The 144,179-nt window shown below is 39.3% G+C and overlaps 2 protein-coding genes across 2 annotated transcripts; both read right to left on the reverse strand.

Annotated features, from left to right (window-relative positions):
* Positions 1 to 22,557: 22,557 nt before the first annotated feature.
* On the reverse strand, positions 22,558 to 55,300 carry LOC118830897 (serpin B10-like). Its single transcript, XM_036737974.1, has 8 exons — positions 55,049 to 55,300; positions 48,550 to 48,726; positions 46,677 to 46,745; positions 46,037 to 46,174; positions 44,635 to 44,752; positions 40,207 to 40,349; positions 35,905 to 36,060; positions 22,558 to 23,585 (listed from the first exon to the last, which is right to left on the reverse strand). Exons 2-8 carry the CDS (start codon positions 48,715 to 48,717, stop codon positions 23,181 to 23,183), a joined length of 1,197 nt encoding a protein of 398 aa, XP_036593869.1. The 5' UTR covers positions 48,718 to 48,726; positions 55,049 to 55,300; the 3' UTR covers positions 22,558 to 23,180.
* Positions 55,301 to 60,869: 5,569 nt separating this feature from the next.
* On the reverse strand, positions 60,870 to 88,891 carry SERPINB2 (serpin family B member 2). The gene is made up of 8 exons (XM_036765322.1): positions 88,805 to 88,891; positions 77,894 to 78,070; positions 74,364 to 74,486; positions 70,166 to 70,294; positions 68,394 to 68,508; positions 64,451 to 64,593; positions 62,183 to 62,347; positions 60,870 to 61,833 (listed from the first exon to the last, which is right to left on the reverse strand). Exons 2-8 carry the CDS (start codon positions 78,059 to 78,061, stop codon positions 61,432 to 61,434), a joined length of 1,245 nt encoding a protein of 414 aa, XP_036621217.1. The 5' UTR covers positions 78,062 to 78,070; positions 88,805 to 88,891; the 3' UTR covers positions 60,870 to 61,431.
* Positions 88,892 to 144,179: the final 55,288 nt, after the last annotated feature.

The following is a 144,179-nucleotide window of genomic DNA, read 5'->3' on the forward strand; positions in this document are numbered from 1 at the left end:
GAGAAGTTCATCAATATTGTATGTCAATTTCATGATGCCATGCTTGCCTGGGTTCTGCATAATGGACAATGCTCTCGTGCTTTCCCAGTCGCTAATGGAGTGAAACAAGGCTGTGTGCTTGCTCCCATGCCTTTTAGCATGATGTTTCAGCCACGTTGTCAAATGCCTTCAATGAGGATGAACACAGCATCAAAGTCAGCTACCTCACTGATGGTTAATGCTTCAACTTGAAGAGGCTACAAGCCAAGACCAAAGTGGAGGAAGTATTGGTGCATAATTTTTTGTTTGCAGATGATTATGCACGCAAAGCCTCTGAAGCTGAAATGTAACAAAGTATGGATAGTTTCTCTGCTGCTTATGCTAATTTTGGCCTAACAATTAACACCAGGACAACACAGGTAACTCTATCAGCCAAAACCACACCACTCATACATAGAACCTTTGGTTATGGCAAATGGAGAAGTTCTGAATGCTGTGGATAAGTCCACTTACCTGTATACTTTCTAGGGATGCACACATTGATAATAAGGTTGATGTGCACATTGCTAGAGCTAGCTCCGTGTCTGGGAGGCTCTGAAGGAAAGTATGTGAGAGAAGAGGTATTAGACTGACTACCAAACTAAAAGTCAACAGAGCTACTGTATTGACCTCATTGCTGAATGTCTGTGAAACCTGGACAGTATCTAAGTGCCATGCAAGGAAACTGAATCTCTTCCATTTGAATTGTCTCAGGAAGATTCTGAAGATCACCTGGCAGGATAAGATACCAGACACTGAGGTCCTTTCTTGAACTAAATAAACTGCCAAGCATTCAGGCTCTACTACATAGAGTGCAACTAAAATGGGTTGTCCACGTTGTTCCAATGCCAAGTGTACACTTGTCAAAAAGACAGAGAACTCACACAGGGCAAGCGCTCACATGGCAGTCAAAAGAAGTGATACAAGGACACTCTCAAGGTCTCTCTTAAGAACTTTGAAATTGATTGTGTAACATGGGAGACACTGGCACAAGATTGCCCAGCATGGCATGCCCTCATCATAGAAGGTACTGTGCTCTATGAGCGAAGCAGAATTGAAGAGCTCAAGAGGAACATGAGATGCACAAATTTGGAGAATCCACTCTAAATGTTCACATGGACTATTTGTGCCCAATCTATGATAGAATATTCCAAGCTTGTTTTTGTCTCAGAGCCACAGTCGGACACATTGTAACTTGACTCTAACATAGTGATGTCATTTTGGTCCTCCTCAAGAACAAAGGACAACAAACAACCAAAAATTAATTAAGAAGAAGGTACTTCTACAGGGAAAACAATTAAATCTGAGTAGGAATTTAATTATATTAGACTTAAATCAATCCTGGTTCTTTCTGCTCTCTCCTTGCCCCTAAAATAAAACAACATAACCACCATTCACTCCTATGGAGTCATGAACACAAAAAAATTATTTCAGAATTCTTAATTAGCTCAAGTGATTGGCACACTAAGTGAATTAAGTTATTAGTAATAATATAATGTAAATAAGACTTCAAAGGCATATTTGGTCATAGGAGGATGAAAAGTGGCTTTACTTCACAAGTTTTCATAGTAATGATCTTCTTTTCTTTGATCCTAAACCTAAATCCAGTTACGACAACCTTAGGAAATATGAAACAATCCTACACCTTGGTGTTTAAGGAGCAGAGTGCAAATTATACCAGGCAAGCAATAAAAGAAGGTTTCTTTCATTCATTTTTACTATAACTGTACTCTTATGGTAAGGATGGGCTAGAAATTATTGTGAAAATGGACACCCAGATTTGCTTGACAACCCCACACCACCCCACCCCACCCCCACCCACCAATTATCCAGGTAATCAGAAGAAATGTATGAGGACTAGCTATCTTGCCTTGACATAACAACAATCCTTTGTGGTGCCTGAGAATAAATCTAGCCAGACCTGCAGAAAATCAGCAACTCTAAGCCAATTAAGCAAAATACCAACTGTGAAGCAGACCCTGAGCCACTTGGTGGTTTATGGACCTACAGGAGACATCCCTATCTCCAAAGACTCCCCCAACTTTAGTTATGGGGCTCTTCAAATCATTCTGTTTTTGGAGACATCTCCTTATCAAGCTTTGAACTTGGACTGCTCATCTGATTTGTGTATCAAAGGGCCACAGCCTCATTCCCCCTCTCCTTGGGGATGGGCTTCACTGACTCATTCCTTTCTAAGCCCACCTTTCCCCTCAAATTCCTTACCTTCATTTATTCAAAAGACATATAAACTCTCCCCATCCATTACTTAGTGGGCTGTCAGCATAGGCTGGCAGTCCCCTTGTGCATGTTTTACTTCCCTGCTTAATAAAAACCCTTCTTTAATTTCACAGGCACCATCTTCCTCTGGTTTTCTTCCCTTTAGGGAAAAGGTAATTTAAATCTAGGAAATTGGCCTTTGTCTTTTCTGGGCAACTTCTGCTTTGGGGGAAATTGCTCCCTCAGGAGAGCACTTACCTCAGTTTACAGTAATCATAAAGTTTCTCAAACTAGTCAAAGTTTGCATTGAAATAAAAATGAGCGAAGATGGTGGAGAGAAGCCAGGAAGTTGCCTGAGCTCTCCCCAGTTTCCTTTGGAAAAACATTAAATCAAACCTCTAAAAGAATTCTGGAACAACAGAATCCACAAAAAGGTGGAGTTACAACATGATTAAATTTATGGGATGAAGCCAAAGCAGTACTTAGGGGAAATTTTATTTCTCTAAATGTTTACATGAACAAAATAGAGAAAAAGCAGATCAATGAATTGGACATGCAATTAAAAAAGCTAGGAAAAAAACGAATTAAAAATCTTCAATTAAATACCAAATTAGAAATTCTAGAAATCAAAATGTTGTGCAGAAAATAACAGCGATATGAGACCTGGGTTAGAGGTCAATTTAGAGTGTGGATTTATTGATCAAGCATGGGACTCACCTGGAGTATACACTCAAATCAAGCAGTCCTGAACTGAGGGACTACAAGGCTTATAAAGGCAAAAATCACAATTTCACAATTAGGGAGGGTGCCTAGCAGAAGCAATGACGTACAGAAACAAAGATCAGCCATTAGTTGGATCCATAGCTCAGGGTTAATTTGCGAATATGGCCAAAGGTACAGGGGTGCAACCCTCTTGTGACACGGGGGTCCCTCCTAGGTCGTGATCAGTTTTCTAGAACAGGGTGGAGGGTACAGGGTGGAGGGACACAAGGCAAGGGGCAGTGGAATTTCCCAGAACAGTCCGGGGTCCTGTTCTGGGTGAAGAGTGGGGGACCTCTGTACTTCCTGCTTGGTCAGCTATGTTCTGGGTAGAGGGACCTAGCTTGATCAGCAGAACAGTTGCACCATAACCCAGGGTGTGGGGACCCTATGTGGTAACAAGGGGGTCTCTCCTTAAGATGAACTTATACCCTACCCTGGAACTGATCCTTGCACATAATGTTGATGTAGAGAGAATATACAGAATGCTGATTCAGGAGAGGGAACCAGCCTTGGGCAATCTACCCAGAACTATGCCATAAACTGTTTCAAGCCATTACATGGTGTAGGACAGAAACAAAGACAAGAATATAAAGGGGATTAATGGTGGGCTTAAAGGGGATTAATAGTGGGCTTCTGTTTGGGTGTAACGAAAGGCGAGATTAATAAAATTGGAAGTAAGAAAACTATTGTAATAATAAATAAAACTAAGGGCTAGTTTTATGAAAAAAATAGACAAATCTTTGGCTAATTTGATTAAAAAAAGAAAAAAACAAATTACAAGTATCAAAAATGAAATGAGTGAATTCACCACCAATAAAGAAGAAACTAAAGCAATCACTAGGAGCTATTTTGCCCAGCTGTATGCCAACAAATCTGACAATATAAGGGAAATAGGTGAATATTTACAAAAATATAAATTTTCCAAGTGAACACAAGAGGAAATAAAATGTTGAAATAATTCCATTTTTGAAAAAGAAATTGAACAAGCCATCAATGAACTCTCTAAGAAAAAATCTCCAGGGCCAGATGGATTTGAAAGTGAATTCTACTAAATGTTTAAAGAACAATTAATTCTAATACTACATAAACTATTTGGAAAAAAATAGGTGAATAAGGAGTTCTACCAAATTCCTTCCATGACACAAATATGGTGCTGAAACCTAAAGCAGGAAGAGCCAAAACAGAAAAAGAAAATTATACACCAATTTCCCTAATGGCTATTGATGCAAAAATTTTAAGTAAAATATTAGCAAAGAGATTACAGCAATTTATCATAAGGATAATATACTATGACCATGTGGGATTTATACCAGGAACGCAGGGTTGGTTCAATATTAGGAAAACCATCAGCATAATTGACCATATTAATAACAAAACCGACAGAAATCATACGATTATCTCAATAGAAGCAGAAAAACTTTTGACAAAATACAGCACCCATTCCTATTAAAACTACTAGAGAATATAGGAATAAATGGAGCTTTACTTAAAATGATAAGCAGTATCTATCTAAAACCATCAACAAGCATTATCTGTAATGGGGATAACCTATAAGCCTTCCCAGTAAAATCAAGGATGAAACAGGGATGCCCATTATCACCACTCTTATTCAATATTGTACCAGAAATGTTAGCTTTAGCAATAAGAAAAAGAAATTGAAGGAATAAGACAAGGAAGAAACAAAACTATCACTCTGCAGATGATATGATGGTATACTTAGAGAATTAACAAAAAAACTACTTGAAATAGTTAACAACTTTAGTAAAGTTGAAGGATATAAAATAAAACTACATGAAGCATCAGTACTTCTATATATTACCAACAAAGCTCAGCAAGAAGAGATAGAAAGAGAACTTCCATAAAATAACTGTAGAAAATATAGAATATTTGGGAGTCTATTTGCTAAGACAAACCCAAGAAATATATGAACACAATTACAGAATACTTTTCATACAAATAAAGTCAGATCTAAGCAATTGAAAAAACATCAATTGCTCATGGGTAGGACAAGTTAATATAATAAAAAATGACAATTCTACCTAAATTAATTTACTTATTCAGTGTCATACCATACAAAATACCAAAAAAATTTTTATAGAGCCAGAAAAATAAAATTCATCTGGAAAAACAAAAGGCCAAGAATACCAAGGAAATTAATTTTTAAAAATGCAAAGGAAGGTTGCCTAGTTGTACCAGATGTAATACTATATTATAAAGCAGCAATCATCAAAATTATTTAGTACTGGCTAAGAAATAGAGTGGTGGATCAGTAGAATAGGTTAGACACAGTACAAGTACAAGACACAGTAGTCAATGATTACAGCAATCTATTGTCTGATAAACCCAAAGACTTCACCTTCTGGAATAAGAACTCACTATTTGACAAAAACTACTGGGAAAACTGGAAAACAATATGGCAGGAACTAAGCATAGACAGACATCTCATACCATATACCAAGATATGGTCAAAATGGGTACATGATTTAAACATAAAGGGTGATACCATAAGCAAATTAGGAGAGCAAGGAAGAGTTTACCTGTCAGATCTATGGAGAAAGGCAGAATTTATGATCAAACAAGAGATAGAGAACATTATGAAATGCAAGATGAAGAATTTTGGTTACATTACATTAAAAAATGTTTGCACAGATAAAACCAATGGAACCAAGATTAGAAGGAAAGTAGAAAGATGGAAAAAAATTTTTACGGCCAGTGTTTCTGACAAACACCTTATTTCTTAAATATATAGAAAACTGAGTTAAATTTATAAGAATGCAAGTCATTCCCTAATTGATAAATGGTCAAAGGATATGAACAGGCAGTTTTCAGATGAAGTCTATATCTGTGATCATATGAAAAAATACTCTAAATTACTATTGATTAGAGAAATGCAAATTAAAATATTATGCCTATCAGATTGGCTAATATGACAGAAGAGGAAAGTGATAAATGTTGAAGAAGATGTGGGACAATTGGGACACTAATGCATTGTTGGTGGAGTTGTGAACTGATCCCAATAATTTAGGAGAGCAATTGGGAACTATGTCCAAAGGGCTATAAAACTATGCATACCCTTTGATCCAGCAATACCACTACTAGATCTGTATCCCAAAGAGATCATAAAAAGGGGAAAAGACCTGCATGTACAAAAATATTTATAGCGGCTCTTTTCATGGTGGCAAAGAATTGGAAACTGAGGGAATGTCCATCAATTGGGGAATGGCTGAACAAGTTGTAGTATATGGATGTGATAGAATATTATTGTGCTATAAGAAATGATGAGCAGGCAGATTTCAGAAAAACCTGAAAAGACTTACATGAACTGATGGAGAGTGAAATGAGCAGAACCAGGAGAACATTGTACAAAGTAAAAGCAACATTATGTGATGATCAACTCTGACTGACTTAGTTTTTCTCAGCAGTATAATGATCCAAGACAATTCCAAGGGACTCATGATAGAAAATGCTACCCATGTTCAGAGAAAGAACCATGGAGTCTGAATTCAGGTCGAAGCATACTATTTTCATTTTTCTCTTTTTTTTGTGCCTTTTCCCTTTTGTTCTGTTTCCTCTTTCACAGCATGACTAATATGTTAATATGTTTACATGATTGCATATTTATAATCTATATCAGATTGCTTGCCATCTTGGAGAGGAGGTATGGGAAGGAGAAAAAATTTAAAACTCAAAATCTTATAAAAATGAATGTGGAAACTATCTTTACATGTAGTGAAAAAATAAAATGCTATTTACCAAAAAAAGAAAAAAATTAAAAATGAACTAGATAGGAGTTCACCAATGCGCCACTTCAAGTTATTATATAATATGACTTTATCTTGAAAAAAAACACTGATATTTATCTGGTAGTGAAACATTAATCTATATGAAGTATATTTCTCCATTTTCAAGAATTATTAACTAGTGACTAGTCATATTCAATATAAGTTAGCTGATGATGATTCATATTGTTTTATTCCAAAGTCAGGTAAAATCCAGGAACCAAAAATCACTTTATGATAGCATATCTAAACCGTTTATTCAACTTGATACCACCCAAAGCCTTGCTGGAATACCCTTTGGTCTTGCAAGGGTTCATAGTCAACAATTGGGTTCATTACTAGACTGGCAATAAAACATAGTAAAAGATTTTTTTTTTTTTTGCCAATGTCTTGGTATAACTCCATGTCTTGATTTGAGCATTCAAATTTCACCACCTCCTGTCCTCACCCTTGAAGTAACAAGCTTCACAAAAATGAATTTCCCCAATGAAATCCAAGTCTGCAGCACCCACTACATTCTAACTAAACAAATGTAATGATGGTGATGATAGATACAAAAGTCCATAATGCTTCTAAATCTTGACGAAACTAGATTTTTGCCATTTTTTTCTGAAGTGTTTTTAATAAAACCACATTGCTTTTCACAGATTTTAAAATGTGGAGGGACTTCTCACAGATCTCAAATTTTTAACTCCAGTAGCATCAGGTTGATTTTGAAACAGAGGCTGGCTACTGTTGCTTAGTTTTGTCTGGATAGTCTTGACCTAGAAAGCCCTGTCAAATCCCAGGTATCAAACAGGCTTAGGGTTGGCCCTAGCCAACATTAGAAGGGCCTCAACCTCTGCCACTGAAGGATGCACAATGATAATGTGCTATGTAGAATTCACTTTGCTCTTAAAAGTTTTGATACCTTTAGTTTTTACATCACTGTCTTTCCGAAATGTACCCATTTCCCTCTCCCCCATCCAGTAAGCCCCTCTCTTATAACAACAACCAGTTAAGCAAACCCAACAGACACGTCTGTCCCCCACAACATTCCACATCCGTGATCTCTCACCTTTCTAATGAAAGGAGGGAAGTACATTTCATCATTTCTTCCCAGAAGCCAAGCCTAATCACCATAATCACAAAACCTTCAATTGCTTTTCTCTTTTCCCCCTTTACCCCAATTCTTCCAGGATTTATAGATACCAAGAAAAGCCCTGGGCCCAGGCTGGTTAAAACCTGTATTCTAGCACAGGCTCTGGCACTAACTAGCTGTGTAACGTGGACCTGACTACTTAGTCTCTGGGCTCCTCATCTCGAAACCCTCTGTGGTTATTTACAACTTTAAAATTGTATGAAAATCCCGCAATGAAACCTGTTCTTCTCCCCCAACTCAGAAATTCTGTAAGGCAGAGGAGTTGTGGCGTCTACTGCCCGTTCACCTGCTCTCTCCGCACAGGTAAATATCCTATTTCTAGGGCAAATATCACCTGGAACCTAGTAGCTGAGAGTGACTCAGTTCTGCCCCCATGTCGTCCTTCTGAAGTCGTCTTCCTCTGCCTCCCCCAGGAACTGGTAATGAGAAGGAAGCAAGGTTGCAGGATACCTGTGCTCCTTTTTCGCAATTTCGGGATCTTTGCAGGGCAGGACATTAGATCCCGAGAGCTCAATGGAGCCCCAGGTTCAGGGAGTATCAAGTGCCATGGGCGGGCCGCTTCCCGACTACCCCATGTATCATTCATAAGCCTGCCCAGGCGTGCCCTGGTGTGCTGGGGAAAGAGGGAAGAGGAAAAAGGTACTATCCTCATTCCCTAACGTATGGCAACCTAAGCAAGCACTCAGATCCCAATCACCTCTGGCAGTTTTTCATGCCAGGCTTGGGCCACTAAGTCCTTGCAATCAGAAGCTACAAGCTGCCACTCGGGCTCCGGTGAAGGCTCAGGAGCGGTCGTATTTGCAGCTGCTACTCAGGTGTCCTCTGGCCCACGGACTTCCTCTCTAGTTTCAAAACGCAGACACAGGCGCCCGGATCAAAGCCTCAGGTCGCTTGGCTCCGGAAATCCCAAGCTGGGCCGCCCCGACCCCAGGATCAAGTGGGAAGGAGCGCACGCCGGAGCCAAGCCTCTTTCGCCCTTTCGCCATCTCCGGCCTCAGCAAAGCTGAGGAATCCTGCCATTACACCAGCCTCTCCCAGTGCTCTGCCATTGGAGCAAAGCACAGGGCAGGTCACAGAGAAGCCCAGTCAGCCTCCGCCTACCTGTATTTGCCGCACAGACGTCGGTAAGCAATGCTGTTGCGGCTGCCTTTTACACCTCTGCTTACAACCTTGGGAAGTACTGCCTTTAAACCCAGGGTGGGTCTGTTTAAATCTCTAGCGCCTGCGTCAGAGAAGCCAGAGCCACCCCCGGGGCCTGGGAATGGGCTCAATTGGACTGTGGGAGGAATCAGAGAGAAGCTACTCCCTCCTACTACTTAAACTGTTTTCTGACGTGGGATACTGGAAACCTGGTGCCAAGGGAAACTATAGTGGGATCAGGGTTATTCGCAACACGCCTCCCTCATCTCCGAAGACCTTGGTCCGAGTTCTGCCTATGACACATACTGCCTATATGACCCTAGGAAAGTCATTTAACCTCTCAGGCGTCTTGGGCAGCTCTCTTAGACTGTGAATTTCAGAAAGGCACCAACCTTCATTGGAATAGGAAATTCCTCACTGGAAATTTTCTACCCTGATGAAATAACAGGTTTGGTCCCAGTCCCTCTCCCAAGTCAGTCCATTACATTTCTAAACCTTATCCTGGTACTATGTGATTTGGGAAGAATAATTCTCCAGGGCAAGAAGGAAGGAAGGAAGAAAAAGAGAAATGGAGGTGGGGGGAGGGGGAAAGGGGATTGAAAACCATCCTAAACGATTTGCCTAAACCTCTAAAACAAACATTTGACTCCTTCACTCTTCAGGGAAACTCAAACTGTTATAGAGCAAAATTATGCTTCCAGTTTGTTTGTATTTGGCCTGGTCAGATGACAGAATACCTTTATTCCCCCCTGTAGTTGTATGGCCTACAGAAAAAAAGTGAAATGAGTGAGAGCTTAAACTTTCAAAGATGATATAGTCATCTTCGAATTCTAGTTCTGGCCAATTGAGAATGGAGAGAGACGGGTGGAGTGAAAGAAGAAGGAAGGGAAAAAAGGAGGGAAGAGAGAGAGAGAGCAAGAGCAAGACAGAGACAGAGAGACAGAAACAGACAGAGACAGATGGAGACAGAGACAGTCACAGAGAGATTAAGATTTTTCTATATCTTGTCCAGGCTGGAAACACAATGATTTTTTAGGGGTCCAGTCCTAATGCTAATGGGCATGGAAGCTTTAAGCACTCCAATTTTTTGACCATCATTGCTTTGCCCCTCCTTAGGGGACCTGTTGGTCTTTCACTTTAAAGGTTTCACTATGTTTGCACTGGACTTAGTGTGGACATAGAATCAACCTAAGGGATCCACCAGCCTCAGCCTCTCCTAGTATTAGGGATTATAGGTGTTTACCACTAAACCCTGTTATAATAGGATTTGTGCATGTGTATGTGTGTGTATGTGTACATATAGAGGGTGTGTATATATATGTATGTATATATACACATCCATATATTAAATATATAATAACCTCAAGAGACTCTGTGTGTGTGTGTTTAAAAAATGTAATACAAAGAATATGGTAAGAGCACGAAGAAGATATGGATAAATTGCCATAATTGATAATAATGAGAGCCAATTTTCACCTGAGAAAATTCAAGTAAGACAACATGGAAGAAACGCTATTTAGCTTTGAAAGTTGTTTAGAATTTGGATAGGCTGAGTATGAATTGAGGAAGAGAATGGCCTCTTTACCTAGTCAGTAATTTAAAATAAATAAATAAATATTTTTAAAAATTCAATCTTGGAGAGGAAGACCCTCAGGATTTCTGACCAAAACAGTAATAATTACTATTTATATTCATTCTGAGCCAATCAGGGCCCAAACAATGACCAAGTAAGGCTTGGCCTGATAACCTGCATGAAAGAAGAATTAGACTTCTTTTATTTGGTCATAAAGTGTAAAACTAAGTAGCTGTTTCAGAGAAGAGAAGTAAGGGTGATATAAGGAAAATCTTTCTAAGGGTGATCCAGGGTCTACCACGAGTTGGTGTTTAATGCTTCCTTGATTCTTATTTGTTTATTTTTATTCTGAACTTAACAAACACAAAATAAAAAGACATTCTCATATACAAATAGGATTGACCTATTTGTTGGCCAATCAATGAGACTCAGAGTGATTTGGGGTTGAGGCTGGTCTTTAACAAAAAAAAAAAGGTTTGAGATTAAAATTTACATTCCCTTTGGGCAGAGCACCTGTGGGTTAAGGTGTGATGCCATATGTGGACAGAAGGAAAGAAAGAAAGAAAGAAAAAGAAAGAGAGAAATAAAGAAGGAAGGAAGGAAGGAAGAAAGACAGAAAGACAAAGAAAGAAAGAAAGAAAGAAAGAAAGAAAGAAAGAAAGAAAGAAAGAGAAAGAGAGAGAGAGAAATAAAGAAGGAAGGAAGAAAGAAAGAAAGAAGAGAGAAGGGAGGGAGAGAAAAAGTAGGGAGGGAGAAAAGATGAAAGGAAGGCAAGCCATGTTGCCCAACTGGCCAGTTCAGGTTTGGTCACCAGTGGGCAGCATCTTTTCTACTCACAGTGGTTGTTGTTTGCCCCTCTTTCCAAAAGATTACCATGACATCAGGGAGGTGATGCCATGGCATGCATATGAATTGGGTTTAAGTGAGGGAGGGCTTGCAAAGGCACCAGCCTCCCTTTCTCCTCCTGAGCCATTCATGATTAAAATAACCAAGATCATGAGGGGACTAAAGCGTATTCCAAAGAAGGATTTGTTAAAGAAACTAAATTAGGTGAATATTGGCTTGTAGAAGAGAAGATTTAGGTGGATAAAACAATTATCTTCAATATCTGAACTGATAAACTACATGAAAGAAGAATTAGACTTCTTTTATTTGGTCATAAAGTGTAAAACTAAATAGTCCCCAAGTAGTCCTTCAGAAATCCTCTTCCTCTTCCTCCCCCAGGAACTGGCAATGAGAAGGAAACAGGGTTACAGGATATCTCTGTTTCTTTTTCGCAGTTTCGGGAACCTCGCAGGTCAGACCATTGGATCCCGAGAGCTCAATGGAGCCCCAGGTTCAGGGAGTATCAAGGGCCGTTGGCTGACCCCTCCCCGACTGCCCTATGCATAATTCATAAGCAGCAGATCTGGCTGCCCAGAGTTGTACCAGTGTTCTGGAAGAAAAGTACTATCCTCATTCCCTAACATAGGGCAACCCAAGCAAGCGCTCAGAACCCACTCGCCCTGCCAGGTTTCCATACCAGGCTTGGGCTGCTAACCCTTCTCAATCAGAAGCTGGAAGCTGCCTCTTGGGCTCCGGTGAAGGCGCACGAGCGGTCCTATTTGAAGCTGCTGCTGCTACTGCTGCTCTTGGGACCCAGGCGTGCTCTGACCCACGGGCTTCCCCTCTAGTTTCAAAACGCAGACCCATGCAACATGATCAAAGCAGCTGGGAGCTTGCTCCACAGATCCCGACCTGGGCTACCTGAACCTCAGGGCCAAGAGGGAAGGTGTGCACGCCTAAGCCAAGACCTCTCTCGCCCTTTGGCCATCTTCCGTCTCCTCAAAGCGGAGGAATCGCCTGTTCTAACGCCTGCCCCCTCCCAGTGCTCTGCCATTGGAGGAAGGGCACTGTCTGCCTCCCCCTCCCTGGATTTGCTGTAAGGGCTGCGGTAAGTGCTGCTGCTGCTTTCTTCCACACCTCTGGCTTGCAGGGGTTGGGAGAAGTACTGCTGTTAAACCCTGGGCGAGTCTTGTTTAAAACGCTAGCGGCTGAGTTAGAGAAACTACCCCTAGGGCTTGGGGCATACTGGAAACCCGGTGCCAAGGGGAACTATAGTGGGATCAGGGTCCTTCATCTCTGAACACTTGGATCCAAGTTCTGCCTATGAGACATAGTGTCTGTGCGACCCAAGGAAAGTCATTTAACCTCCCAGGCGTCTTAGGCAACTCTCCCTAGACTGTAAGTTTCAGAGAAGGATTTGGATCTGAAGTTTATAGCCTTGGATATGCTCATAGAGGAGGCACTAACCACTAACCAGAAACAAACACAGGATGAAGATTGAACCAAGTCTATATAGAAAAGATCCATGTGGGAGAAAGCATCAAAAAAATCCTGGACTTTATTAACACCTAAGAAGATGACCAAAAGAACATCCATAACTCACAGCTTCTATGCCTACTTTCCCAAATATACAATCTTTTTTTTTTCTGATAGTCATCTATACATCAATAGAGGTCATCCTCCTAATAGGTTTCTCTGGTTCCAGACTCTGTCTTCCACTTAGCTGCCAAATAAGTATTGTTAACATAGAGTCCTAACCAATGTCAGACATACGCACCCACACTCAAAAATCACCAATACCACTGTATTTGCTTCTAAGATAAAATACAGATCTTCACTCTGGCACCTAAAGCCTTCCATAATCTGGCTCCCTCCTCCCTTTACAGTCATATCATTTCCCTCTGTTGTAGTCAAACAGATTTCCTTGCTCTTCATGTCTCATAGCATTCCACTCCTTGCTCCTGGGCCTATACCCAAGTGGTCACTTCATCTGAAATGCCTCCTCTCCTCATGTTCATCTTGGGGAATTACTAGCATCTGTTCAAGAACAGTGTGGGGGCCATCTCCTACGAGAGGCCTCTTCAGATCTCTGTAGTTAGTAGCACTTTTTCCTTAAAATCAATTGGTTTTACTTTTTACATACTCTGTGTTTATTATTTGGACACATGTTGCATCCTTCAAAGGAATACAGACTCCATGAGAGAAGGAATTAATTCATTTTTAGTTTTGTGTCTTTCATGAGTCCCCTGAATGTAGTTTTTGTTTAATGTTATTTTTATGGAGAAGTCTACTGCTCAGCGATTTTCAACCATAAATCCAAGTTCTGAAACTTAGTCAACACCAACTAAATGCTTGTTGACTGACTGCCTCTGTCATCCAATATCTTAATTAGCTCTCCTAGACGGGTATTGTCTGCAGATTTTTTGTGTACCATCTATGCCTTTCGCCTTGTCATTGATTAAAAAAAAAATTAAAGTAGCATAGGATTAAGGATAGATCTCTGGGGCACTCCCTACAAGTTGTAACCAGGAAACAACTTATTGATTACTTTGGTTAGAATGATGAATTTTTATGTTTACACTGATTTAGACATTTCCCTAAAAGTTTATGTTTGCTGTTCCTCTTCAAATCATTTTCTCCCTTTCTCAAGCAAAATTAAATGTTTATCCAGTACAATTTCACCAACCAAGCATTGTTTAAAAATCTAGATACTATAAAATAAGAAAAGAAACTGAGGACAGTTAGCCAGCCATATTTGATTTAATTTGCAAATCTAGCCTTTATATATTAAATCAGGTCACCTGCCTCTTCAGAGGTCAAAGACAAGGAGTGATTTACAGGGAATGTTTTTATAACCAAAAAAAAAAGGAATTGGAAAAATTACATAAACTTGTTTTGAACATAATACTGTTGGACAAGGCAGGTCACCTGGCTAGTTAGATTGTCCCAGATTTTCTCAACCTATGCCAGATGTCCTTTCCTCCAGGTGGTACCTTTTATAACCAAAAAGTGTCCTGGGAAAGAGAAACTTATGGTCAGTGGTTAGCAGTCATCCCCTATCTTTCTTAGAATGGTCCATTACTCAACTTTAAACTCTAACCCAAGAAAAAAATGGGTTTAACTTCTGGCTAACCTTTCTCCAGCTGCCAGAAGGGGGAACTTAGCTTCTGGTCAACTTCATTTTCTACTATATTAGACTTTGGTCAATCCCTCTTTCTGCTAGAAAGGGACATTTAGTCTTTTGAAAAAATCTTATAACCTTATGATTACTTATATTTTTAAATTATCTGTTACTAAATGATAAAGTCTTCTCAATCTATTCACTAAATCTATAGGTAATCTCGATTTAAGAGACTATCTGTGTTAGTCTGGCTTAGCTGTTAGGGCTAGCTTTTCCTAAAGAAGGGAGCCTAATCCTATAATCAAACTAAAAATAAATCAAATTAATCAATAATAGCTGATTTCCTTCGTCAATAGTTACTAGCTGGGAAAAGACTGCTGCCGTACTACTAGATTTTCTTCCCAAATAATTTCCTGCCTTAACAAACCTGGTGGATAATACAAGCACAGTTTTCTAACAGTAAAACTTCAAGCTTTACATACTTAGTTTTTCCAGAATATCGTTTGTATACATGATAAAGTGTAAGATTTTTTAGGAGAGGAAGCTACAGCCTATAAATGTCATCTTCTCTCTGGTATTGTTTAAGCTAGGAAAGGAAGACTGGGGGGAAAACCCCACCAAAACGGAAAGTCTTCATTGACTGAAAAGATTTAGTCATGGCACTTGGATCCATTCATGAATAAATAACTGACTGGAGAATGATGCTGTGCTTGTATTTCAAAACTTCCCTTTGTTTAAACTAAGGACCAACATGGGACTCACATAAAGGTGAAGTCTCGTGGCATTCTTTGTCTAAGTGAAGGAGCAGGTCACACAGAGGAATGGAAAGAATACTGACCTGGCATCAGAAATCTTGAGTCCGAGTCCCAGCTCTTCTTCTTACTAGTGTGTGACCTGAGACAAATCATAACCTCCCCAGGCTTCTGACACTCTTCTGAATATGGCAGTGGGTGGCTCCTATGAATCACAGAATTGCAGATTTGGAGGGAAGCCTAGTGTGCCACCTAGCCCAACCCATCCCCCATACCCCAAAGAATTCCCAACAAAAGCTCATTTGATCTTACTGCAAAACTTCCAATGAGAGGAGCCTACTACCAACTAAAGCAAAGCAGTCTATTTTTGGATAAGTCAAATTTAAATTGGCCTCTGAGTCTTACATCTATTGTTATTGGTGCTGGCTTCTAGGTCCAAAAGGAACAAGTCTAATTTTGTTCCCACATGGCAGTCTTTCAGATACTTGAAAATAGTTACCAGGTCTCCAATGAGATTTCTCTTTTCTGGGCTAAGTAGCCCCAATTCCTTCAACTGATTCTCTTATAGAATGAACTCCAACCCCTTTGTCCTCCCAGTTCCCCTGTTCTGGAGGCTCTCCAGCTTATTAATATTCTTCCTAACATGGAGCCCAAAGCTGAAGACAGTACTCCAGGTGTAATCTGACCAGGAAGAGCACAGTGAGACAACAACCCCCTTATTCCTTGGTCCATTACATGAAGCCCAAGATCACTTTAACTTTTCTGGTTATATCATGACACACTCGCTCAAATCCACTAAAATCCTCAGGTTATTTTTGCAAGAACTACTATTTGTCATAACTATATAACTATAACTTATAAAGTTATTTTTCCAAAGCCAAGCATAAGATTTTGCATTTACTCTCTATACACACTCAATGACCTCAGCAATTCCTATGGGATCAGTAATCATCTTTATGTACTCCATCCTTCCTTCCCTCACTGCTGGCATCTCTTTTCCTAGAATGTCCTGGGCACATCATCGATCTCAGCAGATTCTTCCAACTATAGATAAAGGTTGAGGCTTACAGGGATAACAATGGTAAACAAGAGGGGACTATATTTTACTTGAGTACTTGGCAATGCTTCATCCCTTCAAACTACTAGTGTTTCATATCTGGGGTTACTAGTTTGGATTTAAAGGGATGTTCATCAAGTTTTTCAACTATTATGATGGAGACACAGAGAATGTAAGGGCAAATAACACAGAAAGTACAGAAACAAATGGCACAGGAGTGGAGGAGCAATAGAGGCAGATAGTGAGGGGACTGGGAATAGAGTGGCAGAATAAGGCTGGCAGCATGGGGAATAGAATAAAGACTGGAAGAGGCAAAGACAGTCACTTATTTAACCATGGATTGGACTTGGGAGCACTGAGGAACACGGACCCAGATGGAGAGGAAAGAATCCTGGTGGGAGAAGAGACAGGAATTTGGGTCTCATTTTTATAGCATACGGGGAGCAGACTAACTCTTATCTATGCTACCTTGGGGTTAGTTAATAAACATGTCGATGTCATCTCAAAGTTACTAGCATCCTTTGGTACTCTGCTGGTCTTACTGCAGATGTCTAGAGTTTATCTGAGATTTAGATATCGTTGGACCAAAAGGTTCTGACAGCAAGGCTTAGATGGCCTTCCTTCATTTGGCATATCATCCCAGGATGTGTTTTTTGTTAATATATGATATATTCTGGGAAGTTATACTCTTTTGATCTATTCAACAACCTGTAAGTGACTTCTAGTTTCCTCTTTGCAATCTTATTTCTTGCTATTGTAATTTTATACTGGCTACTTATAAACTTACCATACTAGATAAAAGGGAGCTAGTCAAGGGGGCCAGAACAACAATTTTAACACATGCTTCCATAGACCACCCTCAAAATGAATGGAAATTTTGCAAGTGTTAACATGTTTTTGCACATATCAGGAAGTGGAATGCATTATGTATTCAGTAAGGAAGTAAAAACTCTTGGGAGGTTTTCCATCCATATCTATAAAAAGACAAGCATGTTCCTTGCATTACTTCATTAGGCTGTTGTAAGGCTCAAATGAAATAGTGAACATGAAAGCACACTATACATTAAACCATTCTTAACATTGTGAAAGGCAACTTGCCATAGTGGATGGAGAGCAGGTCCTAGAATCACAGAAAGACCTGGGTTTGAGTCTTCCCTTTTACACATGCTGGCTGTATGACCCTGAGCAAGTCACTTAACCACTTTATGCCTTCAGGTGACTAAGATTATAAGTTGCAGAATGGGTACCTAGTGCATTGGTAGAGTGAGTTTTCTCTTCCAGGAAGTCTCTCTAGCATCAAAATCATAAAATCAGTCCTGCATTTCCATCATTCATACCCTTAATAGTAGCACAATTTAGTCTCTTGTTTTTAAATGATGTTCCAACAAATCTCAAGACTTATAAAGCCTCTTTAGGGATTCTAAAAGAATGCAATTTAAAAAACATCATGCAGGATTGCAAAATTGAAAAAGGAGGAGGAGAACCCAAGCAGATGAATCAATGAGGTGCTCTGACAGTCTTTGAGAGCTGCACTGATCACTATAGAATGGTGAAGCCTAGTAGAAGAAGCCTGGAAGTTCATTGAGTAGATCCACTAAGGAAACCTGATGAAAGGAATAGACAAGAATCACATAGGCAGTGAAGGTATAGATGTGTTGCAATCTGCAACACTGGAAGGTGATCCTAGAAGAGATCATGGAGTCATTCCAGTATTGAACAACATGGGCAGACTAGAAATGGATGATTTGTGTTTTTTCTGTCACTGATTAATCTATTTCAGCTATTAATTTGTATTGGGTAAGAGACAAACTAGCATTCAAGAACTCCCAAAATAAACATAATAGGGTCTTATATCACATCTTTCTAGTTCATTAATGAAAGAACATATTATATGCATAGTAACAAAAAATAGTGGTAAAGCCAATATATTTCATTGGCTTTTCTCTCTAGCAAACATGTTACTCTAATTGGAGTAAAACCCGTTAGCCAAATGAGGCCTGTCTTCTATGGAATCATGTAGGGTATAACTAATTCTACTTTGTTTTTAAAATATGTATTTTTATTTATTTTTTAAACATTTCCCAATTAAATGGAAACCATTTTTAAAAATTCATCTTAAAAAAATTTGAGTTGCAAATTCTCTCCCACCCACCCCTTAGGAAGACAGGCCCTATGATATAAATTATACATGTGAAGTCATGTAAAACATATTTCCATATTAGCCATGTTGCAAAACACACACAAAAATAAGAAAAATAAAGTTTGAAAAGGAATATTTTAATATACACCTAGAGTTCATAAGGTATGTCTCTGGAGATGGATAACATTTTTTAGCATGGGTCTTTTAGAATTGTCTTGGATCATTGTCTTGATCAAAGACTTTCACAGTTAATCATCTTTACAATATTGCTGTTACTATTTATAATGTTTTCCTGGTTCTTCTCACTTCACTTTGCATCAGTTCATATTCCCAAGTTTTTCTGAAACCATCCTGCTTGTCATTTCTTATAGCACAATAGTATTCCATCACAATCATATATCATAACTTGTTTAGCCATTCTCCAATTGAAGGGCATCTCCTTGATTTCCAATTTTTTGCCATGACAAAAAGAGCTGCTATAAATATTTTTGTACAAATAGGTCCTTTTCCCTTTTCTTTGATCTCTTTGAGATAAAGGCCTTGTAGGGATGTTGTTGGGTCAAAGAATATGCACAGTTTTATGGCTATTTGGGTGTAGTTCCAAATTGTTCTGCAGAATGAATGACCACTTCACAACTATACCAATGGTGCATTAGTGTCCCAGTTTTTCCACATCCCCTCAGTTTAATTGGCATATAATTGGACAAAATAACTCCTAATAATTGATTTAATTTTATCTTCATTGGCTGTGCATCCATTCTTTTTATTTTTAATATTGGTAAACTGTTTTTAATGAAATTTACCAATGATTTATCTATTTTACTGTTTTTTTTCTTGAAACCATATCCTAGTTTTACTTATTAGTTCAGTAGCTATTTTACTTTCAATTTTGCTATCTCTCCTTTGAATTTCAGGATTTCTATTTTGGTGCTTAATTGGGGATTTTTAATTTGTTCTTTTTCTAGTTTTTTTAAGTTGCATTTCCAATTCACTGACCTACTCTTTCTCTTTTTTGTTGATGTACACATTGAGTGACATAAATTTTCCCCTAAGTACTGCTTTGTCTGTATTCCACAAATTTTATTATGTTGTCTCATGGTTGTCATTTTCTTTAATGAAATGATTGATCATTTCTATAATTTTTTAATCCACTCATTCTTTAGGTTAGGTTATTTTGTTTCCAATTAATTTTTAAGCTATGCTTCCATGACCCTTTGTTGGATGTAATTTATAATTGTATTATGATCCCAAAAGGGTGCATTTAATATTCTTGCTTTTCTGCATTTAGTTGTGAGGTTTTTATGCTCTAATACATGGTCAATTTTTGTGGAAGTGCCATGTACAGCTGAGAAAAAAGCTTACTTCTTTCTATTTTCATTTGATTTTCTCCAGAAGTCTATCATATCTAATTTTTCTAAAATTCTATTCATCTCCTTAAATTCTTTGTTATTTATTTTATGGTTAGGTTGATCTATCTCTGGGAGGGGAATGTTGAGGTTCCCCATTAGTATAGTTTACTATTTCCTCCTGTAATTCATTTAACTTTTCCTTTAACACGTTAGAGGGTTTTCTATTTGGTGCAAATATGTTTAGTACTGATATTGCTTCATTGTCTATGATGCCTTTTAGAAAGATGAAGTTTCCCTGCTTACCTTTTTTTATTCAGGTCTATTTTTACTTTTGCTTTGTCTGAGATAATGATTGCCACCCCTATTTTTTTTTCTTTGCTTTAGCTGAAGGATGATGGATTCTGCTCAAGCCCCTTATTTTTAGCTTGTGTGTGTCTCTCTCTGTTTCAAGTGTGTTTCTTGTAAACAATATATTGTTGGATTCTGGTTTCTAATTCATTCTGCTATTTGCTTCCATTTTCTGGGTTAATTCATTCCATTCACATTCATAGTCATGATCACTAACTGTGTGTTTCCCTCTACTATAATTCCTTTTGCTTATCTTTCTCTCTTTTTTATCCAGTCTCTCCTTTAAAGTCTGTGTTGCTTCTAACCACTTCCTTCCTTTATCTCCCTTCCCTTTTAGGAACCCCCCCCTTGTCTTTTATCCCTTTCCCCTCCAACTTCCTTGTTGGGTAAGATATTTCCATACCCATTCGAGTGTGTGTGTGTGTGTGTGTGTGTGTGTGTGCGTGTGTGTGTGTGTGTGTGTAGGATTTCACATACACACATAAACACACACACATTCTCTCTTTGAACCAGTTTAGAAGAGAATGACGTCCAAGTGTTGCCCATCTCCTCTCCCAATCATTTCTTCTCCACTGTAAAAGCTCTTCCTTGAATGTCTCTTTTATGTGAGATAAATTTTCTCATTCTTTCTCTCATTTTCTCTTCCCAGTGCATTCCTCTTTCTTTTCCATCCATTTTTTACATCATCCCAACATAATCAACTCACTCATATGCCCTCTCTCTATGTGGAATCCTTCTAACTTCCCTAATAATAATAATAAATTTCTTAGAAGTTACATATATCAACTTGCCATACAGAAATGTAAACAGTTTGTATTGAGCCTCTCATGATTTCTCTTTAATATTTTTCTTTTTATGCTTCTCTTAAATCTTACATTTGAAAGTGAAATTTTCTATTCAGCTCTTATTTCTTCATCAGGAATGCTTGAAAGTCTCTATTTCATTAAATACCCTTTCCCCCCCTTGAAGTATTATACTGAGTTTTGCTGGGTAGGTCCTATTCTTTTTTTCTAAAATATTAGCAATTTAATTTTGATGAATACATTTTATGATGCATTATAAAAATGTTTTCAATATTCATAGATTTAAAGTTCAAAAAGACCTTACAGATAATCTAATTTAACCTTTTGCTGATTATGGAGCAGTAGGCAAGTAAGGTGAAGTGATTTCCAAAAGATTTGCACCCAGGTTATTGGACTCCAACTTCAACACTCTTTCTGGAATGCAACAGTGATTCAATATTTAAGAGGCAGTGGGCTATAGTGGGGAAAATATTAATATAAATAACTAGAATTTCTTTAGCACTCAGAGTTTTTGCAAAGTTCTTTATATGTGTTATCCCATTTGATCCTCACAACACAACCCTGTGAAGTAGGTGCTAGTATTACTACCATTTTACAGATGAGGAAACTGAGGCTGAGAGAAGTTTAGTAATTTGTCTAGTATCATATAAGTAAATATCTGAGATGGGACTTTAACTTGGGTCTTCCAAGCTCCAAGTTCACCAATAGTTTTGGATGTGAAATTCAGAGAATTAGGTTCAAATCTCTGCTCTGTTAATTTCTAGTTGTATGATCCTGGACAAGTCACTTGACATTTCTCAACCTGTTTCCTCAATTGTAAAATGGGGATGATAATACTTTTTGCACTTCCTCCCTCAAAAGATTGGCATGAAAAGTGCTTTGTGAACCTTAGAGCTACATAAATATGAGTCATTTCCCAAAATAAGATATTTCTAGGTTACGATTTCACTTCTGATAAGACACAATTTCATTTCTTTTCCTTTTTTGAAATAGACTTGGTCTTTTTGAAATTGAGTCCATTTAAATCGCTTTTCCCTAGGTGTTCTCTTTACTCTTGCCTGGTTGTCTTTTCTTCCAGTCTGTGCATCACTGGTCTCTATTCCCATACCAAAATGTTATAAAATCCCTAGATGAATAAGTTGATCAAAACACCACCATAAAAGATAGAATCATTATGCATCTTATTTGACTGCCATTAATATAAGACACTGGGTATACAAATAAAGCATGTTTAAAATTCTCTAAAAATTGTAGCTGTGATACTCTAACAATAAAATTTCATTTTAAAATACAGCATCATGTCTTCTTCAGGAGTCATTTTTGTGTTATAGCTGCCCACATTTAAATGGAAGAGTAGAAATTTGACTAATATTTACATTTTACAAACAAGAGAGATTTAATAATTTTGATACTTCTAAAATTAATAGGAAAAAGACAACTTAGCAGAACCTAATAGGTTTCCAGAAATAGAATATTACCTGATAAAGCCACTAATAAAAATCTGTGAATTAGGGATTTTTTCACAAAACAAGGGCTTGCTTAATTGGTAGATGTTAATCACATGTCAGAACATACATTTTGTTCACCGCACTTTCTTAAAAAACTCACATCCAAAAAGGAAGGAATTTGTCCATAGCATATAATGAAAAATCAACCAACATTCTTGAATGCCTTGCAGTATTGGGGGCATCGGCTCTGGGGAATTACTTAATAAATTGATATATCTGAGCCCATATGACAAGACAAAGACTTTGGCGATTCTTTTTCTAAATTCTTTGTCCAAATGATGGATGGATAATTTTTAAACAGGCAGAACAGGGATAAATGATCCAGCAAATAGTGGCCACAATGTCAGGTAGATAGATCAAGAATGTCTGAGTCACCCAAATGGTGTAATGCAAACTGCTAAAAGAAGATAATGACAGACAATGCAATTTGCTATAATAATACAGCAAGAAACACCAGAGTTATAAAAATCTAAATTATAGTTCCAGGTACTAACTGTGCTCCAGCTTTTATAACATGCCACATTTCAAAATTATTTATATCATAACTTCTTTATTAACTAGGATACATAAAGGAGAGCCAAGTGATCAAGGAATTTTCCAGGTTGAATGAGTGAAGTTGATTTTGCTACGTGAGTGAGAGGCAACATCTAGGGGGAATAGACTCTTCCATAGAAGAGAATACTGTTAGTTTTATTGTGCTTAATGAAAAATAGGAATGGGTGATCCACATTGAATGTTATGGAAGGGAGTTTCATACGAAGTGACAACTCATCTGCAGTGCTTGCTGCTGCCTCTGTACCTTCTTCATTGACTTCAATAGAAGATTTATGGAAAACTTCTGACAAGAATAGATTTTTTCTCTCAGTCATGCCTGAAAAGTCAGCATGGCTTGTGCTGAAGGCATCACTCATCCCCATGCTGATCAAGGTCGACTTGAGGTCATAGCTCTTGTCCAGCTTGAATCTGGGGAGGTACAGCTGCACATCATACAGCTCCATCATGTCTTCATGAGTCCAATCACTCAACTTCCCATAAGTGATTGTCTTTTCCAGCTAGAATTATGGAACACACAATAGAGTCATTAAAAATTTAAAAGGAAAAGAAAAAACATATTTGTTCAGTGACATTAAAAAGAGAAATGGCCAACAGGACAGTTTCAGAAACATCTGTGAAGACTTGTGGGGACCCATACAAAGAGAAAGGAGCAGAACCAGGAGAACAGTTTATACTATAACATTAATACTGTAAAAATTAAAAACTTGGAAAGACCTTAGAACTCTGATAGATACATTGATTTACTATGATTCCAGAGGACTGGTGATAAAGGTGATAAAACTTGACAGACAAGTTATGGACTTAATATGTAAAATGAGATACACTTTTAGACATTGACAATATAGAATTGTATTTTTTCATGACTATGCATATTTGTTTTTTTTTACCAGTTTAAATTTAAATTTATTTAACATATTTAGTTTTCAGCATTGATTTTCACAAGAGTTTGGATTACAAATTTTCTCCCCATTTCTACCCTCCCCCCCACTCCAAGATGGCATATATTCTGGTTGCCCTGTTCCCCAGTCAGCCCTCCCCTCTATCACCTCCCCCATCCCCTTTTCCCTTCCTTTCTTGTAGGGCAAGATAAATTTCTACGCCCCATTGCCTGCATATCTTATTTTCTAGTTGCATGCAAAAACTTTTTTTTTTGTTTTTGAACATCTGTTTTTAAAACTTTGAGTTCCAAATTCTCTCCCCTCTTCCCTTCTCACCCACCCTCCCTAAGAAGTCAAGCAATTCAACATAGGCTACATGTGTATCATTATGTATAACCCTTCCACAATACTCATGTTGTGAAAGACTAACTATATTTTGCTCCTTCCCAACCCATTCCCCTTTATTGAATTTTCTCCCTTGACCCTGTCCCCTTTCCAAAGTGTTTGTTTTTGATTACCTCCACCCCCATCAGCCTTCCCCTCTATCATCCCCCCCTTTTATTTTTTTATCTTCCTCCCTCTTCTTTCCTGTGGGGTAAGATACCCAATTCAGTATGTATGGTATTCCCTCCTCAGGCCAAATCTGATGAGAGCAAGGTTCACTCACTCCCCCCTCACCTGCCCTCTCCCCTCCTCCCACAGAACTGCTTCTTCTTGACACCTTTATGTGAGATAATCCACCCCATTCTATCTCTCCCTATCTCCCTCTCTCAGTATGTTGCTCTCTCATCCCTTAATTTGACTTTATTTCTTTTAGATATCTTCCCTTCATCTTCAACTCACCCTGTGTCTGCTCTCTCTCACTTTTTATATATATATATATATATATATATATATATATATATATATATATATATATGTATATATATACATATATATATACAGATATATACATACATACACATTCACTTATATATATATACATAAATATATATATGTATGCATATTCCCTTCAGCTACCCTAATACTGAGGTCCCATGAATCATACACATCATCTTTCCATGTAGGAATGTAAACAAAACAGTTCAACTTTAGTAAGTCCCTTGCAATTTCTGTTCTTTTTCTTGATTACCTTTTCATGCTTCTCTTGATTCTTTTGTTTGAAAGTCAAATTTTCTATTCAGTTCTGGTCTTTTCACTGAGAAAGCTTGAAAGTCCTCTATTTTATTGAAAATCCATATTTTGCCTTGGAGCATGATACTCAGTTTTGCTGGGTAGGTGATTCTAGGTTTTAATCCTAGCTCCACTGACCTCCGGAATATCGCATTCCAAGCCCTTCGATCTCTTAATGTAGAAGCTGCTAGATCTTTGGTTATTCTGATTGGGTTTCCACAATACTCAAATTGTTTCTTTCTGGCTGCTTGCAGTATTTTCTCCTTGATCTGGGAGCTCTGGAATTTGGCAACAATATTCTTAAGAGATTTCTTTTTGGGATCTATTTGAGGAGGCGATTGATGGATTCTTTCAATTTCTATTTTGCCCTGCGGCTCTTGAATATCAGGGCAGTTCTCCTTGATTATTTCTTGAAAGATGATATCTAGGCTCTTTTTTTGATCATGGCTTTCAGGTAGTCCAGTAAATTTTAAATTATCTCTCCTGGATCTATTTTCCAGGTCAGTGGTTTTTCCAAAGAGATATTTCACATTGTCTTCCATTTTTTCATTCCTTTGGTTATGTTTTATAATATCTTGATTTCTCATCAAGTCACTAGCTTCCACTTGCTCCAATCTAATTTTTAAAGTAGTATTTTCTTCAGTGGTCTTTCAGACCTCCTTTTCCATTTGGCTAATTCTGCCTTTCAAGGCATTCTTCTCCTCATTGGCTTTTTGGAGCTCTTTTGCCATTTGAGTTAGTCTATTTTTTAAGGTGTTGTTTTCTTCAGTGTATTTTTCAGTATTTTTTTGGGTCTCCTTTAGCAAGTCATTGACTTGTTTTTCATGGTTTTCTCCCATCCTTCTCATTTCTCATCCCAATTTTTCCTCTACTTCTCTAACTTGCTTTTCCAAATCCTTTTTGAGCTCTTCCATGGCCTGGGACCAGTTCATGTTTTTCTTGGAGGCTTTTGTTGTAGGCTTTATGACTTCGTTGTCTTCTTTAGGCTGTATGTTTTGGTCTTCTTTGTCACCAAAGAAAGAATCCAAAGTCTGAGACTGCATCTGGGTGCGTTTTTGCTGCGTGGCCATATTCCCAACCAACTAACTTGACCCTTGAGTTTTTCAGTGGGGTATGACTGCTTGTAGACTAAAGAGTTCTATGTTCCATGTTTGGGGGGGATGTGCCAGCTCTGCCACACCAGCACTGCTCCTTCCCCAAGAACCCCCAACCGGGACTGGGCTTAGATCTTCAGCAGGCTGTGCACTCCTGCTCTGATCCGCCACTTAATTCCTCCCACCAGGTGGTCCTGGGGCCAGAAGCGGCAGCAGCTGTAGCTGCCCCACCTCCGCTGCTCCGGGGGCTGGAAGCCAAACCGCGAACTCCTTCCACTCCTGCAGCTTTTCCCACTAACCTTCTCCTCAGTCTTTGGTGTTTGTGGGTTAAGAAGTCTGGTAAATGCCGCAGCTCACTGATTCAGGGTGCTAGGGCCCCCTCTGCCCGGCTTCTGGTCTGGATGGTCCACGCCGCTCAGGCTGGGTTCTGCTCCACTCCGTTCCCAGCTCCCAGCTCCCAGCTCCTTGTGGGATAGACCTCACCCAGAGACCATCTAGGCTGTCCTGGGCTGGAGCCCTGCTTCCCTCTGCTGTTTTGTGGGTTCTGCAGTTCTAGAATTGGTTCAGAGCCATTTTTTATAGGTTTTTGGAGGGACTCGGTGCGGAGCTCATGCTAGTCCCTGCTTATCAGCCGCCATCTTGGCTCCGCCCCGACTATGCATATTTGTTACAAGATTTTTGTTTTTATTTTGGAGGGGGGAGATTAGGAGTGGAAGAAGGAAGGAGAGAAAAATAGTAAATATTTGTCAATTTTAAAAAAGAAATGAATATATTCAATTTGTGAACTATCATAATCACAGTGGCAGAGATAGCAGTATATGATTACTTAGAAATTCCAAAATTAGTGAAGACAGAATAGGAAATTTAAGTGAGAAAAACATTTGCATAAATATCACAGATAGAAGTGTGCTATTCAAGATATTACAAGAATTGACAGGAATATGTAGGACTTAGCACCATTCCCCCATTAGATAACTGAGTATGAACAATTTCCAATTGAAAATAGAGAGTGATTATTTGAAAACAATCCACTGATGTAGTATTCAAATTATAGCAACTCTGAAGTTTTACCTCACACTATGCAAATTGACAAGGATAACCAAAATGAGAACACCTGATAATGGAGAGACTGTGGAAATTAACATATCCTGATTCGCTGTTGATAAAACTCTACACTGGTTCAGCAGTTCTGGAGATGAATTTGGAATGGTGCAAAAAAAGTGACTATATTGTCCTTACTCTTTGACCCTATGATTCATCTACTGGGTATATATACCCCAGTAAAGTAAAAAACAGAAACAAAGACCCCATATGGACCAAAATGTCCAGTGTAGCAGTCTTTATGGTAGCAAAGAAGGGGAAACAAAATGGATTTGCATCAACTGGGGAATGTCTGAAAAACTTTGGTGTATGAACATAAAGTAACATTTTTGTGAGGACAAAGAAAATGAAGAATGCAGAGAACCATGGAGAAATGGATCAAACTGAGGCAGAATGAAATAAGCAGAACTGAAAGAACAATATGTAGGACTCCATCTGTGTAAATAAAAAAAAAATCACTCAAATGGAGCTCAACTCTGAGTAATTGAAAAACTACCAAAGATCCAGAGACTATATAATGAAACATAGCTTCCTGCCATTGGTACCACCTTCCTCATGGCAGAGAAGCCCAGGACTATGGGGAGTATTAGGACATAATAGTGTGCATAGAATGTCTGTGGTAGTCCCTGGAAGGCATGCTTTATCTTTGTTACAAAAAAGAGTGCAATCTGAGGACTGGGGAAGAATTCTTTTCCCCAGAAATTACTGTGATATAAAAAAGGAAAGTCATGAGCAGAACAAAGCTTTATTTTTTTTTAATATTCAGTTTTTTCTTTGATTTTTTTTTCTTTCCTTGTTTGGATATACAACTGACAACAATGTGATAATACTGGATCCTAAAATCAAATCTAAAACACAGTTTTAGGTCCTATTATTCCATTTGCCTCTGGAATTAGTCTTGTATTATGGATCACATTGAATATTCAGCGTCAGAGTTTGCCTGATGGGGAATTGTGAAAAACAGGTGTGCAAAGTGCTTCGGTGAGTCTTAATCTTCTGCAATGGTGTTTAGACATAACTTACATACCCATACACACCACTCAGCTGCATGAACTTGGCAATCTCACTTGGCCTCTTTCTTTCCTTATAGAATGAGTGGGCTAGGCTAGGTTGCATGATCTGAGGTCCCTTCCAACATTAACATTCTATGAGTTTATGTAAATGTATGCTTAGGCAATGTCTATGCAATAATAGTAGCTATTACCATTCAAGATATTATAAGAATTGACATGCATATGTAATACTTGGCACTATTCCCCCAATAGATAAATGGATGGCAGATATGAACGATTTCCAAAATTGGAAATGATGAGTGACTATCCCAAACTATTGATGCAAAGAAAAACTACTTAATAATTAATTAATAATTAGAGCTACTTCAAAGAGGAATGAGTTGACCTATGGGCTAATGGTTTCTCTCTCATGAGAAGTATTCACAGACTACATGTGGAGAGCATATCCTGTAGAGAGTCTTCTCTGTCAGGCGTGTGTCAGTCTCTGAGATTCTGGGATTAGCTTCTGCCATGTAGAGGGCAATTTTCAGAAGAAAGCAAATTGTGATTAGATAAAAACAAAAGTTCAGAATCAGTTACCTGCTTCTCTAGGAATATCCCTCTTCCACCCCACCAGGCAAAGATAATGAAGGTATAGATTTAAAGGCAGGGCAGGAACTCCCACTCCTCTATAGTTAGATGAGTTTCCATTCAGTCTTGACATCGGTGCTTGCTTCCTATAGACACAATCCTTTTTCAGTCTCACAATAGAAGTTTAAAACCTCTGATATCTCCGTTACATACAAATAGGATCTACTAATATATGTGTGTATAATATATATATATATATGCATACACATACATACATATATACATATATGTCTACTAACCGAGGTGGAAAATATACAGAAATGAGCATTTTCCTACTTCTTGACAAATTCATACATTGTCCTAGTGCAAAAATATATTTCTCATTCAGCATATATTTTCAGATTAGGACAATGTGTGACAGTCTCAGCAGGATGGTGATTAGACCTAGAGCCAAGTATATGCCCACAGCACAACAGTGCCAGGATGCCAGCAGCAGGCCTTGGAGGTAGTTCATTAGTAGCAGCAGTAGCTCTAACAGCTCTTGACCCACAGATGGTGAGATGGTTGGACAACTGGACAGAAGGAAATTACAGGGGACCCTTTGCTGACACTGGGTGCAGGACTCTGCCACATTGCCCATACACAGTTCTGAATCACAGTCCCAGAGCTAAGAGAAGCACTAACTCACTAGTGCATACAGTTGCAGGGGTGCAGGGGCCCTGTTCTGTGTTCCAAGGCTGAGAAGAGTTCTTGTAGTCACTCATAAGCTACAGCATAGGCCAAATGATCAGTGCCCACACCTCTCCTTAAATCATACCACCTTGAAAGAACTTAAAATCTACAGACCCCTGGAGCTAGCTCCAAAAGCAGCAGCAGCAAGAAAGGTCTAAAGCTTGGGATAGTGCTTCCTTCATCATGAGAACAGAACCCAACTTTAATATAGATCAAGAAATAGGCTGGAAAAATGAACAAACAACAAAAGCAGAACCTGACCATGGAAAGTTACTATGATAACAGGGAAGATTAAGACACAAACTCACAAGACAACAAAATCAAAACAGCCACATGCAAAGTATCAAAGAAAAATGTGAATTGCTCACAGGCCTAAAAAGAATTCCTGGAAGAGTTCAAAAAGAATTTTAAAAATCAAAAAAGAGAGGTAGAAGAAAAATTGGGAAAAGAAATGAGAATGATGCAAGAAAACCATGAAACTAGAGTTAACAGCTTGGTAAAAGAAGCACAGAAAATAAAGAAGAAAATAACACCTTGAAAACAGAATTGGCCATGGTAAATGATAAGTGGTAAAACAGACACAAAAATGCACTGAAGAGATGAACTCCTTAAAAAGCAGAACTGGCAAAGTGGAAAAAAGAGGTGTAAGAATTCGCTGAAAAAAAAGACTCCTTAAAAAGTAGAATTGAAGGGCAGCTAGGTGGTACAGTGAGTAGAGCACTGGCCCTGGAGTCAGGAGGACCTGAGTTCAAATCTGGCTTCAGACACTTGACACGCTTGCTAGCTGTGTGACCTTGGGCAAGTCACTTAACCCCAATTGGCCTGCCTTTCCCCCTCCAAAAACAAAACAAAACAAAAAGTAGAATTGGCCGAATGGGAAAGGGGGACTTGCTGAAGATAATAATTCCTTAAAAATTAGAATTGGGCAAGTAGAAGCTAATGGCATCAAGAAACAATATAAACAAAGTCAAAAGAATGAAAGAAAATGGAAGAAAATATGAATAATCTTATTGGAAAAGCAACTAACCTGGGAAATAGATCAAGGAGAGATAATTTAAGAACTATTGAAATAACTGAAAACAATGATTAATAAAGAGCTTAAGCATCATATTTCAAGAAATTGTCAAAGAAAACTGCCCTGATATCCTAGAACCAGAGGGTAAAATTGAAATTAAAAGAATCCACTCATTACCTCCTGAGATTCCAAAATGAAAACTCTCAGGAATATTATAGCCACATTCCAAAACTCTCAGGTCAAGGAGAAAATATTGCAAGCAGCCAGAAAAAAACAATTCAAATGTCATGAATCCACAGGATGGATAATATAAGATTTAGAAGCTTCTACATTAAAGGATGGGGGATTGGGATGTGATATTTCAGAGGGAATAGGATGTAGGTTTATAACCAAGAATAACCTGACCAGCAAAACTGAGCATAATCCTTCAAGAGAAAAAAAATGGGTATTCAATGAAATAGAGGATTTTCAAGCATTCCTGATGAAAAGAACAGAGCTGAATAGAAAATTTAACTTTCAAATTCAAGACTCAAGAGAAGCATAAAAATGGTAACCATGAACAAGAAATCATAAGGGATTCAATCAGGTTAAACTATTTCCATTCCTACATGGGAAGATGAAACATGTAACTCCTAAGAATTTTATTATTATTAGGACAGTAAGAAGGAGTATGTACAGACAAAGAGCACAAGTGTGAGTTGACTATAATGGAATGATTTAAAAAAATAAAATTGAGAGGTGAGAAAGAAGGAAGAACTGGGAGAAAGGGGAAGGAAGAGGTAGAATGAGTTAAATTATCTCACATAAATGAGATGCTTCTATTGTTGAGGGTGTGATGGAGGGACAGGCAATGTTTCAACCTTACTCTCATTAGAATTGGCTCAAAGAAGGTATAACAAACATACTCAGCTGGGCATAGAAATCTATTTTGCCTTATCAGAAGATAGGAGGAAAGGGGAACAAGAGAAGGGAGAGAGGGGCTGATAGAAGGGAGGGTAGATTGGGGGAAGCAGTGGTCAGAAGCCTAACAGACTTTTGCAGAGGAATAGGGTAAAAGAAGAGATGGGGAATAAATGGGAGAGGGGTAAGGGAAATGAGAGGGAAATATACAGTTAATAATCATGACTCAATATGCATAGGATATGGATAGGATGCAAAGGATGAACTCACCCACAAAACAGAAACATATAGCAGAGTGGATTAAAAACCAGAATCTAACAATATACTATTTACAAGAAACACACTTGAAACAAAGACACACACAGAGTAAAAATAAAGGACTGGAGCAGAATATATTATGCTTCAGCCAAAGTAAAAAAAAGGGTGTAGCAATTATGATCTCAGACAAAGGAAAAGCAAAAGGACATTTAATTAAAAGGAATAATGAGGGACACTACATCTTTCTAAAAGGCACCATAGACAATGAAGTAATATCAGTACTAAATATATATGCACCAAATGGTATAGAATCCAAATTCTTAAAGAAAAAAGTTAAATGAATTTCAGGAGGAAATATACAGTAAAATGATACTAGTGGGGGACCTCAACTTTCTGTCTCAGAACTAGATAAATCTAACCAAAAAATAAACAAGAAGTTAAAAGAGATGAATAGAATTTTAGAAAAGTTAGATATGATTTTCCTCAGGAGAAAACTGAATGGGAATAGAAAGGAGAATAGCTTTTTCTCCACTGTACATTGCACCTTTACAAAAATTGACCATGTATTAGGACATGAAAACTGCACAACCAAATGGAGAAAAGCAGAAATATTAAACGCATCCTTTTCAGATCATAATGCAATAAAAATTATATTCAATAAAAGGCCATGAAAATATAGATTAAAAATAATCAGAAACTAAATGATCTAATCCTAAAGAATAAGTTGGTTAAAGAATCAGTCATAGAAACAATCAATAATTTTGTTAAAGAGAATGATAACAATGAGACAACATACAAAAATTTGTGCAATGCAACCAAAGCAGCACTTAAGGGAAAATTTATATCTCTAAATGCTTACATCAATAAAACAATGAAAGTATAGATTAATGTTTTTGGCAGGCAACTAAAAATACAACTAGAAAAAGAGTGAATTAAAAATCCTTAATTAAATACCCTTGGAAATCCTGAAAATCATGAGGATTAATAAAAATGAAAGTAATGTAACCATTGAACTAATAAAAACTGTAAGAGATTGTTTATGAAAAACCAATGAAATAGAAAAATTATTGGATAATTTGACTTAACAAAAGAAGGAGGAAAATTAAATTACCAGAACCAAAAGGAAAAAGATGAATGCACCACCAATGAAGATGAAATTAAAGCTATTAGGAACTATTTTGCCCAGTTATATGCCAACAAATTGACAATCTAAGTAAAATAAGTAAACATTTACAAAAAATATAAATTGCCCAGATTAACAGAAAAGGAAGTACAATACTTAGGTAACTCTATCTTAGAAAAATAAATTGAACAAGTCATAAATAAGCTCCCTAAGAAAAAATCACCAGGACTAGATGGATTCACAAGTAAATTTCACTAAACATTTAAAGAACAATTATTTCCAACACTACATGAACTATTTGGAAAAAATAGGCAAAGATGGACTCCTGCCAAATTCCTTGCATGATGCAAATATGGTGCTGATACCTAAACCAGCAAGAACAAAAACAGAGAAATAAAACTATAGACTAATTTCCCTAGTGAATAATGATACCAAAAATTTTAAATATAATACTAGCAAGGAAATTGCAGCAATATATCACAAAGATCACAAACTATGACCATGTGGGATTGATTTATACCAGGAATGTGAGGCTAGTTCAATATTAGGAAAAATATCATCATAATTGACCATATCAATAATAAAAATAACAAGAGTAATATAAATATGTCAATATATGCAGAAGCTTTTGACAAAATACATTTATTCCTATTTAAATAAAGTATTGGAAAGCATAGAAATAAATGGAGCTTTCCTTAAAATGATAAGTAGTATCTATCTAAATCCATAAGCAAGCATTATCTGTAATGGAGATGAGCTAGAAGTCTCCCCAATAAGATCAAGGGTGAAGCAAGGATGCCCACTATTATTCAATGTTGTACTAGAAATGCTAATACAATTAAGACAAGAAAAATTGGAAGAATAAAAGTAGGCAATGAGGAAACAAAACAATTACTTTGCAGATGATATGATGGTAAACTTAGAGAACAATAATGATCAATTAAAAACTAGTCAAAATAACAACTTCAGCAGATTTGCAGGATATAACATGAACCTATATAAATCTCACCATTTCTATATATTAACAACAAAGTCCAGCAGGAAGAGATAGAAAGAGAAACTCCATTTAAAATAATTAGACAATATAAAATACTTAGAGCTCTACCTGGCAAGGCAAACCCAAGAACTATATGAACACAATTTAAAACACTTTTCATATAGAAATAAAGTCAAATTTAAATAATTGGGAAAATATTAATTGCCAATGGTAGGCCAAGCTGATAAGCTGAAAACACACACACACACACACACACACACACACAATGACAATCGTACCTAAATTCTGTAGGACTTATGATGAAAAATGCTCTACACATCTAGAGAAGGAACTGAGAAAATCTGAATGCAGGTCAAAGCATATTTTACATTTTTAAAATTTTCCTTGGGTTTCTTTTTGTCTTTGTTTTCTTTCACAACATGGCTAATATTGGAATATGTTTTGTATGACTGCACAAGTATAACCTATATCAAATTGCTTGCCTTCTCAAAAAGGGGAGAGGGGAGGAAGGGAAAGAATTTGGAACTTAAAACTTTAAAAAACAAATGTTAAAAATTGTTTTTACATTAATTGGAAAAAATATAAAAATAAAGAAGGATTGGGTGGATAGTGATAGTAATGAAAAGAAAATGTGTCAATGAAATATTTAAAATATAGAGAAAAAAGCAGAAGAAAGTCCAGAAAAAAAAGATAGACAAGAATGTACAGTTTTGGCTATATTGATTTAAATTTAATATACACCTTAAAAAGCAAATACATAATTTTAGTTCACAGTTCATGTAAAAAAAATTAGACAGCAACTCAAAGGAATAGTGATCATTTTGGTAGCCTATTTGGCGCCTCAGTTTCCTCATGTGTAAAGTGGAGATAATAACAGTACCTACCTCATAAACTGTTTTGAGTATTAAATGAGAAAATACTGTAAAGCATTTTGTAAATCATAAAGTTTACAACTTTAGTGCAGTTTTAAACTATTAGGGCTTAAGGTATTAAGCCCTAATAGCTTAAAATTATACTAAGATTTTGGAGATTTCCTATATGAATACTAGCTATTAAAATTTTGTTTGGCATCTTGGATATTTAATTTGACCATGTAAATCAGACCTGTACAACTTGTGAACTTCTTTGGATGCAGATAGGTTAGACTAGAGACAGACTGAGGATGGCTGGTTGCTACGGGTCATGTCACAAACAGGAGAATGCGCAGTGGCAACCCTATAGTTTTCACAGGGTGCCCAAAATCCTTTGGCAGGCCATATGTTGTGCAAGCCTGATGTAAATGATCATGAGCCTTTTTCCAGGGTGTTAAAAAAATTACATCTTAGATAACATCATGTGTTAGACATGGCTGGGAACTAAGATGTTACTTTGTCCATTTTCATTTTTGGTGAGGAAACAGGATGACACAGAAGACAGTACTAGTCGCATTCTCCTTCTTTAAGATTCATAAATAACTTGTGGAAAAGCTGTTAAAGGTTTTCATGATCAGTTAGAGTTTTTTTTTTAAAAAAAATCAATTTCTCAGGCTAATTTAATGCATACATACATATGTAGATATAGAAATGGACAGACAGATGGATGGATAGATGGATAGACATAGATATGAATTGTTCATCTCTTGTTTAGTTTGAATTTACATGAGACACTGAAGAATAGAACTTTGACTGACAAAGTTGTGTGGGATGTGTACATCCCTGCGAATGTCATTAAGGACCAGATCTCTACTGTTTATGCTAATGCCTTCACGAGCCACAAGACAGCTTGGAGCCTGCTGTCATTATGTACATGGATCCAGCCTCAGTGTTTCTCATACCGTTCCAGAGATGCTACTCAGCACTGAAGTTGGAATCCCAGACTGGTGCAATTAATGACCAGAGATGTCATAGTCTTTATACTACTTCTGTTCAGATGAAATATTGGATTCTGCTTTATTGTGTCATTGTGAATAATACAAGACTTTACCTCTTTCAGGCCATTGACGTCATCTGGTAGAACTATGATCATGCTCACATCACCGTTGCCATAATAAAGCTGAATGCCTTTGGCTTCTGGCTTTTCTATGTGAAATATTTGAAGATTGCATTTCAGTGACATCATTTTCACTGGTTTCGTTGTTGTCTATTAAAAAGACATGTACAAAATTTTTATTTCTATCAGAAAGAGATGCTAAGATCATTGAAATGATTTTTCTGAAATTCTTTAGCCCTTTATCACTTTTGCTTCACAAATGCCTTAGCAAGCACATGGCACTATGCCACCGGCTGCACAGAAGTAAACTGGAAATAACTTTTTCTTGGAGCTGATGCTCTAAAAGGGGAAAAGCATAGAAAAGAAATGTGGAAATGCCAATCTCTGTGTGGCAGCCTCAACAGGGCAGTGTGGTCTGAAAACATTTACAAGACCAAGAGTGCTTAGTCCTGAACACAAATTATAAATTTCTGTTGTTCAGTCATTTCAGTCATTTCTGACTCTTTGTGATCCCCTTTTGGAGTTTTCTTGGCGAAGAGACTGTAGTGGTTTGTGTAACAACAACGTTGCTAGCAGCTGCTGTGGAGGTGAAAGACCAACAATACCAGCACAGAGGAGGGCTGCTAGCAAAGGTTCTTTGATCTGCTTTTCTAAGGAAAGCAACTTTAAGGGGTTAATGATCTCATTTTAATTAAACATACATCTATCATTCAATTGAACTTCAGGGAAAACACAAACAGAAATTACAAACAGAAATTATATAAACAGAGCAGATAACACACAGAAATCAACAGACAGGCTTCTAGCTGTCTGACCAGGACATTACCTACACAGTTACCAGAGAGAGAGGCAACCAACATCTGGGTTTTCAAGGCTGGGGGGTGAGGCGGGCTCCGATGGCTACCCAGAGTCTCAGCTGGCCAAATCACCAATACTCTTCCAATGCGTGTACCCTCATAAGCAAAACGCCAACCTCAGAGCTCATACACCCTGTTCAGGGCCCTGAGAGCTCAGTGCCTACTTAGCAAAAGGGGTGTGGGAAAGATTTTTAATCACTAGCACCACGTCATATATATTGTTTCCAATCAATGTTGATTCAAACAAAGATGAGACTCAAAGATACCTGATTGCCTCAGTGATGAGAAGCACTCCAAAACAAAAGAAAAAGGTCCCACTTTACCTGCCCAATTCAAACAAAGGCAAGACTCATTAAAGGCACTTGATTGCCTTAGCACTCCAAAAGAGAAAACAGTAAAAAAAAAAAAAAGTCCCACCCTGCTTAACATTACAGTTTGCCATTTCCTTCTTCAGCTCATTTTACAGATGAGTAAACTGAGGCAAATATGGTTAAGTGACTTGCCCAGGGTCACACAGCTAGTAGGTGTCTGAGACTGGATTTGAACTCAGGAAGACGATAATTTCTGACTCCAAACTTGGGGCTCTATCCACCGTGCCACCTAGTTGCCCCTCCAATGAACAAAATGAAGTCATTTCTGTCTTGCAGAAGCAAGATAGTGTAGTGAAGTGACAGCTGTCCTCAGAGCCATGAAAATCTGCATCTAAGTTCTACCTGTCATTACTACTGGCTTATGAACCTGAGCAAGTCCGTGTTCTGGGACCTCTCAGTAGGACACATTCTAAGAGGGAATTTCCTTATCCAGGAGTCCTCTACATCTATGAAATTATTGGTTCATTTCTTATCCCTATTAATGCAAACAGTTTAAATATTCATGAATATTGCAAGTCAAAATAAGTCAGAGGCAGCTACTTATTTGTAATTAACTAGGGAAAGCTTCACAAAGATGGGGAGATTTCCAGGACCCTTCACCTGATGGAAAGAAAAGAACTCCAAAGCTTCAGTTACAGGGAGTGTTGAAGACAGTCATGGCTTGTGGAGAAAAGGCATAGGACTGTGACTTGGATAGATTTAGGAAGATCTGAGTTCAAATCTCTCCTTAGACACCTATTTTCTAGTCATTTAACCTCTCTGCCTTAGTTTCCTCTTCTGTAAAATGAGGATAATAATAGCACAAACTTCACAAAATTATTGTGAGCATCAAATGAGATGTAAAGCACTTTGCAAACAAAGTGCTATATAAATGCTAGCTATTATTATGAAACTTGACATAAATTGAGAAAAGAACTAAAGATATTTTTAATTTTTTTAAATTTCAAACAAATTTTGAATATTTTTAAAAAATTTTCATTTCATGCTCATAGTATTAATTCCAAAGTCAAAATTCTTTTATTAATCAAATCAAGTGAAGTCTCCATTTTAGCAAGAGTGTTTGGCATTTCACACTTAACTGTTTATTTGTATTATAATTGCTTCCGAAGGAAAGTACACATTTTGGTGACATTTCATATGTTAAATATAATATGTAAGTATATTAAAATAGTATGGTAAAATATAGTACATTTTCTTCTTTCTACAAATTCTACATATTTCTCCGATTTTTGCTTTTTTGAACCAAGCAAAACATAGCTAACCTGTCCTTAATGTAACTCTCTAAATACTAGATGACAGCTCCAGGCTAAATATTCCCAGGAACTTTATTCAATCCTCATATGGCATAATCTTGAGACCCTTCACTTTCATGTTGACTTTTTCTATATAGTCCCCAATTTAACAATGACCCTCTTAAAATATATTACCACAAACAAGACGTAATTCTACAGATGTGGTCTAACCACAGGGTACGGTAGGGGTTCTGCCTTCTTAGTCCTGGATACTATGTCTTTCAATGCAGCCTAAGACTATATTAGATTTTTCATTGTGCTACCACACTGTTAACTTATAGTAAGCTTGAAGTCTACCAAAATCTTTTTCAGATAAATTGTTCTCTAGTCATGTCAGAATTTGATCTATGTGACCTTGGCAAGGTTGCATGGCATAGCCAATTGAGCATTAGATTTGGGGTCAGAGGGACCTTTGGTATATCACCCCACCTTCCTGGGAGTAACTTCTATGAAATGAGGAAATTGGCCTGGATGATCCCTTAAGATGCAGCCCAACTGGATTTTAAGCTCATTGAGGGCAGGGACTCTCTTTTGCCTCTTTTTGTATCCCCAGTGCATAGCACATAGGGGGCACTTAGGAGGTGCCTGGCACATAGTAGGTGCTTAATAAATGTTTATTGATGAATTAATTGATTGGTTGATAGAAAAGTGGCTCAGTAGGTAGAACAATGGACCTGGATTTAGTAAGACCTTAGTTCAAAAATCCAACTTCAGACATGTACTAGCTAGATGGTCTTGGGCAAGTCACTTAACCATTGTCTGCCTCAGTTTCATCACCTTTATAAAGGCAATAATAATAGACCTACCTCCCTGGGGTCTCCTGAGGATCAAATGAGATATTTGTCAAGTATTTAGCACTGTGCCTGGCACATAATAGATACTTAGTAAACACTTCTTTCCTCTCTTCTCTTTCCCTCCTTCCCTTCTTTCTTCCTTCCTTCCTGCTCCAAATACTATGAAACCACACTATTCATCTCCCTGAGCCTGTTTCTTCATCTGCAAAATGAAGAGATTAGAATAGATGTAGCTCTAGGTCTTCCCTGATTCCTTGATTCTAAAGGAAATGAGGAAATATACATTTATTTGGGTAAGTATTTTATTTAAAAATTTATAAATATATTTATTATATAACATGGAATTTATATATTTGTGCAAATATATTTCTCATTTCTTTAATAAGTTATGTATAATGTATATACACATGCATGTTTATATGTATATATGTGTGAATATATGTATACACAGATACGCATATATACATACACACATGTATATATGTATGCATATATGTGTGTGTATATATATATATATATGTGTATATACATATTCATACATACATACTCTCACTGAGTGCCTCTCCCTGCCCTGAATGCTATACCAGGCTAGCTCTTGTCTTCTCTCAAAGGGATCTGTGATTTCACTCATTTGGGAGTTCTGTCTTCAGTCTCCTATCCCTAGATACCATACCATGCTTGGATAAGCCAGGTGTTCCCAGGGTACTTGATAGGGGCACAGTTCTGAAGATCAGTCTGTCTTTGTCCTTGGACTGCCAAGGCTACTGTTGGTCTGGGAAAGGGTGTGATCAGGGTTGTGGCATAAGGAAGTTCTGTGGTTCACAGGATCATTGGATACTGGTGTGAAAAATGTCTAATCTCACGCCTCTGTTAAGTGAGCAACATAGGTAGGAAGTGTGGAAAGGATTTCAGTGTAGAATCACATTTCCCATGCCCTGTAAGGATTGTTACTGATCATTAATACCCCAAATGAGGCACCCACCTGGTTTACTCTGAAAGGTTTTTCTGTTGTATCTTCAGGATTGAATTGCTCTTTCCATTTTCCTTTAAAATACATGGCATTCACTAGAACCAATCTGGTCATGGAATCAATAGAATCATCTGGCAGAAGCTTCACAATTTTGCCTGAAAGAGCAAGAAAGTTGATTTTTAACAACAATATATTCATGAGCCTATCTGCATTTAAAGTAATTAAGGCTTTTTTTTGGCTAGGATTATCCTGCTTTTTTGCTTTTCAGTCCTTAAGTAATTCCAGAGAAAAGAAATTCTTGAAAAAAGTCTAGATTCAGATCTTGGCTATCATTGTAAACAGTAAAATGTTTTCATATTCTGTTGAGTACAAAGTAAACAGACTGGTGGAAAATTTAGAGGTGACTTGATTAATTTTTTTTCTTTTAAGTGTGGTTTCTTGTTATTTTTTGTGTTTTGCTTTTGTTTTCGTTTTTAAAAATACCACATTAGTTTTACACTTAAGCAGTCTGCCTAATCTAAAGGGGTAGGAGGCAGATAGAAGGGGAAGGAGGGAGGGGAATGGGCTCTGACTCCTAGAGTGATTGGGGAGCAGCTGGGATGGTACCACCGCTCATACAGAAGGTCTAGAGCTGATTTTGCTGGGGTTGATGATATAGAGCTTCCTCATGGCCCCCTGAGCCAGATAACAGGTACCATGAGCAACCTGGAAAGTTCCCATGTGTTCTGGGGATTCTAATGCAACTATCATGAATGGGTGACTTTGACTTCTCAAAGAAGAAGCTTGCTAACCAATGACCTCTCAGCCCCGAGAAGCTCCTGTCAGGTAGTGAATTTCCACGGATGACCTTGACTTGGGGAAAGTGATACTAGGCCACAGAGCCTAAATGCACATGAAATCACAGGAGGATTCTCCAAGGCAGCAGAAAATAAGAGAGTTCTTTGTGTTTTGAAACAGTGCAGTATGGGGAGAGATATCACACATCTCCTCCCACTGCAGATCATCCTTTACTCAGCTATCAAAGAGATCCTCCTTAAGCGTAAGTTTCACCATTTCACCTCTCTACTCAATGAACTCTGGCAGTTCCCTATCACCTCCAGGATCCAATATAAAATCCTATTTTTGTGATTCAGAGCTCTTACTAACCTAACCCTCTAGTCTTCTCATACCTGACATCTCCCTCCTCTGTTGCCTTGTTCCCTTGTCTCTCCATCTCCCCCTCCTCATCTCAGCCTTCTGGGCTTCCCTGGATTCTTTCAAGTCCTGGATAAAATCCCACCTTTTATAGGAAGCCTTTGCCACTCTCTCTTAATACTAGTTCCTTCTTTCTTTCATTATTTCCTATTTATTTTGTCTATAGCTTGCTTGTGCACTGTTGTTTACATACTGTACTGAACATGAGACCCAGAGCTTCTCAAAGGTGAGGAGTGTCTTTTACTTTTCTTTGTATCCTTAGCACATAATGCAATGTCTGGAATGTTGTTGTTCAATCATGTCCAACTTTATGTGACCCCCTGGAATTTTGTCCATGGCGTTTTCTTGGCAAAGATGCTGAAGTGCCATTTCCTTCTCCAGTGGGTCCCCACTTTAAAGATGAGGAACTGAGGTGATAGGGGTTAAGTGGCTTGACCAGGGTTACACAGCTAGCAAGTGTCTGAGGCTAGATTAGAAGCCAAGTCTTCCTGACTCCAGGCCTGGTTCTTTATCCACTATTCTACCTAGTTCCCCTACCTTATCAACTTCTATTATCAATTAAGTTTATTAATATTAATCATATTACAAGTGGTATTATATATTTGTGAAGGTGTCACCTGTCTCCTGCTAGATGGTAGAGGAATGATGTGGAGTTTATTTCTCTCTACAGCACCTAATGGGTACACAGTGGATAAAGTGCTGGGCCTCATGTCAGGAAGATCTGAGTTCAAATCTGGCCTCAGCACTTGCTAGCTGTGTGACCCTAGACAAGTCACTTAACCCTTGTTGCCTCAGTTCCTCATCTTTAAAATGGCGACACATTGGAGAAGGAAATGGCAAACCACTCTAGTGTCTTTGTGCAAACCTGGACTCAGACACTTCCTAACTGTGTGACCCTGGGCAAGTTGGCAAGTCATTTAACCCTTTTTGCCTCAGTTTGCTCCTCACACAGCTGGAGAAGGAAAAGGCAAACCATTCCAGTATCTCTCACAAGAAAACCCCAAATGGGATCACAGTCAGATATTATCGAAATGAAACAACTGAACAATAACAACACAGTACCTAGCACCATGCATACAGGTGGCGATTAAGAAACGTATATGTTTATAGGTAAATTAAAATTGAGTAAGGCATGCGTACTTGTGCCTTTGTCATGCTCTATCTTAGAAGCATGGTTAAAAGTTAAGGAGGTATAATCCATGTTTTCCACTAGTCCCGGCAGGTGTGTGGAAGGAAGGGTATGGAGCAATGTTTCCCTGAGGCTGATCCAGATTCCCTGGATAGAGGAAGACTCCTCACTTCAGTTGGTATGGTTGGTGATAAACCTGTAGGAAAGGAGGCGGGGATGGCTTACTATTGTCTCTGTAGAGAATTTCTCCTTCAACTAGGGTACCTTGTGATTCTGCCAAATGACCTCTCTTAAATGATTTAAGAGGCTGCCTGGAGTTCACCTTTTCCCTTCACACTAACTTCAACAAGTTCGGCCCACCCCGGCCACATCTCTCAGACACAGGGGTCTCCTGTCACACATTTCGAAGCAGCAGCTGGGGGTAAGCACTTATGAAATAACCAGTCCTAATAGTGACATGTACAACCATTCTCTGGTGAGCATTTCTGCCATGAGAATTCTCGGTAGGTTGTACACAAGCACAAAGTTAGCTTTTCCTGAGTTTCCAGAGGCCCCTTGCTAACAGAATAAATCTAGAAAATCTCCAGGGTTTCAAGTAACTCAGGTAGTTTTCCAGGGTGACAGTTCTCACCCCTCCTCTCAGTCCAAGGGACCACCAGAGGCTCCCAGATGAAAGCCACATTGCCCTCAGATCTGGTTCTTTCTCCCACTCCATTCTCCTAACTCGCAGATCCATTACTGGTATCATTTTTATTTAAACATGCAGCTTCAATTAACTAGCTTAGTAACAAAGGATCTCTGTATGCAGCTGGTTAGGGATACCTGCTTCTTCAAAGAGAAGCACCCTAAACCCAGCACATTAACCAGAAGTGAAGCAAAGACCACAGCTTAAGTGGTCAGTAACAGTTATACTTGCTATATTTCTTTATGCCCTTAAATCGAAACTTGCAGGTTAAAATACAGATATAAAAAAGGTCCTTGCCTGCAAATAGGAAATGATTTCTTATCCCCGTTCCCAATTTCCTTTTGTCTTTCTCCCTTTCTTTGGTATGTCTCTAAAACAAACCAGGTTTGATGTAGCTGCTGTGAAAGAAAGACAGAATAGTGAAGTTGCTAGCTAGCCTGTTATCACTGGAGCAAGAAATGTTGTTCTTTGCTGTTCAGTTGTTTTCAGTAGTGTCTGACTCTTCCTGACCCTAATTAGGGTTTTCCTGGGCAAAGACAGTGGAGTGGTTTGTCATTTCTTTCTCTAGCTCGTTTTACCAATGAGGAAAATGAGGCAAACAGGATTAAGTGATTTGTTCAGGGCCACACAGCTAGTGTCTGAGGCCACATTTCAACTCAGGAAGATAAGTATTTCTGACTTCAAGGCCAGCATTTTGTCCACTGTGCCACCTAACTTCCCTGGAGCAAGGAAGGCTTAGTTCAAATACTATTACTGGCAATTGCCACCAGGGGTCACCAGGAGCAAGTCACTTAACTGCTTGGAGCCTCAGACAACTCTTTTGGCACATGGTAAGTATTTAATCAATGTTCATTCATTCAGAATTTATAGATGAGTTATATGTTTAAGATCTAATTTTAATAAAAGAAAATTAGGCCAAATACTTTTCTGGCAGTTAATTTAAATTACAATTTTTAATGGATTAAAGCTACAAATTAATAAAGACTTCTAATTTTTACAATCTACACACAGGCAGAGCGAGAAAGGTTATGAACTCCTATCATATCACTATGGTACTAATTAAGTAAACCATCATGGTACTAATTAAGGAAACATAGGAACCAACAAATGACATATTCTTTATCTTCAATGAACTTTGACTTTTTCTGAGTACATGTTTCCTATGTATAACATAGCATAGCATCTCTACACCTTAGGAGATTATCTTCCTGAGTTGCCATGGCCCAAAGATGTATCACCTGGTACCCAGCTTTCTGGTTATGACCCCCTCTGACCTTAGCTAACTTGGGCCTTGGATAAAAGACCAAATAATGCAAATATTAAACTTAATTTTTCATTTTATTTCAAATTATAGATAAATGAGATATAGATAAAAAAAGTCCAACCAATAATTGTTCAGTGAAAGGTGGGGGAATCAAAACTTTCAACTTACCCTCAGTCTCGTTTTCTACCCAGGAATTGATTTTTGTCCTGATTTGGTCTGCAGTTTCCAAAAAGTTAACAGATTGTGGCTCTGCACCAAAGTATTTTTTCATGTTTTCCAGGTATTCCTAGAAAATACAGGTGAAGTCAGCATCTGGTCATCTATTCATTCAGCCAACACTTATTATTAAGAAACTGCTTATGTCAGGCTATACAATACATTCAAGCTATAAAAAATTAGATGAACATTCTTCTACCTCTTGACTCCAAGGGTTCTGTTCTCCCTTTCAAGCCTAAAAAGTCATTTAACCAGCTACACACCATCGACAGTATAGAAGGAAGACAATCTACCCACTGTTTCGTTCCTTTGTCATTTTCTCTTATTTAGGACAATACCTGCATGTAGATGTGAAAGGGGAAACTGTAGCACTTTCTTGGGGTGACTCCCATGGAAGAGAATAAAGTAGGAGATTTTACTTGGATTCCTATAGCTATCATAGAAACTAAGGTGAAATCTGCGGTACTCTAGAATTTCCTTTGTAATAGTAGCAACAGCAAGCACCCAAGGACTTTCCATTTTTATTTATTTATTTTCTTTTATTTATTCATTTGATTTTTATTTATTTATTTACTTTTTTATTTATTTCGGCCTTTTGGTATAGTTTGAAATATGGAGTTCTCTCATGTGTTCCCTGCATAGAGACAGTGCGTCTAGAGTATTACCAGCGAGAAGGGAACATGTTTTTGTTAAGATCTTACTATCTGCCAGGCACTGTGATAGGCTCTTTACAAATATTATCTCATTTGCCCCTCAAGAGAACCCCAGAATACAGGTGCTACTATTATTCCCATTTCACAGGTGAAGAAATTGAGGCAGACAGAAGTTAAGTGACTTGTCCAGTATCACACAGCTAGCTTATGTCTTAGGTCAAATTTGAACTCAGGTCTTCTTGTCTCCAGGCCAAATACTTTATTCCTTACCCATCCTAGCTACCACTGGGAGTCACCATACAGGAACTCTCAGCAATACGACCTAGTAGAAGAAAGTCAGGAGAAATTCACTGAAAACAAGACATTGGGTCTCACTTAGTGACCACACCTCCATCTGGAATTTATCTCAGGGGCACCATCACTGGGAGACTGGCCTTAAGGCCAATGCTTGTTGCTGATTCCTATTATTGATCCGTTTCATTTCAGTTCAATAAGAACATTGTACAGTGTATGGGTAACATACAGGACACTGGATTTGAAGTCAGGAAGACCTGGGTTGCTTCTGACATTTACTAGCTATGAGATCAGGACGTGACTTCTGTCATCTGATTCTCAGGTGGATCTCTATGACTATGAGTCCTCTGTGGGTTTGGAGTCTCCATAGATATGAAATCACAGGCCCAATACACTGATAAACTTACCCCATGAAAGGGGTAGGTTTTTTCCCCATATAACCTGTTGGCGGTCTTCAGCAAGTAGGAATTGTTGGGCTTGTTGATTTCTGAGATGAGTGCCTGGAAATCGGAAAGTACACCTTCTGCCTTGTTTGGGCTAAGTTCCTTCAAAAGACAAGGAGTGTGTTAAAACTCTTAAATGAAAACGTTTAGAACATTGAATTTTTGTCTACATCTGCAAGGCTTAAGATATCCTTGCTAAATGGTGTTTTCTGGTGTGCTGTTCACAGAGTAGTTAATGTTATCAGAAGAGAAGATGCTGAAAATATTTTAACTGGAAGAACAAGAATTTTCTTCTGACCTCCAGCTAGCTTAATGCAGAATTTTAGACATCATTGCTGGTTATTTACAAATGACCTCAAGCATAGACTCCCAAAGACAAGGTGACAATGAGTTTAAGGGCAGGAGAAGTTGATGGAGAGGAGAGGAAAGAAAAGATAAAAGACAAAGAAACAAGACTGAGAAAACCAGACTTGAAGATCCTGAAACAAATACTTCTGCAAGTTGTTAATTTTTTGGTGGGGATCTATTTTGCATGCCTGCTTAGGGAACCTACTAAAGACTATGTAATAACAGTGACTATTCTAGTAGGGAGAATAGGAAATACCGTCTTCCTTTTCTTCTCAAAGCGAGCACTGGTTGTTTCAGCTCCTGTGACTTTGTTAAGTTGAAGCACCTGTATAATTATAGTTGCAGAAATAAAATGAGTGGAAGTTTTAAAAAAATTACTCTTTTAAAAAATATTTTAAAAGAATTATATAATACATCTAATTCATACAGTCTGATATTCTATAGTAATTTCTACAATTATCTGCCACTAATTAGCTAAAATGATTGATAAATCATCCAAATGGTGTATGGGATAAATAGCATGAGTTCCCAGCCAAGAATTCTTTATGATAGTTATAAAAATACAAAAACGCATGGGCAGCTAGGTGGCGCAGTGAGTGGAGTACTGGCTCTGGAATCAGGAGGACCTGAGTTCAAATCTGTCCTCAGGCACTTAACGCATTTACTAACTGTGTGACCTTGGGCAAGTTACTTAACCTCACTTGCCCTGCCTTCTCCCCCTCCAAAAAAAATACAAAAGGCATATTTAGTTATATCCATGTTTAAGTGGATGTATTGTTTTCCTAATTCTGATCATTTCCAGTGTTTCATTTCAGGCAGGAGGAGATAATGACTGCATTTCCAATCACCTTTTCAGTCAGCTACCTTGTTTATTGATTGATAGAGCTAAGTAGCCTTATAGGTGAAGTTATTTTATTCTTCCTCATTCACTTCCATTTACGGTTATTTTTAAAGTGAACCTCAGCCTTGGCTCTAAGTTCTGTCTATCTATACAAAGCGAACATTTCTGTCTCATGTACATTTTTATGATAAAGTGCTATTTTTTTCTTCTGTGTTCTCATGTTTGTCTTAGTTCAGCATCTCCATGTGGCTCAGTTGATATGGCCTTAGTGTCTTCTGTCCCGATCTTGTGTTTCCTTTGCAAGTCAGCAGGAAGGATGTGGATGAAATGAGGGTCCCCAGACCTCATGCAAGTGAGCCAAAAGGAAATGATACAAAAGGAACTGATGACCATTCTGAGACCAAAGTTAATTTAATCCTCCCATCCCTGGGCCAAGGCCAACATAAAGAAGATACACTGATGAGCATTCCCAAAACATAAAGATCAAAATGATGGAAAGGTTTACATCAGATGTCATGTTCTAGGTGGGAAAACCCAATTTGCAAGCTCAGCCTTTTAGGGTGCACAACTAAAACTTTTCATAGACCTGAGTCAATGCAACCTTCTGCTGTTTCCTTATGTCAAGCAGGCCAGAATCACAAACCCAGCTGAACCTATATCTATTATTACACAAGCTGTTATCATGTTGACTTCATCAAGCAGTGGCTAGCTACCTTTCCTTGGTGTTCTCACTTATTGATAATGGGTTAGTGACAGTCAAATTCAGTATATAGATAAGGTTTAAATGTCATATAAGATAAACTTGAGTGATATCCCTGAGATATAAATGCTAATGTAGTAAGCATGGTCTAGATTTCCAGGAGAGTTGTCCACTTTCCTGGCCACAGGTAATACTCTTAAAAGTCCTAAAGTTTTCTTCAATCCACCACTGCTGATATAGGGGTAACTAAAGAAGTTTTCACAAATCTACCCTTTGTTGTGTGTGGGTGGTGTGACTTTGGGTAAGTCAGTTACTCCCTAAACTTAGTAATTAATTACTTCATTAGCAACAATCTATCTTTTCTTTGTGGGGTGTTGTTGAAATTTTTGTCAGTCATTTTTTCTAGAAGTAAATGTTATAGGCACTTACTATGTGCACAGTACTGCGCATGGCACTAGGGATACAGAGACAAAAGCAAAACAGTTCCTGCCCTCAACAAACTTATATTTTATGAGAAGTTAATTGCATATCCAAAGCAAATTACTTCTTTGATCTTTTTTAAACCCATCAGTGAAAGTTGCAACTTACTTGTTCTATTTGAGTTGCAGTATTATCTCTGGCACCCATAAAGATCATGAACAAAGCAGTAGAAATATTCCAGGGGGCAAACACGATGTTTTCGTCTCTGGCTGACTCAGCTAGCATTTTGCTAAACTCAAGAGCAAACTGATTGTTTGATGTTGTTAGAGAATCCATTGGGAAAATCTAAGAAAAATAACACGTAAAAGAAATAGTCTGTAAATATTCCTTTCCATATACTTAGCCAATTTTCCTTTTGTAAAAAGACTTCTCGTTATTCTATGTAAGAACCATAACTCTCATTCCTGCAGAGATATAGTTGCTCCAGGAGAGTGGATGGTTTGTTGCCTGTAAAATTTGGCCCCAGTCCCTGTAACTTAGTAATCTTTATAACTCATCTCTAAACCCTTAGGAAGAGGAAAAGTTAGGGGAAAGCGGCAGATGGGGGACATGGAATTGAAGGAAGGCAGGCCCCAAGACAGGGGTAAGAAGATCCTTGGAGGAGTCAGTGTGAAAGCCAGTGAAGAATCACAAGGTGTGGAGATGACAGGCTAGAGGATCACTGGTGGAGAATTAGCATCTCCAAGACGTTGATGCCTGGGACAAATTGCCAGTTACCCTACTGAGTTAAAGACCAATTTTTTTTTATCTTGTAGCTGCTAGATATACTTAAAAAAAACCCAAACTTCATCCTACATACAAAGAGTAAAAAAATTTGCTAGTAAGACTCAAAAATACATACGCTCACAGAATTAAACTGGCCTATATAGAAACCATCCAGGCCAATGGAATCATTTGGAGATTAAAAATCCATAGCTCAGACATATTAAGTCACATGACAAGCTAATTGCAGAGCCAAATCTAGAGTCAAAGTCTCAACTTTCAATCCTTTCCTATCCCAACCATATTTCATTAGCCTGATACTATATATGAAAAATAGATGATATATTCTCTGAACCTTAAATCTTCCTTTGTTATGAGCCACCAGTATTCAGAATTCTGATCTGTGCAATTTTCTTTCCTGCCCCTAGGCCTTTGCTTATGACTTTTCTGCCTAAGATGACCTCTCCTTCTTTCTATTTGCATCCTATCCTTCCTTTAAAGCCCAACTCAGATCCCATCTCTTTCTACGACTAATCTATTTGAATGTGGTCTTCCCACTTTTGAGTTCTTATAGCCCTCTAATATGTCAGCGTGGTTGGTGTGATACACTATACGTTGTTTTTCTCTCTCTAATTAGTCTGAAAGATCCCAGAGGACAGAACCATTTCTTGCCTCTTCATCTAGCATATCTCCTCGCAGGAACAAAGCACTCAATAAATTTATGTTTGCCACTTGGAGATTTAGCTGTTGAATCTTTCTTGATTCCAATTTGAATAATAGCACGTATTAGTAGAAAAGTATCTCATACAGAAAAACAGGAAGGCAAATACCAATCGATCGATGAACATTTATTAAGCACCTACTATAAGAGACGTACTGGGCTACGCTCTGAGGATATAAAGTAAAAACAATCTCTGCCCTCAAGGAGCTTACAATTTTGATATTTCCGTCACTCAAGTTTAGGGGAAGAAGAGCTCATATTTACACAACACTTTGTTGGTGTTGTTCAGTTGTGTCTGACTCTTTGTGACCCTATTTGGGGTTTTCTTGGCAAAGATACTGGAGTGGTTCACCATTTCCTTCTCCAGCACATTTTACAGATGAGGAAACTGAGGCAAGCAGGGTTAAGTGACTTGCCCAGGGTCACACAGCTAGTGAGTATCTGAGGCCAGATTTGAATTCAGGAAGATGAATCTTCCTGGCTCCAGGCCCAGCACCACAGTTTACAAACCCTATGAAGAAGACAGAACAAGTAGGATTACCCTCCTTTTATAAAAGTGCCAAGTGAGGATCGGAGATGATAACTGACTGACCCAAGGTCCCAGAGCTAGGCCTCATTCCTTCTCCAGGGTTCCTGCTGCTCTATTGCTCTCTCTCTCTTTAGAAAGGGGTGGGGGGGTAGGGGAGAGCTTTATCTCTTTTCTACTCTACGGTTCTCACTCTTTAGAAAGAAAAAAAGACATATCTTTTGAATGACTATAGATTTTAGATTTTCCTTTAGGTCTTTCCTATACTTTATTCACCAAATTGAACTACTGAGCTGTACCTTATGACCTTGGCATTTATAAAAATCAGATAGCCAATAAATGAATTAGTAAATTCATCTCTCATAAGAGACTAGCTGCTTTGTACACAGAGAAACTTAGCTTGTGTCCACATGAGGTTAAAATTGTTGGTTAAATTAATTAATTCAGTGGAAAAAAGCAAATTCATAGATGTGATGACTATGAAAACACTACCAAGAGCAGTGGTGTCAAACTCAAATAGAAATAGGCACATTGATTTAGAAAACCACAAATTTAACACTATCTATTTTTTATTTTATTTTTATTTATTCTGTTATATATTTCCCAACAACATTTTATCTGGTTCTGGCCTTGGAGTTTTATGGGTATGTGTAGCCTCCAGGGCCATGAGTTTGATACCCCTGTCCTACAGTACTTGGGTGCCCTTTAAATGAGAGACTTTACGCTAGCCAGTCATTCCTCCTCTCCCACCTCCTCCCACTCCCAGCGTAACTACTGAGGATATGTCCCTGGATGGTGGACTGGAGAGAGGCTTCTTTTGTGAATTTTATATTAGGACTCATGGTATACATTCATGTTACCAATTATTCAATGGGATTTGAGTCCTTTATAATCAAATGAATAAGCCCCTAGACCTTTGCTGACATAATTTTACTTGCACAATTAAATTTCTTTTAGAAATTAACAAGTACAACATGGCCAAACTCCTCTTGCTGCAGAATTACCAAAACAGCCCTCAGTGGACAAATTACATCCTGATTGTGGTTTTCTCCTATTCAAGAAATTTATGAATTTCCTGGCTATTTTTTTTAACCTAATCAGCTCCTCCCTCTTGAGACAATTGCCACACAGCCTTTGGAGAAAAAAAATTCAGTCTCTGTTTGGGGTTGGCTTCTTTATTATCACAAAAGTAACACACTCTTCTCTGCCTTGCTTGGAGATCACGTCCAATCAGCTTTTGTGGTTTTTACTATCAGCCTTTATGCTTTATTTTTTATTATTTATTTATATTTATCACCATTGTTATTAATTTATATTTATTATTATTTATACTTTTATGGTTTTTAATACAAGCTTTCATGATTTGTTTAATTTATTTATATTTATCATCATTATTATTAATTTATATTTATGATTATTTAGATTTATTATCATTTATACTTTTATGGTTTTTACTACCAGCTTTTGTGGTTTATTTATCAAGTTAACTTGTCTATGAGGCATAAATTCTAGTGTCTTGCACTAGACCCTAAGCTTCTTTGAAATTAATGCTGATTTTGTGGCTAAGCCACCCACATAGGACAGAGAAGTGGCCTTAGAAGTATCTCAGCATGTGGATGCACTGGAATTCTATCTACTTGGTTGCTGCAGAGTTCTAGATTTGTTCTCAAATTATTCAAAGAAAGGATTCTCTGCAGTGCAATAGTTGACATTTTTATGAAAATCGATATGAGCTTATCTTCATCTTTGTTACCATAAATATAATCCTAATCACTAATTATTAGCAATGTACAGGTAGATTGGGTTTCAGACTTTGGAGCCTCTAACCCATTGCAGTTCTATAATCATTTGCAATTCACATCCTCTCTCAGTGTCCCAAGCAACTCTTTAACCCTATAAATTAAGCGACTTGCCTACATAAATCAGTGAAGGGAAGTTCCTAGAGAGGTTGGTGGGGGGAGGAGGGGAGGAAGGGAATAAGCATTTATTTAGCACCTGCTACATATCAGGCACTGTGCTCAGTATTTTACAAATATTATCTCATTTAGTCTTCACAACAATCCAGGGTAGGGGAAGGGAGGGTAAATGCTATTACTGTCTCCATTTTTCTTACTTTTGAGGAAACTGGGGCAGACAGATGTTAAGTGACTGTCCTAAGGACACACAGTTAGTGTCTGAATTTGAAATCATGTCTTCCTGACTTAAGGCTCAGTGTTTTATCCACTGTGCCACCAAGCATCTAACCTGCCACTGGAACTTCTCTACAGGAATGTGGAAAACTCAACACCCATTCAATTTTTTAAAAGTCATTTATTTATTTAGTATCTAGTCCTATACAAAACAGACACACAAAAGACAGAGTTCCTGATTTCTAGGAGCTGGCATTCTTGATTTTTAAATTGATAGGATAACAGTCTAATGTAATTAAACCATTTGAGTAGAAGGACTCTCCAGAGGGAAGGGAACTTCAATGTGCAAAAATCCTTCAGCAAAGCATTCTTGACCTTTTCAGACAAGGATCCTCTGGACTTGAGGCCTGGCTTGTTTTTTTTCAAGGCCCATTGTAATGCCCATATGTACTAAAATATAATAACGACTTGTAGAAGCTGATAAATGGGTCCAAGTCAGAGCAGGAAGCTTTACTTAAGAAGCAACTGACAAGGATATGCTGGTCAGTGAAGAAAAAATAAAAGTAGGCGTGAGGGCAGAAGAGATAAGCACACTATTTTCTGATTCCAGGTCAAATGATACAAATGAATATTTTTCAGTTCCATTTTCCTTTGTACCTATTACAAAAGTGTACTAGAAGAGAAATCATGATTTTAGTATCAAATCTCTCATTTAAATGCCATAGAGGAATGTTGGAAACCAGTAGGTTGAGTGAGGTTATTGTAGGCTCCTTTATTCCATAAGAGGTCACATAGAAATGGAAAAAAGAGAGAATGCCTTCTTAGGACTTGTCATTGCATAGGATAATTCCACAAAAGTTCCTGCTGTGCACTAAGTCCAAATCAAAAGTAAGTTGTTTTTTTTTTTTTAAAAAAGGAATAAAATATTTTCTAGGTATGGGACTAAATTAGATCTTTGGAGAAAAGAAAATTAGATGTAGTGGAAACCATCATAGGACACCTAAGGTTCAGTCTATAAATGGAAATCAGTTCTTTACTAATACAACCTTAGATGCTTAATTAATTAAATGGGTAATTGTTTGATTAAACTGGAGTCAGTTCAATTAAAACAATTCAAGTAGTTTATTTTTGCAGATATAGGCTGAAAGAACAAAATCAGAAAGTGTACCTACTCTCTCATTCTCAGTTGATTCATGGACATGGATTGGAATTGATATTCCTGGAACCCCATTAAAGCTCCTGGGATTGGGGTGGCTAGGTGGCACAGTGAGTAGAGCACTGGCCCTGGAGTCAGGAGGACATGAGTTCAAATCCGGCCTCAGACAATTGACACACTTACTAACTGTGTGACCTTGGGCAAGTCACTTAACCCCAACTGCCCTGCCTTCCTCCCTCCAAAAAAAAAAAAAACCTCCTGGCATTGCTGGGAAGGGAGGTGATAAGTCAATAACTATATCCTGAGGTAGCAGACAGAGTGATAATGAATCAGGGCTGATACTCCTACATTCTCCTACCTGTTCTGTGATTCATAACATATGACTTCAAATTGAATGAACTGGGGTTAACAGAATGAAACTGCAGGCCTTAAATGGGTATAGACCATGACTTATTAAGGCCACATTTTTATCAATTAACCTAAGAATTCAAATGGCACATAATGACATTTTCTTCGCTGATGAGTTTGGAGAGGTTTTCTTTTTGTATGAATTAGCATCTTGGAATGGTGGATAAAAAACTGGCCTTAAGACAGAGAGACCTGAGTTAACTGACCCCAGAGGGTCATTTGCTGTGTGACCCTGGACAGGTCAGGACCATAAGTTACAAGGAAGTTACTGGTATACATTGGTAGAGAAAAGTCTATGTTTTAAACCAGCCTCAGATACTTACTAACTGTGTGACACTCGACAAATCACTTCACTTTTACTTGCCTCAACTTCCTCATATGTAAAACGGGGATAATAAGCACCAGTTTCCTAGGGTTGTTGCGAGGATCACGTGAGACAATGCATTTAAAGCACTTTGCAGTAAAAACGCTGTGATTATTTTTTTTCTTTCCTTACCGGTAGCTCACTACTCCAATATAATCACAGACTTAAGCCACTCCATTTCAGTCAAAAACAAACAAACAATAATAATCCTGATAATTGTCCCAGCTCCCTCTTTTACCCTGCCTGTGCTGACTGAGCCAGGGGAAGCAAAAACAGAAGCAGACCCAAAGCCCATGCCCCAACAGGGCTTTCTTCTTGTCCCTCTAGTAAGTCATTAAACCTTCAGAAAGGAAAAACTCCCTCTCTACGCCCTTCTCCAACGCAACCATTCTCTCTTTCTGCCTTCTAATCCATACAACTTGAGGAGAAGTAGGAAAAGTTACATTAACTAAGGTAGTTATTTCTATGGTGTTTAAGGATCCTGACTGTAAAGAAACCACATCCAGCAAGAAGTCTTTCCATTGATAATTTGCTAGAGTTGGATGGTCTAATAAAAAAGAACATTTTAAACTTTAAAACATTTAGGAAATAGTAACATTACCTTACTTTTCTTTGAAGGAGCAGAATTGGAAATTTCGTGCTTTAGTAAGAGCCTGTGGCTGCAGTGTTAGGTAACCTGCAACTGCCAAAAAAGCACCAGCTTAGACCTCCTCTTCCTCCTTGGCTACGCCCCCTGCACACTCCCGCTCCTCTCTTGAGTCATCTTGGTGGGAAGGGGAGATAAAAAGACACAGGGAGGTGGAGACCAGAGGGTTTTGCTTGACTTGGGAATGCTCAAGATTTTCCATTTCATGGTGCTTGTGCAGACCTGAGCTCTGGCTGATTGTAGCCCCTGGTTTTCTGGCTTAATCAGGTTCTTCATTTGCCAAGGGAGGGTATTTGTCATCCTTTATTTCTGAACAGGCTTGTCAAAGTGCTATTATGGAAGGTCTTCAAGTTGTTGCTCGATTTAGGCATCTCTGATTGCAACACACAGGAGTGGCAGTGGAAACTGATCCCTGTAAGCCAAGACTACATAGCCATGTCCTTTTTTTTCCACTGCTTTCAGGCATGCAAAAATAAAATCATTCAGGTCTACTTCAAATTGCAGCTACACACCTATGTTTTCACTCCCCCGAAACCTGGATGGCTGCTCTAGGATTCAAAGAACTAATAGCTGATATTTAGATTGTGTTCTCAAGTGTTCAAAGTGCTTTATGTTATCTCTTTGTATTTTATACAAACAGATGTGAATGAAACACATTCTGACAACGGAAGCCCAGGATGCAGGGAGTGGAGGACCAATTCTTCTCCAGGCCCTCATTGATAAAATTGGTTTAGAAGATTTACAGCAGAATTCACAGGCACAGCTATTGCTGAATGCCGCCTTCCCAGTCCATTCCATCCAAGATGAGAGATCTTAAACTTTTTGTTCTATATAGAAAGATAAGAAAGAAAATGAAAAGAAAATAGGGGTACAGGGAGAAAGCAACCTGCTCAGGTATAAAAGTCTTCTATAGATTTCTCCATAGTTCTGCAATATAAGCTTCTTGAAAGCAGGGACTGTCTTACTTTTCAGCACAGTGTTTTGCACATAGTAAAAGCTTGATAAATGCTCCATTCATTCATTCACTCATTCATTCATTGTCTCTAATTGTCCTCTTGGCAGATACCTGTCATTTCTTCTTGGAAACCACCCCAGAAGATGGCTTCTGATTTCTATTAGCAAATATTTTTAACTCATAGCTTCTCCTGAATCTATTATCAGCCATAAGAATTTTATAGAGGCAGTAGAGAAAAAGGTAATTCATTCCCAAGAGTAGTGTATAAGAAGGTAACTCACTTGGGCTATCTATTTCTAAATTCAGAAAGTGTAGTAGATAGTTGAGGCAATTACCTAATAAAATGGGTTAGTTTTCATTACTAGGCTTTGGCTTGGTGGGGGGAGGGGCTGAATTATACAAGTAGTTGCCTACACTTGTACGTTTTCCTTTTTGTCTCATCTTCATTTTCATATATTCTTTGCTGTCTTCTCCATTTTGTAAACTCCTGCTCTTTTCTGTCCCTGGAACCTTTCTGGTAGAATCCTCAGATATAACTGTCAGGCCTTTGTTCATTAGAGTTCATGGATCAAAACTTTAACTAGGATTTTTTGCACCTAGGGCAAATACCATAAACTATGTCTAGGATAAGTTGGTGGAAAATGAGGGGAAAGCAGGCCCTCAGACATCAGTTCAAGGCTGCTACTTACCCAGGGATAGTGGGAGAGGGGAAGGGAGGAATAATTTACAGAAAACCATGGTGTGCTGACTTTCTATTTTAACAAATTAACTGTCTTAACAAGATGATGTTATGTTTCTGCAACTGCTGAAGGATTGTAAGCACTTTTGGTTAGCACCTTCTAAAATTGATGGCCAACTAAATTTAGCAACCTTCAGCGAAGTCCCTGTAACCATGCCCTGGTCACAGCTCTGTCTCAGATATAAATAACTTCTACATTTTACAGGTGATAAATTATCAGCCCAACTATTAAAAAAATACATGCCAATACAATGATATGTGTAGATACTTCCCCTTTAATTAAAAAAAAATCAAACTGGACGGGGAAGACCCACAGGGTTGCTGGTCAAAAGAGAAACTTGACATTCACTCTGAGCCAGGAGGGTCCAAAATATAGCCATTAAGTGGTGCTTGCGCAGGGACCCCTCCCAGTTTGATTTTTTTTTTTAAATTAAAGGGGCCAAACCTTGATTCACCTCTTAAAGAGGCCTATCCACTGAATGGGCATTACCTCACTCAAAGTGAGAACCTTAAAAGGCCTTAGCCTGAAAGAGCCAGGGTCTCCCATTGCATCCCAGGCCACCTCCAGTCATCCTGATGAATATCTGGCCACTGGACCCAGATGGCTCTGGAGGAGAAAATGAGGCTGGTGACCTTGCACAGCCCTCCCTCACTCAAATCAAAGTCAACTGCAAGTCATGTCATCATCTTCCTGATGTCATATTCTTCTTCAAAAACTAAATACAAATACAACTTGTGAGTAAGATTGTTAACCCCTTAAAGTTTCTTTCCTTAGTCAAGCAGATCAAAAGAATTTGTGCTGGCAGTGTTCTTGTTGTTGGACTTGCATTGGTCTTTCACCCCACCACAGCAGCTGCTAGCTGAATTGTTGCAACAAGGTGGGATGATTGGGGGAGTACGGACCTCAAAGGATACCTGATAGTCACATAGGGGAGGGAGGCCTGGAAGCGACAGTGGGAAGCAAGGAGTATTCCAACTCTCCCACCTTGACCATCAAGGAGAATGAATTGAAGTGCAAACAGCACTGGAAAGAGTGACCAGGGAGGTTGTGCCATCAGGGGAGGCTGGTTTTTGTGATAGAAGATGGAAAGAATGTGGAAGGAAAAGATTTAAGACAAATGCAAGTGCATTGCCTACGGAGCAGGGATTCCAGAGGGCACAGTGGAAGGGGTTGGTTGCATTTGGTTGGGACTTTGGAGTGGAGGGGTTGAGAGGAATAGGAGCAAGTGATTGTGTAGTGTGGGATGGAGAATGGAGTTTATATGATGACCTACAGGAGTTCAGAATCATGGATATGGGGAGAGTATAATTAGGTGGAAGTTTGTTAATTTGGTAATGTTGGAACATTGTTACATTGCTGATGGAGTTGTGAACTGATCCAGCCATTTTGGAGAGCAATTTGGAACTATGCCCAAAGGGCTATAAAAATGTTTATACCCTTTGACCCAGCAATACCACTTCTAGGGTCATATCCCAAAGAAATCACACAAGTGGGAAAAGGACCCATATGTACAAAAATATTTATGGCGGCTCTTTCTGTGGTGGCTAAGAATTGGAAATCAAAGGGATGCCCATCAATTGGGGAATGGCTGAACAAGCTGTGGTATATGAAGGTAATGGAATACTATTGTGCTATAAGAAATGGGGATGATACGGACTTCATAAACAACCTGGAAAAACGTGCACGACATAATGCTAAGTGAGTGGAGCAGAGCCAGGAGAACATTATACACAACCACAGATATATGGATTCTGTGAAGACCAACACTGACAGACTTCGCTCTTCTCAGCAACACAAGGTACAAAGACAACTCCAAGGGACTCACGATGGAGAATGCTATCTACATCCAGAGAAAGAACTATGAAGTATGAATGCAGATTGAGGCACACTTCATGCTAGCCTTTCCCCCACCCCTTTTTTTTTTCTTTTTCACTCTTTTTGTTTTTGGGTTGGTTTTCTTTATTTTTTTTTTGGTCCTGTCTCTTCTTTTGCATGATTCATTTCATTGATCACAGTTGTTCTCCGTAACTTGACTAGTGTGTAAATTAATTCAAGGCGAAGGTATATGTGGAAGCTATATGGGATTCCATGCCATCTTGGGGAGGGTGGGGAGGGAAGGAAGAAAATCTGGAACTCAAAATTATGTAGAACTGAGTGTTGTAAACTAAAAATAAAAAAATGCTATAATAAAAGAAAAAGAAAAAGAAATCATAAGTGAAAAATGCCTCTCCTCTTCCCACTGGATATTGGAGGTCAGACAAATAACGCACGTAGTAGGATAGAGCCAGGATTCTATCTCACTCCCTCTTCTCTCCTCCTCTCTCCTTCTCATATGCTATTTCTTCCATTAAGCCTTATCTGAAGTTGCCACCACCACCACCACCACCATTACGCAGTTATCTCCTTACATTATAGTGTGTCTTTTGTCTTTTTTGTATGCCTAGGGCTTAGCACGGTGCCTGACACTTAGTAGGTACTTAATAAATGTTGATTGATTGATTGCAGTTAGGTCATAATCATCACAAGCTTCTTTGTGATGCCAATTTTCAGTTCTTCAGAGACTGTCCAGTTCCAGATCTCATAGCCATGGGACAATTAAAGTGGAAAAATATGGTAGCCTTTTCTGACCTCCGTGCCTCCCTTCAGGTGAATGTGTCCTTTTCCTTTCCAAATTCCTCCTACTACTTTGCCTGGACCTTGAAGCCTTTGACAAGGTCCATCACCCTCTTCTCCTCAATACCGTCTCTTCATGAGGTTTTTGGGACACTGCTTTTCTAGATCCAACCTGGCTCACTGCTTCTTTTTAATCTCCTTTGCTTGATTTTTCTCCTAGGCATGTCTGCTACCTATGTACACACACACACACATCAAGGCTTTGTACTGAGCCCCCTCCTCTTCTCCCTCTATACTATTTGGTGATCTCATGAGCTCACATAAATTCAATTATCATCACTATTCAGCTGATTCTCCAATCTCTTATGCCGTTATCAACAGCCTATTGGACATCTGCAGCTAGGTATCCCAAACTCAGCTTGTCCAAAACAGGACTCTCTCTTTCTTCCTGAGCCCTGTTCTCTTCCCTGCTTCCCTGTCCTTGTCAAGGGCACTGCCACCAAGTGCCATCCCTCACACAAGACACTCCATCTCCCAACTCTGTGTCTTAATGATCGCCCTTCTCACCTTAGCTTTCTAGCTTCTTTGTCTGTCTTCAAGACAGATTAAATCCCCACCTTCTCTAAGAGTCGTTCCTTGGTTTTTCCAAAATTCTCATGCCTTACTGCAGAGATCACCTACCATTTATGCTATATAGGTCTTGTATATACACAGGTTTTTTTCACGTTTTCTCCCTTAGGCAAGTGGCAGCACAGTGGATAGAGCACTGGGCCTGTAGTCAGGAAAACCTGAGTTCAAATATGGACTTAGACACGTAGTAGCTGTATGACCCTGGGCAAGTCACTTAATCTGTTTGCCTCAGGTTCTTTAACTTTAAAATGGAGGAAAAAAACGACCTTTCTTAAAAGGTTATTGTGAGAATCAAATATGATAATATTTGTAAAAACACTTAGCAGAGTGCCTGGCACATAGTAAGTGCTTATTCCTTTCCTCTATTAGAATGTTTGCTTCCTGAAGGCAGGAATTGCCTTTCTTTTTTGCTTGTTTATATAAACTTACTACTTAGCACAGTGATCAGCATATTTTGTTGCTGTTGTTCAATCGTTTCAGTAACGTCTGACCCTTCATGACCCCATTTGGAGTTTTCTTGGCAAAGGCACTGGAGTGGTTTGCCATTTCCTTCTCCAATGGAGCCGTTGGATCCATTTTGTCAGGTAATTTGAGGTTAAGTGACTTGCCCAGGGTCACACAATTAGGAAGTATCTGAGGCTGGATTTGAACTTGCATCTTCCTGGCTCCAGGCCCAGTGTTCTATCCACTGAGCCACCAGCTGCCTATACCTGGCACATAGTAAGGATTTAATAAATGCTTGTTGCCTACATACTTGAAAAAAAAAGTTACATTCTTAATGCCCATGGGTCTAATGGAAATATAACAAACAATAGCTTTATTGACATTGTTTATTTATATTTGCTTGGCCATTTCAGTTACATCTCTGCGCTGATATTGGAAATCTACATGACATGTATATTAACATACAGCTTAATTTTCCTTCAAAAGTTTTTTCTTTGTACATTTTAGTTATACTGATTGAGTTGATGAAGGAGGATATTTTCCAACCATTAATTGCAGAAAATAATGACTTGAACGCATTATTAGCAAACCAGTTTTCCTATTGGCAGACTGTGGCTTCATTAGTTTTATACTCAGATAAATGGCAGTTAATACTTATAAAATACCATATTATAAAATAACCATATTTATAAAATAAAATAACACTATAAAAACTATATTCTACAATAAACTAACAGTGAGCAGCCAAGCCAATGCTCACGCAATTCAAGTGGGCAAACCATTCTTTCCATTTCTATTTAAGCAACTAGAGCAGTTAGTCATCTCTAATCTACAAAACTTGCCCAGAGAAAGAGGAACATGATGAAAAGCCTCTGGGCTGTTGCGCTGCTAGATAACGGTTTTGAGGTTTGCTGCTCATGGTATAAGATCCTGTGCAAAGACAGAATGTTTCTATTTTAGGGGGAGCAGAATCTGCCAAAGAAAAGGATAGTATTGGTTTTGTTATGCCTGATAAAGAAAAGGAAAGGATGATCTGCTACGAACCGCAGTCCCACATAGCCAGTTCGCCCTGCCATGACAGCCCCAGTGCCAGCAGCTGCCTCCGTGCCCTCTTCATTGACGTCTACTGCAGCTTGGTGAAACACTTCAGACAGAAAGAGATCATTTCCTTCTGACATCCCTGAAAAATTGGCTTCGCTTTTGCTAAAGGCATCTTTCATTCCCATGCCCTTCAGGATGGACTCGAGTCGATATTTCTTTTCCAACTTGAACTTGGGCAGGAAAACATGAACATCACTCTCCTTCGTGGCGTTTTTGATCCACTCATTAAGTTTATTGTAGGTTATTTCTTTTTCTAGCTGCAGAAATAAAAATAAACATAAGGCATATTGTTTTTTTAAAAAATTCATTTAGTTCCAGTATTAAAAACATGTTTCTCTTCTACTTGAAATGATTTTAGCCCAGTCATCATGGGAATGAAAATGAGATTTCATAGCCTTGTAAAAAATATTTGCAGGAAAATGGAATTTGCAGGATTTTTTGAAGCATTTTATTTAATGTTTTAAATGAGAGTTTCAGGTAAAAAAAATTTTCATGTAGCATAGTTTACGCATCTCTATGCCCACATTTTCTAAAAATAGATGTGATCATCTCATGAAAAGTATTTTTAGCATCAGCCAATAATGATTAAAGTCTTAGTTTCCTTACCAATTCCAAGCCCGTGGAAGAGTCAGCAATTTCATCAGGAAGCAGGACAAACATGCTGACATCACCAGCATAAGGGAGTTCCAGAATCTGAGCCTTCAGCTCCTTTATGTAGCCAATGTGCAACTCGGCTTGTAGGTGCATCATCTCTACGGGTTTACGCTCAGTCTAAGGTACAGCAATGAGAAATAGGATGTTTGAGGACTGGCATATAAATGAAACACTTGATAACACTAGACATCTTTTCACTATACACCTCTGATGAAAGTCTGACTGATATCAGAATCTGTAGGGACCTGATACAAGCTTATAGAGTTAAGAGATGTTCTTCTATAGACAAGAGGTCAGGTGTCATAGTGGACAGAGTGTTGGATCTGGAGTCAGGACAATCAATGTTCAAATTTGGCCTCAGGCCACACGCTTACCAGTTGTGTAACTCTATGCAAGTCATTTAACTTCTGTTCACCTCAATATCTCTTTTTAAAATGTATTTACCTTATTTTTAATTTATGGAATAAAACAAGTGTTTCCATAAAAAAAGATGACTGCACATAAAACCGAAAATCTATTATATACAACTTGCTATTCCTTTTAAATATATAATAAAGTTTCATGTAAATATTTTTCTCCCCCCCTCCCCTTCCGCTAGAAATGCCTACCATCAAAATGTAATAAGAGCCTCTATCTCCCCAGGTTACTGTGAAGATAAAATAAGATATTTGTAAAATGCTCTGTAAAGCTTAACATGATATATAAATGCCAGCTATTGAATAGGTTTTGAAAGAAAATTTGCTAATTATCAATGGTCAGATGAAGAATTCAGATTAATGCAACTTTGAGGTATCACTTTGTACCCATCAAGTTGGCAAAAAATAGAAAAATTCAATGTTGGTGGGGTTGTGAGAAGATACTTATGCTAATTCATTGTTAATGAAGCTATGAATTAGTCTAAATATTCTGGGGGACAGAATTGAACTATGCAACAAAAGTTATTTAATTATCCGTATAATTTGACTTAACAATCTTAAAATTGGGTTTACATCTTGAGGAAGGCTAATATCGAAATATTCGCAGCAGGATTATTTGTAATGACAAAAAGCTGAGAAAAAATTGTGGAATGATTAAACAAATTTTAACGTGTGACTATAATAAAATATTATTTTACTAGAAGTTCTGAGGAAGTTGAGAAGAATTGTCAAATGTGAATAAAACAGAGTCAAAAGAATATTTGAACAAAGACTACAACTACAAAGACAACCTATTGATACAAGAAAACTCCAGTCAAACACAAGTGACAATGTGAATACTAAATGATTGAGGTCAGATGGCACAGCTTGCCTTTCTGTTAACAGAGAGCTAGAAAAATGAAGTGGCATGTACTTTTAGTCATAATGATGAAGTGAGTTCTTCGTGTGGGAATTTTTCTGGGTGTTTGTTGAGCAGGATTTGTTGTGTCAAACCAAAATGTGTCTGTTAAAGAAAAAACTGATAAAAAGGAATGTGAAATTCTACTGACATGTAAATGAAGCCTGTTATTACAGGGGGCAAGAGAACTATGGTCTAACTACAGCTAGTCAATTAGAGTTGGTAAATGGGGAAGTTGTACCAAGACTCCTAGGTTTAAGAGGGGAGAAATGTCTGCTTTCATAGAACAAACAAAATGTCTTATTTATGACCATTACTTAGTATGAAGGTACACCCTTACTGAATAACACTTGGAAGATTGAAATTAAAATCAATTCAATATGCATAATTAATTGCCACATAAAAAGTATTAGAAGTACATTTTCTTTTGTTTTTAATAGATACCACCCTGCCTTCAAGGCAGTTATAGTCTTTCTAAAGGAGCAGTGAGACATATACAAATAGCTACAATACATGTTAGAAGGTATCAAATTTGTAGAATGAACTGGATGATATCAAAGGCCACCTCTATTTCCAAGTCCTCTGATAAGTGCAAAAGAGAGATTATGCTAAATTCTCCAAGGAGAGATTGCTTCAAGTTGGAAGGATCACGAATTGCTTCGAGGAAGATATGATAACCTAACTAGTCCTCGAAGGAAGGGGATTGAGGGATTTCAACAGAGGTGGGGAGAGGGGGATCTAATTCAGGGATAGGGGTGTGGGGAGACTTGAGTAAAGTCAAGGAGAAGCAACAGAGAACCCAAGACTATACAACTAAGGAATATTTAGGCTGTCCTCTATTTGCCTTGGTCCATTTTCCAATCTATGGGTTATAATAATGTTATGTGAAATCATATTTTCTCATACCAAGTTCACTCGGAAAGGCTGTGGTCTCTTTGCTTTACTCTGGAATGGAGTTTTCCATTTTCCTTTGAAGTAAACAGCATTTACCAGAACCAGCCTGGTATCGACATTCACAGACCCCTCAGGTAACAGATCTGGAATTTTGCCTGTAGAGAAGGATATACATTTAATGAATCATCATCTTATTCTTCTTATCTTTTTTTCTAGAGTTCAGATAGAAATGGTTCTGATGCGGATGGGATCTGAACCCCCAAAAGGAAAAGATCATCTCTTTGTGATCCTGGACTTTCGGTGGCCTAGGTCCCTGGTGTTTGCCTGGGTCAATCAGCCCTTCCCAATTAATTAACTGCCTGTGTTGGCAACCAAAAATGGGCTCCTTAGCACTTAGTCAACAAGTGCCCTTGACTAGTTTGGCTTTTTCCCCTGAACTGAATGCTGTTTGTATGTTGGACTGGAGTAAGCTTGTCGGCCCCTTCACCTTGCTTCCCTTGCTTAAGCTGATGGAAAGAACCTGTGCTTTCCTGGTCAAACCCTTCACCTTGCTTAAGCAGATTGAAAGAACCTGTGCTTTCCCCGGAGTACCTTACACCCCCGCAGAAGCCGGATGGTTAAAAGCAGCTCCGGTTGGAGCCAGAGGCTGCTATAGCCACAGCCACAGCCGAAGCAGGAGCTGCCAGTGGCAGAGCTGACCTACGGGAGGAAGCTGAACAAGGACTTCAGGCCAGTGGGTAATCTTTTTACCATAGAGGGGGAAGCATGATTTTGCTTTACGCAATCATGCTTCTCTGTAGCCTCCTGGTTACTCTTTCAAGGCGTACTTATTGGGACTGGAAGCTTTTGATCAATATATCAAAATGGGGTTGCTGGTTCATGGGTTGGTTACTGTGGAGCCTAAATATATGTTTTGATTCTTCTGCCTTCTACTTTGAGAGTTTCTTATATCCGGCGGTTCCGAACCTTTCAGACATGTTTATGATCCTCTTTGAGATTATAAACTCTGCCCTCCTAATACACTGCCCTTTCATTGTCTGTACCTGGCCCCACCCTAGACCACCACTCCCTTAATTCCACCTAGACTCCTTCTCTGTTCCCACAGTTTTCTGTATATAAGATCTATCTTGCCTCCATTAAAATGCTTAGATTCAATCTGGTGTGCTTGTCTATACAAGCATTAAAATGCTCAGATTCCTTAAGAGTCTGGCTAATGCTCAGATTCTTCAAGAGTCTGGCCAATGCTCAGATTCCTTAAGAATCTAGCCAATGCTCACATTTCCTAAAAGTCTGGCCAATATGGCAGATTTTTAGAATCACACTCACCCTCTATCGGTGTTCTGATAAAAGGTTTGGGTCGAATTCTTTCAAAACAGGACCTGTGTGTAGCTATTTTGGGGTCTCAGCACCCCTAAACCTCAACTGTTCTAGGACAAGTCACTCTTTTGCCATTATTATTTTGTATTTAATGTTTTAGGGACTATTATGAAAGTTAGTAAGATGACTGTCTTTTGTAGTAAAGTAAGGGTATTGGCATACACACTCATTTATGCTCACTAAAAACAAAGGACATCTCCAGTGGCAGTATTAGGAGGGTGACATATGCTGTATACTCTTCCCTTATCCTGGTTTTGTTTTCTTTTGCTAGGTCTTTTTGGTCTGAAAGAGTTTCATTCCACATAGTTTGGCAATTCTGAGTATTGGGGAAGACAAATTGTTCTTACTTTTTATGGGTCAGTGTTATTAAGCCTGGGCAATTATGGGCAACAGCTTTGTGTGTGATGATGCCCTAGTTCAAGTATAGTTTATCTGTTGAATTATCAAAGGAATGTAAGGGCTTGCATTTGTGGTGCAGATTTATTGTCTGTTAGTTTGTAAAGGATAGTGAGCTTCTGGTGTATAATTCTAGCCATCTAACCTTGTCTTTCTAGGTAATTGGTAGATGCTAAATTTTTACAACCTGAAAATGGAGGATAAATTAGCTGTGTTCTCTTGAGTATTCGAATCAAATTCAAAGAGACTATTTAAATTTTACAAGGCTTTTGACATTATCCTTCTCCCAAAATGTAATTAACTGCCCTTTCACTGTCTGCACCTGGCCTGAAACCAAAGATGTTCTCTAGGTTTTACTTTGTTTCATTTTTTAATTTGTAAAATCCCTGATGAAATGATAAAAAAAATTTTAAGGTTTCATTTCTCCATCTAATTTGGAAAGGCATCTTTAACTACAATGAAGGTTGTATCCCCAGATTTTTGTGGTTGGAACAGGGTACCTAGAAAGGAGGGAAGTGAGAATTCATTCAAGAGCACAGCCCTTGCTTCCAAAGAATCTCTTGGCACCAATGTCAGAAATAGAATATTAGCCATAAAGTGATAAAGACTTGGATTAGGGCAGTGGAAGTACCATTATAATGGAATAAATGAGACATAACCCACCAATATAAATTAGATGTCTAATTAGCGATCACCTAATCAGAGTTAAATACCTAATAAGGGAGGAAGTTTTTAAAAATGTCTCTAAGCTTATGTTTATAATTTCCCTTCTTCGTATTTCACCTAAATCATTCAAGGTGTGATTTAAGTCTTTTTACCCTGGTTCTAGCCTCGGTGGAAAGGAAAATCACCACCATCATCATCATCATCATCATGCTACATATGAAAACTTTAAGTCACCTTTTAACATTCCTTTTTCCAAGCTAAATAATTTCAGTCTTTTACAAATTCCAAAAGCACACAAGTGCTCATTTCAAAATTTGTTCCGCAGAGTCAAAACCATTTTCATAATAATACCAAGATGTTATTTTTTATGTTAAAATACTCCTCCCCTTTCTATCTATATATCTGTGTAGGCCACATTTTCTTCTTAGACTTCAACCAAAACAACATACTATAACAGCTTAAATGCAGAAGTAAATTTTGGAAGGCAATTGTGTTTCTTTTGGGCAGGTAGGTGATGCAGTGGGTAGAGTGCTTGGCCTGGAGTTAGGAAGACCTAAGTTCAAATGTGATCTCAGACACTAGCTGTGTGACCCTGGGCAAATCACTTAACCCAGTTTGCCTCAGTTTCCTCATCTACTAAATGAGCTGGAGAAGGAAATGGCAAACCACTCCAGTACCTTTGACATAACTGAACAGCAATAAGTGCTTCTTTTTAAGCCAAACATTAAAGAGATTTTCAAAAATACGTGAAACTCCTCTTTTCTCACTAATTATTTTTTGTCTTGGAAAATAGATTTAAAAAAACAAACATGTTATCTCCATTAACACACAATAGGTTTATTATTATTTTAAATGAACTAATAAATGAATACTTTAAATGTATCAGTTTTCATTTCTAATGTAGTAAATATTGAGAGATATAACTCACATAAACAAAAGCTCTTTGGCATCCTCAATAATACTTAAAAGTGTAAATATTTGAGTACTCTTACTTTGAAAAAAAACTTTTATTGTCATTCACCGAAAGAAATAAATATGGAGTTGGTCTTTGTTTTTCAATTCGACCAATCAACTGAGCATTCATTAGACTCCTACTATGTGCCAGGTACCATGCTAGGAGCCAGGAAAACAAATACAAAGAACAAAGCAATTTTTGCTTGCAAGAAATTTACATTATAAATTCAACATATAAATTATAAATGCACATTTTTCAATTGTCAAAGTGGTATAGTAGCACTTAGCACAGAGCCTGGTGCAACAGTAGATACTTAATAAATGCTTATTTCCTTCCTTGCTTCCTTCCTTCCTTTTAAGCTCCTGTTAGAGCAGGGCACCATGCTTGAGTAGTTGCAGAAACCAAACTCCTTTTTTCTGAAGAAATTTACATTTTACTGGGGGAAATCTGTTGAACTAAATTAAATGTTAAAGGGGTGAGAGTCAACTTCAACCATGTATAAAAGTGTCAATAAGTCATAGCTTTTTAACAAGAAAGACATTACTATGAGAATTTTCCTACCTTTTGTCTGAGTTTCAACCCAGGAATTGATCTCCTTTCTAGCTTCATTCTCATCTCTAAAGTTAACAGGTTGTGGTTCTGCAGAGTAATATTCCTTGCAACGCTTCAGGTATTCCTTAAAAGCAAGAACATCTCAAAGTTCATACAATTTTCACCTGGTCAGGCCAGAGATATTACTGCAAGTCCTTGACCCATCTTCAAGGGTAGGAGCTGTGAGGATTATATCACAAAGGTCTGCTATGGTTGGTTAGAAGTGAGACTGACAAAGACTGCGTTAAACCAAGTAGTATGCTGGGAATCTGGCTACAGAGATCTTTCCCCTAGAAATCTAAATATCTCCTTCTTCTTGGTCCCTCCCTATCCACTGTTCTTTGCTCTAACAACAACCACAATAACGTTCACATGGTTCAGGCACTGTGCTAAGCACTTTTACATATATTATCTAATTTGTTACAGCAAGCTTAGAAGGTATTACTATTAATATGTCCATTTTACAATTGAGGAAACTGAGGCAAAGAAAGGGGTAAATGACTTGCCCAGGGTCACACAGCTAGTACATATCCGAAGTTGGATTTGAACTCAGTTCTTCCTGACTTCAGGTCCAGTGCTCTCTCCACTGTACTAGCTGCTTCTTTTGATTTACTGTTTTGGACACTCAGCATTATCAAGGGGAAGGGAGACTGTGTGTGGGAGAGACAGGATAGCTAGAGCTAGGTGAGAATAATACCCTTCTCCTGGATAACTTAATATTTGCCAGATGTAGTGACTACAGTCAGAAGAAGAAGCAATTTGGGCATAGGTTTTTTGCACAATTACTAGCTGCCATTGCCAAGGGGAGTGTGGGGACAAGGGGAGAAGACAGTTTTACAGAACCTTGGGGAACTCTAGTCACCTCCTATAAAGGCTGAGAAAACTATGCTTTCTTCACTCATATTTATTACAATTAAAAACATGAAAATGTTAGCTTATTTCCTAGAACTGTGATATGAGCAAAAGGCTCTACGTGGCTTACAAAAACAAAGGCAAAACAAAGTCATTCCGAATAACTTACATCTAAGTATGTCTGTCAGGACATTGTTCACCAGATAGCATGGTTATGAAAACTATTATTTGTAGGTAATGAATTTATTAATCCAAAAGGCCTTTTCTTTTTTCATAATTGGATGATTTTGATATTTTCCATACCAAAATACAGAAATGATGAAAATATCAATATGATATGTTAAATATAAAAAGAAATTCTGCTGACTTTACCCATTCTTATATGCAAAAGATGGGGACTGAACCTGTGATTTCATTCTTATAGGCAACTCCCAGGAAAGGAAATACCCTCTACCAAAGCAGATTAGCACCTTCCCTGCAAGTTGTAGACTTAGAAAGTTATATTTTAAAGTTAAGTGATTTGTACAAGATTCCACAGCCCATATGTGTCAGAAGCAAAAATTTAACCCAGGTCTTCTGGGCTTCAAGACTAGTTCTCTACCGGTTATATTACACTGCCTGGGATAATCTAGAAATACTCAAATATAAAAAGTTGGAAAATTATCTTATATATTTGCATTAGTCTAACACTATAGTTGAGTGAAAGACCATAAAGAATACTGAGTCAAATAGGTTGACAGTTTCTCAGGCAAATTCATGACTAAAACAAAATTTTTGGAGGCCACAACTATTAATTACCCCAAAATGCATCTCATATAGCTCTGTTTTTTTTTCCTTCCCTTTCCTATTTCCAGGGGTCTAGAAATCCCTGTTGAATAGACCTCACTTACTTCCTTGAATCCTGAGGACTTGTCTCCAAAGAGTTTATTGGCACTTTCAAGAAGATAATTATCTGAAGGTTGGTTGATAGCAGTGCTGAGAACCTTGAAGGAGGAGTGGATATTGTTTCCAGCTTGAGCCTTTCAAAACAAAGAAGGAAGAAGGAAAAGAAAGAAGTTCTTTTTAATATACTCCATGACTTTTCTTGAGCTGAACAGAAAAGTTTGCTTTAACAATTTTCTTTCAGAGATATTTTCCCTTAATATATTTTGGCAAGATTATGATATAGTGGAATAAAGTTTGAAAATATGCTCACCTAAGTTATGGTTTGGGACCTTACTGTATAATACAGGGCAAATGTTGAGTCAGGCGCAACAAGGGCAAATGACACCCATGAAAATAAAAATTAGGGCTCTTTCAAAACCACATAAATTATTTTATATCCCTTGAGAGCCTCCAAGTACCCTGAAACTATACCCTATTGATCAGCTAAATAGCCTAAGCAAGCTCTTGCCTCTTCTGACGTGATCCAGTTCCAACTAAGTAATATGCCATACACAGGAGAATCAGCCTTGCAGAATACTAAAGAGCCTCCAATAAATTATAGGTCTCAGCTTGAGGTCTCTATAAATAAATAGGATTGATGCCCCAATCACAGTCTATAGGAGGTGGGAGCCCTTTCTACCAGGTCTGTGGCAAGCACAGAAAATTTGAGCATATGAATATTTCTCTCTCTCTCTCTCTCTCTCTCTCACACACACACACACACACACACACACACACACACACGCACACATCATTTAGAGCTACAAGGGATTACAGATCTAGAAGGGACCTTAGAGGCCATCTTGTCTGCCTTCTAATTTGATGACTGAGGACACTTAGGTCCAGGGAGGTTCTGATTTGCTCAGCATTATACAGAGGCAAGATTTGAACCCAACTCCTTTGACTCCAGAATCAGTGCTTTTCCACTATCCCACACTGCCGCCTTTGGAGGTCTTTTCATCCAACCACCTTGTTTTGAAGATGAGGAACCTGAGGCCCACAGAGGGGAAGTGACTTGCTTAATATTGCACAGATGGTAAATTGCAAAATTGGGATTGGAGTCCAGGTCCTCTGATTCCAAATCTAGGCTTCTCCCCACTGCTTGAAGCAATGCATCACAGTGTGCCCTCTGCTGCCTCGGGCAGCCTGGAGTTCCCAGGAAGGTGATGATGGGTAAGGATTCCTAAAGAGACCCACTGGAGCTGGTCATAACCCTCCACCTTGTCCTTGTGCCTAATCTGTCTAGCCAAGACCAAACATTGGAGAAAAATAGGGAATGTAAACATCTCTTAGCCAGCTGAAATAGTGACAGAAAACATAAGAGGGAATTAGAAATGCTGCCTTTGTATCTGGAAGACCTGGGCTCTACACTTACTAAAACCCCATCATCTATCTAACTTTTCCCAATCCCTCTCATTTGTAGTGCCTTCCCTGTGTTGATTATTTCCAATTTATTCTGTATACAGCTTGTTTGCATATAGTTGTTGCAAGTTGTCTTACCCATTAGATTATGATGTCCTCAAGAGCAGGGAATATCTTTTTTTAATATTTTATTTTTCCCCAGTTACACGTAAAGACAACATTAAACATTAATTTCTTTAAGATTTTGAGTTCCAAACTTTTTCATTCTCTTCCTTTGCCCTCCCCTCAGATGGTGAGCAATTTGACATAGGTTATACGTATTCAGTCATATAAAACATTACCATATTCGTCATGCAGTGAAAGAAGACACAAAACCAAAGGGGAAAAAATATGAAAAAATCCAGAAAGTGAAAAATAGTATGCTTTGATCTGCATTCAGACCAGTTCTTTCTCTGAAGGTGGATAACATTTTTCATCATGAGTCCTTTGTTATTGTCTTGGATTATTGTATTGTTTAGAATAGCTAAGTCATTCACAGTTTATCATCATGCAACATTGTTTTTACTGTATATAGTGTTCTCCTGGTTCTACTCACTTCACTTTGCATCAGTTCATAAAAGTCTTTTCAGGTTTTTCTGAAAGCATTCTGCTTGTCATTTCTTATAGTACAATGCAGGGAATATCTTTTGCCTTTCTTTGTATCTACAGTGCCTGGCACATAAACAGGCACTTAGTAAATGCTAATTGCCCAATTGAATGTTATCCATGTAACCTAGGAAAAGATACTTATTCTCACTGGGCCTCAGTTTCCTGATCTGTAAAATGAGAGGATAAGATTGGCAGATCTCTAAGACTCCTTTCTCTAAGTCCTTCCCTCTCCCCCAGGTCCAAGGCACCCTGACTTAATAGACTTTCGTAAGGCCCTCAACCTCTTTTACTAAACCCTGAGCCACAAAACACTTTGGGACTCACAGAGACTTCACCATCAGAGTGTGTTATTAGTCCTAACCTTCTACTCTAACAAAAGTGTTTTTTTGGGGTGTTTTCTGTTCTTGTTGATGGTGGTGTTTTTCCCCTCCTAGACATTGTTTTCAAAGAAAACCAACTCATCTGACTGGGAGGCGATTGGTAAGAGTATTGGATTGTGATCTGGGTCTGGCTCCTAGCCATGCCACTTGTTGCCTATGTGACCCTGTAAAGGCCACTTCACCTCTTGTCCCTCAGTTTCATCTCTGAATTAAGTGGTTTGGATTATATTAACCCTATGGTCTCTTTCAGCTTTTAGAGTCTGTGACACTAAGACCACAGTCAACATAGTAGAAAGATCTTGAAGAATAGGGAGACATACATGGGTTTTAACCCAGGCTATGCCACAAACTAGCAATGTTAGGCTTCCAACTCTTCAACTATAAAATGAGGATCAAATGATCCTTATCTGTATTATTTAGATTGAAAGACCCTTCCAGCTCCAACTTTCTATGAATCTAAGATGAATCACATTCAATGAAATATGAATAGTTCTGTCTTGGCTATTTTTTCTTTCCAAAGAATGGGCTACCTTTAGGTATAAATGCATTGAAGTATTTGATTGAAATATCATTGGACGTGTGACTAAAAATCTTCATTGGCCTTTCCAGTTTTAAACAAAAAGCGACATTTTACATGTAATTTAGCAAGTGCACAAGCGTTTTGTTTCATAATTTGAACCTCATGTTACAAAATAATGTCTGTTAATTTTTGTATACCACAAAAACATAAAACCCTTAAGGCCAAAGTTCTTCTTGTCTATCTATAATTGTATTGAACATATATTAAATGCCTACTATATGCAAAGCAATATTCTGAGGACTATGGAAGATACAAACATGAGGAAAATAGGACTTCTTCCCTCCCTGCTGTGAAGCTTCTGTGTATTCTGAGCAAGTCAGGAAAGGCCATATGGCATATTCTGCTTGAACATAGGGATTTGTTGATAGGGTTTTCATCAGTGTAGTGAATTCCTAGATGAGAAGACTCTCACTGATGTAGATTAGTGTCTTCTTCTAACTTTATCATTCTAGAAAGTTGCCTAGAAATCTTTTTTTAAATTTTTTTTAAGGCAATTGGGGTTGAGTGACTTGCTCAGGGTTACACAGCTAATAAGTATCTGAGGCCAGATTTGAACTCAGGTTCTCCTGACTCCAGGGCTGTTGCTCTATCCACTGTGTCACCTAGCTACACCTAAATTGCCTAGAACTCTTAAGAGGTTAAGTGACTTGCCCAGGGTCATGCAACCAGTATGTGTCAGAGGCAGGACTTGAACCCACATCTTTCTGGTTCTCAAGCAGCTCCCTATGTACTAAGCCACAGTTCCCCTTACCTTTATGGTTTGTTGCTTACATTGTCATGTTTGATCCACAAGACAACCTCACAGAGGCAGGTAGCATGATTTTGTTATCTCCATTTTATAGTCCCATCACACAGCTAGGTAATAAGTGGCAGCAATGGAAAGTAAATCCAGGCCCTCTACCCCAATGTGTGTATATATATATAAAATTCTCTTTTTTATTATACCACACCACTTCCTCATAGCCTACTTTACTTCTCAGGGCCTTCGTTTGCCCATCTCTAAAATGAGGACATGGGACCACATGATGTGTAACCATTCCAGCATTTTCTGTGGTCCTTTTGTGCCAGTGGATGGATGGGATGTGGGCAGGGGAGGGGGATGGTAAGGAAGAGGAAGGAGAATCACAGGAAAGGAAAGGGAGAATTAGGGTTGAAGAGACAAAGTGGAGGCAAGATAGCTAGAACAGGAGGTACCTTCTGAATGGCCAGAGGGTAGTTTTTCCTCTGGATCTGCTGCATCATCCCACAGTCTGTATCCTTTCGTACGGCCTTAGGGATGTCAACCTCATCTCCTCCAGCCTTATTGAACTGAAGTACCTGGGATCAGAATTAGAAGAAAAATGGATCCAGATTGCACACCAACAGGGCCTTCTGAAAAGACTCTGCTTAAAATTACCCTCTTAAAAAAATCCTCTACAACTTAATGTTCATTCCTCTCTTTTTAAACCTAATAGTGTTTTAGTAAAATAATTAAAGACATCTAACATCCATTTTCCTTTTGTTCTTCTGGGAAATCCTAAGAAAAGTAGACAAAGCTTATGTTTAGGGCTGCCTCCTATAAGCCTAAACCCTAGAGGTTTGCTCTTTCTGAACTCCCCCACCTCAATCTCGCCCAGGCCCCACTGAAGCACTTGAACCCTCAGCATTCACAGCTATCCAGTGCAACCCACATGTCTTGATGGTCTTCCTGATAGGGACCCAGAGGTCAAGTAACTAATTTGAAAAATTTGTTCATTGGCACCATAAATAAATGACTGATATTTCAACCAGGGACTTTGGGAGGCCTACTTTAGTTGTCTAACACATTAGTGACTTCAATAATGAGAATTTCCAGGCTCTAGAAGACAAGGGCATGGAGCTTTTTCATGTCGGGGGAGACATTTGATGGGCCTCCAACAAGAATGTGCTGGAGCCAACTTCAACAGGGGAGAGGTGATTGTTAAATTTTCAGTGTGAGCGTTTACATCACAGAAATCAGCAAATACTACAAATCAGGACTTGGTTTACTGTTTTGTTGATCATTTAAACTTAAGGAAGAGATGGAAAAGTATTAATAATGCAAATTAAACTTAAAAGTGTGTGTACATTTTCTTTTTCCTGGAGAAATGGTTGTTAAACATTTGCTAACACACTCTTGCCCAAAAATCACATTTTATAGACTTTGGCCCACTACGTTTTGCAGTGGGACTAATCCTGCTCCCCTCTCCTTGGGTCTCTTTTCCTGGTTCAACAAAAGAAACACTCCCCCTGAAGAGCTACTGCTTCCTGACTGGAATCAGAATTCTCTTGGGCCACCTAGAAAGTAGATTAAAAAAAGTATCTGATGATCAGTCATCCATAGCTAAGCTGGCCCCAGGCCCATCACAAGGGCCCAAACCTAAGAGCAGGGCAGACTTCTCTTGGCCCCTTCTCCTCCACTGCTTCTATAAAGTTGTATACTCAGGGGGCTTTTGTAATAACTCACTTTCTCTCTTTTGTAAGAAATAAATGAGACCAATAATGTTCAAATGTAAAAATAACTGTTTTCTGGAAGTTAAGAAGGACCTCTCTCACAGAATTTGTCCCAAAGATCTCAAAACCTTTTTGTAACCACTGACTAACTGCAAGCCAGAATGGTTGTGCCTTGTTCAAGTTGAGCTGATGCTAAAGGCTAACTTAGGACCAGACCTTATTTTCATTTTAGTCACTAGATTATTTCCTTCAGTACTCTCTCTGCCCTTCTTAAAACTTGCTCTGAATGAAGACTGCAGAACCAAGAAAAAGATGCGTGAATACAATGGTAAATAGTAATACTAAAAGGCGTGCAATCAGTGATAAATTACAATGAACAATAAATATGGGTCCTGGAGACCTAAGAAGAAAATTCATTTTTTTTTCCTCAAACAGAAAGATGGCAGCTATGAATGTAGAGAAGGGTGCACCAAAAAAAACATTTAAACAAACAAAACAGTTTACACATCTGACCCAACAGGAAGACTCACTCATATGTGACAGATTAAGGGAAAAAAAAAACGAATGGCTAAAAAAAAGGTAACTAATACTTTTTCAAGATTTTAAAACTGTACACGTTTTACTCTGACTGATTTTAACATTGAAAATGAATACCCTGATATTACTTAAGCCTACATTACTTTCTGTTGAATTTCCTTATTTTTTTTTAAGGACAAAAAAGGGCCAAAGGGAAGCAAAATTACAAAATGTTAGTGGTATAGGGACATTGTGCAAGTGAATTTTGTGCAATTCCTTGTATTTAACCTATAGCAAACACAAGGAAAGATTAAGTTTCAACATAATTAGATAAGTAGGGTCCATCTAAATGGGTCACTGTACACTAGGGGGAAACTTTTTTTTCCAGGAGCACCATGTACTCTAGGAGAGAAGCAGGGCTGAACTGGAAACATATTTGGTGTAGATGGAAAATCTGTTCCTTCAGTTGAAAGAATGAAATAGGAGAGTTTCATGGGACATCTGTAATTATTAGTATGTTCATTAGGTAACCCAAATGGGGTAATGAAGAGTCAGACATGACTGAAAAATGCCCAAGAAACAACTTAATGAGGTAAAGTTCATGCTTGGGTCACTAACCCAGAAAATAGTGTTGATTCTAAACTTGTCCAAGTCATCCAAACCCTGTCCTACAGTATGTCATCGCTAAGCTATCATGCTTACTCACTGTTCTCTGTGCATAGGCCGAGTTTGCTACATAAGGATGTATCCACCCACCAAGACAAAGAAACAGTGAGCCTGAAACAAAATTACGCCAGAATTTTGCCTAGAGTTCACCCTAGTTTCCTTATCAGTAAAGTGAATATAAACCTACATTCCCTCCCTGCTTCCTAAGGCGATGAGAAGAGTCAGATAATGGAATCAAAGAAGAAACTTTGAAACCATGAAAAGACATAGATGAAATTCCTTTCATCACCATTGCAAGCAGCTTTGGATGGAGTGCCTGAACTGAGGAGATCAGAGGATCATAAATTTAGAGCTGGAAGAAACCCTATAAGCCATGTAGTTCAACCCTTTCATTAAAGAGAGGAGGCAACTGAAGACCAGAGGAGTGGAATAACTTGTCCAATGTCACACAGGGAGTGAGTAAGCAGCAGTGCTTGGATTTGAAATCAGGTCCTCTGACTCCAAATGGAGCATTCTTGACACTGTAGCATTCTGTTTCTCAATGGATCTCACATTAGTTGAAATATTTAATTATTAAAGACATTTTTTTTAATACATCGATGGACTAACTACTCAATGTCAGGCTTTTCTTGCATTGGTTGTTATATTTCAGGGCACATGGCTATAGCTAGGGATGTGCTGGTAAATGTTTGACAATTAGTTCTTTGAAAAAAAAGTTACAGGCAACACACTTTTTAAATTTAATCTGCATTATTAACATTTTTCCTTCACCTTTTTAAGCACATAGAATCAACAAAACAAGAAATCAAGCCCTGATTTACAGTGTTTGCTAAAATCTGAGGTATAAATGCTCACACTGAATTAACAATTGGCTCTCACAAGCAGGTTCAAGCTGGCTCCAGTACATCCCTGGATATGGCTGAATATTTGTAATAATAGGGAAAGTAATGATAGCATCCTACTTTATCAGTATTTTATGATCCCTGGCTTTATTTCACTTAGTCGAACATTCTTGCAAGTTGATAATGGCTTTGTCTTTGAATAGGGATCCTTTTTTACAGCTATGAGAAAACAATGCAAGTCCAACCTACCTCTGCCATCTGGTCTGCCGTATTACCCTCAGCGCCCATATAGACCATGGCTAAGGTAGATGAGATGCTCCAAGGGCAAAAGAAGACATTCTGGTTATTATTTGTTTGACTCAGATGCTTGAAAAAGTTGAGGGCAAATTCTGTGTTTGCTGGCTGCACGTTCTCCATTGTTTCAACCTAGGAAGACAATGAGAGGGGGGGAAAGAAAACTTAAGAGGTGTTTTTTTATTTTGTTGGTGGTGGTGATATCCACATACTACAAGTACCAGACAGGGTCATGATGCCATCTATAGTGCCAGCAAATAAGCCTGGCTGGCCAGATTATGACAGTGTGTGATAGTGCTTGAGGGGAAGTCATATATAATGAATCTGGAAAGAAAAGCTAGAGTCAGATAGGGAAGGGAGGAGTTGGTATTTTCTCCTGGTAGCACTGGAAAGCCACCAACATCTCCTGATCAGGTGAGTGGCATGGCCATTCAAGAACAATAGGATGTGCAACCCTGAAGTAGAACTGGAGCAGTTTGTAAATCAAGGGAACCTGGGGAAACACACACCGATCACCAGAAGTGGAAGTAAACACAAGAGCATTGGATATGATGGCCCCCCTGGCACCTCATCCCCCCATCAGCCGCCATGACTTGGTGTTCCCTCAAGGAGCCCCTGTCTACACAGAATGCAGATAATAATGCAATACAACTCCAGATGGACCTTATTCATCACCCTCCATGAAGAGGAAGCCCTGGGGGAGGTGTGTCCTCCATTTCACAGGATTATATAGTTAGCAGGCATCTAATGTTTATGTAGAAAATGCTCTGATCAGACCTATGATAATAATCACACTCCATTATAATTACGAAGCATTTCTTAATAAATGATTTCTTAATAAATGCTTACATATACAATTTCTCCAAGATTATGAAACCTTATGGAGATTGTTTCAGATACATAATTCTCCCTCCTCTCAACATGCCTTTCACTTTCAAAGAATTTAAGGAGTGGACTTATGATTTCATTGATTTTGGGAAATCCTTTGGGGGGAAATTCCCTTTAGCAATGCAAATTATGCAAGCTAACTCCTTCTCTGCAACTGATAGTTTGCCAAGAGGGGTTAGGGGACTTGCTTAGGGCCATACAGCCAGTATGGGTGGGATACGAACCCTACACTTCCCTGCTTTATAGATAACTCTAATCTCTCATGTCACACCACTTGTTGTTCACCTTCAAATTCAAACTCAGTGTTTTCATTCTCTTTCCACTTCTCTTGGAATTATGTCTTATCCCACTTTACCAGCAAATGGTACAACAGAATGCAGCACTTGGAGTCAGGAAGACCCGAGTTCAAATTCTTCCTCAGATACTTACTAGCTGTGTGACCCTGGACAAGTCACTTAGCCTCTTTAATTGCCATTTTCCTCATTTGCAAAATGGAGTTAAGGATAGCATCTACATCTTTGAGTTGTTGGGAGGATCAATTGAGATAACACATGCAAAATGCTTTTCAAACCTTAAAGTGCTATATGTTAGATGTTGTTCTTGTCATTGTTAATACATTAGCTTAGTCCTGACTAAAGGTACTGACTGCTTGCAGCTGATCTCCCTTTGATTCCCATCCACTCATTTCAGGTCTTAGCCTTCCCTGATTATGTCTTCTTCTGTCACTGAGTCAAACCTGCCCCCAAACCTGCCTTCTGACTGACCCTTCATCCACTTCAGCATTTTCTCAGACTCTTTCTCTGAGGTTGCCTCCATGTTAGACTGGGTGCTCTGCAGTGAGGTACAAACTTGGCCAGAAGAAAGAACTTTGGGAAGAGTGTTGTGTTTGGAATCAGAGCTTCTCGGTCTCTGCCTCTTAATGGGTGATTTTGGATGGGTCACTTAACCTCTCTGAGACTCAATTTTCTTACCTGGAAAATGAGGGGATTGAACTACGTGACCTCTAAGGCCCCTTTCTTGTTCTAAATCTATGATCCTGTGTGGACAATTACGGAGTGTGGTTGCAGGGCACTCATCTATTCGTAGCACCTAGGAAGATTTTTCTGTTGGGTCCAAAGGGTAAATCAAATGGAAGTTTTACAAGTATGTGTCTTTATGGAAAACCTTCCTTTCTCCCCTTTCCTTTTCCCTTTTGCTCTCCCTTCCCCCACCGTGTGTGTGTGTGTTTGTGTGCATGTGTGTGTGCACACATGTATGTACACATACAAAGGGGAGGAGAGAGAAAAGGAGAGGTATAGGGAAAAAACAAGTGAAAGGGAAAGAGAAAGACAGAAATAGAGAGAGAGATCCATAAACACATACTTGGAAGTTTATCTGTATCTATATATGTGTATATATATATACACACACACACATATACACACATACACATATAGTGTATTATATCTATATATAAAACACATATACTTTATTCTCTTCTAATAATATGTGCATATTTGTATATATGTATATACTTGTGTATAGACACCCACATACATATAGGCATATTTATGTTTTTTCTCCTCTCCTACTCACCAGAGCTGTAACTAGAGCAGAATGATAGGGGTTCTGACCCAGGGTGCCAACACATAGGATGCTCCTTTCTGCAGTGACCCTTCAGCCCCCTCTCTCTTGGCCTTACAGCTAGGTGACACAGTAGACAAGGTTCTGGGTCTGGTGTCAAGGAATACTCATCTTCCTGAGTTCTAATTCATCCTTAGACACTTCCTAGCTGTGTGATGCTGAGCAAGCCATTTACCTCAATTTTTTCATCTATAAAAGGAATAGGAGAAGGAAATGGCAAACCATTCCAGTATCTCTGCCAAGAAAGCTCCAAATGGGGTCACAGAGGGTCAGACATGATTGAACCAACTCAATAACATGTGCCATCCACTGAGATAAGCCTTAGAAATGCTAAAAAAAAAAGTTTCCTTTCTCACGTTGTTTAGCTATAGCCTAGTTCCATAGCATGGACCCCAAGGCCAGTTCTGTGGAGGGTATCCAGTGACTATAAGATATAAATACACCTACTCACACTTAACAAACTAACAAATGTGACAGACAATTCATTCATCAACTGACATAGACACACCTTGGGTGTGTCTATGGCTCAAGGTGTGGCTGAATGCTTCCACATGCCCAAGGAGTGTGTCTCTATATTGGCTGGTGAACATATCTGGACCATCTCTATATATATGGCATAAGAGGCTTACATAATGGCTTTTTTAAAAAGCCACCCTGCAATTACTAAAGAACACAAATACACCAAGTGAAATGGACACTGATCTTCCCAAAAGAAATATTTCTCCAGTGACAAGTTTCACAGAGCTTGGGTGAGGTATAGGGGAAAAAATGCCCCAGGGATGCAGAAGGTCTTGCAAATTTCCCAGCCCTGACAGTTGCTAGGTGTGTGACTGTGACCTCAACCTCTTAAGCCTAAGCTTCCAGGTCTATAAAATAGGGTTACTATGTAGAAAATGTGATATAAACCTTCAAGCAATAAATAAAAGTGAATTGTCATCATTTAAGCCCTTTGCTAGAAGGCAACATGGCATATTATACTAGTTCAGTCGTGTCCAACTCACTGTGACCACATTTGGGGTTTTCTTGGCAAAGGTACTGGACTGGTTTGCCATTTCCTTCTCTAGCTCATTTTAGATAAGGAAACTGAGGCAAACAGAGCAGGCAGACCTGGATTCAAGTGAGGCTGGTGACTTTGCACAGCCCTCCCTCACTTAAATCCAATCCACTTGCAAGTCATGACATCACCTTCCTGATGTCATGGTCCTCTTGGAGAATGAAGGACAAGCAATAACAACAATACAGCCCAGGCTGTATGCTTTTCTCAGTGTTCTAGACAGCTCTGAGACTCTAAGTTTCAGAGAAAGTGCTGACCCAGATTGGTAGAGGGAATTTCTTTATCCAGGAGTGCCTTATGCCAAGGAAATCATAGGTCTAGTTCCTATCCCTATGCCTTCACTAACACATTATCTCTCTGTAACTCTTCTCTGTAATCAGTAAGTAATCTCTCTGATCTCTTTCTTTTGATTTCCAAGACAGGAAGTTATAAGTAGAGTTGTTCCCTCATGAGGGAGTGAGCTCCTTAACTGAGGGGTCCAACAGAGGCTAGATCTTTCTGTCGTTGCTCGTCCTTCGTTCTCAAAGAGGACTAATTACCCATTGGATGCCATTTTGTACTAGAAGACAACTCAGGTTCATTTCAACCCTGTGATTCTTTATATATGTCTTTTTTGGGCTTCTATTTCCCACAAATTAATAAAAATGGCATGCCATCAGTATTCCATCTTACTAAGAGTCCAAATATCCGCATCTCAAAGTTACCCCTTGGCCAAACCATGAAATAGCCTTGGTTATTTCCAGTGCCCGCCCACTTCCCTTTTCGGTATCTCTCTTTTCCCTTATTCTGTTTCCTGCCCCTCAGGGTCGTTGTCCTCCCACAGCACATTGTCCTGGCCAGTCCTCTCCAAAAAGCAGCCCTTCTCTGAAATTCCTCCCTTCTTTCTATCCCACCAAAATGCCAAGTCCCTCAGTGGTGCCCTACTCTCAATCTAATTCATAAGCGTGTGTTGTAACATTTTCAAAGGGGATATTTTTTAATGTTGAAAAGATAGGCTCTCCAATGGTGGAATTTCAGAGAAGTTGAGTGTGGGAGCTGTTTTGGGGGAGGTTGTGTCTCCAATTGTCCTTCCATTGCTACTATGTAGGTGGCCATCTATTCCACCTACATGATTGTCCATCCCTGGCTCTTACAAATTCTCATGTGAAAACTAACTACAATTAATGCTACTGTCACAAACAGGGTAGCCGTCACTCGCAAACCTATTTAAAAATGGAATCCCATTCAATTTTTAAAAAAAAAATTAAAAATCAATATAAAAGGGATTTCTTATCCTATCTTGTGTGGAATATAATCTTAAATGTTCAAGAATTTATTCAAAGGTAAATTGTAATTTCTCAGGCCCTTTTAGAAGTCTATGTGTGAGTATAATGCAAGGCAACATAGAAATAGGTTTCTGTGGAGGTGGATCACTGCATAGCAAACAGTGTGATAGGACAATCTTCCGGGGACTGATGCAGAAGCTTTGCACATCAGAAACATTTAGATTTATTAAGAATTTAATTTTTGTAAAGTTCTTAGTTGGTTCATTCCAGTGTAGGGAATTCTTAAATTCTATTTAATCTCAAGGGCTCATTTTGGCCTTTTTTTTTAACCTTTTATACTTTATGGTAATATTTGATTTTTTTTCTGCTTTGGGAGTCAAACTGATAGGAAAAAAGTATATTTAACCATATTTAAGTCAAGTAAAGGTCAGTATAGAGGGGCAGTATAGAGTGCTTGACCTGGAGTCAGGAAGACCTGAATTCAAATCTGGGCTCAGACACTTACAAACTCTGTAACCCTGGATAAGTCACTTAACTCTGCCTCAGTTTCCCCATCTGTAAAATGAGCTGGAAAAAGAAATGGCTCCAGTATCTCTGCCAAGAAAACCCCAAATAGGGTCATGAAGAGTCAGACATGATGGAAATGAATGAATATCAAATCAAGTAAAATCTCTGTTTAAAAAGAATCTCTTATAAATCTTGTTCACAGTGTTATTTTTTGGAGCAAGGGCTATACTCCCTGTCATAGAAGTAGGGACACTTGAAGGTACTCACAGAATCATAGAATCTGATTTGGAAGGGCCCTCAGAGGTCACTTAGTCTAGCTGTTACCTTTATAGAATTTGTTCCGTAGTAGACTTTTTTATTCTTGGAGGAGGGTAGGCAGGGCAATTGGGGTTAAATGACTTGCCCAAGGTGACATAGCTAGTAAGTGTGTCAAGTGTCTGAGGCCAGATTTGAGCTCAGGTCCTCCTGACTCCAGGGCCAGTGCTCTACTCCCTGTGCCACCTAGCTGCCCCTCTGCATGAGACTTGAAGGCAGCTAAGTGGCACAGAAGAAAAAGTGCTGATACTGAAGGTAGACCTGAGTTTGAATCCAGTCCTAGGTACTTGCTAGCTTTGTGACCCCTGGAAGTTATTTAAATTGCCTCCCTCAGTTTTCACATTTGTAAACTGGGAATAAAGCACCAACTTGCCAGGGTTGTTTGTGAGAATGAGATGACATTTGCAAAGTGTTTTGTAAACCTTGAAGTGCTATGTAAATACTAGCTATTAATAACCTGGACAAGTGGTCACACAGGCCCCAGTTCTCATACCTGGCCCTGTTACATCTGTTCCTCGAGCTTTCCTCTAACACTCCTACTCGCGGATATTCTCCCAATTTAAGCTTATAAATTATAACAGGATTTGAAGGTGCCATTGGATTGCAAGTTCAATATATGATGACAGTATTAGGTGGCAGCCTTAAAAGTTTATCCAGACCTAAAAACCACATTAATAAAGGTGGCTCAGTGAGTGGAAAACCAGCCCTGGAGTCAGGAAGACCTGAGCTCAAATCTGGCCTCAGACACTTGACACACTTACTAGCTGTGTGACCTTGAGCAAGTCACTTAACCCCAATTGCCCTGCCTTCCCCGCTCCAAAAAAAAAAAAAAATAAATTTAATGTCTAAAGTGAAGAAGAAAATGTTTCCATTCAGCTCCGCTCTTGGTAGACATACTCTATGCATCCCTAGGCAGCTAGGTGGTGCAGTGGATAGAGCACTGCTGAGCCTAGAGTCAGAAAGACCTGAATTCAAATCTGGCTATGTGACCCCAGGCAAGCCACTTAGCATCTGTTTGCCTCAATTTTCCCAACTGTAAAATGGAGATACTAACAACACCTATCTCACAAGGTTATCAAATGAGGATCAAATGAGATTTATTGATAAAGTGTTAAGTACAAGGCCTGGCACATAGTAGGCACTATACAAATGTTTATTCCCTTCTCCTATTCCCCATCCTATGATCATGGATGTAGAGCTGAAAGAAATATTAGAGGCCATCTAATATAATGCCTTCATTTTATGGATGAGGAAACAGGGAGGTTAAGGATGTGCCCAGGGTCATGCAAGGAATATGCATCTGAGGAGGGATATGAACCCATGTTCCCTGACTCCCAAAACCACCACCCCCCACTGACTCCCCATCAGAGGTATTATTCCTATTGTGGTGGCCACATTCCATGAGGGGGATGGAGAAGTTGTACTATGAACAAAGATGGTGGCCAAGGTGGAGTAGGGACTTGACGTCAAGCCTTGAGAATTTGTAGGAGGAGAGGAGGACATTTTGCCTAGAGACAAGGAGGGGTATGGGGACAGGACATGGGACATGACAGACTTCTCAAACTCAATGTGTCCAAAATAGAAGTGATGTTTTCCCCTGGGACTGCTCTTCCTCCTAATATCCCTCTTTCCTTCCAGGACACCACCATCCTTCAAGTCACTCAGGTTTGACTCTTCCCTACCATCCATCCCTCTTGCCCCTTCGGTTGCTGGATTTACCTCTATGTCTTGTACTTCTGTCCTCTTCTCTCCACTCATACCATGACTATTCTAATTCAGGCCCTCAATGCCTCTCACTTGGACTATGAAAAAAGCTTCCTGCCTGGACTCTGTTGTATCCAGCCTCTCTGTTCCCTATCTCATCCTCCACTCAGCTACCCAGCAGATCTTCCTAACGCACAGGTTTGACCACGTCACTTCCATAATCATGAAGCTTCGGTGGCTCCCTATTGCTTAGAGGATAAAATACAAGTGCCTCTGTTTGGTGTTTAAAGCTTTTCTCAGCCTGGGTCCAATCTATCTTTCTGGGATGATTACTCATGCACTCTACATTCTGCACAAACTAGCCTACCTATATGGTGGGATTCCCATACAGTGAGGGGAAACATTTATATAGTACCTACTATGTGCTGGGAACCTTGCTTTGTAAATTTTTTCTTTTTCGATCCTCAAAACAATTCTGGGAGCCCCATTTTTCATTTGAGGAAACTGAGGCAAACAGAAGCTAAGTGGCTTGTGCAGGTTCACACAGCTACTAAATGACCCAGGTCAATTTTGAACTCAAGTTCATTAGATTATAAGTTCTTTGAAGGCAGGAACTATCTTTCGCCTCTTTTTGTATCCCCAGCACTTGGTACAGTGCCTGGTACACAGTAATTGCTTAATAAATGTTTATTGAATGAATGAATGAAATTCTTCCCTACTCTGGGTCCAGCTCTAGGCTAGGCATTCGATGTCTTACATATGTGCCTTTGCACAGGCTGTTCTTTTCTCTGCCCCGCCACCATCCCCTTCACCGCCATGCTTACAATGTTCTTCTCTCCTCAGCTCAAATTCTTGGAATCTCTAGTTTCCTTCAAGGTTCACTTGAAGGGCCACCTCCTACAAGAGGCCTTTCCTGGTTTCCTTTGCTGTTAACACTTGCCCCTCTCTAAATAACTGTATATTTATTTTGTACTTTGCACTTCTCGGGGCTCATGCTGTTTTTAATTCAGGTAGAACCCTTGTGGTTGGGGATTGACCGTTTTGCTTTTGTCTTTCTATCTCTGACCCTTAGCACAGTGCCCAGCCCATAGTAGGCGCTTAATTAATCCTTGTTGAACTGAACTGAATAGAACCTTTTCAAACCATAGTTGGTTAATGGACCTAGGTCCAAATCTCAACTCTGCAACTTAATATCCATGTGAATTTGGGTAAGAGCAGCCAGGGGGTGCAGTGAATAGAGCACTGGGCCTGGAGTCAGGAAGAACTGAGTTCAAACCTGTCCTCAGACCCTGACTAGCTGTGTGACCCTGGTCAAGTTACTTAAGCCTGCTTGCCTCAGTTTTCTCATCCGTAAAATGAGCCAGAGAAGGAAATGGCAAACTATTCCAGTAGCCCTGCCAAGAAAACCCCAAATGGGGTCACAAAGATTCGGACAGGACTGAAATGACTGAACAACAACAGCAATGAACTTGGGTAAGCCACATCACTTGCTCTGGGCCTCAGTTTACTTTGGGCACCTATAAAATGAAATGATTGAACTGAAGCTCTTCTAACGTCCTTTCTGCCACCTCCTATGAGCTAAAGTCTTAATACAAATTGTCTTAATACAAAGATTTATTTGTGGGGAAACCTAATAACTATAAACTTGTAGAAACTTGGGCACAGAAGTCCTTTATAATCCCATACAAAGCATACCCCTTCTTAGTTGGGACCACATGTCCAAGTCAGTGCTTCCACTGTAAGCCCAGAATGTTGAGGCTCTGTTTGCTTTTTGTGGGACTTTTCAGCTTAAATGCTAATACCACAATGTTAGTTATAAAGGGACAACAAATGATATCAAAGCAGAAAACTCCTGTTAATTTCTCAATGATGTAATTAAGGATAACACTTCCATCCTTAGATGACAAACAGTTGGCTCTTAATCAATGTTATCCTTGGAAAAGACATTATTATGGAATAAATATTATCTTTGGAAATAATGGGAAGAAATAGTTTGCAAATAACTTGACCCTGTTGCTGCTCCTGCCGGTTCTCACACATGATAAAAGATCCCTCAGGCCTTGGCAAGGCTATCAGATATCAGAATTTGATCAAACCCTTAAAACTACAAACTCTGCCTATTGCTCCACTCCCTTTAACCCAGATTCATATGGGTCATGGGAAAGCTTCTGTATCCTCTGCTGCTGCATGGTAGCAACACATGGAGAATGAAACCAAAACAAAGAACTGGAAAACAAGATGAACAGGCTTGTTTTTTTCAAATAAATCTTCTCCAAAATAATCATCACATTTCATCCACACCCAAAAGAAAAAAAAAAAGCAATTATGTCTGTTTGGTACTTTGCACGATGGAGAATAATTTATGTATCAATATGGAGTCATAGTTTGGAAGCGCATGTTTAGCTCAGTCAAATAACTGTCAAGTTATTTGTCAGATCTGTCAAAGTGCTGTCAAATGGCTAGTAAGAATATTTTCCCCTTTATTTAATTAATCCAGTTCCTTGAACGAATCAACAAATTTGGGAGTCTTGTTGACATCACCATTTGTAAAGAAAATTCCCTAACTCCTCCACATTGTGGTCACCAACTAATAATGAAAGTTGAAAACTTATGAGATTTCATGGATGAAAGCTACTGTTCATTCTCTCTATTCAAAGCACCTTCTGTTATTCAAATTTGCTTAGAAGTGAAGAGTCAAGCGAAAACAAAAACATCCTTATCCATAGTTTTGTTGCTTTATCCTAGAATATATCTTCTCAAAAATACAGTTTTATTCAGGTAGCATTGGTAAGAATATAGATTCACATCTAGATGGGATTTTAAATATCGTCCAATCCAACTCTTATTTTACGGAAAGGAAAATTGATGCCCAGGAAGGTTAAATAACATGTGCAAAGCCACAGAGGCAATAAGTGCCTGAGCAGGGACATGAACTCAAGCCCTGTGACTTGAAACATAGCACTTTCCCTCCCATTCCACATTATTTTTAGTCATTAGAGAACTACAAATAGATGCTATTTCCAGATATCCTCCTAATTTGTCTTATGGAATTAATTGAACATCTTCAATATAAACTTAATCTAAAAAAAAATCACAGGAATGCATTCTGGCTCTTAATGATTTAGCAGGAAAAGTCTTAGTCTGGAGTCTATGAACTTAGGGTTTTTTATTGATAATTACATTTTAATATTTTAACTTAATTTAATTTAATTTTAATATGGTTTGTTCCCTTTGAAATCCTATGTGTTATATTTCATATGTTCTGGGAATAGGTTTCTCCAGACTGCCAAAGGGATCTATGACATAAAAAAGTGAAGACCTGGCCTAAATGTTGTTAAAATATCAAACTAAAATATTTTCTTTTCCTTTCAAAAGCCTTATAACTGTCATTTACCAGTAAGTGTTCCCCTACATGTCTATCTTCAAAATATTAGTAATACTAGTAAGAAACCATAGTGAAAAATGAAACCCCACTTCCCACAAAAATAGCCACAGGAAAAGTTACCATACCTTTGAGATTGAGGTGCTGTTGTCTTGACACCTAAGGTTTCTCTCTGGCTTACTCCAGTTTACATGCAGGGATGACTGACTGGTTTTATAGCTCGTTCTTGCCACTCCCAAACTGCTTTTCCATTTTTTTTCTTTATCATTCAGAGTGATTCAACATTTTACTCAGAAAGTCATCAGTAGGATAGTAATGCTTATCTGTATAGAAGCAGAAACTTGAGAAAGCTATTGGGAAAGTGACATCATGCAGAAACTTCGGAGTTTGGCAATAACTATACAAGTTAATCAAAAAAGGCTGGAGCTTTTCAGCAGCTTGAGGCTTCCTCATTCTAGGACACCCATTTCAACCTCTCCTCCCTTATCAGAGGGACACCACAGTATACATATTTAATTGTTCTGTACTTTTAGAAACAATGGGCTCCTTTCTCTCTTATTTGAGGGTGGGAGGAAGGAGCCTGACCATCTTTGTAAGGTGGAAATAGAAGGGAAGGCAGTCTGTCTCATTTCTTCTCTTGAATTCTGTGTGAAACTCCCAAAGATCCAAGTATAATTATTTTAATTCATAGTTTTATCTTAAGCTTAGTTTACATCTTCTCAACCAAAAATATGTCTAAGGCCAGACAGTATTTCAGTGACATCATTCACTGGCCTGTCATGTAGGTGGACCTTGAATGCTTTTTTATTTTTCCTCACTGAAGCCTAGACTTTAGTGACTAATAAGCTATGCTGTTCAAGAGCTAATTTATAGTCCTAGATAACTTGAGGAAGAATTTAAGAAGCACTTCATATTAACCAGAAATTAACGCCTCAAAATTTGACTCACAATTCCCTACATATGTGTTCACATATCCTTTAAGGTGTTTTAAAGCAAACAAAATTAGCAGGGCATGGCAAAAATGCCACAGGAAACTTTAGAATTTCTCCTTGCTTGGGAACATCACTGTTTGGAGAGTTTTGTCAGGTCACCTTTGTTCTACAGACTAGCTTTCTTTTGTCTTCACTAAAGAATGGCCAGGATTGATACTGTCATGACAGAAGGGACATCTCAAAAATGAGGAAACAGAGTGAGGAATGAACGTGGAGGTCTTGAGGCACAATGGACACCAATTTGACTGGAACAGGGTGTGCCCATGTGGAGGAGTAATGGACACTAAGGTTGCATAAGTAAAGCAAAGCTTAGTACAGAGGCCCAAGAATGCCAGGGTGAATTTAGCACTTGGGGTGACTCTCTAGGCTCTTGAACAAAAGAGTATCATTATGGAAGTGGTGTTTTAGGAAATTAATCTAGCAAATTCCTTAATGCAAATGATTCTAGCCTTATTTTGCTTCTTCTCTCTACTCTTTACCTAGAACAATGGCTTATAGCCATTAAGAGCTTAAGAATGTTTGTTGACTAAATGAATAAATTCGATTCAATTTGATTATAACATTAAACAGTTGCTATGTGCAACGAACTGTGCTAGGTAGGTCCTGAAGACAGAAAGAGGAAAAAAACAGAGCAGTCCCTGCCCTCGAAGACCTTACATTTTGTTGGAGGATTCACCTGTACACTGATGAGTAAATGTGAGAGAATTTGGTAGGAAATGGAAAATAAATGAGGATGGGGGTGCATACAAGAAAAGGCTCCACAAAGAAAGAGATCCCCAACTACAGCCTTGAAGGAAGATAAGGATTCTGAGTGAGGAAAGAAAAATGAGGAAAGAGTTCATTACAAACATGCATATCAACCTGTATGAGGGACAAGAAATGCTGAGGTCTGGGAAAAGCCTTACTGAAATGTCAAATATATGAAGGGGAGTACTGTGAGATATACTGAAAAAGCAGGTTTGAAGCTAGATTATAGAGGGCCTCAAATGTCAGGGTGGGAAATTTGTATTTCTTCTACTCAAAGGTTATTTATTGATTTGTTTGTTTTAAATCGGGGGGATGGACAGAGAGACTTTTTGGTTTTATTTTAGGTTTTTTGTTTGTTTTTTGTTCTTCTGGTGTTTTGAAAAATGTGTGGAGAGTAGATTAGAGTTAGGCAATGTGAAAGTAGGGAAAACAGTTGGGAAGTTGTTATAGTAGGTTAGGCAAGGAGTAATGGAGGCTTGATCTAGGCTGGTGGTTGTATGAGTATAAATAAGGGGATTTTTTAAAAAAAAGTATAATTGGAAGAATTTCCCAGTGATTGGATATGGGGGGGTGAAGAAGGGAGAAGAGTCACAGTTGAATCTGAGATTACTAACTTGGGTGACTTGGAAGACAGTGGGACATTCAACAGAAATAAAAAGTATGGAAGAGTTGTTTGGTACCCTTTAAGATTTTCAATAAAGTAGTGAACTTGGAAGCTACATTGCAAGGGTTGAGGAGTGAATAGTGAGGAAGTAGAAGCAGCTGGTGACTTTTTCTAAGAGTCTAATAGCGAAAGAGAGAAGCTATAGGAAAAGAATTTGGGAGGATGACACTGTCAAGTGAAGTTTTTATGTAAAAATGTGCTTCCTTTAGACCTCAGCAAAGCTGAAAGTCAAAAGAAGTAAAAGCAGAGAAATTGAATTATTAAGGAAAAGCCCTTTCAGATGCAAGGGGCAGGTAGATGGCACAGTGTATAGAGCACTGGGCTTGAAATCAGGAAGCCTCATCTTGCTGGGTTCAAATATGACCTCTGACACTTACTGTGTGACCCCGGGGAAGTCACTTAACCTTCAGTTGACCTCAATTTCCTCATCTGTGAAATGAGCTGGAGAAGGAAATGGCAAATCATTCCAGTATCTTTGCCGAGAAAATCCCCAATGGGGTCAAGAAGAATCCTACACAACTGAAATGACTGATAAACAACAACAATCTTTCAGATGTAAAGGAAGCACTCTGCCTCTTGGAAAGAGCCTGAAACTTGAATAGCTCAACTGCATAAGAAAAGACTATCAGTGACAATAAACTAGGGCACAGATGGACATTATTCCCAACTACTCATCTACAGGAGACCCCAATAGGAATCTGGAAAAGTGTAACTGGTGGGTCCACAACTGGAGTACCTCACTAAGGGAACTTGCTGTGAAGCAGCAAAGAATTAGACTTCTCCCATTAGCTGCTTGGAGGTGACAAAGCTTACTGCTGACATTAAAAAAATAAAGGAAGGGTGTCTGTCAATCACACACACACACACACACATATGCATATATATATATATATATATATATATATATATATATATATACACCTGTGGATATATGTATGTATATTGTGTATACATACATATATACGCACATATGGATATATTTATACACATATATGTATGTATGTATACACACACATTTATATCCTCAAAAATAGGATAGGATAAAGTGGTTTTTTTTTTAAATTTGCCAGAGCAGAAAACTTTGAGAAAAGCAATAAGATTAAGCTGTTCAAAATCTAAGGACTAGGATATATATAAATGGATAGCTTCCAAAACGTTTCAAAATGGGACATACCACTTTTGAGTAAGTTTCAGAAATAAGGTCTCAACATACATTTGGATTAAGGGTTTTACATGTAAAACTGCATTAATAATTATAGAGAATCTTAAGATCATTTTTTTCTTATTTTGAAGTATCTGTAGGATAATGTTAAAAGACAGAAGTGCTCATTTCCCAAGTAAGGACCTCATGGAACATTTTCAGGAACAGGATTAGATCCATAAAGTCTGAACAGGTTTTTAACCATAAGAACTAGTTACTGAAAGACCAATCTGATTAGATTTTGTCATGGTTCACTATATTATATAGAGTTTTATCATTAACAGGGCTTAGCACCATTATCTAAAAAATTTCCACAAGTGAGGTAGAACCTGGAAATGTTTGAGGAAATACCTTCACAGACCTGCACTGATCCAATTGCAGCTGTCTGAGAGATGCACAGGGAGTACTTGTCAGATTCCTGAAGATCATGAAGGCTGCCAAAGGACTTGGCACCCCGATAGCTACTGCTGTAGTGGGTTTCTCTATTCACTGGCTGTAACTTTGCTTCTTATGTTAGTCCTGTGTGTGTTATGGACTTGCAAGCTGCTTATCATTTTTGCATAGACTGATGCCAATGTAGGAACTGAGGCCCTTGTACTGCACGTTTGCCGGTCAAGGTTTGCCCATGGTGTTATGCAGAGGTCCTTCATTAAGAGCCAGTGAGGTTTGATGGGCGAGCTCAAGGGTATGCAATATTAAAGAGACAGAAAATCTGAGTGTGTTCATAGACGGCACAGTAGGAAAAATAGAATAATAGAATCAGAACAGAACAAATGAAGTTGAGAGACATCAGTAAGAGGGTTGAATAACAATTCAATATGGCCATTAGAAAAGACGGTGTGTCCTTATTGTAAAAATTAATGGGGGCGGAGGCAGGAAGAGAAGAGTCAAGGATGACAAGTTCACAAATCTGTGCATCTGGTTGGATAGTTGTGACCTTAACTGAAATAGGAGAGATCAAAAGAGAAGCAGTTTTAGGGGGAAAATAATGAATTTGTTTAAGGCACATTTATCTCCATGTGCCTATGGGATACCTAGTCTGAATTGTCCAATAGACAGTTGATTGTATGTTACTACAAAAGAGACTGGGGTGAGTATATAGATCTGGGAGTCATCTGTGTAGAGATGATAATTAAACTCATGGAACCTGACAAGTTCATTGTGTGATAAAGTGTAGAAAGATGAGAAGGCCTTTGAAGTATCTCTTCGAAGAGTGAGGGGACTGAGTAAATCCTTTCCAGCTAGTCTCAAGACTTCATTGTTTGCTTCACTCTGGGTGTGTCAAGGCAATGGACATATTTTCAATTCAGGGTCTTGTTCATGCTCAGCACTTGCCAGGAGCATGATATCCAGCAAATGTTTTGATGGTATCGGACAAGAACTTCCCCATTACTGCCCAGGAAGTGTTGTAGCAATCCCTCTTTAGTGAGGAGAGAAGTCCCTACATCAGCATATACATCATCAATGGAATAATACACACATAATACATTTATCTGTGGGCTGATAACCACATCCTGCCTTTGCTTGCCTGTAAGGAAATTTTTTTTTGGCCAACTTTTCTACCCCCAAAATAAAGACCTTGGAAAGCAAATGTCTATACTACAGTAATTTGGAAATGGGCTTTTCAATATAGCTATTTATTAAGTAGGCTCTGTGCTAAGCCCTGGAGATACAAATCTCTCAAAAAGTTTACAATCCAATGTATGAGACAACAAGCAAACGAGTATGTGCAAAGAAGCTATACACAAGATAAACTGGAGATAAGTAAGACAAGGAAGGTATTAAGAAGGATCAAGAAAGGCTTACTGTAAAAGGAAAAATTTTAGCTGAGAATTGACAGAAGCTGGGGAAGTCAGGAGGTAGAGATAGGGAGGGAGAGAATTCCAGGCATGGGGGATGACCAGAGAAAATGCCTGGAATCAGGAGATAGAGGGTCCTGTTTGTGGAAAAGCCAGGAGGCTGGGACCACTGGATTGAAGAATATGTGAGGGAATTATAACAAGATTGGAAAGGGGGTAGTTAACTAACCGCTGTTATCACAGGTGTAACAGACAGTCTTACACCATCCCACCTTCTCCCCCAGACTTGTCTGTGAGGGATAGCAAGACGGGAGGCTGAAGAGAGGAGCGTCGGGGCAAAGCCCTTACAAGGGTAGCTTGAAGGCTGTCATTCTACTTCTGGTCTTCTACATTCTAACACTTCTATACTTATTTTGCTTCAATACATTTTTTCCTTCCTTTTTACTTTCACTTTTTTAAACCTTAGCTTTTCTTTAGAATAAAGAGAAAGAGGGTTCACCAGCATTCCATCTATCTTCTAGAATCAGATGATTTTTTTTGGAGGGGGGTGTTTTTTTGTTTCTGGCTGTGACATTTAAAAACCATAATTCTATAGAAAAAACAGGTTGGGCTTGGTATTAAGCTGATAGTAGTGGGTGCTTTGGGTTTAGTTGTGAAAGTCATTCCAATATTCCTATGGTATTTTTTCATGTGGCATTTTTCTCCCTGCCCCCCCTCCAATAAAACCCTCACTCTGGCCTGACTTTTCTGTTTCTATGAATGGGTCCAACTTAATACTGAGTATCCAGGCTCAAAATATCAGTCACGTTTGATTCTCTCTGTCTCTGTCTCTCTCTGTCTCTGTCTCTGTCTCTTTGTCTGCCTCTGTCTCTGTCTCTCTGTCTGCCTCTGTCTGTCTCTCTGTCTCTGACTGTCTCTCTGTCTCTGTCTGTCTCTGTCTCTCTGTCTCTCTGTCTGTCTCTCTCTCTCTCTTTTCCCTACTGCCAATTACTCACCAAATCCTGATTATACCTTCAAAAATATCTCTGGCATCTATTCCCTCCTTTCCATTCTCAGAGATACCACTGATCTCAGGCCCTCAATGCCTCACCGGGATAACCATGAAAACCTTCTAGGTGTTATTTCTACCCCACGCTTTCCTGCCTCTCCTCATAACTACATATTTCTGCCAGAATATATACATAATGCACAACTCTTATCATGACCCATACCTACTCAAAAAAAAATCAATGGTTCCTATTTGGCTAGTGAATAAAGTCCAAACACCTTAACTTGGCATTCAAAGCTCTCCACAATCTGCTTTGAACTAACCTTTTCAGTCTTATCTGACACTGTAGTGTTTCACTTACCCTAAGATCCAGACAAACTAACCCACAGTCTCCAAACGTGACTTTTTATTTCTCAAATATATCCCATACTTTCCCACCTCTTTGCTTTTGCTAAAAACCACCTCCTGCAATATGGCATTCTACCTTCAGCCCTGCCCACCCTCACATAATACATATCTTCACCTAGTGAAAAATTATCCATCCTTGTAGACCCAAATGAAAAAAAGTCTTCTCTAGTGCACTGAGCTGGAAGTGATCTTGCTTTCTTCTAAACATTCCTAGAGTTTCATACCTTTATCATGACCTTATGAAATTTAATCCTAGTATTATTAATGAACATACATTTTCTTCTCTATTGGATTGTAAACTTATTGGCAAGTGAAAATAACATTCATTTTTCTACCCCCACACACTATTTGGCATACAGTAGGACTTTAATAAATACTTATTAAAATGTTCCATAAATGATTTGGTATTTCACAATGAAAGAATCCTTATTTGATTAAGGACTTTAACTAATGTAATAAATAAGAGAGTTAACATTTCTTTATTTTTATATGGTTTTTTTACTTAAGAAACATAACACAGTATATTTTTTGTGGGGAATGAAATGACCTTCCCAAAATATTTTCCCCATACGCTCAATGACACTTTCAGAAATTATTTTCCTGGAGGACATTATAAGACAAGATGTTAATAACTCTAGAGTGTGTGACATGCTGATTTGAGAATAAGGTATAAACTACTGATCTCAGAGCTTTTTGGAGGAACAAGCTTTGATAGAGGAGGCACTATTGGATCCCTGAAAGAGCGAGAAAAGGTAAAAGAAGAAAACCAGTATAGTCCTACAGAAGACATGGCTCAAATTGACTTTTATTTGCTTTAGGATTTTGCCTCAGATCACCCACAGCTATGTGAAAGTTTGGAAGCGAAAAAAAGCACATTGTCAGGGACAGTCAAAACCTCAGCTATGTAGTATTTATCCTGTTGCCAAGTCGAAACATTAATACAGTTCCCACACCCTGGGTTTTGGGGGTACAAAGATTCAGTGTTCTATGATTCAGGTTTTTGGGAGAGCCTATGGCATTCACACTAAGACCTTTCATGCCAAAAATCTCACTATGAGAAACCTGCATGTTTGCCAGGATGCCCATGAGTCATAGAATGCAGTCTATATATAGCCTACATAATCTCCAGGTATCTTTATCCCAACTCTCACTCTTCACTGGCAAGTTCCCTCCCCCAGCTTGGTCAGGTTAAGTCTCCTTACTCATAGTTTTACAAGTAACCCTAAGGGCTTGGAGTGATTTCTTGGAGTGATTCTTCTAATGCTATCAGCCGGAGCCCCCAATCCAGTGTGCTCTCCCCCCTCCCCACATATTGATGACCAGTGCCAATTAGTATCACCTGTATGTAAATGGTTGACCCAGTGATTAGCAACCCCACTATCAATTTAACCAATTAACGCCAATTAGTAAAGAGATATTTACTGAGGAGGTAAGAACAGAAGTACAGATATAACTCCTTGAGCCAGGGGCACAGTCTTCTGTCGGTGGGGAGAGTGAGTTCGAAATTAAAGTAGCCACTAAGAAAGCCCACCAAGTTCATTTCCGAATGTATGAAGGTAGGAAATGGTGAATACCTTCAAAACCTCAAATACTGCTGAACTCCTTGCTTTAGGTAACTCCTCAGAGCTTTGCTAGCACTTCATCTGACTTGGCTATCAAAAGCTTCTGATATGGATTTCTAGGGCAGCTAGGTGCAGAGTGGAAAGAATGGTAGGCCTGGAGTCAGGGAGACCTGAATTTAAATCCTACCTGATATTTACCAACTGTGTGATCCTGAGCAAGTCACTTAACTCTGTTTGCCTCAGTTTCCCCCATATAAAATGAACCAGAGAAGAAAATGGCAAATTACTCCAGTGTCTTTGCCAAGAAAACCCCAAATAGAGTCACAAAAAGTCAGACATGACTGAAACCACTGAACAACAACATGGACTTCTAACCTTTCAATATTGTGCGAGGCCCTGTATAAAAGGAAAGAAGACCCAAACAAGATGTGGCTCCATCACAGACATAGGCTTGTCTAGGAGGTCATATGATCACAAGCTTTCTGGAGTCTCCTAGTGAAAGAAGATTTAAGATCTTTGCTCCACCTGGAGGCTTATAGAAGTTTAACCTCCTAACTCAGGGAGGAAATGGAACTCCATTTGGACAATTAGTGTTTTTTGTTTGCTCCCCTGGTTCTAGTTCAGCATCCACAGAAAGCAGTCGCAGACTATCTGCACATGCTCCAAAGTAGAGAGCAGCACCCACCATTATGCCTGCCTGGAAGAAGGCTTCCCTCCATATGGGGGATTGCATCAGGCATAACATAATACGCTTGCTCCAGAGGACTGGCTTCTCATTGGATGACCTTCACTACAAATACACCAAGGGGAGTTGTGCTTATCAGACAAACTGTTTCTCTCAGGTCTAATGGAAGAATGTTGGGTTCATAAGAGCTCAGTTGCCTCTCCCTAGCAACTGTCGATTGTTCATTATATGCTTTTGAATTCTCTACAAACATTAAGAAAATTATAGTTCCTTTTCTTTCTGCGGCCTAGTATGTTTCTATAATACACTCAAAAGTGCTCGGTTAGTGTGACTCTGGAGAATACAAACTCATTTTTATTATTAAGCTCTGTAAAAAACATCCTGTAAAGCAAATGTCCAGCAAAAATAGTTATCAAATTGTCTCCAAAGTCAAATGTAAATTTACTTGGAACTCGGCAGTTTTGTGGGTCATTTGTACCTCTCATCCTTTCTTGCACTGAGCACCAGAGAAACCATGTAACTGAGACAGAAGAGGAGAGAACTGAGTACTGTCTCTGTGACAGCAAGTTGTATTGAGACTCCATGATGTTCTGGAATGTTCATGGAGACAAAGAGAGAGATGCAATGCAAGAAAATTCCTTCCAATGCCAAAAAGAACCTGGAGACTTGGGGGAACTCCAGGTAATGAGTGCATGCCAGTGTACAGACACTCCCAACCTCACCAAGCCTCCACTACAATGGCTCAGGTGGGAGAGGCTACAAGGTAGGTGAGGTGACTACCCATTAGGTGGAGAACTATAAAGCAAAAAATAGTGTTGGGATGAAAGTAGTCATGAACCTCAGGACTGGGAAATACTTTCATGGGGGTTATCTACAGCACAGAATTAAGCCACAGTTTTGATAGGGGCAACACCCCTCTTTTTTCTCCAGAGAAGAATCCCAACCCAGGAGTTTAAATTGATAGATAAATGATCAGTGACAAGGGCTGAGGAGAAAAGAAAAGTCTGAAGTGTACGGGAAGTGGGGGAAGTGGAAGAAAAGTAATATTTTAATTAATCAATCCAGAAGTATTTATCATGGGCCTACTCGGCTCCAGGCACTCTGCGAGTCCTTGGAGATGCAAATGCAAATAAAAAATAACCCTCCTGCCAAGGAACTTACGTTCCAACAGACAAGTCAACGTATAAATATATACACATATATATTTATGTGTATATCAGTATACATATATGCTTAACATACATATATATGCATAACATACATATACATACATAACTGTGAGTCTAGCATATAAATAAATACAAGGGAATACAAAATAGTAAAACGGAAATTAGTTTGGGAGAGAGGGCACTCCTAGTTGGGGTTCGTCAGGAAAGACTTCATGTAGAAAATGGTGCTGGAGCTGGGGCTTAAAAGAAGAGAGGGACCCTATGAGATGGAGGTAAGGACCCTATGAGATGCATATTCTAGCATGTGGGATGATATATTCAAAGGCAGAGACACTGGAGATGGAATGTTGTGTGAGGAACAAAGGGAAGGCTGGTTTAGCTGTATCACAAAGTGGAAGGGGGGATTAATATCTAATGAGGCTGGGAAAGGAAAATTGGGACCAGGTTGTAAAGGGCTTTAGAATCTAAACAGAAGCCATCAGAAACCACTGCAGGTGATCAAATAAGTGAACTATATAGCCAAATCTGTGCTTAAGGAAAATTATTTTAGATAGCATTACAGTACCTAGCATGTTATAACTGACCAGGTCTCTGTGTAATATTTTGCTCAAAGATACTTGGAATTCTCAGCGCCAGCCACGTGTAGGATATATTGTAGTGATAAGACTTGAAATAGGTGGACCAGAGCAGAGATTCTTAAACTGGGGTTCACAGGGGTTTGTGGATAGGTTTTATGAGCTCTGTGAAATTGGATGGGAAGAATTACATCTCTGTTTTTACTATCTTCTAGCTGAAATTTAACATTTCTTTCAATTATTTAAAAACACTATTCTGAAGAGTATATAGGCTTCACCAGACTGCCAAACAAGTCTTATACACACACGCACACAGACACACACAAATACACACAAGTGTTACACACACATACACACATAATGGTTAAGAACCCTTGGACTAGAAGATTACTAAAGTCATTTTTAGCTTTAAACTTTTAAATTAAATATATTAGCTTTGAACACTTTCCTGTTCTATTCCAAAGGTCTTCACCCCTCCAGCTTGCGCCATTGTCCTTGGCCTTCCTTCCCAAGCCTGCAACTCCCAAAACAACATTATTGTGGTCATTGGGACAATCAGATAATAAGTATTAAGCGAGTACTTCCTCTGTGCTCATCAGCATCAAGGAAATGACAAAAGAATATTCGATATCTCATCCCCATGTCTTCCAGGCTATTCCACAGTTCCATGTCTGACTCTCCTGCTCCTGTATTTACCCCCTGAATTCCCTCTTGTTCAGTTGTTTCAATTGTGTCTGACTCTTCATGACCCCACTTGGAGTTTTCTTGGCAAAGATTCTGGATTGGTTTTCCATTTCCTTCTCCTGTCCATTTTACAGATGAGGAACTGAGGCAAACAGGTCAGGGTCACACAGCTAGTAAGTATCTGAGGTCAAATTTGAACTCAGGACTTCCTGACTCTAGGCAATACCAGTGCTCTATCCACTATGCCACCTAGCAGCCACAGAATTCCCTCAGATCCTGTCTTTTAGGACTTCCAAAGGGGTCCCCTATTCCTCTAACTCCAGAGAAGGAATAACTAGGTGACCCCAGGTCCCACTCCTTTGAAGAGAAGGGCAAACAATAATTGTCCCTGTTTTTCTGATGTGTTAGAGAAACTGAGCACCTATAGCCCAGCTGTGCTGGTTCAGCAATATGCAGTTCGCGGGACGATTCATTTCATACATTTAGTCCTTCTCCCCAAAAAGAAAGTTTGATGAAGTTTGGTGGCATAGCACAACCTAGTAAGTCCAAAGGTCCTAAATGACTGTAATTTGCAGGTACAGTGGCCAGACTAGACAATATTTGCATCTGGCTGGTTCTGTGAAAGAACATTTTTTCTATGAAACCATTGAAATTAAAGCTGAGTGCAATTGGCAATTGGCAATGTAAACCTGGAGTCAGAATAAATGTGGACCTTGACTGGGTAAACTATTCTCAAGAATAATTCAGTCTGTTAAATGCTGACATTCTCATCGGCAATCAACATTTATCAATAGCAAGCCCTAGGCCTCTAACATTGTACTTTTGTAGAAATGAAGCTTTTGTATTACTTGGCACAGTTTATGGCACGTGGTAAACACTCATTAAATTTGATTTTATCTATTCATGTTGCTAAAATAAATATTTGAGTATTTGAATAGAGAATGGTTTTACTATTATTACAAATTTTTAAATTGCTCAGTTCATATATATGTGCATTTCTGATCATGTCACACCTATCTCCACCCCACCCTCCATGGAATAAACTTGGATGCCCTTAACCTAGTAGTTTTGACATTACAATGTCACCCCAAAACACATAGGCATACCTTCTCAGGAACCCTACCTGCTTCAAAGGAAAGATAGAAAGATTTATTCCTTCAACCTTGACTTTTCCATTTACCAGATATTTACAGTGACAGTTCATGTCCATCAGTACATAACTTCTTGCAACATGTGTCAAATCAGCAGAGTAGTCATCTTTGCAACATTTCAGGAATGTAGCCAAAAGCAGAAGCCTAGTGATGACCTTGTCTTTCTAAAGGGGAGTTGTTTTTTTAAAGTAGCACGATTTAGAGAAAATGCTAATAAAACTTTATTTTTATTTTTATTTGCTTTATTTATTAAAGTTTTATAAATTTATTTATTTTTATTTGACCAAGATATTCTATGACAGCATGATATGGGACAGAGACCTATAGTATCATGGATTTAGGATTGAGAAGGATCACAGAAGTCATTGACTTCAACTCTCTCAATTTACACATGAGGAAACTGAGATTCAGAGAGTGGAAGTGACTTCACACATCATACTGTTATTTTGGAAACTGGGGTCTGTACCCAGGTTCTCTGCTTCCTAATCCAGGGCTCATTCCATCAAACTATCCTGCTTATGAAGCTCATGGAATGAGCAATAAATCTCAAGACTTTCCTCATCTATGGTGAAATAAAGAGGCAAAAAAGAGGAAATTTCTGGGAAAGATTTGCAATAAAGACACAAATGTGAGAAATATGGAACATTATCCCTTGGGCAAAAATTGAGGGGCATTCTGGGAATAATTTTACATAGACATACATATATGTGTGTATATACATACACATACATATATACATACACACGTATACACGTATGTACCTATTTGTGTCTAATGGTAGCCATCTCTAGGGCAGGGTAGGGGGAAGGAAGGGAAAAAAAAGAAATTTACGTGATAACTTTCTTGTATATTTGGAGGGAATAACAAGCTGTACATAGTAGATTTGCAGTTTTAGGTGCAATCATCTTTTTATTGTGTGTTAGGGAAATGCTTGTTGTGTTCGATGAATTGAAAATAAAATAAATTATATTTCCTCATTAGAGTGTAAGAAAAAAAAAGAATTGAGGAGCTTTACGTCTCATTACTGAGTTGAAGGAGATGAATCATTACTGTTCACTCAAAATATCCTCTGCCTGTATTCTGCCATAGTAAATGAGAACCCCTTCTTTTTGGCCTTGCCTATTGGGCCTCTGTCACTTCTTTGTTTGGTTTTTCTTAGGGGGGTGGGCAGGGCACCTAGCTGCCCCATCCTCTGTCACTTCTTATCATAGCCCATTTTCTCATTTGGTTAGTTTCGAGAAGTATTTGACCCCCTCAAGTTCAGCTGATTGAACTTATTGAATGGTTAAATGGGCTGGGGGGAAAGCATTTATTGAGAGATTGCTATGTGCCAAGAAGTGTGCTAAGTGTTGGGAAACTAAGAAACTAGAAAACTAAGACTGCTTCTGCTCTCAAGGAGCTCCTGTTCTAAAAGGGGGAATAACACATATGGAAAATTTCTGCCACAAGTCAGATACCATGGCCTTTGGGATGCCATAGCAGCTCAGTAATAACTCTTTTTTATTGTCATTTCAACTAATAAAATCATATCCATTTTGATGTTCAGCCATTAGATAGTGCCAAGGATTTTGGTGGCAAGAACCTTCTGAGCCGCTGAATTTTCAAGGGCTATGGGTGCCAGGCTACAGGGATTGCTTCTCAGATTGATAGCTGTGGGCATTGGGCTGGAAGTGTCACTATTCCAAAGGCTTTTGGATCCAAGGTCTTGGACTGTCTCCATCAGGGTCTGTGGGGAGATGCTAGTCAGGGTGGTGGTAGTTAGTTTGACTTGCTTGCACATATCTATGATGAACTCTATCTCTCTCCCAGGGTGCTTTGCTGCTTCAGCTAAGCTGGCTTCCCTGATCTGTGTGTAGCAAGTTGGTTGGCTATTGGCGGGGATGGCTGGACTCTTCTTCCCAGGAGTTGTTTCCCTGCATGACAGCGGGGGAGGAGGGGGTAGCCTGGAAGCAGGACTGATGGTCCGGGAGATGCTGCCATTCCCAGGGCAATGTGGATACAAACGGTACCCTAAGAAGAATATTGAGGGTTGATTTTCCAGTACTTAGTGAACACCCCTCACCCCGAGGGGGTCGGGGCTTATTCTGTAGCTCATTTTGTAACTTGAGAGCTCCCAAAGTCCTTCTCCCTTATCTTGAAATACCATAAAACTTCTTCTTAACTTGTTCCTAAAAAAATTGCTTTTGTCTCCCTTATCCTGTGTCCCCCTTGTCTTTAATCTTTAACCTGTGTCCTCCACCCCATCCTGTCCTTAATCCTTAACCCATGTCCCTCCTCCCCACCCTACCCCCTGCCATCCTATGCCATAAAATTCCTCTTCTCCCTCATCCTGTGTCATAAAATTTCCCTTGTCCCCTCTATCCTGTCCTTAATCTTTAACCACCATAAAACCCTAAAACTGCATCATCATCCTGAACAAGCTGTATAGTTTTATACCTATATACGCCTAGTTCCCCCAGATATCAGTGCCTTTTACTAAGCCGCATGGCTACAGTGAAAGGTCCATGTGCTTTTCATGTACATGAAAGCTCTGGATGGCTAAAGGCAACGTCGTCTAAACGAATTCTTTCACTCTCAAACCACTCTCCTGAATCTGACCTTAGCAAGAGCTCCTCTACTTATTGTGCTCCATATTCATACTAGACTTAAAATACAGGCTCCCACATATAGAAGCAGTACAATAGGATGTGGTACTCACAAGAAACTTAGAAGTCATCTAGTCCTACCCACTCATTTTATAGATGAGGACAATAAGGTTATGAGAAAGGCTGTGATTTGCCCAGGATTACACAGATACCAATTGTTAAGGTTTGGGATTGAGGGGTGCTTAAGATCCCAAAATACCGACGCACTGAGTCCTGCTGAATGAATTTGACTCAAGCCTTCTCAGCCAAAGAAAACCAAAGTTTATTAAAGCTTTACCATATTGGGTAGACTCTTAGGGAGCCTGAGCATTCGTGACGCTTATGCCAGTGGACCAGATCAATCTGAGCTGAGCTAGATTGAATCTGAGCACCTTCATGGAGGCAAGATAGAGCTTATATACAGAAAGATTGTGGGAGGGGGGTGGTCGAGTAGTCTGGGGTGATGGGAAGAGGAGTTTAGGGCAGACTGGGGTGACTGGGGTGAGGTCAGACTCCAGGGTGGGAAATAGCTAAAGGCTACCTGGAGATGACAGATAATAGAGGGCTAGGGTAACAGAGCTAGGGTATAGATGTTTTGATAAGATCAAGGGTGGGAAACATCCAGAAGGCAATCAGACAATGTAACCAGACAATGGAAGGCTAGGTTAGGCTATTTGGGCATGAAAAGCCAGATCAAGTGGGAAGATTCAGAGTGGGGTTCAAGGAGGTTTCCATAGTCTAAACCCCATCACCAATCACCAGAGTTAGGTTTCAAACTCTCAGAAACACAGAATCTCAGAAATGGAAGAATCCTGTAGTAATACCTTCCAATTCATATGTGAAGAGAAACCATCCCAGAGAAGTGATCATACCAGCCTTTCTTCACTTGAAGATTTCTAGTGAATGGAATAGTTTTAGAAGTATCACCTCCCTAGGGAGGCCATTCCAATTTGGGAGAGCCATAATTGTTAGGAAGTTGTTTTTGTTCCGCCCCCCCCCCCCCCTTACTTCAAGTCTCTCCTCCTGCAGGAAGCCTTCCCCCATCCTCCTTTATCTTACTTTCTACTCTCTGAGATTAGCCCCCACCCAGAATTCATCTTGCATGTTATCTTGTTTAAATGCAGTTGTTTGCATATTGTTTCCCCCTTAGACCCTGAGCTCCTTGATCACAGCTACTATTTTTTGTCTTTGTTTCTCCATCATTTAGCACAATGCCTCATGACAACAAGTGCTCAATAACTGATTGTTGGCTGAGATTAAGCCTAAATAGGATGCCATTTGTCCTATTTCTGTGCTGAGGCCAAGCAGAATAAATTTGGATCCTTCCTCCACATAAAAGAATCTCAAATACTTGAAGATATCATGTGCCACCTAGGCTTTCTCCAAAGTAGTTCCAAATTCTTTTATTTGCTGCTCATATGGCATGGTCTCCATCTCCCTTGGCATCACCACATTCACCCTCTCCTTAATGCTTTACAGCTTGTCAGTGTCCTTCCTAAACTGTGGCAGCCACAGCTGGACCTGAGATTGCAGATGTTTTCTGATTAGGACTAGGAGGAAATATGAAGATGATTGTCATGGTCCCGTTCTTCAAAGAGATTACAATATAGAAGAGATAAACTTTATACATGAAGATCCAACAATAACTCAAAGCAGAATACAGTGTATTATAGAATAAAATGTATAGGAGAAATATAAAGTATTACAGTGGATCCACAGAGGGAAAGGTTCACAGACACACACTGTGTGTGCTATAGTAAAAAGTGTATTTGATCTGGAGCCAGAGACTAAAAGTCCTCTAGATGCAAAAGATACAACAGAAAAAAAAATCTAAACTATCTTTGGGAAAGAGGAAAGGAAGTGCTAGAACAGCTCCTCAACACAAATAAGATGATGGTAATGATGAAGAAAGGAGAAGAGAACCACTCAACTCTCATTTTAATTATATTTTCTCTGCCAAGTGGAATAACCTTCAGAATGGAAGAACAGGAAAAAGTAGTTATCAGGGACTTGAAACCAATGATAAGTGAGGAGATATGAGCATCTAGCTGATCTTGGTGAAATCAGTTTAGTAGATCAAAGGACAATACATCTTTGGGGTCTAAAAGAACTAAGGGTTTGTTTGCTGAGCCATCATTGGTGATTTTTAAAAGAATACAGAGCATGTCCAGCAGGAAAGATGCTGCAAGACTGGAGAAAGGCAAATGGTCCATATTTTCTGGAATCTTTTTCAAGAGGAGATTGGTGGATTCTTTCAATTTCTATTTTACCCTCTGGTTCTAGAACATCAGGGAAGTTTTCCTTGATAATTTCTTGAAAGATGATGTCTAGGCTCTTTTTTTTTTAATCATGGCTTTCAGGTAGTCCAATAATTTTTAAATTATTTCTCCTGGATCTATTCTCCAGGTCAGTGGTTTTTCCAATGAGATACTTCATATTGTCTTCCATTTTTTCATTCTTTTGGTTCTGTTTTATAATTTCTTGATTTCTCATAAAGTCACTAGTTTCCACTTGCTCCGTTCTAATTTTTAAAGCAGTATTTCCTTTAGTGGTCTTTTGTACCTCCTTTTCCATTTGGCTAATTCTGCCTTTTAAGGCATTCTTCTCCTCACTGGCTTATTGGAGCTCTTTTGCCATTTGGATTAGTCTATTTTTTAAGGTGTTATTTTCTTCAGTATTTTTTGGGGCCTCCTTGTTTTTCATGGTTTTCACGCATCTCTCTCATTTCTCTTCCCAATTTTTCCTCTACTTCTCTTACTTGATTTTTCAAATCCTTTTTGAGCTCTTCCATGGCCTGAGACCAATTCATATTTTTCTTGGAGGCTTTTGATGTAGGCTCTTTGACTTTGTTGACTTCTTCTGTCTGTATGCTTTGATCTTCTTTGACACTAAAGAAAGATTCTATGATCTGGGTCATTTTAGACTGCTTGCACATTTTCCCAGCCAATTACTTGACTTTTGAGGTTTTTGTGAGGGTATGACTGCTTGTAGAGTGGAGAGTGCTGTGTCCCAAGCTTCAGGGGCTGCTGTTTTCAGAGCTACTTCTATTCTGAGGTGGTATGATGCTCCTCTCCTGACCTGTGCTCTGGTCTGTGAGTACAAGCACTCCTTTTCGCCATGTAACCATCAGGAAGATTCCGTCTCCACAGTCATCACAAGCTCTGCCACACCAGCATTCCTCCTCCCTCCGAGAACCACCAATCAGGACTGCGATCCAGGTCCAAGCAGGGTAAAGCAAGAGAACCTTTCCTTAGTGCCAGCAAAGCAATCCCTGCACTCCCACTCTGATCAGCCACTTGATTCCCCTCACCATGTGGGCTGGGGCTCTGGAAGCAGCCACCACTGCTGCTGCTGCTGCTGCCACCGCTACTGCAGCCACCTCTGCCACCCCAGGGCTACAGCCGGACCACCCACTACTCTCACTCAGAACCAGCAGTTTTCCCACTGACCTGCTCCGTTGTCTTTGGCATTTGTGGCTTGAGAAGTCTTGTAACTGCCACAGCTCAGTGATTCAGGGCCCTGAGGCCTGCTCTGCTCAATCTACTCCAGCCTGGCCTGTCCTGGCATACCTCATGCTAGGCTGCACTCCGCTCCACTCCCAGCACAGTGTGATAGACCCTTCCCAGTGACCATCCAGGCCATCTTGGGCTGGAGACTTGTTTCCCTCTGTTATTTTGTGGGTTCTATAGCTCTAGAATTTGTTTAGAGTCATTTTTTTACAGATGTTTGGAGGGATTTGGGGGAGAGCCAAAGTGAGTCCCTGTTTTCAAGCTGCCATCTTGGTTCTGCCTTAAATGGTCCATATTTTCAAAAAAGAATGGGACCTTCCAATTATAGATTGCTAAACTTGACATTAATTCCTGTGACATCTAGATATATTCTAAAAGAATGGCCTCTGGACACTTAGAACAGGAAGCAGTCATCATGAAGAGACAGTACGGCTTCATCAAGAATGGCTCAAGCTAGAATAAATTCATTTCCTTTATTGACTGACCCGCTAGCTTGGTAAATCAGGGAGAATGGTTTAGACGTCATACACCAAGATTTCAGCAAGGTTTTTGATGACATTTTCATGCTAATCTTGTGAACAAGATGTACAGATACAGGCTATGACAGAGCAGTTAGATAAATTTGGAACTGATGAAATGAGCAAACCCAGAAGACTGTCATTAATGGGTCTTTAACGATCTGCAAAGAATTCTTTCTCTCCAAAACAGGCTCAGAGAAAGAGTCATAGCAAAAATGTCTAGTGATCTGAGACACAATTAGTATTGTTATGTTATTGACACTCAATTTAATTCGACTCAATAAGCATTTATTAAGCACCTGCTGTGTGATAGGTACCATGTTAGACACTCTGGATATAAAAGCAAAAACAAAATATCCCTGTCTTCAAAATGTTTACATGCTCCCGGAAATGCTTACATTTTTCTACATGAAAAGCAGAACTTAACATTGGGAAAGAGGTGGCAAGAGTGCAAGGAGCTGCTTCCCTTCTCATTATTATTTAACCATCATAACATTTAACATAGTACTTAAGTATTGCCAAAGCAGTAGATAGCGTGCAGGACCTGGAATCAGGAAGACTCCTCATCCTGAGTTCAAATCTGTCCTTAGACACTTACTAGCTGCGTCATCCTGGGCAAGTCACTCCGCCCTACCTCAGTGAGGAAGAAAGGGAAGTGACCTGGGGGTCTGCAGACAAGAGCTACCAGAATTTTGATTGAGTGCCAGACCACAGAGACGTAATGCCCAGCGCAAAAACGAGGCACCTCAGCAGGGATGATATGTGCAATAAAGAGCATAGATAAGATGTTTGCAAAGGGCAGCGTGGTGAGATCACTTCATAATACTAGCATCTCTGTGGTGTTAGAGGTGTGTGACTCCAGTCCTCTTTGTATACTGGCCACATATATGTCTACATCTGTGTCCTTCATTGCTTCTGGTCATGTATGTTCTCCATGTACACTTTCTCCACTGATGATATGGTACTCTGCAGGAGGGCATACCTCATGCGCATGAGAGATCTTATCTTATTATTTAATTTGCTATGTCATTTAACTAAATTATGAGGCAGCGTGGTATGGTGAATAAAACACTTGGGATTAAGAAGACCCTGCTTTTAGTTCCACTTTGCATACTTTCTTTGTGACCTTCAGGAAGTCACTTAACTTCTCTGTGGCCCAGTTTCCTCATCTCTAAAATTAAGGAGTTGGAATCAATGGCCTCTAAGATCCCTTCTAGCTATAAATCTATTATGCTATGAAATATCTTTGATTTTAACTTAATATGTTCTCTGACCAGATAGTAAAAAGTGAGCACCTTGAAGAGGGCTCATGAGCTACGGTTTGAAGTGAGAAATGACCCATGGAGTACTTCAAACTTAGGAGAGCTTTTCTGGGGTTCATGGTTAAGGGAAATCTCAAGGGCTAAAAATAGTTTTAATACTGTTAAGATTCCAGATGCAGGCATCAAATAATATTTGCTGTTCAAATATCAGACTGGTGAGTTAAAAGTATTTATCTTCTGTAGCCTAACAAGTAGGAGATGAGTTCTTTGGCCATCATGACCCATGAAAGAAAAATACGAAATGATTAATATATTTACTTCATCCCTCTCAAGGGAGCACGATAGCAGAATTACATAAAGAAGAGCCACGGATGCTATGATCACACAATTTTTAGATATTATCTGGGTAGCTGGGATTCACAGTAGATTGAGTGCCAGGCCTGGAGTCAGGAGGTTTCATCTTCCTGAGTTCAAATCTGGCCTCAGACATTTCCTCGTTGTGTGACCTTGAGCAAGTCACTTAACCCTGTTTGCTTCAGTTTCCTCATCTGTAAAATGAGCTGGAGAAGGAAATGGCAAATCACTCCAGTATCTTTGTCAAGAAAATCTCAGGTGGGATCACAAATAGTTGCACGTGACCAAAACAATTGAACAACAAAATAAATGTTACCAGTGACCCATGGCCCACACAAGGACCCTGGGATGATGATGATGATGATGATGATGATGGTGATGATGATGATAATTAGTATTTATATAGTGCCAGACACTCTTCTAAGTACTTTACAAATATTATCTCATTTGATCATGACCAAAAACGACTTAACAGCAACAACAGATATTAACTGGCACAATAAATATCAGATCCTTGTTCAGAGAACAGATTCAACAAACTGCTGGAGGAATTGAAGCATATCAAGATGACATCTCTAAATATGAAGCAAATTCAATCTAATCCAACCCAGTAAGCATTTATTAAAAGCCTACTGTGTAAAAGGTGGGGGTTGGGAAGAAAATTGAAAAACTGTCCCTATACTCAAGGGAATTACATTCTATTGGGGGATATGGCACACAAAGATAAATATGTGCATGATCCTTTGAGAAAGGAGAACCCACTCATAACTAAGGAGACCAGGAAAGGCTTCTGAGAAGAGGTGATGCATGATCTGAGCCTTGAAGGAAGCCAGTATTTTAAAAAATAGATTTAAGGAAGGAATGCATTCTAGACATAAAGCAATAACACATGCAAAGGTATCGAGGCTGAGATTGGGGACTAGCCAGTAGTTTGTCTGGAACATGAAGTGGTTGAAAGAAAATAACATGCAGAAATCCCAGAAAAGTCATTTGGAGCCAAATAGTAAAGGGCTTTAAATGTCAAGTAGAAAGACGTATATAGTATCACTGAAATTTCTTGCTTAGAAACATGATCTTGCCAAATGTGCTTTAGGAAAATTATTTGGGTAGTTTATATGGTGGATGGAATGGGGAATGCGAAGACTGAAAGACAGAAGTTTAATTAGTAAGCTGTTGCAATAATCCAGGAGAGATACAATGAGGACTAGGGTAGTGATCTAGAAACAGAGCTAGGTGTAAGGAAAGGATGGGTGGGGAAAGGAAAGGGAATAAGCTTTTATATAGTACCTACTGTGTGCCAGACATTGTGCTAAGCACTTCACAAATATTATTTAGTCTTCACAACTCTGTGAGATAGATACTGTTATCCCCATTTTACAGTTGAGGAAGTTGAGGCAAATAGGAGTGCTTAGGGTCACACAGCTACTACGCACCAGATTTGAACTCAGGTCTTCCTGACTCCAGGCCCAGTGCTCTATCTACTGTGTCACCCAGCTGCTCATAAGGGAAGAGGGGGCTGATCAAAGAGATTTTGTGGAGGTGGAATTGATAAGACTTGGCAAATCAGATGGGGGCTTGAGGAGAGGTGAGATTGTGTTGAATATTCTAAATATCAGATCAGGCTCTGGAGACCCTGTTCAAGAGTCAATCGGAAAAGAATGAAGGGCTTGTCGTGAGGTTGTGAGGCTTATTTGAGATCGGATAACATGAGTTTGTAGTGTACCCAACAAGAATAGTAATGGATTTTTTACTCCTGCCTTTCCTTCTACACTCAGCCCAGAATTTTTCACTTGAAAAGCACATGTGTTGTTGTAGAACAGGGAGGTTGGTATAAGAGCAATGGATTTAAAATCAAGAGCCTGGGATTCGAATCCTGACTTTTCTACTTTCTAGCTGTGTGACCCTGGGCAAGTTTCTTCCTCTTTTTGGCCTCAGTTTCCTCATCTGTGAAACAAGAAGGTTCTGATAAGCAATCTCTATTGATATTTATTATTTTTTGGTATTGTTTTTTCTGATAACATGTTATCTTATTCTGATACCAATAGATCTTCAATGAGCTGTTTATTTAATATTTAATATTTAAATTAAAAAAGTTCAATGAATGATGAAACATAAATCCTGAAAGTATGAGAGCTACCGAAGCTTGCTCTTTGACGAATGGAAAGAGGTAAAATTTAAGGTTTAAATGGCATGCTGAAGAATGGTTGCTTGCGTGAGAAGGTCAGGAAGTGCACTTCCTATAAGCTGGCCATTAATTGTTAATCATCTTCTGAATTGTAGGAAAGTCATGCATCCAGGATGAGGCAAGAAGACGAAGAATGATGAAAAGCTTACACTGAATTTTTTAGATATCTATAGGCATGTGTACATACACTTTAAAAAAAGGTGTGGGGGCATTACTCATACTAGTACATGTTAAATTCAAAACTAGATATGGATATCTAAGGAGTTTTCCCTACCAGGATGAAGCAATAACTATGGACATAATGCCCATGTTTAGCATTCATTAAATAATGGTTCAGTGCAGTTCAACAAGCATTTATTAATCACCTACTCTGTTCAAGGAACTGTGCTGGTGAAATGAAAGTAATCCCTTCACTTCTGGGGCTTATGCCCTACTAAACTAATAGCTCTTTTTTTTCCCTGTAAAATGAGACTGTTGAACTCAACAGCCTCTAAGATCATCTTCATCTGTAGCTCCACAATCCCATGAGACAGTTGTGGGAATTGAATGATCCACACTGATTCCACCTTGTGACTCAATTCTGATCTAACTCAGCCCCACTTCTATTCAATTGTGGGTCTAGCCCAATTTCTATCTTGTGAGAAAACTTTATTCAATTATGGGAATTGTGAGAAAACTTTATTGTATTGTTTGAACCTACCCCTGGGTGGCTGGGAAGCCAGACCACTTCTACCTGTTGCTTAGAGAGCTCTTAACTAAGGACCTAGGTTATTCTGACCAGAAATCCAGTCAGAGATGAATATTGATTCAAGGAGTTATCTCACAATTATACATCTCAAGCAACCCATATATCTTATCAGAAGACTGGCCCTGAAGTGATCAATCAGTTACTATTTCCATGTTCCTTGGACTGAATACAATTGAATATAGACACTTGGGTGGAGGATGGGGGGAGGGGATGGGGAGGGAACACCTCTTTTTCTGATTTCAAAGAATTGCACAGGTTTGTTCTCTTCCTCCCAACTTAGAAGGCCCCTAATCTTTCCTCCAATTAGAAATCCAATTACCCAATTATACATCCTGTTTTGTGTCCTGCCTATTGTTATATTTTAATGTATAAAAATATATCTTTCCCTGTATTCAGGGTCTAGTCCCAAGCTGAGGTACTGTAACCAGAATGGCCTTTGTTTTCTTTGAATGACTCAGCTTACCTCATTGAGCCTCTGGATGCTGTGGCTTGCTCTTCCGGGGCAGGAAGCCTAGAGAGCATGTCAGGAAGCAGAAAACTTCCTGTGTGATGAGTCATGGGGCTGGCTGAGGGGAGGTGTTAATGTTTACGCTAGGGGGAGGGGCTAAGTCAAGAACCAATCGGCCCTGGTCATTCAGGCGGCGCTTGATGATGTCAAAAACCCTATAAGAGGGGAGAGGACAGCTTGAAGCTCTCTCTTTTTCCTCTTCCGGTTGGTGTGGGAGCAGTGGCAAGCAAGCGTGACTCTGGACCAGCCCTTGCTCTCGGGGGGAGCCCAGATGTTGGTAACTATGAATTGTATTGGGTCTGTCTGTTGATATGTGTAATTTGTTTGTTTTTTGGTTTTGAGGTTCAGGGTGCTGGTTTGTTTTTCCCCCGAACTAAATGAATGTTTTGAACCTCAGGGTGCTGGTTTTTTCCCCTGAAGTAAGTCAATGAATCTGTATTTGGTCTGTCTCTTGATGCTTGTCTGTATGCTCCCCTGAACTAACTGAATGCTAACTGAATGCTGGCGTTTTCCCCTGAACTAAATGAATGTTGCCTGTATGCTAACTGAATGCTGGATTAAAGTAAGCTGGTCAACCCCTTCACCGTGCTTTCCTTGTTTAAGCAGATAAAAAGAACCTGTGCTTTCCCGGTGTCCCGGCAGCCTCCTGGGTCCCGGCAGCCCCCTGGGTCCTGGCAGCGGGGGAGGGATCTTATGCCCCCATCAAAGCTGCTAGCTGGGTTGTTAAAACAGGTACTGATTTCTTATGCAATTGGCATGCATTGCCTAATAAAACAACATGCTTGGGAACTCAAACCTTTATTTCCTCTAGTCATTTCAATCAATCCATATTCCCCATAATTTGATGCCAGGGTTAGAAGCGTTTTAATCAGAGGTCATAGGTTATAGGATCATAGACCTAGAAACAGCAAACATTTAGTATTTTTTAACATTTGGGCAAATAATTTTTCAGATGGCACTTTAGTCTTCAGAATAACTCTCTGAGGGAAGAGCCATAGGTATGATTATTCTTTTACAGATGAGAAAACTAGGGCTCAGAGAGCTTAACGTCTTACCCAAGGTCACGTATCTAGTAAGCGGCAGAGCGAGAACTCAAACCCAGGTCCTCTGACTCCAGTGCCACATATTCCCTATCACACCATGCTGTACCTCTACTACTACTATGTTCCAAGTCACTCAGGTTTAAAACTTCCAGGTCATCTTTAAGACTCCACTCTACCTCGCTTTCTACTTCCAATCAGCTGTTCAGGCTTACTAATTTTACCTGCACAAAACCTCTCTCATCCATTGCTTTCTCTCCACTAACATAGCTACCTCCTTCATTCAGGCCTTAATACTTCCTACCTAGATTATTGTTCTGTGGTATTCTAATTATTTTCCCTCTAGCTTAAGTTTCTTTCCCTCTGCAATCTCTCTCCTGGACAGCTTCTAATAATCTTTTCTCAATCTTCATCCTACTTGGCCTCTCATGGTATTCTTATGACCATGTTGCTCCTCCAATTTAATATCCTCTAGTGGTTCCCTATTGCCTCTAGGATCAAATGAGAGTTATTTTTTTTTTACATTTGGCCTTTAAACCCATCACAATCTGCTTCCAACCATACCTTTCCAGTCTTGTTATACATCATTTGTCTTCATGCACATTATGGTCCAGCCAAAGTGGCTTCTTGCTATTCCTTGCATAAAACATTCCATCTTCCATCTCACATCTCTAGTGTCTGATTTAATCACCTTTGCTTCCAAAAATACTTAGCTTCTTTCAAAATTCAGCTCCTCTTTTTATATGAAATCTTTCCTGGTTCCTGTAGCTACTAGTGCCTACCTCTGAAATTACCTTGTATTTAATAAAATGTTTAAAGGCATCAGAAGTTCCTTCCAGCAATATAGATTGTAACCTATAATGCCTGTCTATCCCATGGTACCCTTGTTCAAGATTGGCTTGGTAAACATTTAACAACTGCTCTTTGATAATATACAATATGCTTTTAAGTTAAATCTACATTATTGATATTTTCTTCATCACTTTCTGATCCTGGACAATCGAGAAAATAACAAACCAAGCCCTGATATGTAGCATTTGACAATTTCTGAGGCATATATGCTTACACTGAAAATTGCACCATCAGCTCTTTCATGCCCATAGCAACTAGCACCATCACAACTCCACCCTGGTCTAGGTTCTCCCATAAGCAGAACACATAAGGTTCATTCAATGATCTGGACACATTCCTTGCTTTCTCCTGATGCTGAAAGGTTCTCGTGGAGCACCATGGCTGTCCTATCTGTCATACCTCGGTCTTCCCATAATACAATTCCTTGACAGAATCCTTTATTTCTATTCTTTTTTGGTTACACACTGTATCCTGCTCACACCCACTGTGAGCCTTTCCATTGCTTTCTGTAGGATACTAGTTTTTTAATTCTACAAACACAATTGCATTCTACATGTCTTTGATGCATGGCAACAATAGTATAATGTGAGAATTTAATAGATGGTTAAAGTGCTTTTATAGGAAGCTTAGTGTGATTAAAGTAACTTTGCAATTTCCTTAAGGTAATCCAGGCTGCTTTTCTCCTGTTTGGCTCTGTCCATAACTCATTATCCATCTGTCCTGTCTGTCCCAGATAAACATCCTGGTGGACAAACTTAGAGGATTTAAATCCAAAGGAATGTTAAAATTGGAACAATAGAAATTCTTCATCCACTTGGTCTTTCATTGTAGATGGACAGGTCAAACTCCTTTGAAGAATTTATATTTCTTTCTGGAGGTTCTGCAATGGGCCTGATGTAATGAACACAATGTAATCCACAAACAAGAGTCCTGGAGAATTCCATTTATAGAAAATTCTTCTTCGACACCAGACTCTGTGCCCTTTATCCTCCATCTTAGAGGCAAGGCCTCTGTTAAGCATATACCTCCCTGTTTTCTGCTTCTCCTGGTTCTGATTAGCAGAAAGTTGATGAAAATGATTAATTCTGTTATTATATCTTTTCAGGAATCATAATCAATGTTGATGCATAGATAGGAGATACCTTGTTGTAAAAGATCCTGTAAGGCAGTGTTTTCTTCTATAAATTGAATGATTTTCAATAATCACCAAACAATAACAACAAATTAGATTATATATTCTCCACATATTTCAAGCAAATGCGAAAGGGTAAATGTGGTCATTTAGTGAACATTATTTGTCAGTGTCTGCCTATTTCCTTCTATCCTCATCAATGACGCCCTTGTTTCATGCACAGATGAATCTCATAAAGATTTTGTACATAGGTGGGTGGAGCCAAGATGGCAGCTAGAAAGAAGGGACTTGCTTAAGCTCTCCCCCAAATCCCTCCAAACACCTGTAAAAAGGGCTCTGAACAAATTCTAGAGCTGCAGAAACCACAAAACAGCAGAGGGAAGCAGGTCTCCAGTCCAGGAGAGCCTGGATGGTCTCCAGGAAGGGTCTATTGAATGGTGCTGGGAGCGGAGCACAGCCCAGCATGGGCTGCACCAGGACAAACCAGGCTGGAAGTTGGCCTGGAGCAGGCCTCAGGGCCATGAATCATTAATCTATGGCAGTTACCAAACTTCTCAACCCACAAATGCCAAAGACCACAGAGCAGGTTAGTGGGAAAACTGCTAGATCAGGTCAGAAAGCAGTCCGGCCTCAGCCCTGGGGGTGACAGAGGTGGTGCACAGTGGTGACAGCAGCAACAGGAAACTCCTGTGGCTGCTTCCAGAGCTCCAGCATCAGCTGTTTCCGGAGTCCCTGCCTCACATGGTGGGAGGAATCAAGCAGCAGACTAGAGCAGGAGTGCAGGGCTTGCCTTGCCCTGCTTGGATCTGGGTCACAATCCTGGTTCGCGGTTCTTGGGGGAGGAGGAGTGCTGCTGCGACATAACTTGCAGTGACAGTGTAGTAGAAGTAGCTCTGAAAGTAGCAGCTCAGCTCCCAAAGCTTGGGACAAAACGTTCTCTACTTTACAAGCAGTCATACCCTGACAAAAAGCTCAAAGGTCAAGTAGTTGGCTGTGAATATGGCCACGCAGCAAAAAAGAATGCAGACTCAGACTCAGACTCTAGAATCTTTTTTTGGTGATGAAGAAGATCAAAACATAAAGCAAGAAGAAGTCAACAAAGTCAAAGATCCTACATCAAAAGCCTCCAAGAAAAATATGAATTGGTCTCAGGTTATGGAAGAGCTCAAAAAGGATTTGGAAAAGCAAGTAAGAGAAGTAGATGAAATATTGGGAAGAGAAATGAGAGAGATGCAAGAAAACCATGAAAAAACAAGTCAACGACTTGCTAAAGGAGACCCAAAAAAATACTGAAGAAAATAACACCCTAAAAAATAGACTAACTCAAATGGCAAAAGAGCTCCAAAAAGCCAATGAGGAGAAGAATGCCTTAAAAGGCAGAATTAACCAAATGGAAAAGGAGGTCCAAAAGACCACTGAAGAAAATACTATCTTAGAAATTAGATTGGAGCAAGTAGAAGCTAGGGACTTGATGAGAAATCAACATATCATAAAACAGAACCAAAGGAATAAAAAAATGGAAGACAATGTGAAATATCTCATTGGAAAAACCACTGACCTGGAAAATAGATCCAGGAGAAGTAATTTAAAAATTATTGGACTACCTGAAAGCCATGATTGAAAAAAGAGCCTAGACATCATCTTTCAAGAAATCATCAATAGAAATTGAAAGAATCCACAGATTGCCTCCTCAAAAAGATCCCAAAAAGAAAACTCCTAGGGATATTGTTGCCAAATCCCAGAGTTCCCAGGTCAAGGAGAAAATACTGCAAGCAGCCAGAAAGAAACAATTTGAATACTGTGGAAACACAATCAGGATAACACAAGATCTAGCAGCTTCTACATTAAGGGATCGAAAGGCCTGTAACATGATATTCTGGAGGTCAATGGAGCTAGGATTAAAACCAAGAATCACTTACCTAGCAAAGCTGAGTATAATGCCTCAAGGCAAAATATGGATTTTCAATAACATAGAGGACTTTCAAGCTTTCTCAGTGAAAAGACCAGAGCTGAATAGAAAATTTGACTTTCAAACACAAGAATCAAGAGAAACATGAAAAGAGTAAACAAGAAAGAGAAATCATAAGGCACTTACTAAAGTTGAATTGTTTTGTTTACATTCCTACATGGAAAGATGATGTGTGTAATTCATGAGACCTTTCTCAGTATTAGGGTAGTTGAAGGGAATACACATATATAAAGATGGAGGGCACAGGGTGAGTTGAATATGAAGGGATGGTATCTAATAAAATAAAATAAAATGAAGGGATGAGAGGGGAATATATTGAGAGAAGAAGAAAAGGAGAGATAGAATGGGGTAAATTATCTCACATAAAAGTGGCAAGAAAAAGCAGTTGTAATGGAAGGGAAGAGGGGGTAGGTGAAAGGGAATGAGTGAATCTTGCTCTCATTGGATTTGACTTGGAGAGGGAATAACATACACCCTCAATTGGGTATCTTACCCCACAGGAAAGTAGGGGGAAGGGGATAAAAAAGGGGGGATGATAGAAGGGAGGGCAGGTAGAGGGAGGAAGTAATCAAAAGCAAACACTTTTGAAAAGGGACAGGGTCAAGGGAAAAAACTAAATAAAGGGGGACAGGATAGGATGGAGGGAAATATAGTTAGTCTTTCACAACATGAGTATTGTGGAAGTGTTTTACATAATGATACATGTGTGGCCTATGTTGAATTGCTTGCCTCCTTAGGGAGGGTGGGTAGGAAGGGAAGATGGGAGAGAATTTGGAACTCAGAGTTTTAAAATCAGATGCTCAAGAGAAAATTTTGTTTTCGCATGCAACTGAGAAATAAGATATATGGGGAATGGAGAATGGAAATCTATCCTGCCCTACAAGAAAGTAAGAGGAAAGGGGATGGGGGGGAGTGGGGTGACAGAAGGGAGGGCTGATTGGGGAATGGGGCAATCAGAATATATGCCATCTTGGAGTGGGGAGAGGGTAGAAATGGGGAGAAAATTTGTAACTCAAAATCTTGTGGAAATCAATGTTGAAAACTAAAATATTAAATAAAAAAATCATAAGAAAAGATTTTGTACATAAAGAAGAGGAGGCAAATAAGAAGGCCGTTATTAGTGTCCTTCAGATTAGTAAGTGCTATGTAAATGTTATCTGTTATTATTATTGTTAGAGCCCAAGATTTTACTCATTCCTTTATTATTTTTGCTCCTTCAGATAATCCTTGATAATCTATCCCTCAGTGACCTCAAATGTTTTGTCACTCCTCTGTGCATAATTTGTCTAGTCAGGCTGCTTTTTCATATCTTTGTTTACTCCAGTGACATTCCCACTCCTTCTGCAAGAATATTTAATATTATGATATTAGAGTATAGATGTAAATCAGTACTGTTCTTGATGATGAAAAGAATTTCTTATCAAAATAAATCTTTGCAAATTTCATCTTTTTTGTCTTTCACCTGTTATTATTTGCCTTCTAGTTTCATTCATGACAGCTAGCTAGGTGGCACAGTGGATAAAGAGCTGGGCCAGCAGCCAGGAAGACTTGGTTTCAAATACAGCTTCAGATTTCACTTACTAGCTTCATGACTGTGGACAAGGCACATCTTCTGTTTGCCTCAGTTTCCTCAGCTTTAAAATGGAACAATAATAGCACCTTACTCAAAAGATTATTGTGAGGATCAAATTAGATAATATTTATAAGGAGGTTAGCACAGTACCTGGAATATAATAGGTGTTATATAATGCTTGTTGTCATCATCACTATTATCTACATTATTATTAGTAGTAGCGTTATCCTTAAATGCTCTCAGGATGACTTTGTATAGTGGAGTTTCTTGCCACTCTTCTTTTAATCCAGTTTTTCACCTGTCATTATCTCTTACTATTTCATAAGAAAATACCCCTAATATTCTGCCATCATTCTTCGCCATAAGATTTTAGAAATAAGCTTGTATTCTAAACAAGTGTTACCCTAATTTGATATATCTCTCTACTAGGCAGGTGGTTGAGATGTTTTCTAAGGCAAATTTTAGGTTCTATTTGTCTGCTGACTGTGTCAACTGATTTATATACATTAAGATTCTATATGGAATTACTAAAAATCAGTATCAATATCTATTCCTCTATTTATTTCCAATTTTCACCACCCATTACTTACTTAACTTGATCAGATTGGAACTGATTTAATTACATGCCATTTCTTTTTGCTCATCTTTATTCTCTATTTTAGTTTCGTATAAATTTTCAGAAAACATAATGATTTTCTCTTAAACACTTCACTTTCCAGTTCATTGACTTTCTCAACTTCCATGACCTATACCTTAACTCTACCTCAGTCACACATAGGGATGACCACATCGTTGACCTCACCATCACTTGAAATTATTCCACTTCCATGATCAAGAATTCTGTAGTTCTTCTGATTATAAATTATGATCCTTCCAATATTCCTGTGCTCTACTCCTATCAGTGGTTTCTAAGGTCATCAACCCTGTACTAGTTTCACTCTTCTCCCTTCCTATTTTTGACTCTATAATGATTTAGAATGTATATGAACTCTCCTTTACCCTGTAATCACTTCCTTGACCACTCATGTCTTACAAAACACCAACCCTAGGTTACTCCCATCTTCCATTTCCTTCACTCCTACTCACATGCTACTGAACAAAGCTAAAGGAAATTACCCAATGATATTAAATGTATCCATTACAAAGTTATGTAATTTCATCTCAAATAGGCCATTGTGACCACAGGAAATATTGTTACCCTTCCCTAAATGGCCTATTTATCACATTTTTTTTTTCTGTTTTCTTCCTCATCAAGCATTCTATATCTCCATCCTTCTACTCACTGGAGGACTTTACTGAGAAATTATGGACCATTCACTATGAACTCCCTCTTCTCCCCTACTCTACATCTCAAAACCCCTTGTCATTGTCCTTCATACTCTTCACCTTTATTTCATTCTCTGTTAAAGAGATGGCCCTTTTTATTGCCAAGGCCAACCCTTATACTCATTGAATTTCATATGATTAGATTTAACTCAATACCCTTTTGGATACCAGCTTTGCCACCTACTATTCCTTCCAAACACTGTATCATCAACAAATTTTGATGATCTTTCTATCTATTTTCAGTCATTCTTCAGTCATGTCCAACTCTTTGTGACCCCATTTGGAGTTTTCTTGACAAGATAGTGGAGCAGATTGCCATTTCCTTCTCCAGTTCATTTATCAGATGAGAAAACTAAGGCAAACAGGGTTAAATGATATGCTTAGGGTCACATAGATAGTAAGTGTCTAAGGCCATATTTGAACACAAATTGATGAGTCTTCCTGAGTCCAGGCCCAATTCTCTATCTACTTTATGTCATCTATAAATTTGATGAGCATTCCATCTGTGCCTTTATCCAAGTCAATATCCAAAAATGTTTGACAGTTCCATATCAAGCACAGATACCTGGGATATTCCACTTGAGACTTCCTGCCATGCTGACATTAGAACATTAACAATTACTCTTTGAATCTAGTCATCCAACCACCTCTGAATCTATTTGACTGTATTATCATCTAATCTAAATCTCTTTATCTTCCCACCAGAATAATATGAGATACTTTATCAAAAATTTTGCTAACACATATGTAAACCTTAACCATAACATTCCTCTCATCTACTACTTCACTAACCTTGTTGAAAAACAACATGAGGGGGCAGCTAAGTGGTGCAGTAAATAGAGTACTGGCCCTGAAGTCAGGAGGACCTGAGTTCAAATCTGATCTCAGACACTTGATACTTACTAGCTGTGTGACCTTGGCCAAGTCACTTAATCCCAACTGTCTTGCCTTCCCTTCTCCCCTGCCCCAAATAAAAGAGAAAAGAAAATAAGGCTGAAATAGCATCATATACTCTTGATAAAGCCATGATGGCTCTTTGTAATCTCCATTTTTTTTCCTTAGACGCTTAACTAATCATCTCTTTAATATAATCCATCCTAAAATTTTCCCAGCAATCAAAGTCAAGATCAGCACTCTGATTGTTTCCTTTTATTTTTTTAAGATGGGACAATATTTCTCCTACCTCAGTCTCATGAGTTAACTCCCACACTTCCCATGACCTTTCAAATAGCCCTAGCCATGCTTCTACAACTGCATCTTCCCATACTTCCTACATCCAAGGAGGATGGACTTCATCCAATCCAAGGGATTTAAGTTCACCAAGAGTAGCTAGGTGCTCTGTTATTGTTTTCTTACTTGGAAACCAACTCCCTGTTAGATGTTTTGTTCTGTCATTTCCAGTGTAAAGGCTATTTTCCATTGCAGGTAAAACAGAATCAAAACTATAATCAAGCAGCTCTGCCTCACCTCTGTATAATCTGTAATAGGAGACTGAGCAGTGAATGCAGGTTTTCTGATCATGGTGTGTTTTTTGTTGGGGTAATCCCCACATGTACTTCAGAACATATGTAGGTAATTGTCTTTGTCTACTGTCCATGTGAAGAAGAAAAGCCCTTTGAGGCATTGCCAAACTGGAACTGAGAATTCATTCAAAAGGCCAAGGTGTTTTCTCTTTCCTGCCTGGCTGTGTTCCAATGAAGAAGCAAGGATTGCTGTAAGACCATATGTGGGGAGAAGAAGCATCAGGCCTTTAGCTCCCACATTTGGCCTGTGAGCTCCTGGCCGTGTTTGTGCTTCTGTCTTTGTTGGTTCATGCTCTTAGGTGAAGGGATATTGGACTAGGCTACAACTATGTGAGTTATGGAGAGCTGGGAAAGTAAGCAGAATCTACTCTCCAGGCTAGATGTCAAGATCTGCCAGCACAACTATATGGAGCAACTGGGTTTCAGCATAACAGTGTATCGTCTCTGACACCAAGATGCTGGGTATACAAAAAAGAAGGACTCATCTGTCAGCTATACCACATTTGGAAGAGAAATTGGGGGGGGTCAAGTGATTTGTAGAAATTGCTCTATATTTGAATCCACACTACCAAGAGGAAAAGGTGCCATAGAGGAGAATGTGCCTTTGGATTTGAGGAAGGTAGTTTTTCTGTTCTGTACTTGCTATATTTTCTCAGTATACCCCTTCGTAAAATCTAATCACCATGAATTGGTTAAACAATATGGGAGAGTAGGTGGATAATAACTGTAACTGGTGGTTAATATTAGGGAGAAAATTAGAAATTAGATAAGGCATTCATTAATCACTTACTATATGTTAGGTAATGTGTTTAGCATTGGGAATACAAATAAATACAAGCCTACTCTCAAGGAGTTTACAATCTAATGGGGAAGATGTTATTTAAAATCAAGCTGAAAGGGGTGGGGGGCTGCAATGTGACAAGATAGAAAGGTAGTCATGGGATTTAGGAGCTGAGCTGGGTTCGGAATGATCATGGCTGACACAGATACCTTCTCAAATAAAGGTAATAGGGAGGAACTCACCAATGGGAGGAGGAGGCAGCAGAGGTGGAAGTGTCTTCCCCCATAAGAAGGCTGCTGAGAAGAAGGTGGAAAAGTAGTCTTTGGGAGACCAGAATTGGGGCTTGAGCCAGTGACATTAGAGAAGCATAGCTCCAATTCCTCAGGAGCACCCCCAGATCCCTGGGATGAGGAGGAAGATATAGCTTTGTTTGGGAACCAGACTTATCTGTGAGAGTAGCAGTTGAGATAAAAATTCCAAGAACTCGTAAAGGCTATACATTGTCTCATCTGTTCCCAGGTAAAGGTTATATTCCTTTTTTGATCTTACTTTTTCTACAAATACAGTAACGTTTTGCTGTCCTTAGCTTCCCTCATCAGCCTCAGCTCATTATGAGCTTTAGAATCCTTTACGTAATTTTATAGGACTGTTCCACATTCTTATATTCATCTTCTGTTACCTTGCCTTACTTCCATCTTCTTTATATTTCTTCTTAAAATCTAAGTTGTTTGATGAATTCCTTGTGTATCATCATTGTTCTTTTCAGGAAAAATTACACTTTTCCTCTTAATGGAGTGGTATCCCTTTGTGTTTTCAGAATTCCATCCCTGAGTATCTCTCATACCTCCTAGTCTGACTTCCTTTGAAGCATTTTCTTTCTATGGTATCCTATTTATCTTTACCCTGAACCAATTAAATTCTGCTTTCCAAAAGTCTAGGATATATGTATATATCCTATATATATATATATATATATGAGACTATATATATATATATAGTCTCATATATATATACATATATATAGTCTCCTATATATATATATACATATATATATATACATATATATATATATATATGAGACTATGCCCATATTTAATCTCTTTTATTACAAACTGTAAGAAGTAGTCACTTCTCTCAAAGAGTCCCATCATTCTGATTCCAGCAACCAGTTTTTCCTTTTTAGTGAGAACCATATCCAGAATAGAATTTCTCCCTTGTTTCCTCCATCTTTTGAAGGATGAAAGTATCAGTAAGCAAGTCAAGAAGTTATTTGTTATTCTGCTTATGGCAGCTCAAGAGCTCCAGAAGATGCCACGATGATTGAAGTTCTTCATCACTTCTATGTCACATCTCTGTACCAAGCCTATGATCTTTCCCCTAAGCTTTTCATCTATTTCCTCTTTTTCCCCAGGTGTTCTGTTCAGTGACAAAGATCATGAGATGCACAAGTCTTCATTAGTAAGTGACCATTGCTGTTGCTGTTTCCAACTCCATTCCTTCCTAGGACTCCCTGCCAAGTCTTGTAACCTGAGTTTACTCCAGCATTAAAGTCACCCAGAATTATAATCTTGTCCTCTTTTGACACATTGATGATAAGGGTCTTTGGGTCTTCATAGAATTTTTCTTTGACCTCATCAGGGTTTGTCATGGTGGCAGCATAGGCATTGATGATGGTGGCGTGACATTTTCCTGCAAGTGGCAATTGCATTGTCATGAGCCTGTCATTCATTTCTTTTGGTGGCCATACAAGCTTGTTGACTAGATTAATTTTGATTGCAAAACCTATGCCAGCTTCACTGTGCTCTCCTTCATTGGAACCACTCCAGAAAAATGTGTAACCAGCTCCAACTTCAGTTAGCTGGCCTTCATTTGCAAGACTTGTTTCACTAAGGGCTGCTATTTGGAGGCTATACCTGCTTAGTTCTCTTGCAACAAGAACTATTCATCTTTCATGTCTACTGGATTTTGTGTTGTCTATAAGTGTATGCACATTCCATGTGCTGATGGCAAGTGGAATCATCTTTGAAGACTTTTTATACAGTTTTTTATGTTTTGACCGCAGAGTGGGATTCCCCACCTGTCTTAGTAATCAGGCCAGGGTAAGCAGACAATTTTTAGGGCATCTTTTCTAGCCTCTTCCTCACACCAGGAGGTGAGCAGTTCAGATCCTTAAAGGACTGCTCAGACCCCCAAGGGGCTGCCAAATCCCACTGCTTTTTCCAGTGAGGAATGACCCAATGGCCTGGGCCACCTGTATGCAGTGTGTGAGGCAGTGAGAGAATAAAGTGTGAAGACTTCACAGGGTATATGTGTATATATATGTATATATGTATTTATATCTAAAATGTTTGAGAATCAATATCTAGAGAAAAGGGAAATGGGATAAACTTGAGTCTGTGAGAATCTGATTATTTAGCCTTTAGGAATGTCTTTCTCCCCCTTCTTCTTTAGATTTATAGATGTCACCTCAGCTGTGAATGGAATACAAGATTGTGAAAGCTTCCCTATGAATAACTCAGGCAAGGCAATATTCAAATAGAAATAGCACAAATTTAGTTAGGATGTGAACCTCACCAGGCCTAAGTTTTGTTTTCCTGTAAATCATATGATTTTGGGGAAACCAGATGATATTCCCCTCTCCCCCTCCCCTAGCCTACTTACAAATGGCCATCTTAGCATTAAAGTTTCCCTATAAGGTAATTCTGTAGTTTCTGTGCTTGTATTGGGTAAAAACTTATTCCTGGTTAGATTGTGAGGCCACTCGTCTCCCCAAATGGGGATGGGGGTCCAGCCTCTGGGGTGGGATTTCTTAGAATTGTTTGTACAAGGGTATATATCTCCCTGCTTGCCTTCCCCCCCCCCCCCCCCCCCCCCCCCGCCCTTGCCTCTCTTCACTGCTATCTCCGCCCTGGTAGTGAGAGATGCTCAATTCTTGAGACTTGATCAAATAAAGCTTCTGTTTCTTTTTCTACCTTGAGAAACCGAGACATCTCTGTTTTTTTTTTTACTTGAGCCAGTGGTTTTTTGTCCCACACAGTAGGATTGTGACTACAGCTCCCAGTGTTATCCTCACCTGTTGCTTTGTCACTTGTCTGTCGCCATAGGACTTTGAGATAGGTATAATGGTAAAATGGTATGGGTGATGTGTTGATTTGTGCGTAAGTTGGATTTAAGTGACACAGAGTTGCACAAAGTCGTCACCCTCAGGAGTCAAGACAGGCACCAGTCAATCCATACCAGCCTGAGAAACTGCTCATGTAGCTGGGACCCTTGTGGATAAACAGATCATTATAGCATCAATCTGGCAGTTCTCAAGGAAGGCTGCTTTTGCCATCCTACTTTCTCATGTTCCTCCTCCCTTTCTTTTGTCTTTCTCCTCTCCTTCTGGAGGGGATTAGTCCTTTCCCTACCCCTACTGCTCTTTTCCTCCTCCCATGCCACTCCCTTTTGGGAGGGGGTTGCTGTCCATTCCTTCACCCTCTTTTGCAATTTTATAAATATGCAAATAAGCTTCTGTTTAGATTGTGAACTCCTTCCACCTATATAGGAGTTTCACATGCATGTTCATTTCTGTTGTAATAAATCCATTTGAAACATGTTTCGTGGATTTGTGACTTTTTTTTTGTTAATACCCATCACAATAAAATGTCACCAAATGGTCAGGTAAGCTCAAAAGCCCTGGAAATAGCAGCACTCCCCTGCTTCTAGCATGTCTAATAATTCAACATTAGAAACCTACATAGCTTTATTAATAGAAATGGCATTAATTAAGAAACAATACCATTTACTTTGGTGTTGTACCATAAGGACTAAGGGACTTTTCAATATCACTTGCATCTGAAGTCTCCCACCTGAGTTTGTTCTTTCTGTTAGAATGCTAGTTCCTTCAGAACAGAGATTATTTTGCTCCCCTCTTTGTAACCCTGGCATTTAGCACAATGCTTTGCATGAACTATGCATTTAATAGGTACATTTTTATTCATTCATTTTTTTCATCCACTCATCAGTATGGATAAGTCTTAGGAGATTCTGTTATGTCTTTCTGTTATGCCCCAAAAGACAACAGACCTCTCCATATTGTTCTCAACCTGACAAATAACTTCCTCAGTACCCCCAAAGAAGGAATAAACAATTATAGTAATACTTTTCTATTCTGCCTCAGACCCTTATTAGATGATTTCTCATTTTTGTGTCCCTGTTATGTTATTCTTAGAAGGACAAGCAGTTTCTTCCTCCTCAGAACATGCTCTTACTGACGAAATTCACATCTGTTTTTAAGCTTCAGTTGTATGGCTGTCATTTTCCTTCCCTTTTCTCCACTGTGTAACACTTTTCCAGTCTCCATTACCCTGGCAAGGGTCAAATCTCCCCTCATCTACCTGAAATCCTTTTTTATTTCCTGCAGAATCATTGCTTTTGTTTCCTTTAGGAACCCTTCATTTTGCTCAACAATCTGCACTGTGGAGAGGTGGTTTTCAAATTTCTTCACCTTCTCCTTCCTGAAGTTTAGCCTACATAAGTGTAGTTCTGAGGAACACAGATCACAGTCACTTCACTCTGACCAAAATACAAACATCTCACACTCAGTGCAAGTCTCTGCATCATTTCACCTGCTTTCCGTAATGGTTGAAAGAAATCAAGTAACCTGATTGTCTGGATTCACTATGAATGAGTGATTTCTAACTTCATCCAGATCCTCACTGCAATCTTACTAAGTGACATTTAATTAGGCCTTAGTTCATAACTCAGGGGAAACCAGCGAGTTAGGAGGTTTGAAGAGCTCCATGTGCATTTCTGAAAGTTGATGCCATCAGCCTCTGATAGAAAATCTGGCAAACTCTTCAGTGCCTTCAGTGTTGGGTCTTCACAATGGGACTGGATTATTTTATTTAAAATATTATGAATGTCTCACATATCATTACACAATTAAATGAAATTAAAGTGAGTATTCCAAAAGCTAATGATAAGCATGTCTTACTGTCTGCCCTTTGGAGTTAGGTATCTATCATTGTTCAGATCATGAGGGAAGAGAATTAAAAGCTTATGGTATTTGTTATTTTGTTCTTGAGGAGGACCATGACATCAGGAAGGTGATGCTATGACTTGGATTTAAGTGAGGGAGCGCTGCACAAAGTCACTGGCCTCACTTTCTCCTCCAGAGCCATCTGGGTCCAGTAGCAGGATATAGATCAGGATGACCGGAAATGGTCCTGGATGCAGTGGCCTTTTTAAGCTAAAGTCTTTCCCAGGTCTCAGTTTGACTGGGGCCATTCAGTGATTAAGACTAGGTAAGAAATGAGGTTGGTATTTAATGCATTGTACAAAGAGCTGAAGTAGCATTCTTCCTTTTTTCTTGATGATGTAGTGACACCCTCTGGCAACATTAATCTATTACAATAATTTTCAACTGGTTTAGTTTAATATTGATTGATATGTATTCTTTATAGAAAATGAGTAGATATTAGGCAACTAAGTGTATTCTGGCCAAAGGAAAAAATATTACAGAAGAAGAGGGAATCCAACTGGAAGTTCTAGTGACTACATTTTTCAAGAAATTGGGCCATATTTGAGACAGTTATCTATTCTGCTATATTTCAATCTTCCATAACAATGAATAAACCTAATTCTTAATATTTTTGTGGATTATTTTTGGTAAAATATCTACATAAATACTTCCTATGTGTTAGGTCTAGAGCAGCCTCAATGGATAATTTAAGGAGAGAAAAATTTCACAGAGGCTGAGAAAGGAGACAGTGGAGCATAGCAGTAAAAATCAATAAGCAATTATTAAATGCCTACTACATGGCAAACACTCTGCTAAGTGTTGGGAAAAAGCACAGTCTCTGGATATTTACTACCTGTGTGACCTTGAACAAGCTATTTAATCTTCTAGGACTTCAGTTTCCTCATCTGTACAATTGAGAAGGTAGCTCTAGATGGCTTCTAAGTTCCTTGACAATCCTAGGTCTCTGATCCTAAAGTCGTGAGATCACTGAAAGAATTTTTGACAAAAACTAAGTGTTGCAAAATTAAAAAGTGAAAAGATAATACTTATGATGCCTCAAAGTCCAGAAGACCAAGGTTCTATTCTGGCCTGTGACATTTACTGCCTATGACTTCTACCAAGTCATTTCACTTCATGGTGTTCTAAACAATTAATATTGTAAATTGTAGAGATGTATCACCCTACACTGGTAGAGTACAACTTCCTCAACTGGAAGTTCCATATACTAGATATTCCTAAAAGCATTGTCCTCAGACAGCTGGGGGTCCCCAAGACCCTTTTGAAGGGTGCATGGAGTCAAAATGATTTTCATAATAAAACTAAGACCTTATTTGCCTATTAAAATATTCCTCCCTTTTCCAAGTATTTATCCGTGTGAGGCCAGATTTTCCTTGTATACTTCAACTTAAACAACATATCACAACAGATTGAATGAAGAAGTAAATGAGAAAATCCAGCTGTTTTCTATTGAACCAGACATTAAAGAATTTGCAAAAATATGTAAAATAATACCACTTTTCTCACTAATTTTTTTGTTTTGGAAACTTTTTTTTTCATAAAAATATATTCACATTATAGCATATAATGGATTTAGTGTTGTTATTTTAAATGAATTAATAAATATTTTAAAATTTATTAGTTTCGAATTTCTAATATGGTCAATGTTAATAACTATGCCCCACATAAACCAAAACTATTTGGGGTGCTCAATAATTCTTGAGGGTGTAAAAGGGTCCTGAGATCTACAAGTTTGAGGATGTCTGCTCTATTCCAATGAAATCATAGGTCCCCAGTCCAAATCCCCACCCCCCACTTAGAACTCTAGAATTCTCTAATCCTATTATTCCCAAAGTGATATTCTAGTCAATTCAATATTATTATTCAGCATTGAATGCTGAATAATAATAATAGTGATAATAATGTTTTGAGAAAAATCCTCATTTTATTTTTTAGTGAAGAATAAATTTAAGGTCAAATTGTTAACATACAAGTTTTAGATACCAAAAATAAGTTAATCACAAACATCCAAACAGCAAAATCTAGGCTTCTTGAAGTTTATTTCCAGTACTTTGATCCTCAGATATGAAAACTGTTAGAGTAAGTCTCTGGATTGGTTCCTAGTTGACTTAGATATCTGTGAAGACAGCACTGTAATGTTTCCTCAGATCCTTCTAGAACGATCCATGTCAGAAAAGGGGGCTGCAATGGGTGATACAAGGAGGCAGCTGTGCTGTTAGAAAAGTAGAACTTCACAATACAAAAACTGACTTGTTCCTTAAAAAGAAATGGCAAAAGATATGGTTTGGGGTTAGAAAGAAGATAATTACATGAAGCCCATCTAGACCAGAAATAGTGAGAAGCATGAAAAGACACACAACTTCAGATCTTCCCTACAGTGCCGTTCTCACTTCTGCAGTGGCTCACTTCTGTGGCAGCAGAACACCTGGACACATCATCCCTCTCTTTGAGAGGCTGGATGGCCTCCTGTAGAAAGTACCTCTAATGAGCCTGGGAACACACAAAAATTTGCAATCTGAGTCTGTCCGCTGATATGATGTCCAGGAATGCTTTGTGTATGCATGTTTAGGGGTGTTTTTTAGGAATAACTATCTTAAAATTATGGAAATAATTTTGGTGCATTTACACATTTTCATTAGTCTGTAAATTTCTCCCTAAGTTCATTGATTGCTAAGTCTGCATTAAATATCTTTCCTCTTTTTAATTCTTTAAAATAATAAATTTTATGAATGCTTTGTGTCCCAGTCATTTTCAGATACAGTTTGTACATTGACCTTTTTCCTTTGTGTAGCACCTTTGACAACGAAAAACCATTAAGTAAAACCAAATGATACACTGACAGCATTTAACAATGTAAACAACATTCTGCATATGTAGTCCCCTACCTCTCTAATAAAAGGAGGGAACTGTGTTTTCTCATTTCTTCTCTAGAACCAAGAGTGATCATCATGATTATTCAGTATTCAACTTTGATTTAGTATTCTTTTAGTTTATGTTACTAGAGTTATAGACATTATTCCTAAATCACTGAATAGTTCATAAAAGCCTTCCATGTTTCCTCTGAATTTTTCATGAATTTCTCAATAACAGTCCATGACATTCACGGAACCCAATTTGTTCAACCATTCGCCAATCAGTGGACATCTACTTTTCTCCCAGTTTTTCCTTTTCTATCGAAAAGCTGATATGAATATTTTAGTATTAATGGATATCTTATTTCTGTCTTTGATCTCTTTAGGGTAAAAGCCCAGTGGAATGGTATTGAGGCTATAGGTTATGAGGAATTTAGTAATTTTTCTCTCTCAATCCCAAATTACTTTCTAGAATATTTGGAGCAATTCACAATTCAACAGAGAAATGTTCTTCCCATAGTCCTTCCAACACTGAAAATTTCTGTCTCTTGTCATCTTTGCTAATTTGCGTGGTATGGGATGAAACTTCAGAGTTAATTAAATGTTCATTTCCTTTATTAGTAGTGATGGATTGTGTTTCTAAATGGTTATTTGCTGCTTGCAATCCTTTTTGTAAACTGTTCATGAGTTTTGACCAATTATCTATTAAAGAACTTCTCTTGCTCCTATATATTTGCTTTAATTTCCTATATATACTGGCTATTAGTGTTGTACCAGAAGCGAGCGAGACACACCACAGAGTATAAGTTTTAAGTGGAGAATTTATTAGCCGGCAGCCATTGGGGTATGGCACCACAAATCAATGGCAATATGTTGAAGCGAAAGGGTAGTTTATATAGAGAATTTACATGCCAAGTCACAGGGTGGTCTGGGGGTACAGGAACAAAGGTCCTGGCTGATCAAAGATTCAGTCAGGTTATCGTACTAGTGGGATGTAGCCAGAATGGACTTTGTTTTCTTTGAATGACTCAGCTCGCCTCGTTGAGCTTCCCTGGACGCTGGGGCTTGCTCTTCCGGGGCAGGCCCAGAGCTTCCTGTGTGATGAGTCGTGGTGCTGGCTGAGGGGAGGTGTGTTAACGTGGTCTACGCTGGGGGAGGGGCCAAGTCAAGAACCAATCGGCCCTGGTCATTCAGGCGGCGCTTGATGATGTCAAAAACTCTATAAGAGGGGAGAGGACAGCTTGAAGATCCTCCTTTCCTTTTCCAGTTGGAGCCAGATACGCCTACAGCCAAAGCTGAGCTGCCGGTAGCAGAGCTGACTGGAGGCTAGTGGGTAATCTTCTTACCGTAGAGGGGAAGCATGTATATGATTTTGCCTTATACCATCTCGCTTCTCTGTGGCCTCCTGGTAACCCTTGTGAGGCAGACTTATTGGGCCTGGAAGCTTTTGATGAAAATATCAAAATGGGGATGCTGGTTTGTGGGATTGTTACTGTGGAGTGTAAATACATGCTTTAGTTCTCCTGCCTTCTGCCTAGAGAATTCCTTATATCCTGCGGTTCCGGACCTTTTAGGCACATATGAGATTCTCTTTGAAATCATAAATTCTGCCTTCCTAATATATGGGATAATCTCATTTACATTCCTTGGTGGAGTCACGGAGTCCCAGGGATATCTGCTAGAAAGGGTCTGCCAGATTATCCTTCAGTGGGATGGTCCTATCTATTGACATTCCTTGGTGGAGTCATGGAGTCCCAGGGAGTTTGCTAAATGCCAAAGATATCTGAGTCCATTTTTTCTGGGGGTGCTTGTCAGTAGCTAGGGGTTTCTCAGGGGTTCTTAACTTTCCTTGTATTACATTAGACTTTACAAGATATTTGGTACAAGAATTTTTCCCTAATTAACAATCTCTACACCTACCTCATTGGTTTTGTTTCTGCAAAAATGTTTTAGTCTTTTCATGGTCAAAATTTTTTCTTTTCTATTTATGGTAACTCATTCCTCATTTTACTAGAACTGTATCCATTGTGCCACATAGTTTTTGTTTTGTGTATGATTAATAATGCTAATTTTTCCTAAAGTTGGACTATCCATGTAGCTCTGCTTGTTTAGAATGAATATTTTAGGATATATTGTTCTAGCATTTTTGCTACAATTTTATTTAACTTCATGCAACAAAATATATTAATGACATTGATCTATAACCCTCCAGTCTATGCCTTCTTTTTATTTATCAGGATAATTTTTGTCACATTGAAAGAGTGAAGTGGAGAACTTTTTTCATTATTGGAAATAATCTTTTGTAGCATAGATTTAATTACTTTTAAAATATTTGATCGAATCTACTTACAATTCTGTTTGGTTCCCTTCCCCACCTTGTGAGTTTATTTATGCCAATTTCCCTTTCTGAGATTAGATAAAGAGTTTTACTTTCAGTTTTATTAATTTGGTTATATATACATATATATGTTATATGTATTACATATATTAAGTAATAATCCATTTCTTTTTAAGTTTCCAGTTTTGCTGGTATACAATGTTATACGTTAGTTTCTAACAAATCTTTGTATTTCTTTGTTTTTGTGAATTCACTTTACTTTTTTTAAAGACATCATTACTTAGTGAACATTAATGTCTGTATATTTTGTTTGTGTTCCCTGTGTGGATCATGAGATCCTAGATGTAGAGTGGAATGTTAAAGGCCATGGAACTTCCTCATAAGTGGAGGACAAGGCCCTCATTTTACATATGAGATGACTGAGGCCCCCAAAGATTAAATGATTGACCCAAGGTCACACAGGTAGAGTAAGAGAGGATGGATGTGAATGCAGCTTCTCCAATTCCAAGTTCATGACTTTTAACACTCTTCTCCACTGTCTTTAATTTTTATTGGGTTGTGGTCTATAAAAGATGGAATTAAAATATCTGTCTTACATGAATTTATAATTCCTCTGCAACTTGGAATTAGTATAACTTTATGGAATATCATGAGATGTTTAGAAATAAAGTATTTTTTTTTAACATTCTCATTCAGAAGACTCTAAGTTTTTTTGATGCAATCAGGGGGACTTGCCCGAGGTCACACAGCCAGTAACTGTTTGAGGTCCCATTTGAACTCAGGTCCTGTGCTCTCTCTGATAAGGGCACAGTCTCTGGGAACCCCTTGAACCCTTGAACTCTCCTTGAATCTTCCCACTCTACCTGGCCTTGGCCTGAGGCTATAACCATTAAGCCCAAATGCCTACCTTGCCCAGTCCTCTATTGTCCAGCTGTTTCCCACCCTTAATCCTGTTTCCCATCCTTAATCCTGATCAAAATATCTATACCCTAGCACTGTTACCCTACCCCTTTATGGTCTGTCATTTCCATATAGCCTTCAGCTATTTCCCCCACCCTGGAGTCTGACCTCATCCTTAAGTCCCTCCCTAGACCCCTCTTCTGGTCACCCCAGACCACCCCTCAATCCCTCCCACAACCTTTGTGTATATAATCTCCATCTTGCCTCCATGAAGGTGGTCAGAACCAATCTAGCTCAGATTGGTCTGGCCCTCTTTCCTTACAGGCGTCGCAAGGGGTGGGATCTCTTGGGGGCAGGCTTATTTGGCTAACTCTTAATAAACTTTATCTTTTCCCTTGGCTGAGAAAGCTTGAGTCGAATTCTTTCGGCAGGACCTGGTGTGTCGGTACTTTGGGGTGTCGAGCACCTCTCACCCCAAACCCTCATCATCTCCACTGTACCACTTAGCTGGTCTTTTCAGTTCTTTATTTTCATTTTAGTCTACTTTTCTGATAGATTTATCCAAATTTGAGGGAGCAACATTGAAGCAGTACTGTTAATAGCAACACTAGTAATTTTTACAATTCAGTAAACTTTCCTTTAAGAGTCTAGATCCTATGATGTTAGGTACATACATATTTGATAACTTTCGTGGTTTGTGGCACCTTTAATCAATCAATTAACATTTATCAAGGGCAGGGGTGGGGAACCTGTGGCCTCTAGACCACATGTGGTCCTTTAGGTCCCCAAGTGTGGCCCTTCAACTGAATCCAAACTTCACAGAATAAATCCCCTTAATAAAAGGATTTAAAAAGGCCACACCCAAGGACCTAGAAAGTCACTTGGTGCCTCTAGGCCACAGGTTCCCCACCCCAGATAGAGGGCCTACTGCACATGCTAGGTACTGGTGATACAAAGATAAAAACATGAAACAATCCTTACTACTTTCAAGGAGTTTATATTCTGTCAGGAAATGATGGGGTTTAGCATGGACTGGGGTGACTGGGGTGAGGTCAGACTCCAGGGTGGGAAATAACTGAAGGCTACCTGGAGATGACAGATAATAAAAGAGTTAGGGTATAGATATTTTGATCAGGATCAAGGGTGGGAAACAGCCAGAAGGCAATCCAGAGGTAACCAGACAATGGAAGGCTAGGCTAGGCTACTTGGGCATGAAAAGGCTGATTAAGTGGGAAGATTCAGGGTGGGGTTCAAGGGGGTTCCCATAGTCTAAACCCCATCAGAAATACAATGTGTGCATGTGTGTGTGTGTGTGTGTGTTTGTGTGTGTGTATGTACATACACAGTAGTTAGGAAAGGAGGGCATGTCAGTAGTTGGGGGATCAGGAAAGGCTTTATACAAAAGATAGGGTTTGTAAATATAGAAAGAGCTTCAAAAACCAGAGGAATTCATATTTAATCTTAGAGGCAATAGGGATTCATTAGAGTTTATTAGTTATGGAAGTGACATGGACAAATTTTTGCCAAAGAAAAATTACTTTAGCAGCTGCATGAAAGATCGATTGGAAAGGGGAGACACTTGGGGCAAAGGGACCAATTAGAAAGTTACTATAATAGTCTAGGCAAGGAGTGATGGGGGCGGGGGAATGGAAATGTTATGAATGCTTTTTATCCACTTATTTCTTTTGTAATTCCCCCCCCCCCCCATTCTCTTAGGAGTGAATATTTCATCCCTGTGATTACTTTTGCTTACACTAATTAAACCTAGGCTTTCCCCACAGGTTCTCACCTACACTCCTATCACCTATTCCTGTTTAACTGCTATATATTCCAAGTTCCCAGAGTTGTTTCAATTGTTGGCTTCTCTTTTTCATTCACTATTTACCTTTTTACATTTTCTCCCCTTTCCCTATAAGAATGCAATTCACAAACTTCTCTGTCCCTTTCAATTGTTCTCTATTCAACTTTAATTAGAATAACATTTGTTTTTGGCAATCTTTTCTGAGAAGTATTCATTTACACGGGTCTACTTCCTTATTTTAATCTCCACCTATAAGAGTTGAGTAATAGGTTTAAAGAAAACAAATCTAACCTCTTCTGAAGTCTATCTCCCTATTCATGGGTAGCAGGATTACATATTGCTTCCATTAACACCCCTCATAAAAAGTTAGGGAGTGCTTTGAGAAGACTGGAGTTGAGCTACCTGCTCTATCTCATTCCTGTATTACTACATTTGTAGATCTCAAACTATGTCCTTCCCTCCTATTTTTTTAACCCTTGGTTTTCTGTTGTCCTCTCAAAGAGATATCAATTCATGAAAAAGGCAATGTATGTGATGAAGTACTCTCCATGTGACTCCCCGTCTTTATCATTACTACTCACCCAGCCTAATTTTAATCTATCCTACCTCTGAATCTCTACTCACGCTACCAATCCCATCAAAGGGGTTTAATTACCCTCTCTCCTAGGGTGGGATTCAGTCATGGAAAACATAACAATCTAAAAACTCATTTCCTAAAGTCTTTATGCCCCCACATCCAAGCTATTGTGGACTCCTTGTTAGTCCCCCTGCTCTGCAGCCCTTTCTCCCATCACCAAGAGCATATGTTTCAATGGTCCCTGTTGTTTCCTTGTCCAAGGTAAGACTAGACTTCTGCTATTGTTCTCTTACAACCACAACTCTAGAGTCCTTCATTTCTACTGCTTCTATCCTACTGTCTTAGACCCTTTCATTCTTGTTGAGAGAATGAATGAATTACTATCCTTTCTCCACTCACATGCAGGTAGGGGTGTGTGTGTGTGTGTGTCTGGCTTTTCTCTGACCATTTCCAACTTCAGAAGATTATGAAAGAGAAAGAGAAAAAGTCTTGAGGAGAAGGAAATCAGGTAAATGACCTTAAAGGAGTTTCGACTACGCAATAGTTCTGAATTTGAATTTGAGCAGGAGAAATTGAGAAACATTTGAAGGAGGTTAATCTCCTGGCCTAGATACTGGTCCAGATTCTACTTCTGTGTTCATAGGGGAACTGGACCATGCACAACTAAGGAGGACATAAAGGGAATAGAGAGGATTAAGGAGGATCATAGATGATTAAGAAATAGAACCCCTCAGGAGACTCAAGAGAGACAGGAAGAAGATAGCATGGGAAAAAAACAAGGTAAATAAGAAAAGGTAAATGGAGCAATCAGAGAGTAAAGCAAATTGAAACAGAAGGTTGTTGAGAGATGGAAGGGAGATAGGTGTGGTTGTGGAATTATTGGAGAAGGAAGTTTGAAACTGATTACAAAACCAATTGAGGTATGTTCACAAGACCTTTATAGTGAGTAGGAGATAGTATGGTATATTTGTATTTCTGCCTTAGTCACATTGAAGAGGTGAAAGGGAGAGGTGCTCGACACCCCAAAATATTGACACCCCAAAATATCGACGCACCGGGTCCTGCCGAAAGAATTCGACTCAAGCCTTCTTAGCCAAAGAAAAAGACAAAGTTTATTAGGGAACAGTTACAGTGGCCAGATCCTCCAGCAGCCCCGCCATAGGCTAGACTCCTAAAGAATCTGAGCGCCTGTGCAGGCAGGATGGGATTTAAATACATAAAAGATTGTGGGAAAGATTGAGGGGTTGTCTGGGGTGAGTGGTGGGGGGCTTTTGGGATGGTCCTGAGGGGAAGTCTAAGGAAGATAAGGTGGAGCCAGAGTCCAGGATCCAAGAGAATGGGATATCAAGGTTGGGAAGTAACTGAAGGCATGCATATCTAAAGTAACAATAGAGGGAGAGATTTGGGCCTAAGAAGAATGCAAGGCTATAGCCTCAGGCTAAAACCGAATCAAGCAGGGAAGAGTCTAAAGACAAACTGGCTTTTTTTTGGGGGGGGGTTAGGAAGAAAAGGTCTCTGGGCCTGTACCCCATCATTTCCCCCCTCAAACAAATGGGACCCAAATTCTTTTGGAGGTCAGGGACGAAGTTCTCAGTTTCTGGAACTGCTTCCTGCTGGCTAGGGGTGTAGAGCTGTCCCTAATTCTCTGGGTCCCTTGTTCAAGGGTCAGATTTCAGAACAGGGTAGGTGTCAGGTCCAGTGCTGGAGACCTTGGATTTAGTTGGAGGTTGATACACAGCCTAAGCAGTCATCTGGAAGTTGATAGCTCGGACCCTGGAGGAGACAAACCTGGCAAGGAGGTTAAGCAAACAAGGACCAAACAAGCACAAGAGGAGTATAAGCAACGGAGGAATCAGAACAGGGGCTAATATAGGAAGAAGCCAGGATTCCCATGAAGATGATTTTGGGGGACTGAGGTTTTTGTGGATTTCTTTCATCCAAGTAGCTTTTTCCAAAATACGTTCAGTGCGGATCTCTATTTGCCCAGAGTTGTTGATATACATACAACACGATGTGTTTGCTAGATCACATACACCGCCACTAGAGGCAAGTAGGTAGTCCAGAGCTATTCTATTATCTAGGACCACCTTTGCCAAGGAATCTAAGGATTGCTGGATTTCCCGGAGACCATAAGCTGTTTCGTTTGCCAGCTGGTGAATGGTCTCTGTAAGGTTAGAGAGAATGTGTTCATGTTGTAGGTGACCATACCAGGGCATGAGATACTCTGCTCCCTTCTTAAGGAACCAGAGGGCATTTCCAAAAAACCCACGCTTTTCCCTCTTTAAGGTAGAGGTCCCAGGTAATGTGGCATTAAAAATGGAGAAGGGGGGTGCCAAAAACCCGAGGGTACATACCCCAAAGTCTTTGTAAGGAGTTAAGCATTGGGTGGCCAAGACAGTAGTTCTCGGGTCTTGCCATGTGGTGGCGTTCCGTTTCACCTCTTCCCCAAGATTCTTTGCACTAGGTTCACCAATCCCACAAAGGAAGGTATAGCCTTTGGGGGCACAGATGGGGCCAGTTCGTAAGAGACTACGAGTATGGACACCCCAAGGATCCGAATGGTTGCATGTTAAGCTCCCAGGTGAAAGAGGTGTCTTTAAGAGGTGGATAAGAGTGTTGTAACTTGAAGGCGCTGTGGCCTTGTGGCTTGACTCAGGAGTGAAGCTTAAAAAGGGGGAACCCACCAACAGGGTAGGGGGAGGAATGCGGTCATAGGTGCAAATAGGAAATGTTCCTGTGGTACAATTGGTACAACTGGCCGATGTAAAGTTCCGGAGGCACTTGTCACTGGTTGTATCTGCACAGATAGTGCAGGTCAAAAGACCAGCAGAAACTCTTACAAGCCCTCCTTTAACAGGGGTGTTAACTTGTCCAGTGGCTTTGGAACTTGTCTCCCAAGTAAGGGAATATTCCCCTGCAGAGAAACAAGGTGTTGAGATGGAAAGAGTAGCCCATAAGGGAGTTGCCAGCATAAATGGAGAAGCATAGACCTCTGAGGAGGTTATGTTGGGTAGGGGGGTTTTTGCAAAAATAGCACGAGGTGGGAGATGAGTGTTGCCGTGTGGGTGTGAATGACATACCCAACAATCCTGAACTCCCCCCCCCCCCACTAGTGAATTCCCTAGTTTAACTAGAGAGTTATCCTCCCATTTCCGGAGGCCAAGTGTATTTGACGTATCAGGGAGGAGGAGAAAGAGGATCAGTATTATCATTGTCTTAAAAAGGGAAATGATTTTGAGAGGGGGAAAAAGAGATGAAAAGCCAAAAGATTTCACTTCCTTTTATCCACCTGTTCCCTGGAGGGTGTTGGAGTCTTTCTAAACAGGAACTTGAGGTCCTCCAAGGGCTCACAGGTATATTCCGGAGTCTCTGGGGGAAAAACAAGAGGTGACACTGGTTTAATCCTAGAATTATGAGTCCAGCTGGGGAGGCCTTCGAGTTTTACTGCTGTTGGAGTGGTCAGTATGACTCTGTAAGGTCCTTTCCAGTTAACATCTAACTGTTCACCCTTTTGGGTTTTCCATGATTTTAAGTAGACCCAATCCCCCGGTTGTACTGTAGCAGGATACTCTTTGTCATTGCTGACAGGTTTTGGAAGACACTTATTGGCATATTCAGTTAGAGCATTCCTGACTGCCCCTAGTTGAGTTGTAAATTGGGTGATTAAATGCTGTTCTGGGTCTACAAGGATGTCAGAGGTTAGAAAGGGCCTCCCATAGAGGAGTTCAAAGGGACTGAGCTTGATATTTTCCCGAGGTGTGATGCGCACTCCGAGAAGCCCAATTGGAAGATTCTTAATCCAATCCTCTCGAGTTTCTATGCACAGTTTAGTAAGAACTCGCTTAAGGGTATGATTCATTTTCTCTACTTTACCAGAAGATTTTGGATTCCAGGCTGAGTGAAGGTGGTAAGTGATTTTAAGTGTCTTTGCCATAGCCTGAGTTATCTGTGAAATAAAGGCTGGACCATTGTCACTCTGTAAGGAGCCAGGCAAGCCAAAGCGAGGTATAACTTCCTTCAACAGGAATTTCGATACCTCCTGAGCCTTTTCAGTTCTGCAAGGAAAAGCCTCTATCCAGTTAGTAAAGGTATCAACAAAAACCAAAAGAAATCTGAAACCCCTGCATGGGGGCATGTGTGTAAAGTCTATCTGCCAGTCTTCACCTGGGTAGGTACCCCTCCTCTGAACAGGTTTTAAAAGAGCGGGAGGTTTGACTGCCCCTTCAGGATTCACCTGGGCACAAGTTGGGCAAGCCCGACAGACTTGTCGGATGGTTTCTCCTAGCTTACTGCCTATAAAAATGGGCTTTATCAGAGACTGGAGGGCATTCTTTCCCAGGTGTGTAGCCTGGTGTAGGCTAAAAAGAAGCTTCCACTGGCTTTCCCCTGGAATAAGAAGCTGGCCTGCAGGTGTCTGAAACCATCCGGAGGGGGAGAGAGTATATCCCCTTTCTTTGGCGAGGGCCTGTTCTTGGGTGCTGTAGGAGGGTGTGAAGGAATCAGGGAGCTGTGGGAGTAAAGGGGCCAGTATAGTTAGCTGCCGGGCTGCATTCTTAGCTGCAGCATCTGCCAGGCAATTTCCCACCGCCTGATCCGTTTCCCCTTTCTGGTGGCCTTTGCAAAAGATAACAGCTATCTCTGATGGCTTTTGAACAGCTTGGAGGAGATGTAAAATCTCCTGGGCATGTTTGATAGGGGAATTTTTTGCTGTCAGGTATCCCCTCTCTTTCCAAATTGCTCCATGGGCATGTAGAACATGGAAAGCATATTTTGAGTCAGTAAAAACATTTACTCTCTTATTTTCCCCTAGCTCTAGGGCTCTGGTGAGTGCTATCAACTCTGCCTTCTGGGCAGAGGTCCCAGGGGGCAGGGGTTTTGCCTCTGTGTGGGATGGATTTTACGAATCCAAAAATTAACAACAGAGGCATCTCAAGGTGAAAGTAGAAAGGAAAATTTATTACGATCCTGCAGGAAAGGGCAACCCGGACATCGAGAGGACTGGGGGTCCTCTCAGTGTCAGAGCGCACTGGGCACAGAAAATTGGGGTGTTTATATAGGTCCCTAACCGCAATTCCCCCTCCCAACCTCCTTCCTCTCAGCTTGCAGACGTAAGCTTTGAGGGTACAATCTAGACGCGATAAATCTACCCAGGGACAATGGCAAGGAACAAACAGTATGGTTATTTTTACAAGCAGGTGACAGTCATAAACTTCCCACCATTCTTGTTTCATTCTACTATCAGTCTCAAGGTAGTAAATCTGTCTTAATAAACAAACAGTTCGGTTATCGGTGACAGGCAGGAATTAGTTGTTAGTTACCTCATCTTCACATCTGTGGCTATGGCGGATATCCCCAGTATCCTTACACCTTACCTCCCATCATTCTTATACCTAACTAATCTTGCACATCTATATTGCACCTGGCTTTTCGGCTTTTCATCCATTCTTCCCCAAACGGAGGTTCTCTTATCTTGGGGTCAATGTACAGGAGGTGAGTATCCTGTGTCTTATCCTTATCCTCAGAGAATTTTATGGTTGCTGACTTATTCACCTCAACCCTTCTTTCTTTCAGGCCTCTCGCCATTAGGTAAATACACAGGACCTGTTCTTAACCTCGGGGGCCTTATGGTCACTAGCTAGGCTTGTGGAAAGGAAAATATCTAAGTAGAGAAATGGGACTCACTATCCTACTTATTTCTATTTATCTAATTTGTTCCCTTTTATGAGAGGTCTTCACTCGTCCCACACACCTCTATGGTTTGGTGGAGGCTGACTACTGCATACCCAGCCCTCCTAACCCCTTTTTCAATAAAGCTAGACCCATCTGTATACCAATCTGCTTCGGGGTTCAGGAGAGGCAAGTCTTTCAGATCCGGTCGACTAGCATGAACGCAGTCCAAGGTCTCCTCACAGTCATGTACGAGAGTGTCTGCGTGTGAGCTGTCTGGGAGGAGAGTTGCTGGGTTAAGCGTATGGCACACCCGAAGGATTAGGTCAGGGGTATCTAAGAGCAAGGCTTGATACTTGGTGAGCCTGCCACTAGCTAGCCATTGGTGGCCCTTTGCCTCCAGTATGCTCTGAACTCTATGTGGAGTCAGAACTTCCAGGGGCTGGCCAAGTGTGAGTTTAGAGGCTTCCTCAATTAGAGTGGCTGTAGCAGCTGAGGCATGCAGGCCATCCAGCAGCCACAGAGTCTAATTGTTTTGAAAAATAGGCAACAGGTCTGGGGTCCAGTCCTAAAGCCTGGGTTAGGACTTCCAAGGCCTGTCCTCTCCTTTCATCAACATAGAGAGTGAAAGGTTTTTCTAGATTGGGTAGAGCGAATGCTGGAGCGGTGGTCAATTTAGCTTTCAGAGTCTCAAAAGCTTGAGCCTGGTTGGGGCCCCACTCCAGAGGGAGTGAGTCAGGGCCTTGAGTAGAGTTATAAAGAGGCTTAGCAATAAGACTAAAATTAGGGATCCAGAGTCTGCAGTATCCAGCCATGCCTAAAAAGGTTCGGAGCTGTTTCTTGGTGGCTGGAATAGGGATAGACAAGATTGCCTTCTTTCTCTCAGAGGTTAGGGATCGAGAGGTAGGCGTTAATTCATGGCCCAGATACTTTACAGACTGGCTTGCTATCTGAACTTTGTTCAGAGAGACCCTGTAGCCTTGAATACCTAAGAAATTCAGGGTTTCTGTGGCCGCAGCCAGAGAGGCCTCCCGAGTGGGGCTACAAATAAGGATATCATCCACATATTGTATTAAGCTACTATCAGTTAATTTCAGATCCCTTAAATCCTTTCCCAAAGCCTGGCCAAATAAATGAGGGCTATCCCGAAACCCTTGGGGCAAGACTGTCCATGTTAGTTGACAGGGGCTTGATTCCCTAGGAAGTATCCATTCAAAGGCAAAAATATGTTGTGAGTCTGGGTGCAAAGGTATACAGAAAAAGGCATCTTTAAGATCTAAGGTAGAGAACCATTTAGTATCCCCAGGGATCTGGGTGAGTATGGTATAAGGATTGGCAACGATGGTGTGCACCCGAATGGTAGCTTCATTAACACTCCTAAGATCTTGGACCATTCGGTATTCTCCATTAGGCTTCCTTATGGGAAGAATTGGAGTGTTGCATGGTGATTTACAGGGGACCAGGACTTTAAACTTTAGAAATTTTTCAATTAATGGTTGCAGTCCTTCCCTAGCCTCAGGCTTAATTGGGTACTGTCGGCGATTGGGGAACACATTAGCATCTCTGAGGCGAACAAGGGCTGGAGTGGCATGAGTAGCTTTCCCAGGGATTCCCTGATCGCAAACAATTGGTTTAACTGCCTCCCACACCTCTGAAGGAATGTGGGAAGGTCTGGTGAGCAGAGGGAAAAGGGAGATGGGAGGTTTAACTAGAGAAAATTGGCTCCCCAATTTCACCATCAGGTCCCTTCCCAACAACGGGGCTGGGCAAGAGGAGATAATAAGGAAGGAGTGTTCAAACAACAGATCCTCAAATA

The sequence above is a fragment of the Trichosurus vulpecula genome, chromosome 1 (genome assembly GCF_011100635.1).
Source record: "Trichosurus vulpecula isolate mTriVul1 chromosome 1, mTriVul1.pri, whole genome shotgun sequence".
NCBI lineage: Eukaryota > Metazoa > Chordata > Mammalia > Diprotodontia > Phalangeridae > Trichosurus > Trichosurus vulpecula.

What these genes read in the sequence shown, in the direction of transcription:
- LOC118830897 (XM_036737974.1), bottom strand. Translation starts at nt 48,717, where the DNA reads ATGGATTCTCTAACAACATCAAACAATCAGTTTGCTCTTGAGTTTAGC. An exon ending in AAACCTACCCCTTTCATGGG is followed by an intron (nt 44,753 to 46,036) that starts GTAAGTTTATCA and finishes TGTATTTTCTAG; the next exon opens with GAATACCTGGAAAACATGAA. An exon ending in ACGTCAATGGCCTGAAAGAG is followed by an intron (nt 23,586 to 35,904) that starts GTAAAGTCTTGT and finishes CCATAATTCTAG; the next exon opens with CTGGAAAAGACAATCACTTA.
- SERPINB2 (XM_036765322.1), bottom strand. Translation starts at nt 78,061, where the DNA reads ATGGAGAACGTGCAGCCAGCAAACACAGAATTTGCCCTCAACTTTTTC. An exon ending in AGTCCTCAGGATTCAAGGAA is followed by an intron (nt 68,509 to 70,165) that starts GTAAGTGAGGTC and finishes CTTGCTTTTAAG; the next exon opens with GAATACCTGAAGCGTTGCAA. An exon ending in GGTTGAAACTCAGACAAAAG is followed by an intron (nt 64,594 to 68,393) that starts GTAGGAAAATTC and finishes CCTTCTCTACAG; the next exon opens with GCAAAATTCCAGATCTGTTA.